Source organism: Schistocerca serialis, chromosome 3 (assembly GCF_023864345.2).
Source record: "Schistocerca serialis cubense isolate TAMUIC-IGC-003099 chromosome 3, iqSchSeri2.2, whole genome shotgun sequence".
Classification (NCBI taxonomy): Eukaryota; Metazoa; Arthropoda; class Insecta; order Orthoptera; family Acrididae; genus Schistocerca; species Schistocerca serialis.
The window spans coordinates 355,068,376-355,212,554 of NC_064640.1; the positions used below are offsets into that span (position 1 = coordinate 355,068,376).

The window sequence follows — 144,179 nt, forward strand, 5'->3', positions numbered from 1 at the left end:
TAATACTGCCTGCGACCATGGCCCATTGCTTGCTTCGTGCATACTAGCTGCCACAAGATAGTATGAGTCATCCGACCGGTCGACACGTTTCCAACGATCCACGGTCTAATTTCGATGATAACTTGCCCACAGTAATCATAACTGACGATGTTGTTGGATCAACATGGGAAGACGTAGGAGTCGTCTGCTGCAGAACCCTATGTTCAGCAATGTGCGCTCAACAGTGTGTTCTGAAGAACTTGAGCCTGCATCATCACTGTACTCTGTACTCAGATCTGCCACATGTTGTTGTTGTTGTGGTCTTCAGTCCTGAGACTGGTTTGATGCAGCTCTCCATGCTACTCTATCCTGTGCAAGCTTCTTCATCTCCCAGTACCTACTGCAACCTACATCCTTCTGAATCTGCTTAGTGTATTCATCTCTTGGTCTCCCTCTACGATTTTTACCCTCCACGCTGCCCTCCAATGCTAAATTTGTGATCCCTTGATGCCTCAAAACATGTCCTACCAACCGATCCCTTCTTCTAGTCAAGTTGTGCCACAAACTTCTCTTCTCCCCAATCCTATTCAATACCTCCTCATTAGTTACGTGATCTACCCACCTTATCTTCAGCATTCTTCTGTAGCACCACATTTCGAAAGTTTCTATTCTCTTCTTGTCCATACTAGTTATCGTCCATGTTTCACTTCCATACATGGCTACACTCCATACAAATACTTTCAGAAACGACTTCCTGACACTTAAATCTATACTCGATGTTAACAAATTTCTCTTCTTCAGAAACGATTTCCTTGCCATAGCCAGTCTACATTTTATATCCTCTCTACTTCGACCATCATCAGTTATTTTACTCCCTAAATAGCAGAACTCCTTTACTACTTTAAGTGTCTCATTTCCTAATCTAATTCCCTCAGCATCACCCGATTTAATTTGACTAAATTCCATTATCATCGTTTTGCTTTTGTTGATGTTCGTCTTATATCCTCCTTTCAAGACACTGTCCATTCCGTTCAACTGCTCTTCCAAGTCCTTTGCTGTCTCTGACAGAATTACAATGTCATCGGCGAACCTCAAAGTTTTTACTTCTTCTCCATGAATGTTAATACCTACTCCGAATTATTCTTTTGTTTCCTTTACTGCTTGCTCAATATACAGATTGAATAACATCAGGGAGAGGCTACAACCCTGTCTCACTCCTTTCCCAACCACTGCTTCCCTTTCATGCCCCTCGACTCTTAAAACTGCCATCTGGTTTCTGTACAAATTGTAAATAGCCTTTCGCTCCCTGTATTTTACCCCTGCCACCTTTAGAATTTGAAAGAGAGTATTCCAGTCAACATTGTCAAAAGCTTTCTCTAAGTCTACAAATGCTAGAAACGTAGGTTTGCCTTTTCTTAATCTTTCTTCTAAGATAAGTCGTAAGGTTAGTATTGCCTCACGTGTTCCAACATATCGTCTGCCACATATCGTCGGATATCGTGACATACAGAGCGAGCACGCCTCCGGCCATCATGTTCTATGATGTGGCGTAGACTACCGACACCTCATCATCTACTCGTGGCTTCACCATTCTTCAACCACTTTTCATACGCATATGCTAATAACATACCATAGAACCTGGCGACTAGCTCCGTTGTTTCCAAGATGCTCGTTTCCAGGCGACTTTCCATAACAATTTGCCCTTTGTCAAAATCACTTACGTCACTGCATTTCTCCTTGCGGCTCATATCGTCGCTAGAATGGTTCCTCATTCGTATTCGCTATAATTATACAGCGTTATTCTAAAGTACATCCGGGTTTTCAGAAGACATACAGAAAGTAGACACATATGAGTGGAGAGAGCATTTTCCCAAGTTTTAAATTCACTTTACAGATGCTAAATATGGGCACAGTTTGTGGCAAGGCAAATGTCAATACGTGCGTGCAGTGCACTTAGGTTGCTGCTGCCGTTGCTACTTGGGAAGGTGCAACGGTAGCAGTCCTCTTTGGAGATCTGTTCAGTGGGTTGCGTATCTGCAGGCGTAAACAAATTCGATGCAACAATCCGGAGTGAATGGTTTACGAGTATCTACACTGATGGAGAAAAACCGCAACACGAAGGAGTTGTGCTACTTAAAAGCAAGTTGGCAGGCCTGCAGCCAATCTGTCTGCGTGCTAGACACGCTGGACCTATACCTGGAGTTGTGGTCTCGGGTGCGATTTCGTATGACAACAGGAGCACTCTCACGGTTATATTACGCACCCAGACTGCAAAACTGTACGTCAATCTACGTTCATTATGTTTTGATGTTGCGATTTTTTCCATCATTTTATGTTCTGATTTGCCTACCCCCTGATACTGCACTCTGCACTCTGCAACTACTTCACGGCATGTTTTACTGATCGAAATTTGGAGGGATATTCTGATGCGTCATTTTATTGTGATGTCTTGTAGAGGTACGGAGCTGCTTGTGAATAACTCTATATACTTTCATTACTGCGTCACATGAATGCGTCATTCTACATCTGTATCTACACTTCGCAAAACACTGTGAAGCGCATTGCAGAGGGCACGTCCCATTGTACTAGCTATTACCGCTTTTTCCCTTTCCATTCATGCGTGGAGCGTAAGAAGAACGATTGCTTAAATGCCTGTGTACATGATGTAAAAAGTCTAACACTGTCTTCGCAATATGTACGGGAGATATACGTAGGGGGTTGTAACATACTCCTCGATTCATCACTTTAAGTTGGTTCTAGAAACTTTCCAGACGGGTTTTCACAGGATAGTTTGCGTCCATCGCAAACGTGTGCCAGTTCAGTCTCCTTTGTGGATTGAATGCATTTCCCTAGAATCCTACTAGTGAACAGCGCAGTATTACGCCTGCTATACCTAGCCTGTGTGATCGGTTCATTTCATACCCCTATATACTGTTACATCCAGCTATTTGCATGAGATGACCAATTCAAACTGTGACTCTTTTATATTATAGTCATAGAAAACTAACTTTTTTCGTTTTTTGAAGTGCACAGTGTTTAATTTCGCACACTTTGAAATCTTATCAGTATTTGACTGAATGTTTGTGCGGATTCTTTCAGGTAGTACTTTATTATATAACTGTCATCTGCGAGGTTACTGTTAATATTGTCCGCAGTGTTATTAATAAACAATATAAATAACAAGGGTCAAAACCCACTTTCCCAGAGCACAGCCGAAGTTACTTCTACATCTGTTGATGACTCTGCTTCCAAGATAACTGCTCCGTGCTCCCTCCAAAACATCCTCAATCCAGTCACTAATTTTGCTTGATACACAATACCCTCGAACTTTTGCTAATAAGCGTACATCTACGTCTACATCTACGTGATTACTCTGTTATAAAGTGCCTGGCAGAGGGTACAATGAAACACTTTCAAGCTGTCTCTCTACCGTTCCACTCTCGAACGGCTCGCGGGAAAATCGAGCACTTAAATTTTTCTGTGCAGGCCCTGATTTCTCTTATTTTATCGTGACGATCATTTCTCCATATGCAGGTGGGTGCCAACAGAATGTTTTCGTAATCGGAGAAGAAAACTGGTGATTCAAATTTCATGAGAAGATCCCGTCGCAACGAAAAACGCCTTTGTTTTAATGACTGCCTCTCAAATTCGCGTAACATGTCTGTGGCAATATCTCCCCTATTTCGCGATAGTACAAAACGAGCCGCCCTTCTTTGAACTTTTTCGATGACATCCGTCAGTCTCACCTGATGCGGATCCCACACCGCACAGCAATACACCAAAATAGGGCGCACAAGCGTGGTGTAAGCCGTCTCTTTAGTAGACCTGTTGCGCCTTCTAAGTGTTCTGTCAGTGAATCGCAGTCTTTGGTTTGCTCTACCCACAACATGATCTATGTGATCGTTCCAGTTAAGGCTATTTGCAATTGTAATCCCTAAGCATTTAGTTGAATTTACAGTCTTAAGATTTGTGTCTTATCGCGTAATCGAAATTTAGCGGATTTCTTTTAGTACTCACGTGAATAAATTCACACTTCTCTTTATTCAGGGTCAGTTGCAACTTTTCGCACCGTGCAGATATTTCATCTATATTTTGCAATTCGTTTTGGTCATCTGATGGCTTTGCAATACGGTAAATGACAGCATCATCCGCAAACAATCAAAGAGGGCTACTCAGATTGTCTCCTATGTCGTTAATATAGATCAGGAACAATAGACAGCCTATAACACTATCTTGGGAAACGCCCGATATACTTCTGTGATACTCTATGGCTTTCCATCTATTACTACGAACTGTGACCTTTCTGACAAGAAATCACGAATCCAGTCGCACGACTGAGGTGATGTTCCATAGGCACGCAGTTTGGTTAGACGACGCTTGTGAGGAACGGCGTCGAAAGCCTTCTGGAAATCTAACTACGTGGAATCAATTTGACGTCCCCTGTCGATGTGGACTGTGGTGTGTCCAAAGCGATTCCGGCATCAATATGGGGAGTCTGGGGAGGACTGAGTATCTTAAAGTGGCGTCGATATTTTCATCAGGACGGTTTCGCCGCCACCTCAACGGCCATCGCGGTCGACCCGATGCAATGCGTGGTTATGGATGGTCACTCTGTCAGTGTCGTTCATGCGCGGCTCAGAAAGGCACGCTACATCATTTCCGTTGCGACGAAGCAAGTGCTCCAATTCGTACTTCTTGTCAGAAACGCTAGTGGATATCCAGTTTAGGGAATGGAATGCCCTCAGTCTAATCTGAGCCATCACTGAAGACAGTTATGACAGCGTCAGCCACAATGACGACCTAGGAAAACTTGTCAGTGAGGGCCCGTAGTTTCGTGATGGTTTGCGTCGTAACTCGTGGATACTAAATTCTTTAAACAAATCTTTGATTTATTTCAGGGTTCCTGCGAATTCTGAGGGTATTTGCAGCTGGTAATGGGCCCCGGAGTTGTGTCGTTTTGATAACGGTGGGGTGGGGAAGCAATTTCGGCGTTAAATCCGCTGCGGACTCGTTCTGGCCGCTGCTGCTGACTGGTGACAGTTCATTAAAGCGGGAAACTGTTCGGGGGTTGAGGTGTACATGGTTAGGCGTGTTGCAGTGGTGAGTGTGTCTTGCACGGAGCTGCAGTACCGGTATGTCGTCAACTTTCCAATATTTTAACGTAATTTGGCACTGGCTATAATGTGCTCGATGTGCTTCACCACATGGCACTCACGTTTGCTGAGTTATTCCTCAGTGTGACACATTTTCGAGACAGGTGATTCCCAGCGTACGTTACGCACGCTGGTTTCACGTGACACTGCTGTGCGTCATGATAAAATACCTCAGAGCGTTAGTACTGCGTGGGACCTTCTAATTCCTCGTAGTTCGTAACTGTCACCTTAAGGTGCAATAAGTTGGTAGGTCGACAAGTTCTTGTGTTTGTTCAATTAGGTCGCCAGGAACCGGAGCTGCCTAATCCTGCCTTCATTTGGACGTTCAGTGGTGGACACTTGGTCATGACTTTCACGCTGTCTACGGTGAAGTTCTCGGGAAGCGCTGCCACTATGGCTCTGTTTTCAGATCTGTCAGGCCGGATGTCACGGACGACCACCTGAATCTTGTATTTCTGTCCAGTAGGATATATGTAGAATTAGAAACTTTGTTTCCCAAAACCTTGGAGAAGGAATATATTGTCTTTCAAGGTGTCTGCCGGAAACCTAAACGTTTTAGGTTTGAACGCTGTCTTCAGCTGACCAGTGAGACCAGTGGGTAGCTCACTGAGTTCCTCGTAGTTGCTGGTCGTGCATCGACAGGTGGGGGTAGCCTCCCAATGGCCGTCTTTTATCATATCTCTTCGTTAATTCACTCCTCAGCAAGCAGTGATAACTAGTTGCTGGTCGGAACGTTGTCAGTCATCTGAGGAATGTCCTATGCGCCCATGTTGTCGTCAGAGTCTTTTGAGTTAGACTCTTCTATTCCCTGGCTGCCAGCATATCGATTTCACTCCACCCTCTGTTACTGAATAATTTCGCGCGCTTTGTGCTTAATGTGCTCACTAGTCCTGTAACGAACGCGGTAAACAAAGTTTCGGTAGTGTTCAGCGAGTGATTCAGCATGGGCGCTAAGCAGTTACGAGACCAATAATTTATCACCAGTTACCCTTAAAGCTACTTCAAGGTAGGTTTCATGTGTTTAATACACGCATAGTTCATTCTTTCTCACATGTTATTCGAGAGAGGAATGATCGTATTCGGAGAAAACGGCATGGAGTGCATGGAACAAACACCGCATCTAAAAAAGAAAATAGCGACAGCTCAAGGAATAAAAGTTATTTTGTCATCCTGCCACTGGATTGTCTGCAAAGAAAGAGGGCGGTAATGACGTAGTTAAAAAAAAACATGCATCTATCATTGCTTTGTAGTCCATATTTAAAAAAAGAAAATCATGACTGACAGTAGAAAAAAGTTTTTTGTAAAAAAATATTACATTTCTTTCCAAACACTGGAGTCTGTGTCTATCATTAACCCCCGTCACTGTTCCATGTGTTGACCTGTGATCTTGCAATGTTAATCACTTAAATATGTTAGCCGGTCGGTGTGAAAAAATGGTTCAAATGGCTCTGAGCACTATGGGACTTAACATCTATGGTCATCAGTCCCCTAGAACTTAGAACTACTTAAACTTAACTAACCTAAGGACATCACACAACACCCAGCCATCACGAGGCAGAGAAAATCCCTGACCCCGCCGGGAATCGAACCCGGGAACCCGGGCGTGGGAAGCGAGAACGCTACCGCACGACCACGAGATGCGGGCGGTCGGTGTGACCGAGCAGTTCTAGGCGCTACAGTTTGGAACCGCACGACCGCTACGGAAACACAGTGGAGTTTGAGCCTGACGGAATAACTACATTTAATGGTAGTTCACTTGAAAACGTTGTAAACTTACAGTTGTACATCAAAAAATACGTGGAGTGCATTAACAATATTTCCTTGCACATCTATATGAGCAGACATTAATAAAGAGTGGAAGCCATCTTAAATTAATTCGAAATAAATTCACTGTTTGCAAATATCTTGGCATTGGCTGTGTTAGGTATAGACTTACTATCTGTTAGTGAGATATAAGAACTTGTGCCGGACAAGGACTCGAACCTGCTTATCGCGAAAAGTCGCCTTAGCCACTATGGCCATCCACCCACGCCTCCCGAACGGACCCATACTTCCATATGTCCGCTATCTATATCCCTATGACATTGTCCAGTATATTCATCACTTAATGCCTACAGCTTTACTCAGTATTCCCGCACCGGTGAGGACGAGACTGTGAGGAATCGAGACCCTTGCGATCACAGTGGCATGTAATATTTACTTTCGTGTCTGGATGAATAGACGTTAATGACGACTTACAGCCGTCCGAAATTAATTAGAAAGCCTACCATCAGCTGTGCCTCATAGACCGACTCAAACTTTCACTGTATAGGGATGCAGACAGTGTGACATATGGAAGTTTATGTCGGTCCGGGAAGTGTGCATTGATAGCTCAAGCTGTTAAGGCGACCGCTCGTCATCATTGAGAAATTCGAGTACGAGTGCCGGTCCAGCATAAATTCTCTTACAGGAAAAAAATTAGATACGTATTACAATTCGGGATCTGATTACTGGTTGGAAAAAGAATGAGAAGATTCTGATGCAGATTAAATTGTAATTTAAAATTAGCTAGAAATTATCAAAATTACGCCAAAAAAATGAAGGAAGAAATGTATCTTGCATGTAAATATGTATGCAACAATTAATAAAGATTTTGTACAAGAATATTTGTTTTCATATTGAATACACTATCAAGAATGGGTTGGTTTCTTTGACACCGAGTTGAGATTCGGATTTCCCCACCAAAGTTGTGTACCTACAAAATATTTGCAAGAACACTCCTTCTTCTTCACCATTATCATTTTCTTCCAAATAACTGCTCAGGAAAACTTTAGTCAACACAATGCTAGCTGTCAAAGCTACCCCTTGCACACAATAAAAGTGCACATTACATCCACACGAACTTCCTGTCGCATTATACATTCCATCATGTCACTGAATGCTGACCAGTTATCTGACATATTCTGTCTATGGCAAAATACAAAGCTTCATATACCCTTCCCAGGTCACATTAAATTTTATTTAATCATATACAACGTTGGGCGACATGCATGCGATCGTTTAGTTGGCGTCACGGATTTTCTAAACAAACTCCAATGGTAGACATTACAAGAGTGGCGTTGTGTTTCACAGAAAGGTTTACTGTAGAAAATCCGACAGAGTATGTTCGGAGAAAGATGTATTATTTCCTGCCACATACATCTCGTAGGATGTTCACAAAGAGGAAACCAGAGGATTCAAATTCAAATTGCTCTGAGCACTATGGGACTTAACTTCTGAGGTCATCAGTCCCCTAGAACTTAGAACTACTTAAACCTAACTAACCTAAGGACATCACACACGTCCATGCCCGATGCAGGATTCTAACCTGCGACCGTAGTGTTGGCGCGGTTCCAGACTGTAGCGCCTAGAACCGCTCGGCCACTTCGGCCGGCGGAATCAGAGGAATTAGAGATAATACTAAGGCTTACCTACAATCATTCTTTTCATGCACCATTCACAAATGGAACGGGGATGGGGTTAAATGATAGAGGTAGCAGAAGTTCCGTTTCTGGAACGAAATGTAAGTAATGGATTTGTTTCTAGAATAACTGTATTCTAAAGTCAGTCACGATTTTATTTTTTAAACACCGCCCGTGTTTCGACCTGTCAGTGGTGATTGTGATGCATTCCATGCTGTCTTCTTCAAATATAACCATTCCACTCTTGAACAGTACACGAGAACAAATTAACAATGCATGATGGAATTGCTCTGCATCTCATGATTGCTTACTGTTATGGTCCTCTGTAATATATAATTGTTTAACATGTGTTGCACATTATGTGTGTTCAGTAATGATAAATTGTAATCGAATTACACATGACAGTGACCAAAGTTGGAGTCACTATGGTTGAACGCAGTGCTTGGCAACGATGTCTTCAGCAGAACCACTTTTTCAGCATCACTCGCTCATCGTTTCACTGTAATAATTATTAATTATTAGGAGAGCAGGTTACCAGGTTTGGCTGTAGGAGTTGGCTGTGTATTTAGCTTCTGTGATCCAGGGACCGAGGGACATGATTGGGGCGGATATAATGCACAACTGGTTCAGGGAGTGGGGTGGGGGGTGGAGGCGCTTCATGTGTTAATTCAGGCTACAACCAGCAGCAGCTACCCCCGCGATGTGTTTCCGCCAGTGCGCTCTTAGCTGCATAATATACATCTGCTGTAGGTCCTTCACACAATCAGTGATAGTTAAATACCACTGCTTGCATGTCCAAGGAGGTAGTGGTAACTGTTAAATCTAGAACCAGGGGACTATCAGTGTAATACTGCTACATATATGTTGAAGGGACTCGGAGAAACATTACGAATGTTTTAAATAAATAGATTATTCAATATGAAAAGTATGTTTCTCCGATTTTTTAAAAATTTCCTGCCTTTTTTACAGCACTGGCGTGTTTTGAACGTATCACTGCTACACACATATCTGGAGGGACCTAGAAACAATAAACAGTCCGTTTCATATTGAAGCTATCCCACTCGTATTTGTTTAATCTTCCGCTGTTTTTACATTCGGTGACGTCCATTTTGATGTCAAAATGTCAGACTTTTCTTGGGCAGCTGTGTTTGAATCCTACAGCCATATTGGGTAAGAAATTGTCGTGATAAGGACGATAAATTATAGGAGCAAGAAATGCAGTAGTTCTAATAAGGTAATAAATTATAGCAACAGCCATAGTAGTCTGTGCAATAAATTAAATCCTAAGTATACACCAACATATGCAGTCCAACTCATAGGATAACACACCATATTCGTAAGTTAGATCCTCAATAAACGCAGGATAACAGCACAAGCAACCTACAGGGAAAAGGGGAAGAAGGTGGAGGGGGGGCAGGGGGAATAAGAGGGAGGCAGATAGTAATGATACGAGGGGCGTTTGAAAAGTCCTTGCAAAATCCGAGAGATGGCACCACCGGTGTATATCGAGGTCATGTTTAGCTAGTAGCATCTTTGGAAAGAACGCACACCAAGTTTCAGCCATATTGGTCTATTTCTGTGTGTATGGCATTCGTGTGAATCAAGGAATTCGAGCGATTGTCAATAAATGGACGAAAAAGAATTTCGTGTGGTGATTAAACATTACAAAACGACACAGGAGACTAAGGAGAAGCTTGATAAACATTACGGTGTCTCTGCACCTTCAATTAGAACAGTTTATAAGTGGTTTCAAAATTTTCGGAGTGGCCATATGGGCACAAGTGACGTTGAACGCTCTGAACGCCTCATGGAGGTTACGACTCCAGAAATCATTGATAAAATCCATGATATAGTGATGGATGACAAAGGAGTTAAGGTGCCTGAGATTGCTAGTGCTGTGGGCATCTCGAATGAACGGGTACATAATATTTTTCATAAGCATTTGGACATGAGAAAGCTATCCGCAAGATGAGTTCTGCGACTGCTCACGCTTGACCAAAAACGGAATCGTGTGAAGTGTTGCAAGGATGGTTTGCAGCTGTTCAGGAAGAATCCGCGGGACTTTAAGTATGGTTTCGACAGTGTGGATGAAACCTCGTACTCCAGAGACCAAACAACAATCTAAACATTGGGTTTACCAAGGGAGAATCTGCACCAAAAAAGGCGAAGACAATTCCTTCGGCCAGAAAGATTATGGCTACTGTCTTTTGGGATTCACAAGGGATAATCCTCATCGACTATCTGGAAAAGGGTAAAACTATTACAGGTGCATATTATTCGTCATAATTGGACCGTTTGAAAACCGAGCTGAAAGCAAAACGCAGGCGATTGGACCGCAAAAAAGTCCTTTTCCATCATGACAATGCATCAGCACACACCTCAGCAGTTGTGGTCGCAAAATTAATGGAAATAGGATTCTAACTCGTTTCACATCCCCCCTATTCTCCAGACTTGGCTCCATTGGACTACTATTTGTTCCCCAATTTGAAGAAATAGCTGGCGGGACAAAGATTTTATTCAAATGAGGAGGTGATTGCAGCAACTAATAGCTATTTTGCAGACTTGGACAATTTCTATTATTCGGAAGGGATCAACAAATTAGAACAGCGTTGGACGAAGTGTATAAGTCTAAAAGGAGACTATGTCGAAAAATAGAAAAGGTTTACCCCAAACACGTAAGTAGTTTTTATTTTTGCATGGACTTTTCAAACGCCCCTTGTAGGTCATAATCATTGCCCAGGACCCTCTCAGTCAAGTTTGATTGTGATGTCATAGTGTTGGCCGTACTGCATCCGCCATATTGAGTCACAAATTATCCCAATTGGGTAATAAATATCAGCGATAAGGTAATAAACTGTAGTGATAAGGATAATTAATTGGATAATATATTACATTCTAAATAAACACCAACATTTGTCCTTCAACCCATAAGATCCACTCCAGGGTAATAAATTAGGTCCGAAATAAACAATGGATAACAGCCCAAGTGGCATAGAGGGGTGGTGGCGGGGATTTGGAGTAGGGAAGGAGTGAACTAAGGACAATAGTTCATAAATCTTTGCCTCAATTACGGTGGCTAAGAGGGTATGTGGCCAGAGTCACCAGCTTCAAAAGTGGAGGGGTTTGCTGCCAGTGAACCTGGTTGCCCTTTCGTTAGTACCTGCAAGGAGGTTTCCAGAGCAGAGCCAGTCCCTCAGAACTAACGACACAAGCGGGTAACGAGGTAGTGCCACGGGCTGTGGTATGCTGGTTTCCTACACTCAAACCCCATTTTACACCAGCGACTTTCTCGCCACAAACGACTACTCATTGTTGGTGCGCATTCTGTGCTTGCGTGTAAATCAGCAGCCAGCTAAGTAGGGAGCGGAACAGTGACGTCAGTGACCGACTGCCTGTGCCTAGTGTGGAGCTATGAAATCTTGAGCATGTTTCAGACTTTGCATGCGCAGAACAGATTATGTCGTCGTCTGCTATCATCAGAAGTTAAGGGAGGTAGACCAGGGTGACGCTCGATTTGGAACCGATGTACACGTTCCTTTTTTTTCCAACTAAAAACAAACAAATTACCAAACTGACTTTAGACATTTATTGTACACCCTTAAGATTGTTTTCTGTCTTTTTAAGTAAAAGATTTGCGCCCAGAAGACACTACACGACATCGACGAAAAATCTTCACAGAGTGCGAAGGCAGCTGGTGGGAGCTCTGAACGCCACAATTTTCGACCTAGAATAAAATTTCAAAAACTGCTTTGAAACTGATGATATTGTCTATCGTAATACGTACGGATATTTTAAATGGTTTTTAACAAAATGGCTTCACTCTGAAGTACAAGTCAATGTTTTGGGAAAAGAATCGTTATAAAAATGCTGGCGCCTGATAGCGTCCCAGTTGGGTTTAATCTGATTCAGATAAGCCGAATTTTATGACCAAGACATCAACGTGAGCTCACAATCATGCTCCTCAAACCATTGCAGCACGATTCTGGCCTTCTGACACGGACTGTTATCCTGCTGGAAGATGCCATCGCTGTTGAGGAAGACATCTAGCATAAGGAGTTACAGGTGGTTCCCAATAATGTTCATGGAGTCCAGATGTGTCATGGTGCCTTCGATTACTTCCGCAGGTCCCATGGAAGCCCAGGCGAATCTCCCCCATGCCATAATACTACTCAGACTGGCCTGCGTCCGTGGTGCGCTGCATGTTTCGAGCAGCAGAGCGCCTGGATGACAGCGTATCTGGACACGACCATCGACTTGGTTTATCAATAAATGGGATTCATCCGACCAGGCGACACAGTTCCACTGATCCGCTGCCCAGTCACGGTGATCCCGTGCCCACTGTAATTATAACCGACGATGTTGTTGGGTCAACGTGGGAGCACGTAGGGGTCCTCTGCTGCGGAACGTCACTGTGCGCCGAATGGTGTGCTCCAAAACACTTGTGCCTGCACCAGCACTGTACTCTGTAGTTAGATATGCCACAGATCGCCACCTATCCTGCTTTAGAGAGCGGGCAAGCCTCCGTTCCCTATGTTCCGTGATGAGGTATGGACGTTTATTCATTTACGTTATTATTTACGCATTGTCTAGGCTTTTACTTTGTACACATATTGTAAAACGTATTGTCATCTGCTCCTGGTTTCATCATTCTTCAACCACTTTCCATAGACGGTCACGACAGTAGCAAGCGAAAAGCCGACTAGCTTCGCCGTATACTAGATGCTCGCTTACAGCCACTGGGCCAAAACAATCTGGTTTTTGTCAAAGTCGCTTAAGTCAGCGGATTTCCGCATTTGCGCTACTTATCGTCGCTAGAATGATTCCCCATTCGTTACTGCTCTGCTCATATACACTATGTGATCAAAAGTATCCGGACACCCCCAAAAACATACGTTTTTCATATTAGGTGCATTGTGCTGCCACCTACTGGCAGGTACTCCATATCAGAGACCTCAGTAGCCATTAGACATCGCGAGAGCGGAGAATGGGGCGCTCCGCGGACCTCGCGGACTTCGAGCGTGGTCAGGTGATTGGATGTCAGTTGTGCCATACGTCTGTACGCGAGATTTCCACACTCCTAAACATCCCTAGGTCTACTTTTTCAGATGTGATAGTGAAGAGGAAACGTGAAGCGACACGTACAGCACAAAGCCGTGAAAATGATGGTCCCTCACAAAGTCACTGTCACCTTGCAGGTGCCAAACTGCACAGCAGACAGCTCTGACAACGCACGAATTTTGGTGCTGCCGTGTAAACGAAAATGGTCACTCGTGACGGACGAGACAGAGTACAGGATAAAACGTCCGAGTTGTTGCAGTAGACTCACTTGCCACGAGTTCTCAACTGAGACAAGAAGTTGTTCGTGTAAAATGGGCTCAAGGTGAAACAAGAAGGTTGCCTCACAGGGGCAGTGGACGAAAGCAGGTCGGTAAGATCGGAGCCAGTTGGCACCCTTGGCCCTGCAAATTGCGCAAATGGAACTACACTCATCAGGAAACCGCCAGAGACCAAAATTACACAACTGACAATGTAGAAAAACGCAACAGGCAAATAAAACAACCACGAAAGCATGACAGTCGTGCTCGAAAAATGTTACACAGCGTGGCAAACAAGCCCTACGGCAGCAACAACGACATCAAGCTCGTGAGGCCTCTCAACACACACGCTTTGTACCACAGATGATGGGTATCTGGCGGCGGAATGCGTGTCCGGCACTCCTTGTGAAGCCAAGCCAAGTCCGCTGAAGCGGGCAGTGGCGCTGCGGTGGTCGTGAGCAGTGCACTCTGCACTCGTGCCGACGAACGCTTATCCGGGCCGCCGGGCTCTAGATGAACCGGCGCGGCGTTTCAATCTATCGCGCGGTAGAACACAGCAATGAGCATGTTTCAAACCGGTCGACACTAAAATGGGCTAGGGGGAGATTAGCAGTCGGATGTGCACAGTCGTGAGATTACGATGGAATCTCAAATACCACATTCATCTTCAGTCATGCAATGTAGTATAAGGGGCAGTTGTATGAAAATGAGGCAGATGGATAAAAGTAAGTAAAGTGTTCATTATTTCAGATGTTTTCGCCATAACTGTTGACACTTTGCCGTCCGCCCGTCTCTTATAAATTTATTCGCTTGGTGCCGGCAGCGCTAATTCGGATTGGCTTGTCGCCGGCCGCTTGTCACCTTTGGGTTAGTGACAAGCTTCAAACACATTGATTTTTGCGAGCTTTAATTTTTCCGGAAATCCTCCATTTTGCTGTATCGTTCCACAAACTCGAATTTTCTTTTCAAGTAACTTCTCTGCAAGTTCTACACTGTTATAATAATTATCTATGCAGAGGTGATGCCACTTTCCATAAGAAGGTGTCAATAGTTCCATCATTGTTTTTGCTAAAGGTTGTCCAGCGCCGGAACATATCTCGAATGAGGAAATGTATCCCTTACTCGAATCACACAGCTCCGAAAGCCATATTTGGTAATTTTCGACGGATTGTAAACTTTAAAATTTAACTGTCCACGCCATGGTTTCATTCCTTCATCAACTGAGATGTTTTGACTTAGATTAAACGTTTCTTTAAACTTTATGGAAAAATAATCAGTTACGAATTGCACTTTGAAAAGCCGGTCGGCATTATTCGGTTTATTGTTGATGTCGGAAAAATGTAAAAATGATAATATTTGTCTGAATCGTTTTGCGAAATATCGGTGTGTCTATCAACGAAGTTCGGGCCCCATAACGTCGACAAATTTGGCATTTTTTAAAATCCAGTTCCCTTCTATTGAAATTTTGACTGTAATACTTATTGGTTTCGTTGCTAATATATTCAAACAGATCGTTCCCAATACATAATTCTACGATATCCACCACGCTCTGTGTATCTTTGGGAAACATGTGTGGACCCGGAGATCCTTCAAATTTGTTATTGGTCCTCAGTAAATTCTTCCGAATCAGATGGCAACCGTAGCGTTCGCCGAGTTCTTCTTGGACGTATTTCACTATCTATCCTCTGACGGTTTTGCATCAGTCCCCTATAACTTAGAACTACTTAAACATAACTAACCTATGAACATCACACACATCCAAGCCCGAGGATGGATTCGAACCTGCGACCGTAGCGGTCGCGTGGTTCCAGACTGAAGCGCCTAGAACCGCTCGGCCATTTCGGCCGGCGGTTCCAAAAATCTGGAAATCGCATGGGGAGGGATCGGGACTGTATGGGGTACGTGTAAGGGATTCCCAGCGAAACGACTGCAATGTAGCCAACACAACCTGTCAACAAAATGCCCGCCCTCACGTTTCGACTACGCTGCAGAAGTTTCACTCGGATGCCCTTACACATACTCCATGGAGTCCCATTCTCTCCCCATGCGATATCCATAATTTTGGTGCCCTGAAGTAAGATACTAGTGGCAGTCGATTTGCTTCGGACGAAGAGGTACAAGCCCGGGTAAAATCAAGGTTCCGTAAGCAACCGCAAACTTTTTCCGTGAAGCCACTGACCGTCTTGTCTCACAGTGGGATAAATGTATTAACAATTATGGCGATTACTTTTGAAATAATGAAGAATTTTCTTCCTTTTTTCCCATCTGTCTAGTTTTCATTTGTCTGCGCCTTATACAAATGCAGGAATGTGGTCAAACCCAAAGTTCTGTCAAGAATCCAGGAAAACTGACAAATAGTAATATCTGAGTCGTTCAATGTATGTTGAAATCCGACCGGAGACTTGTAAGATTCGTGGCAAACGCAGGCCACAGATTTGTCATTTGGAAGCGGAGCCAGCACTCCCACCACCCAGCCTGGTGTAAGTCCTTTCAGCCTGACTCAATTTCGGCGGCTCATGTGTCAATGTTGACACTTACTGATTCACGCAGCATGTCACGCGCCTTGGACCCAATTGCAGACCTCTCAATTCAAGAATAGTTACCGGAAATGAAGCTCCTACCTAACTTTCTAGTAACAATCAGCAACACTAACTATTAGAGATAGACGGTGACAGCACATAAAATAAGGCTCGTCAAACTAAAGAACTGCCGTGCATCAAAACTATCTAAACCGTAGCCTACGGAGTAGGCTGCGACTGGATTCGTGATTTCCTGTCAGAAAGGTCACATTCGTAGTAATAGACGGAAAGTCATCGAGTAAAACAGAAGTATATCCGGCGTTCCCCAAGGAAGTGTTATAGGCCCTCTATTGTTCCTGGTCTATATTAACGACATAGGGGACAATCTGAGTAGCCGTCTTAGATTGTTTCCAGATGATGCTGTCATTTACCGTCTTGTAAAGTCATCAGATGATCAAAAATACAAGCAAAATAATTTACATAAGATATCTGTATGGTGCGAAAAGTGGCAATTGACCCTGAATAAAGAAAAGTGTGAAGTTATTCACATGAGTGCTAAAAGAAATCCGCTAAATTTCGATTACCCGGTAAGTCACACAAATCTTAAGGCTGTAAATTCAGACAAATACTTAGGGATTACAATTATTAATAACCTAAATTGGAACGATCACATAGATAATATTGTGGGTAGAGCAAACCAAAGACTGCGATTCATAGGCAGAACACTTTGAAGGTGCAACAGGTGTACTAAAGAGACTGCTTACAACACGCTTGTCCACCCTATTCTGCAGTATTGCTGTGCTGCGTGGGATCCGCATCAGGTGGGACTGACGGATGAAATCGAAAAAGTTCAAAGAAGGGCAGCTCGTTTTGTATAACCGCGAAATAAGGGAGATAGTGTCACAGACATGATACGTGAATTGAAGTGGTAATCATGAAAACAAGGGCGTTTTTCATTGCGACGGGATTTTCTCATGAAATGTGAATCACCAGTTTTCTCCTCCGATTGCGAAAACATTCTGTTGCCACCCACCTACATAGGGAGAAATGATCATCACGATAAAATAAGAAAAATCAGGGCTCACACAGAAAAATTTAAGTGCTCGTTTTTCCCACGTGCCGTTCGCGAGTGGAACGGTAGAGAGACAGCTTGAAGGTGGTTCATTGAACCCTCTGCCAGGTACTTTATTGTGAATAGCAGAGTAATCACGTAGATGTAGATGTAAATGACGTCACTGAAGGAGTATGGATTTTTCAGCTAGTACCAGTCCAACGATGGTTTTTAGTCAAGTTAGTTCTAGCTACTGGAGTATCTTGTTCGCTGAGAGAAATATCGTAGTTGAGACACTATGGTATGTCAATGCGTTCTGGTTTTTTTTCAGCTGATGATAACCCCTCGGATCCTGAATTATGAAGATTTTGAAGTAATACGGAACAGCTGTCTGCTTCTCACACTGTGTAAACCAAGTGGAAGTGGCTGATGCCCTCTTCACTGGACTGGTGGGTCGGAGGATCGAGTTAAAAGTCTCAGCTCAGATTTAGATTTTCCGTGGTTTCGTCCTAGCAAGTGGGATAGATGCTTCACTACGGCCGGAACAGCATCCCCCTCATGATACTGCCACAATTTTTGTGGTATCGATAGCTACGATGCGACGGGTTAGGTACAAGTTCTTAGGTTGGCACTACGAGAGCGGACGAACAACTCCGACCACAGCGCCCTCTAGCCGACGATGTGGAGCTCGACGAGCGCCGCTCCACGTTCAGCCCATTTGATTACGAGCAGACGACCTAGCAAGATTGTTTCTATTGCATAGTGGACGAGCCACTACAGATTTTGCCTTTGAAACTTCTAGTCGATGTTAGCTTTGATTGATGTACGGCATCGCATGAACGCCAAAGTTAAGTAACAATTTAAGTATTCATATTCTTCCTATTGTAAAGGTGCTTTAAATTTACACGCAGTACCGAAGTACTTCACCCTTTCCTGCTCCTACTCGCGTCCTTTACTCTCGGCCTTTTTTGCAGAAGCGGTTCACAGGAGCAGATCCACGCGCTGGAGCAGATACAAAATTTTTAATGAACTCGAAGACGGGGGATCACAAGCGCTCACCCTCTTCTCTTTTATTCCAGCATACTATCATTCATAGAGCGAAGGCTGTGACTGGAGATTTCATGAAAAATGTTCCAGGGAAAGCAAATGGCCAACTCATAGCTGTAGTATCAACATTCACTATTTGAGCAGAAGTATACGGTTACCCTTATACAATACGGAACTGACCACTGGATGTCACGTGAGGCGGATCCGCCAGTAGAAACGGAGGTGTGGAGTGTGTTGTCAGTAGAGGAGTAGTAACGGCAGAATGGGTCGGTCAGGAGAGCTTAGTGACTTCGAACATGGACTGTATAGTCACTGCATGTCACCTAAGTAATGAATCCATCACGGATATTTCGGCCGTTCTAAAGCTTCACAAGTCGACTGGTGATGCGATTGTGAAGTGTAAATGCAAAGGAACAACAACAGCTAAACCAAGACCATGCAGACTCAATGTATCGACCAACAGGGACCGTCGAGCACTGGGGTAGGCTGATTGTAAAAAGTCGTATGAAATCAGCGGTAAAAATTACTCATGAATCTCAGTCCATCTAGCATAATGACTGCATAAGGAGTCGAAAAGAATGGCGTACTCTTATGGAATAATTCCTGTTATGTCACAAATTTCTGTAGTCAGCGCAAAGAGACACTTGTAGTGATGTAAAGTGCGACGCCACTGAAGAGTGAGTTGTTGGAAACGAGTGATTTTGAGTGATGAATCACGCTACACCCATCGAGAATCCGATAGAGAGGTTTTAGTTTGTTGAGTGCCTACAGAACGTTGCTTGCCATGATATATAGTGCCTACGGTGAAATACGGTTACAGATGGCCGTATGGGTGCATTTTTCGTGGCTAGGATGTGGTTTCCTTACTGCACTTAAGAAAGCGCTGTACTGCGTACAGCAGGGGAACACTTCGGAGACAATCCTGGTTTATACCAGCGGGACAATGTTCCCTGTCGTAAAGCAGCATCTGTGAGATAATGTTTTGTGGCCAATAATATGCCTAAAATGGAGTGGCCTGCTTAGAGTGCCGGCATGAACGCAAAGAAAAACCTTTAGCGTGAGTCAGAACGTCAACTTTACTCCAGACCCCAGCATCCAACATCACTACCATCTCTGGTTTCGACTCTCGAGGAAGAATGCCATTCCTCCACAGTCATTGAGACACGTCATTGAACGTGTCCCCAGCAGAACTGAAGTCGTTATAAAGGCGAAGGAAGCACGCACCCCTTATTAACGTCCACTAATAGGTGTCTGGATACTTTTGATCATATAGTGTATGTAAATATTGTACGGTACCCGTTGACAAACCGCCACAGCCACAAAGTGAGGGTAGGCGGTTTGCGAGCGACTGACCTGTGGCGGGTGACTTGTTCCTGTGCAGGCGGGCGCGTGGGCGGTGAGCGGGCTGCGGGTGCTGCTTGGCGGCTGTCCGGCGCTGTGGCTGCGGGGGCGGCGCGTGCGACTGCCAGCGCGTCGTCGTCATCTTGGTGAAGGCGAACGGCTCCAGCAGCGTCATCGCGTCCATCATCCGCGTCACCTGGTGCAGCACAGAGTGCGACGACCTCGGGCTGCAACACAGCACGCAGTCGGCTAAATGCGTTCTGCCGATCTCTGCCTATCATGTGTTAGCATTGCCAGGGGGAACATTTGCTGTATGCTCGGACAACGAATGCACAATAAAAATCTCTACCAGTTCCATTATTTATATGACTGAACATCTCCTGGAACAGAAGTAATATCGTATGGGAAAGACGTGGAATCTATTGTTTCTTGACGAGACCACAAGTTGCGGTAATAAGTTACACGTATAAAAGACAGAGCTATTTATCTCGAGATAATATAGACAAATGGTGATGCCAATTCGCACGGGTACAAAATGGAACTGTTGCTTTGAAATAAAAATACCCCACTTGGCGACAGTAAGTGATACGTACGCAAGACAATGTCTGTTGTTTGTATGGGGTGATCCAAACGTCAGTTAAAATTAGAAAATTCAATACTTCGCGGGGAAATGTAGACAGAGAGGTAAAAATATACACACATGCTTGGAATTGGATGGGGTTTTCTTGAAACCAAAAAAGTTCAGCAAATCACCAGCGCATGGCGTTTCACATAATAAACACATCAAAAAAATTTTGCTTCACCTCGGTTCCGAGAGTTCCGGAACCTGTTCAGAAAATTGGTATACAGATAAACATAAACATCATTTCCGCCAGTTTTATTGCTCATGAAACCCACACATTGCATATTGCACCACCATACAGCGAGGCCTTCAGAAGTGGTGGTCCAGATTACTGTACACGTCGGTACCCCTAATACCCAGTAGCACGTCCTCTTGCACTGATGCATGCCTGTATTCGTCGTGGCATACTATCCACAAGTTAATCAAGGCACTGTTCGTCCAGATTGTCCCACTCTTCAACGGCGATTCAGAGTAGATGCCTCAGAGTGCTTGTTGGGTCACGTCGTCCATAAACAGCCCTTTTCAATCTATCCCAGGTATGTTCGATAGGGTTCATGTCTGGAGAACATGCTGGTCACTCTAGTCGAGAGATGTTGTTATCCTGAAGGAAGTCATTCACAAGATGTGCACGACGGGGGCGCTAATCGTCGTCCATGAAGACGAATACCTCACCCATATACTACTGATATAGTTGTACTATAGGTCGTAGGATGGCATTGACGTATCGTACTTCCGTTACGGTGCCTTCCATGACCACCAGCGGCGTACGTCGGTCCCACATAATGCCATCCCAAAACAGAAGGGAACCTCCACCTTGCTACACTCGCTGGACAGTGTGTCTAAGGCGTTTGGCGTGACCGAGTTGCCTCCAAACACGTCTCCGATGATTGTCTGGTTGAAGGCACATGCGACACTCATCGTTGAAGAGAACGCGATGCCGATCCTGAGCGGCTCTTTCGGAATGTTGTTGGGCAAATCTATACCGTACTGCATGGTGTCGTGGTTGCACAGATGGATCTCGCCTTGGACGTCGGGAGTGAAGTTACGCATGATGTAGCCTATTGCGCTCAGTTTGAGTCGTAACACGACGTCCTGTGGCTGCATTATTCAACATTCTGACGTTGCTGTCAGGATTCCTCCGAGCCATAATCCGTAGGTACCGATCATCCACTGCAGTAGTAGCCCTTGGGGGGCCTGAGCGAGGCATGTCATCGATAGTTCCTGTCTCTTTGTATCTCCTCCATGTTCAAACAACATCACTTTGGTTCACTCCGAGACGCTTGGACAGTTCCCTTGCTGAGAGCCCTTCCTGGCACAAAGTAACAATGCAGAAGCGATCGAACCGCGGTATTGACCGTCTAGGTACGGTTGAACTACAGACAACACGTGCTGTGTACCTCCTTCCTGGAGTAATGAGTGGAACTGATCGGCTGTCGGACCCCCTCCGTCTAATAGGCGCTGCTCATGCATGGTTGTTTACATCTTCGGGTGGGTTTAGTGACAGTCAAAGGGACTGTGTGTGTGATACAATAACCACAGTCAACGTCTATCTTCAGGAGTTCCTGGAATCGGGGTGATGCAAACCTTTTTTTGACGTGTATACAAAAGTAATAATTAGCATAAAAATTGATTTTTGGGAAAGACGGTGTTTTTTGTAACACATGCTCAACATATCGGCTGTCATTCATCAACAATACCTGTAGTGGAGCGACAATGTTGTGAACAGCACTGAACAGTAGGTATGGTGAGAAACTGCCGTCGGATGTTTTCTTTTAGCATTCCTAATTAAATCGGATGATCGTGGTAGGCTTGCGACTGCAGATGACCCCACAATCAATAATGACACGGATTAAGGGCTGGGGACTTGGGAGGTCAAGGATGACGGACGTGACAACGCAGCATTCGATCCTCACCAAGCGATGTACACAACACGTCTTTCACAAGCATAGCAATATGGAGAGGAGCGCCATACTGAATAAAGGTCGTACCTTCCAGCACGTGTTTATAAACCTTCTCTCATTACAGCTCATTTTATACACGATTCTCATGCGGCGTCACCGACATTTTACTGTCCAGCATTGTCTGTTAGCCAGTTTTTGCACTCGTTTTTGGTTTCAGTGAAACACCATGTCATTTCAGGCATGTATATCAATTTTTACCTCCCTATCTACATTATTCCCTGAATTAGCGGGTTTTAAAATGTTAACAAACTTTTAGGTCACCCTGTATATTAAACGGAGTTACACAAATGCACCGTATAGCACTGACCTAGTTTGTTAGACCTCACTACATTACGTGAAAAGCGGCAGGATTGATAACAAGCGTCAAGTGCATTTGGGATCATGGCAAGCGAGTGCGCGTTCTTTAAATATCTGTGGCTGCATCGTTGTTACAACTGTAATGCTACATGGGACTCCAGGTAGCAGTAACTGAACATTTCAGTAGTAACTAACTTCTAGTACTAATTTGTTCGGATACTATAACGACGATGGAGAGAGGATATGAGAGCAGGTGAAAAATTAATTATTTAATATTCTACCTATGTGTCGAAGCTGGAACTGCTATAATTCCGACTAAGAAGTAAGCATATATTTGAACTAACCGTGATTATCCTTAAATTAGAAGCCTATTCTCGCTCACTGTCTGTCATCATTCGCTCATACTTTTAAATATTTGCTGGCATTTTGGTTAGATTTGATGGGAGGCTAAAATTAACTACGCTACCACCAACAAAATTTGATAAATGGAGCACAAAATAACGTAAACGTAGATTCAATTCTGTTCAAAATAACTGCAACTTTCCTTCGCTCCGCTCTTTGAGATTCCGTGGCGTAGCGCGTAGTGTCAGGGGACTTGAAAGAGTTACACGCGTCGTCCCAGGCTAAGATCATTACGCAGCACTAGTGGCGCACTCTGAGAAGAGAGCACATGTTCATGGTCTGCTGCAGTGGCAGTGCTGCGGTGTGCATCACACTGTGGGAGCGGCAGTTGGAAACGAACTCCAGGGCGTAAGTGAGCGCCAGAATTTCACGTTGAAAACGTGTACAATTTAGATATACAATTCTTATAGGTGAAACATCTAAATGATTCACAGGGTCACCGTGAAATTCTGGCGGTATTTAAACTAAATGCGATGTCACGTCCAGCCATAGTGAAACAGAGCTGGTAATCTGACAACGGCGCACAGACATGAGTCATGCTGAACGGGAAGGAAGACCATCGATATGGGCCACAGACGGAAATTTTCAGTCAATCGAGAAAGTGATTCACAGCAGTTACAAATTTTCCGACGATGAGGACGTTCACACAGTGGTTCTCGAATGACTGCCTCAGCAATGGATGGATCGTCGAGGCGCTGAACGATTGGTTGAACATCCGTTCGTTGTTTTACAAAGAGCTGGTGACTATGTCGAAAACAAGTGTCACGTATGTCTGCCATTTTAAAGAGTAGTACAGCATTCAATAAAAGTTTCTTTGCCTGCCATAATAACGTATAACTTACATTCTGAAGTCCTCTCGTATCATCTGGACCGAGCAAGATGGCGCAGTGATTAGCACAATGGACTCGCATTCTAGAGGACGACAGTTAAAATCCCCGTCCGCTCACCCAGATTTAGGTTTTTACTGATATCCCTAAACTTCTCCGGCAAAATGCCTAGCTAGTTCCTTTGAAATGGCCACGGCCGATTTCCTTCATCATCCTTTCGTATTCCGAGCTTGTGCTCTGTCTCATACCGCCACCACTAGTTTTCGGTGCTACTAAGCGGAATTGCCGCAGCTGTTGTAAGGAGGCCGCGACCGCCACTCGGCACGGAGCGAACCAAAACACCATTGCATGAGATGCGGCAGTAACACCCTCTGGTTTCCACATTGCGTGTCAGAGGCCAGTACTCGCAGTACTGTCGGCGAAGCAGAATGGCAGGGCGACCACGGAAGTCGCAGGCCAGTTGCCCACATTCTGGCCGCAACACTGTCTTGGGGTACGTGTTTAGAAGCAATGCCCCGGCACTATTGGACACCAAACCTGTATAGATACCCATTATTTCCAGTAGAGATAATCGGAGTCTCGCAGCACCTACTACGGCTGTAGGTTGATATCAGGCAACAGGGTGACATGGTCGACGAGCCGACTACTGGCTCTAAGTCTACTCCCGTGAAGTTGGCACCTTCCACTGGTGGACCACCTCGGGTTCACTTCGGCAGTAGCTGGATTTCTGCCTCGGAGGTCAGCCGTTCGTGACCGGAGTTGTACAGCCGACATCAGCCTGTACTTGCGCTGTACGCCTCCGCTAGGAATGGCGAACACTACCGATGTGAGCTGTCATCCGCTACAAGAACCATGGCGGACTACCCTGTCTACAGGCGCGCCCTGTGGTCAATGAAGGAAAATTACGAGAATAAAAACATAGACACAAAATTTTGTATAGTTGTATGAGGAAGTGTCATGAACGACATACTATAAATCCCCACCAGTTGGGTGTGAGCGTGGTGGTTGGGGTGGGGGGGAGGGGGTTAAATGTAACTTTTTTTAGGTTTTGTTTGAATGACTCAAAAACCATAGCTTCTAGCAAGACTGTTTCCCAGTAAAAAATTAAAAAACGAACTATTCGTATTTCCTCTACGACCAATAGTTTCGGCGTTGCTGAGGGATGGAAAACCCGCAGTTTATTAAAAGTAGTGTTCTGATGGTATCAAATTAATGCCTGTTGTTAGATGAAGTAGATTAAGATGAAATGTTAAATGTCTGTACCACGTATAAGTATCTTAGAGCCTACTGAGGCATAAATTATACTCGAGTGTGTAACAGGGAGGAGAGGGTGAAGATAGAAGTGCGAGGACAGATAGTTCGCCAGACTGTGGTCATGCCATTCCCTCCTGAAGACAGAACAGGTGATTTCCACTCGCTACATCACAAGAAGCAACTACTGGGTGTTTCACAAACTTATTTAGACCCTCTGCAGCCCGCCATACTAATCACTGGCAAAGCGTAAGCGTTTCTGCGTTAGTATTAGTGGCACAGTAACTCATAACTGTATCCCATGTAGTGCAACACACTTTTGTGGAAAATAAACACACCATCCTGTGGAGGGCAATTGTAGTATAACGTTGTGAAACACCCTATAGTTGCTTCTTGGGAGGTGGCGAGTTACATAGAGTGGTGGGAAGTCACCACTCGCTCTTCGTTTTGCAGACCTATGAAGGAGAGAAGTGCATGACTACAATTCGGCAGCCTACTTCCCTTGCACTTCTGTCCTCTACCTATGCTTCCCCACTCTCTTACACCCATAGAACACAATTTATCCCTTATTGCATCGCTACTGCACTTAAACGTTGGACACAAATTTAATATTTTTGTTCTTACCCCACCTTATTTAACAGTAAACAGTAATTTTTTACCATGAAAACAGTATTTTTAATAATCTTCAGCTTTTCCATCCCCTGCAACGCCGAAAATGTTAGCTCTAAAGAAAAAACATATAATACCGTTTTTGTACGAAATTTAATGTAGTTTCAATTTGTACTGGGAATAATTTTCGCTAGAAGCTGCGGTTTATGAATTATTCGATAAAAACTTAATAAAGTGACCTTTAAATGCCCCCCCACCCCCACCCTTACACGCCATTAATGTGGAGTTTTAGTACGTTGTCGTGAAACTCCTACCACCGTAAAAAATTGCGTCTACTTCACCTTGTTTGGTCTTCATTGTCTGGGCTACTGCCCTGACCTGCAGAGACGGTGTACGAGCTGCCGCAGGTTACCAGAGTCAGTCCTGCTCTGCTGTTGACGTTAAGCCGGCTGCTGATCGGCCACAGTATCAGTAACCGCCGGCAACTGTCGTCACACGACAAGCGGGTGTAACTGTTACGGAGCAACGCTAGGAGTGTTGTAACTTTTCTAATAAAATGAGTGAGTGTTAATGCTGTTTTCTTGGTCGACCACCGGTCAACAGCCTGGCTCAACCCACCACCTCGTCTCAACCCTGCTACTGTAGATGTCATCAACCTCGGGCCTCTACATTTGCGTGTCTGAAGCAACTCCGATACGGCTATCGGCAGCCCGACCCAGCATCTCATACCGGCTGCAGCAGTTAGCAGGAATAATTACAGTGGACTAACTGTTTTGTTTAGTTCTTCTACTTTAGCGTGCAGAGGATTTCTAAGCGGGAGTGTTATCGGAACTTTAGAGTAGTGTTTATGAGGTCGGAAGAACGGCTGATTTGTCAAAATTTCGTGGCAATTTCAGGGAGCACTCTTTATGACCAATAAGGTGCTTGTAGTGCAAACTATTAGGGCACAGTGTGTGTACCATGTACTGAGTCACTACTGTATCAATAGAGCATTTTAGGTGCCGACGTTATGACGATGGTGCTAGGCAGTGTAGGGAATTGAAGTCTCATGATTATGCGTAAGATGTAAGATAGTATTGTAGATTTGCGAGAGTCCACCTCCGTAGTTGAGTGGTCAACGCGGCTGACTGCCAGCTGGAGGACCCGTGTTCGACTCCTGGCACTGCCAGGATTTTTTCCTTGCAGGGAGGTTACGGGGTGCACTCAGCCTCACGTGGGTCAATTGAGGATCTACGCGACCGATTAGCAGCTATTCCAAGATCAGGAAATCCGACAACGACCGGGAGAGCGGTGGGATTAGCACATGCCCCTCCATCTCGCATCCAGTGACACCATTGGCAGAGGATGACACGGCGATGGGTCGGGCACGATTGGGCCAGAAGGCGGAACTTTATCTTACCTTAATCGATGATTGTGAGAGGATATTGTCCTGATGTTGTTGCTGTTTTGGCTGATTTGGGGAAGGGGACAAAACAGCGAGGTCATCGTCCCATCGGGTTAGGAAAGGATGGAAAGGAAGTTGGCCGTACCCTTCCAAAGGAGCTATCCCGGCATTTGCTTGAAGCGATTTATAGAAATCACGGAAAACCTAAATCAGGATGGTCGGAAACAGATTTGAACCGTTGTCCTCCCGAATGCGAGTCCAGTGTGTTAAGCACTGCACCATGTCACTCGGTGTGTTGCTGTTTTATTATACTTAATTGTGTATTGGGGTCAGTGACAGAGTCCAGGACGCATGGTATTTCCGGGCGGGAGGTGATTCGTACGTTAATAAATCAGGTAAAGCAGTTAACAATGGACTTGGCAGAGACGTATAGGCAAATGGTTGATGTGAAAGAAGATGGGCTATCGTCCAGTTTATCTACTACATCGGTGGATTCAGCCGCCGCTAATTTGATTTCTCCCTTTTCTGGCAAACCAACTGACGATGTGTTGTCCTTCTTGGGCCGACCGGAGTGGCCGAGCGGTTCTAGTCGCTACAGTCTGGAACCGCGCGACTGCTACGGTCGCAGGTTCGAATCCTGCCTCGCGCATGGATGTGTGTGATGTCCTTAGGTTAGTTAGGTTTAAGTAGTTCTAAGTTCTAGGGGACTGATGACCTGAGATGTTAAGTCCCATAGTGCTCAGAGCCATTTGAACCATCTTTTGTCCTTCTTGGGTGGTTTGGAGGCAGTAGCAAAGATTGGCGTTTACACAGATGATTAGCTATTACAAATGGCTTAGTTGCGGCTGGCAGAGGACGCAAAAGCGTTTGATAGGTATAACTGGGAGTTGAAGAAGTACTGTCTTCTGAGCGGTTTGAACAGTGGATCAATAAACGCTGTAGAAAACAGAATAGCGCGAGGTTTTTACGGAAACAGTTGAGTGGAACGTCGGGGAAGCACAATGATTCAGTCGAAAGTTTCAGCGATGGGATAATAAAAGTCAATTGGCATACTTACGAATTAATGGGAAGAGATGAAGCAAATAAGATTATCTTCCAGGACGAGGAGCATAAAGGTCCAGACGCTTTCCTCAGAGGTCTGCCGTCCGATGTGTATAAAAGCGTTCTGTGATGTAGCCCGAAAGACATTAACGCTGCCGTTAGGTTAGCTACGGATCAGGAGATAGATATAGCGACAGGGGTATGCAATAGGCGAGTCATTTTGTCTGCTGACGTGTGATCCTACAGGTGTGGGCGCTCAGGGCACGTCCAGGGGCAGTGCCGTCAGTCACAACGTGAGAACTGTCGTGTGGTTGGGCACCACGGGAAGAACTGTACAAGCAAGGGGCGGAATGGACGGGGGCGAAATGTTCAAGCGTTAAAAGCAAACGGGAACCCCATTCAATATCAATGCTGCAGAACGTATGTGGAGGCGGAAAGTGGCGTTGTGGGAGTGGTAAGCGACTAGGGGCGTACATTTTATTGGGGACAGGGGCGCATGTGTCAGTGGCAAATCTTCACCTCGTTGGTAGGAAACAATTAAACGCCCTTCACTATAGTTTGCAGGGGGTAGGAGACGGTGACGAAGTAACTGGTTTCAGCAATATTATGTTTTAGGTGGGGGCAGAATGAGTTCATGAGTGCGTCGAATAGCTGTATAATGTAACTAAAGGTTGCTACGCAATTCTGAGTCTAGATTTTTTGCTCCACTGAACTTCTGTGACATATGGTGGACGTCAAGGTGACCATGTTCCAATTGGGATAAACTGCCACCAGCGAAATGCTATCGCAAGGTTCATCTACAAACCATTTTAACGACGGACAAAATCACTAAGGCTTAATACGTATGATATCTTCATCTATATCTAGATACATACCCCACAAGCCACCGTATGGTGCATGTCGAAAGGTAAAACATACAACATACCACTGATAGTCACCTCCTTTCCCGTTCCAGTAGCAAGCAGATCGAGGGAGAAACGACTGTCTGTAAGCCTCCTTACTAGTCCTACTTTCTGGTCCTTAGGCGAAATGTACGTTGGCGACTATGAAATCGTTCAGCAGTCAGCCTCAGAAGCTGATTCTTTAAATTTCCTCAGTATGGCATACGTCGCGAAATGAACGTCATCTTCCCTCAAAGAATTCCCATTTGAGTTCACGAAGCATCTCTGTGCTACTTGCTTGCTGATCGAACCTACTGGTAACGAATCTAGCAGCAAGGCTCTGAATTGCTTCAGTGTCTTCCATTAATACGACCTGGTGTGGATCCCAAACACTCTAGCAGTACTTAAAAATGGGTTGAACTAGTGCTCCACACACAGTCTCCTCTACAGGTGAAAAATTCTGCGATGAAACGAAGTCGACCTCTCGTCCTCCCTACTCCCAATCTGACGTTCTCGTTCCATTTCATGTCGCTTTGCAACGTTACACCTCGATATTTAATTCATATGGAGTGGCGAGCAGCACTACTAATTCTGTATTCGGAAGTCACAGGATTATTTTTCCTGCTCATCCACATTAACTTACATTTTTCTTCATTTAAAGCTAGTTGCCATTCATCACACCAACTAAAAATTCTGTGTAAATCATCCTGTTTCCTCCTATAGTCACTCAACGAGACACCATTCCGTACATCACAGCTTCATCAGCAAACAGCCTTAAATGGCTACTCACCCTGCCCGTCAGATCATTTATAGAATAAGAGCGGTCCTATCACACTTCCCTTAGGCACCCCTGACGATACTCTTGTTTCTGATGAACATTCACAGCCGAAGACAACTCACTGGGTTCTATTTCTTAAGAAGTCTTCTAGCCAGTCACACAACTGGAAACCTATTCCATGTGATTGTACCTTCATTAGCAGTCTGCAGTGGGGCACCGGCTCAAACGCTTACCGGAAATCGAGGAATATGGAATCTGCCTGTTGCCCTTCATCTATGCTCAGCACGTGAAAAAAGGGCAATCCGTGCAACGAACTGAGGATATGTTAAAGAATTCTGCAGCAAATCGATGTTGAGGATAGTGGTCTGTAATTATGTGGGTCCGTACTTTTGCTTTTCTTGTATATAGGAGTCAACTGCGCTTTTTTCCAGTCGCTCGGAACTTTGCGCTGTGCGAGAGATTCGCGGAAAATGCAAGCTAAGTAAGGGACCAGTGCCGCAGAGCACTCTCCCCGAAACCGAATTGGGATTCTATCTGGACCTGGCAACTTACTCGTTTGCAACTCTTTCAGTTATTCCCTACGCCAAGGATGTCTATTTCTATGCGCTCCATGCGGGAGTCTGTGCGACAGTCGAACGACGGTATATTTGTACCATCGTCCAGCGTGAATGATTTCTTAAACGCGAAATAAAAAACTTCACCTTTCCGTTTACTGTCTTTTATTGCCAACCCAGACTGGTCGACGAGTGACAGCATAGAAGCCTTCCATCCGCTTAGTGATTTTACATATGATCAGCAGTTTCCGGGGTTCTTGGCAAGATCTTTCGCTATGGTACGACGGTGGAAATTTTTGTATGCTTCGCGTATCCATCTTCTAACGGACGCACGAAGTTCTACTAATTTTTACCTGTCGATCGCTGGGCGTTCTTTTTTTAATCGAGAGTGCTGCAACACTCTCTGCTTTCTCAACATTTTTCAAATTTTATTATTATCTGCGGTAGAACTTTTCGATTATTAATGCACTTACTTAGCACATACGTCTCCAGAGCGCGATTTACATTTACTTTGAATGCGAACATTAGATTAGGCTTTGCAATGACTTATTGATACCGAATAAAAAGAACATACATCAAAAGAGAAACAAATATCACTTTGTACTTCGAAATAGTGTTTCTGTTTTTCCTGTGTGTTTTTTGCACCTATCAGTTCTAGACACCATCTTCGTTTACAAAGTGGGAGAATTTATATGTCATGTGTTACGACAGACAAAGTAGCTTGTAACCACATAACTGAAATTGTCGAGTTTTAATCACAGTCAGTTTGATGTAACATTGTAAGATAGATATGTCAAAGCAGTTTTTAGTATTCCCATAGGGAAGTGGGGTAGATGCAGTATGAACTACACTTGAACTTGACAGTCAACAAATTGTAACTAAGGTTATTGGTGTTAGAATACTGTAAATATTTTGATGTACTTGTAAATTTTGAGTTTTAATGTGTATTGGTTGAACCCACTAATAAGTATGTTATGTGACACAGAAACCAGACAGCCTGTGCAAACTGTATGAGATGGATGAGAACCACGAGCGACGCATGTGGCTTGACAAACTGCTGCAGTTCATGGAGGAGCGTGGAACACCTATCTCAGCATGTCCCACCATCTCCAAGAATCCTCTCGATCTCTATCGGTTGTATGCTTACGTCAAGGAAAGAGGGGGCTTCATGGAGGTATGCAAGGTGCAGTGTTTAGTTCCATGGTAGTTCCATAGACGTCCTAACTAGATGTACTGTAAATAGATTTTCCTACTAACATATTTTTTAAGAATATTTTGTGATTGGAATTTAAGGTGTTTCAATAAATAATAGAGCCATTGTGCAAGTGTTAAGTTTTTTTCTGTGCGTTTGATAAGGAAAGAGAAATAACTGTTGCTTAAAAGAGGGTCAGTCAAAAAGAAATGCTTCTTGTGTGTGTGTGTGTGTGTGTGTGTGTGTGTGTTTGTTTGTGTGTGTGTGTGTGTGTCAAAGATTTCAAATGCAACTACATAGATTGGAAAGCACACATTGACAAGTAATCTACGACTTTTGAATATAATCTGTCCATTTCCATGGGTTTGGTCCATCTTTTTAACAAGGGCACGTAATCTGGATTGGTAAAATGCACAGTCCTGCTTCTGAAACCGTTGACACACTGATGTTTTCATGGCCTCCTCATCTTCAAAGTGAATCCCATGAAGAGCTGCTGTTAGTGGCCCGAACAGGTGGAAGCTTAATGATGCCAGGCCAGGGCTATATGAGGGATGAGGCAAAACTTCCTACCCAGTTTTCACAATCTCTTTAGTGAAGTAATGACTGATGTGTGGTCTTGCATTGTCGTTCAGAACAACAGCATCCACCATAGCTTATGTTGTGCAAACTCACTGTAGATGTGCTTTAAGCTATTTGAGGGGTCTGACATGGTTGACAGAATTAATTGTGCACCTCTGCTCCAAAAAATCAACAATAATCTTGCCCCTTGCATTCCAGAATACTGTAGCTATAATGTTAGCTGCCAGGCACGAAGTTTTGAACTTTTTCTTCTTCAGTGAGTTCCTTTGATGCCATTCCATTGACTACCTCTTTGAGTATGCTTCAGAAAAATAACCCATGTGTGGTCTCCAATCACAAATTTTCCCAAAACTCCTCTCCCTCCAAACAGAAGGGCTGCAAGAGTTGGCAGGAAATTGTTTTTCTTGGCCTTTTATTCTGCTTGGTTAACCAATCGTCAGGTGCAGTTCTGAGACTCCTGTGTTCAGGCACAATGAGCGTAACAGGCAGAGATTTTGAAATCAGCTATTATTTCATATTTTCAACTTTAGTAACCTAAATGTGGTAGGTGGCTTTCATGCGAAAGTGTAGTAACACAACATATGAAAATGGATGCTGAAAAAACATTTTATTAAACACAGAAGAAACAGAATATAAATGACCGAACTTTTGAATCCACCACTGAACAGTAATAGTTTTCAGCACATAAATTTTATCAAACAATAAATTTATGAAAAAAACTACCATTTTAAGTCACTGTTTTGATGCTGGTGCCTTTCAACTTCTCTCACAATTACCAGAGGAAATACATCGGTGCACAGATAAGCAAAGTTGGCAGACTATATTTGTGACAGTTTTTACATTCATAGTTTGACATCCTTCTGCGACTCATTTCTGTAGTGCAGGTGATGCGTCTACGTATATTGGGATGTGGGAGAGGAGGTGATTTCTGTGTCTTTTTTGTGAATAAATCTTTTGAGTGAGCTTCGCAAGCTGGAGGGGATTCTAATCTTTTTCATACTTCCTTTGTGTAGCTCTCCAAGCACAAGTTGATGTGCCAGAGATTTTAGGTACACTCTTCTCTGCAATTTCTCCAATTGACTTTCAAGGTACATAACCTGGGAGTTGAGACCACCTACATTCAACATTGTGAATAAAAAACGATCACTGGCCAGCGCTTTGTGTTTCTGCTCATTTAATAAGTAACACACATTTGATATGCACTATCAATGCCACCGTCTGTTGAATTCTAGAAAGTGACTATCTCTGTTTTTTTTTTCCATTTCTCCAGATTCAGGACCAGTGACATCATCATTGTGAAGCAAATGTACAAGAATCTAATTTTTTGTTATGGCGCAGTGTGTAGGAAACGAAAACCTTCCCATCATTAAAGCCAAACATACTGCTGTATTGTGTGTTCCCTTTTATGTTAAGAAAATCTGGTGGCAGTTGTCTTTCATTTTTTCAGACAGTTCCAACATACGACAGCTTTTTTGTCTTCAAATAGTCAAAAGATGAGAATCTGAATACCAGTTATCAGCAGTGATATTTTGGCTAGATCCAAATATGGGCTTAACCATTCTCTTGACAACTCCAGTAGGTTTGTTGCTGACACAGAAACCACTTCCAGACTGTAGTCCAATTTAGATCTCCATGTTCACTGTGTATATCATTTTAGCATCAAGAAGACCAAAATGTTTTATTCCATATTTGTTAGGTTTTGAGGGTATATACTGCCAAAAAACGACATAAACCATGTAAACCAGGAAGCATTTCATCTGTTGTGATGCTATCCTCAGGACAATAGCTCTTCTGACAATTTTTCATGAACTCTTCGAAAACTTCATGAATAGGAGCTAGCTGCTCAAGTTCCTTCTGTTGGGCTCTGGTAATTCAGGTGTCAAAATGAAGCCAACATATCACACTGTTAAACTGTTTGATATTCATCACAAGACTTAATTTTTCAGTCTGTCACCTTCAGTCTCCCAAAGTTCCTCCAGACTTTGACCATTCCCTCTGTATGCACCTGCTGGGTACAACGAACCAATAAATGCTATTAGGTCAATTATATCTGTGGATCTGATGTCTCTCTCACTAGTGAAATGATCCTTGATAGTGTCAGTGTATTGATTTGCATATGTGATAATGGTGGGAAGGATATCATCGGCTAATAAATTATTCCAACACTCAACTGCACTTGTAGCATTCTAAGCATTTCCTATGACTCCAGGGAGGTGAGTGGTGATGATGTAAGATCCCGTTACGATGTCTTTCCTCAGGTGCCTTTTTGGCCCACATGGTCTTCTTATCTCTTCCCAAATAAAAGTTCCTTGTTTTGTTGTCTCTTCTTTCTTCATCTTGAGCAGTATCCTCACCATCTCGCTGCTTTAAAGAATCACCTTCACATTCTTCCATCTCATCTTGTGAATCAATGTCACTTTCATCACCAAGATCCTCAGACAGTATGGAGTCTTCCTCATCATTGTACATCAGCAAATCCTGTATTTCTTCGAGATGACAGGGGTTAGACAATTTGTAATAATTCTGAGCTGTATCTTTGAAGAATCTAGAGTCTAAAAGAGAGAACTTGAGGATAATTATGTACTCAGTCGGAATGTGCCTGAAAGGCCAAGCTTACTGAACTGTATATTTTTACAAGATATTCACAAAATTCACATTACTCATCCATAAAGTGAGCAAAATAACAAGTCTTAAAAAGAACCAAAAATACACACCTCCAAAAGCAAAGATGTATTAAAGTGCAATGAGCATGAGAGGCCACTAACGTCACATCTGCTCTCTACAAAGGTCACGCAAAAATTTGTGGAGGGTGTTGTAAACACTGCCTGAAGATAGGAAGGTACTAATGGCAGGCAAATCCCACGCTGACTTATTTGGGAGAGAGGGAACAAAAACATTTCAGTTGTGCCTGTCGGGCCAATTACGCCCGACAGAGTGTTAATATTCTTGATACTCGAGTCGCACAAAGCTTTGAGTATCACATTTGCAGAAAAAATCATCATCATCACAATGCCATTACTGTGGGAGGTAATGTAACACAAATCATCCACAGTCACCTGGTGATCACCATGAATAATGCCATCGACTCACTTCATGTTGGGTGGAGTCACCTGCTGCTCTGCTTTTCATGAGCCAATGATCTGTCTTCAGCGTTGTTACGCCGACAAACAGTGCTGGTATCCACTGTTCCATCACTTTACACATTTTTCTGTCTTTCATGAATGCCAATGGGCATTTTTACTTCTACATTTCAGGCTTCTATCACAGAACGCTGTTTAATACGAACATAGACTTTGACCACGTTGCAAGCAACTGCAGTACTGGCATCTGTTGATGCAGGAAGTTACCACTGCAGTAGATTAGAGAAGAAGCTTTGTAGAATAGTGCCAAATTCAAATTTTTAAATTAATAAGCATTACTGAAGAAAAAAAAAGAGGCACTGCTTGTTGACTGATCCTCAAAAGATTTTTCCGTATACCATGAGAGGTGGCTTGCAGGGTGTAAATCTAAGTTTGGATGTGTTAGGTTATGCGTGTGCTTGATCAGTTACACCCTTCTTCAGTACGAGTGTGGGAATGAGGTAAGATATCACAAGGAGCCATGTAGCTTTACTATGTAATGAATTGTTCTCTTTCCTCTTAATCTGAAACATCCATTTCCTGTACTTTTATTGTAACCAGTTTTATGATAATTTGCAGTCTAATGTCTGCAATAAAGAAATCCTGTTTTGTTTGTAGTGGTTAGCAATAAGATAAAAAATGAGTTTTGACGTATCTGACTTGTTCTGCACCAAAATATTCCCCATCTTGTTCATCGCAGATATTGAAATTTATGAACTCGTAACAAAACAAAACAAAACAAAACAATGCTTTACATTTTCTCTGTGTTTTTGTAGTTCATTAAACAGAGTAAGTAATTTGAAGACTGGTTACATTTCGTTAATCTTCAGCTTCACATACTGTGCTGGATAACCATTAGTAAAGAATTAATACAGTTCAGAATGAAGATAAAGAGGAGTGGCTGTTTGTCGTTTTAAGCCCTTCTTCAGTTGCTTCTTAATTGCTGAGCAGTATTTGCTCCTTTTTTTTTGTCTCGGATATTGAGATAGTAGGATTTTGTGGTCATTTGTGTGTGTGTGTGGGGGGGGGGGGGGGGTGAGTGGGGGGGGGGGGGTTGTCTGTGTGCAAGCTGTTTTCCATAAACAGTAGCAGTTAGTTTTTTACTGTGTGAAATTCGACCAGTGCACAACATATTTCTATTTCATGTGTGTTCCAATAATAAGTGAAAGTTAATGTTGACCACCTCCTGAATTTTATGAATTACTTTGGAAATTACTTCCATTACTTTGGAAATACAGATTACAAAGGAATAAGGCTCTCACCTAAACCACTGAAGGTGGTGAATTACCTTCAGTTTGAGATTATTGTGTATGTAGTAAATGTTAAAGCTGAACTTTGAAATTTATTAAAAATGAATGCACATTAAACAGTAATGTAGTTAAGATTAGCTATAAAATTTGATGTCATAAATAGATAGTTGCTAGTGTTTTCTATTATTTGTTAATATCTTTGAGTTCAGATCTGTCAGTAGCATAAAAAATACTTAAATAACAGTTACCTTAAAGGGAAATTTTTAATTGTTAACCTGTAGCATAAGAAAGCTCATTACTTACAATGATTCTTCACTAGCAACCTACCCCTGGTTTGCATGGGTAACACTAAGTATCTATGGTCAGACAACTTGTCTGGCACACGGGTAATGAATTATCTACACAAACCTTCCTCATCAATCGACCTATCTATTAGTGAAAGCTGTATCAGTATCTGTACACTATTTCCTGAGATTATCCTTCACATTCAGACAGAAAAACATGACAGGTAAATTTAATTCATAGTATGTATATTTTATAACAGCTATTTGTGTTTCAGCAAACACAGTTTTCTCATTTGTGTTTGATTACAAACTTAAATTCACAGGTCACAAAAAACAAAACCTGGAAAGACATTGCAGGGCTTTTAGGCATCGGAGCATCCTCAAGTGCTGCATATACACTTCGGAAGCATTACACGAAAAACCTTTTGGCCTTCGAATGTCACTTTGACCGTGGAGGTATAGACCCACAACCAATTATAAATCAAGTGGAATCTACTTCGAAGAAGAAGATGACCAAGACATCATCAGTTCCATCTCCAGGTAGTCCATAACACTGTACTGTTGAAATCCTTACAGAAAATTTTAATTTTATGTACTTAATTGATTTGATTTGTGCCTCTACAAAGCTGCTCTGAAGTGATTACTGACATGGGATCTACATTGCTTTTGGCCCTTAAATTATGTAGAATATTGTGATCACATGCCATCTGATGCAAAAGAGTGGACAGAGGAATTGCAAGTTCTACTCTTCTCTCTTTCAGAAAAGCTTGCAGAATCTTATAACTTATGTACTCATATCCTGTTCATAACATATTTTGTGTTAAAGTGAGTTGTTGAAAAAGGGCCAAAATGGCATATTTTGAAGTGAATCTGTAATAGAATATATTATCACAGTGAAGTGGGCAATGGACATTTTTCCATTGTAAGATAACGGCAACAAGTGACAGTAGCATCATTCACGCTTTTGGTGCTGGTGGTGTGAAGTAAAAAAGATTTTTATTAGTTGTTGATAGTAGTATTGGTATGTGTTGATGCATGAAATAAGTATTATACAAGGGAATAAATTTTAACTCTTGTGCATTGCTAAAAAGCACAGTTAAAAATACACATTTATATGTTGTTGAGGCTGTGTACTGTCAGTACTTACTGATGGTACACATTGTACAATATACGCATCAAATCATATAACAAAATTGAAGATACTAGTCAGTGAGAAGCCATTAGCGTGTTTAATATTACTGGAGTTAAATTCCGTGAGGTAATGTATGATCCATTCACTTCAATGCAACCACCTGTGAGAAGCATGAACAACCACCTTTTGCAGTGTGGGTGGGCAGAGAGAGAGTCAGTGAGGTTCTGAAAGGAACCAACAGGGATGAAGAGCCATGCCAACTCCAGTGCCATGGCCAGCTGCACTGGGTTCCTAGGCTGTGGACGCATTACGCAGACAGGCCGATTGAGATAGTCCCACGGATTCTTGATTGGATTTAACTGGTGAATTTGGTGGCCAGGATAGTGTGGTAAATGCATCCTGGCACTCTTCAAAGCATGCAGCTACACTCAGAGTTGTATGACATGTTGCACTGTCATGCTGGTAGATGACTGTGCTGAGGAAAAAAAACAAACTGTGTATTGGGGTGGACATGGTTCCCAAGGGTATTTGCATAGTTGTGGTGATCCATTGTACCATCCAGAATGACAAGATCATCAAGGGAATGCCACAAAAATGTACCGCAGACAATAACGCTCCCTCCTCTGGCCTGGGCCCTTCACTTTTAGACGTTTCACGCCATCCGTGCCAACTACCATCTGCATGATGAAGCGTAAAACATGATTCATCAGAAAAGGCCACCTGACACCATTCAGTAGACTTCCAGTAGTAGCATTGGTGTGCAAAATACAGCCTACTGTGAAGCCGCATGCACAGCAATGTATACTAAAAGGTTGTTGAGACACTGTTGGTAATCCCTTGGTTCATCAGAGCAGTCAGTTGCTCAGCAGTTGCAGATCTATTCAATCCTACACTTTCTACAACCATTTTCACCTCTGTCATCTATGGCCTGTGTTGAACCACAGTTGCTTGGTGCCGGTTTTGAATAGCGCCATTTTGATATGCATGGTATACTTTAACCACGGCGACGTGTGAACAATTTACAAACTTAGCCATTTCAGAATGCTTCCGCCATTGGCCTGAAAACCAATAAACATGCTCTTTTGGGAGTCAGATAAATTGCTCCATTTTCAAATTAGGACAATGACTGCACTGTTTCCCATGTGCCCCCTGACACACCTTATATACCCTCTGCTGCCATCTGCTGTCTGTGAGTGGTTACTGTATGTTGACATCGAACATAGGTGGTGGTCACATCACTGTAACTGGACTTGTGCATATTCAGTGTAAGGATTTTTAAATTGATCCTTCACGGAATAATTTAATTTCCTCTGAGTGAACATCAAATGTAGCACACATGTTCATCTAAATTGCTCAAAAAGAAAAAAAAAAGTTTCACATCACCAACATATCTGTGATCGTGTTCACTCGTAGATTCGAGGGGAACAGGGAGTAAAAGAATTAACATTATGAAAATAAAAATGGTAAATATTGTGAAATAAAATAACAACAAAATAAAGGCAATCTGTTTATAAACATACATTTTAGCTTTGTAAATGCACATTTTAGCGAGTGTGAATTAAAATCTGTTTCTGGATAACATTCAGTATGCAGTTGCTCCACTACGTGTATTATAACATACTTTGATCCTCCTTGACAAGCTGTCCGTAAGGTGGTAGCCACATTACAGCTCAGATTAGCCTCTCTCTGATGAGGTAGGAGATTCCTTCCTCAGTACTGCGCAATGTTCAAATTACCCTCAGTAGCAGTGAGAGGTGCCTGACATTTATACATGGTACCAGTCCACAGCGTGACTGAGCCACCTCCGCGCTGAACCTATCGGTTGGCATGCCCGAGATGTGTGTTGGTACCTGGTAGTCTCTACAATCTTCTGTGATGACAATTGTCAGGTGTCAGACAAATTCTGCATCTACTGGCAAAGAGATCCGAATGCTTTTGGTAGAAGTTTCATTCTAGATGATCCCTTACCAAACCTGTCAATGTACAGAGTTGATTTAAGGTCTACTGTTGTCAATAACATATGTCTAGAGATGAAACTGACTATACAGAGACAGTCATGTGGCATCTGGTTTGACACAGTTCTCTCAGTTGCCTTTGGAAAGTCATTAAGCAGCTCTCTTGCTTTCTCCTTGGATATACAGAGTGAGTCACTAACTATTGCCACCTGGAATAACTCTGGAAGAATGAGAGTAGCTGAAAAGTTTGTGGGACAAATGTTGCATGGGACAACGGGGGCCATGATATGGCATTAGTTTTTTGTTTCTAGGTGGGGTGCTTCAGAGATATGAAGGTCAACTTTGTTTCTTTAAATGGGACGCTATAGATTGGTACTTATTTTCTGATAGTGGCTATCGAGATGAATCCAATGATGTGTAACACTATGGCCTTTGAAGTTCAACAAAGGTCAAAAAGGTGGCATGAACATCGATTTACAGAATGTGTTTGAAGTGATGACCATTTGAATCAGTGCAGTGCTGCAATCTTATCATCATGGATTTGGTGGTATTCCTTATCACTTTGGCACTGATTGAAACACAAGCTCTGACAATTCTCTCTTGTATATCGTGCAAATAATAAATATTCACCGAATATGCTTATCCATCTAATGTACCATTGACATGTAAACACCATTCGACGGTTTCACAATAAAACACTAACAGAAACTGTAAGACTAGTAATGTCAAATCAAGCGAATGTTAATGATGTATTCCTTCGAAGAACAAATCGATATGCTTCTCATTTACAGAGAATGCCAACGAAATTCAGTGAGAGCTAGATACTTATACACCGAAAGATATCCTCCATGTACCCACCCTACATGTCATACACTTAAATGTGTGTATAATAAATTGAGAACAACTGGGTCTTTAACGCATGGGAAACATATCCGGCAAAGCAAAGTTACTAACAAGGAAATGGAAATTGGTACTCTTGCCACTGTGGCTCGAGATCCTTGTGTTAGTTCACATCAAATCACAAGGGAATCTGGCATGAGCCAGAGTAGTGTTGTTCGTGTTCTGCATTAATATCATCCTTACCATATCAGTCTCCACCAACAATTAACTGGTACGGATTGTATGGGTGACATTGAATTCTGCCAATGGGCTCAATTTCAGATTCAGAGTGATGACACATTTTTGAATTTGATTTTATTTAATGACAAGGCCTCATTCACGAACCGTGGAAATGTTAATTTGTATAACATGCATTATTGGGCAACTGAAAACCCATGTTGGCTGCAGCAAGTTGCACACCAAAAACTGTGGTCGCTGAATGTGTGGTGTGGGATTCTAGAGGCCAGAATTACAGGCACCTATTTCATCAAAGGAAATCTTAATGGTAGGAAGTACACCAAATTCGTGCAAGGAACATTAAGTCTGTTGTTGGAAGAAATACCTTCAGGAACAAAGAACAGAATGTGGTATCGACACTATGGGTGTCCGACACATTTTTCGCTGATGGCTAGAAATGAGTTGCAGAGAGAATTCCCAAATCATTGGATTGGACACGGAGGAAATGTGTCGTGGTAGCCTCGTTCGCCAAACTTGACGCCTCTGGATTTTTTCTTGTGGGGATTCGTAAAAGACATAGTTTATAAAGACATTCCAACTACACTGAAGATATGCGAGAGAGAATTGTCAGAGCATGTGCTTCGATAAGTGCCAAAGTGTTAAGGAATACCACTAAATCAATGATAAGAATATTGCAGCACTGCATTGATACCAATGGTCATCACTTACAACATCTTCTGTAAATGGACGTTCATGCCACCTTTGTGACCTTCATTGACCTTCAAAGACCTTACTATTACACATCATTGGATTCATCTTGATAGCCACTGTCAGAAAATAAGTACCAAACTATGGCATTCCATTTGAAAAAACAAAGTTGACCTTCATATCTCTGAAGTGACCCCACATAGCAACAAAAAACCAACGTCATATTATGGTCCCTGTTTTTCCCATGCAACTTTTGTCCCACAAACTTTTCGGCTTCTATCATACTTTTGGAGTTATTTTAGGTGGCAATAGTTAGTGACTCACCCTGTATATTAGCCATAATGTATATGTTAGACACATTAGCTAGAACTGTTAACTGTCAATGACAACTACAAGGCATATCTCTCTCTCTCCTGTGTCGTGACAGATGTACAAATGACATTACTGTGATGTATGTTAGCAGGTGGGCATCTTCCCACTTAGACATCCTGCCTTGCCCTAAGATGATAAAGTGCACACAGTTTACTTTTGAAGTGACTCTTTGAGACATATCGACAAGCTAAATAGTGTACACAGACTAAATTATCATTCCATGTGCTCTACTAAATGACACAGAGAATGTAGTTTTATGTTTAACACATCTACACAGTCATTGTCGTATGAGAGCTGAGAAAGAGGTTGTGTGTGTGTGTGTGGTGGTGGTGGGGGGGGGGGGGGGGATTATAATAAACAGAAATTTTGTCCCACAAACATAATTTCGTTATTCTTGTGTTTAAAGTGAAATGGATATTTTATTTTTTGCCCCAATCTCAAAATACACACATCAAAAAAAGTTTTGCATCACCTCGGTTCTGGAACCTGTATAGAAAATTGGAATAGATATCAACATAAACATCATTTCCACCTTTTTTTATTGCTCATGAAAACCACACATTGCGTGTTGTACCAACATACAGTGCGACCTTCAGAGGTGGTGGTCCAGATTGCTGTATACACCGGTACCTCTAATATGCAGTAGCACATCCTCTTGCAATGATGCATACCTGTATTCATCATAGCATATTGTCCACAAGTTCAGCAAGGCACTGTTGGTCCAGATTGTCCCAGTCCTCAATGGCGATTCAGCGTAGATCCCTCAGAGCGGTTGGTGGGTCACGTTGTCCAGAAACAGCCCTTTTCAATCTGTCCCAGGTATGTTCGATAGGGTTCATGTCTGGAGAAAATTCTGGCAACTGTTGTCGAGTGATGTTGTTATTCTGAAGGAAGTCATTCACAAGATGACAAGGGGGCGTGAATTGTCGTCCATGAAGACCAATGCCTCGCCAATATGCTGCCGATATGGTTGCAATATTGGTGGGAGGATGGCATTCACGTATTGTACAGTCGTTACGGCCCCTTCCATGACCACCAGCGACGTACGTTGACCCCACATAATGCCATCCCAAAACGTCTCGGAACCTCCACATTGCAGCACTCGCTGGACAGTGTGTCTAAGGCATTCAGCCTGACCGGTTGCCTCCAAATATGTCGCCGATGATTGTCTGATTGAAGGCATATGTGACACTCATGGGTGAAGAGAACGTGATACCAATCCTGAGAGGTCCATTCGGCATGTTGTTGGGCCCATCTGTACCGCACTGCATGGTGTTGTGGTTGCAAAGATGGGCCTCGCCATGGACGTCAGGAGTGAAGTTGCACACTGTTTGAGTCATAACATGACGTCTTGTGGCTGCACGAAAAGCTTTGTGCATCATGGTGGACTTACTGTCATGGTTCCTCTGAGCCATATTCCATAGGCAGCGGTCATCCACTGCAGTAGTAGCCCTTGTGCGGCCTGTGCGTGGCGTGTCATCAACAGTTCCTGTCTCTCTGTATCTCCTCCATGTTCGAACAACATCGCTTTGGTTCACTCTTTGACTCCTGGACACTTCTCTTGTTGAGAGCCCTTCCTGGCATAAAGTAACAATGCAGATGTGATCGAATCACGGTATTGGCTGTCTAGGCATGGTTGAACTACAGAAAACTTGAGCTGTGTACCTCCGTCCTGGTTGGATGACTGGAATTGATCAGCTGCCGGACACCCTCCATCTAATAGGTGGTGTCCATGCATGGTTGTTTACATCTTTGGGCGTGTTTAGTGGCATCTCTGAACAGTCAAAGGGACTGTGTCTATGATACAATATCCCCATTCACCATCTGTCTTCAGGAGTTCTGGGAACCGGGGTGATGCAAAACTTTTTTTGATGTGTGTACCAGTAAACGATTGATGATACATTTTGGAAGTTAGTATCAGTTGATGCATTTGACTTATGTAGGCATTGGTTGTCTCATTCTTTCTCTACAAATAACACATTCTGCAAACTCTTGTGAAATGACAAGATAAACCATATGCTTCCCTTCATTATTCTGTTATTTTAGTTACTTCTGATGTGATAGTAAATCTATAAAGATTTTAAAGAAAATTGAGAGATTGATTGTGTAGTAATTTAGCAGAGTTGAGAGTAGGTCAGTATTCATAACGTTCAATGATAGCATACGGAAAGTTGGTTTTAATCATTGGCAGAGTGGTTCATTGACAGGTTTATCACTCACAGTGATGTAACACAGTGTAAGAACAGTGGTCATAAAAAGCTCTTAACATACAGGGTCCAGAGGTGAGTGTTGTGCCTTTTCAATGATGATAGGTTTCAAATTTAACATGGCTTGGTGCCGTGGGTGAGTGGTGGTCCATCTCAATCAGTTTCAAAGAAAACTATATGAAGGGAAGTGTGTGCAAAGAACGTTTGGAATTGTGTAACTCATGAGAGGCCATTGCTCAGAGCGGTACATAAAGCTGCACTTCTTCAGTCGACCAAACACACACAAAAAATGGAAATGATCGTATGGTGTCAGTGGCCAGGAGTTCCCAGTTGGGAAGTTCTGCCGCCAAGTGCAGGTCTTATTGAGTGTGACGCAACATTGGGCGACCTTCGTGTTGAGAATGGGGATGAAATGATGATGACAGCACAACACCCAGTCGCTGAGGGGAGAAAATCTTCTGCCCCAGTCGGGAATCGAACCCGGGCCCCTGTGTGTGGCAATCCAATGCACTGACCATTCAGCTAATGGGGCAGACAACACACACAAACTGGACATCAGTGGGATGGAGGTGAGTAGTGTGGTCTGTCGAGTTGCGATTTGACCTCTTTTATACAGTGCAAGGCATTGGGAGCAGTGACACCCTGATGAGGCAGTGTGTGGAGGCAAGAGGTAGTTCTGTGATGTTTTGGTGGTATTTTTTCGTACCATTACTTGGAATCCCCCATTCGGGTTACTGTGAACATGAGCTGGGATGTTGATTTCAACACTGTGAGTGACTAAATGTCACCCTTTCCTCATAGCCATGATGAGAATGCTGTGGACACTCCCCTCTTTCAACACAATAACAGTTGTGTTCACTGGGTTTCACGCATATGTGCTTGGTTTGATGAAGACTTGGGGCCTTACTGCATTTCAGTTGGTGTACTAAATCATCTGATGGTAATCCCATAGAAACTGTGTGGGAAGGTTTGGAATAATGGGTGAAATGACAGTCAGCCTCCCCACATTTTGGTAGCTATACAGGATTTAACCATAACTGAGTGGCTTCAGTTAGGTATGTCACACCTGAAGAAACTTACAGGTTCTCTTCCTTGCAAAACTGGAGTGATTGTGAAAGCTAGAAATGTTGTGCAGTATTAGCATTGTACTGTTTTGGGGGGTGACTAATTTTTTCCCCAGTATGCTAATGTAACATAAAGATGTGCCACATTCTCTTCATGACATCATTTTCATCATCTGCCAGTGCCATTATCAATTATGTAATTAAATCATTTTTAAGTATGCAGCACTTGACAAGAAAAAAGTGAGAGATCATCCATATAAGTGTTAAAAGGAATCCATGAAACTTCGGTTACACTATAAGTCAGTTAGCTCTAAAGGCCATAATTGAACTAAATACCTAAGAATTACAATAACGAACAACTTAAATTGGAAGAAAATACATAGGAAATGTTGTGGGGAAGACAAACCAAAGGCTGTGTTTTATTGGCAGAAAACTTAGAAGATGCAGCAGACCTAGTAAAGAGACTGCCTGCACTGCATTTGTCCATCCTCTTCTGAAGTACTGCTGCACGGCGTCGGATCGTTACATGGTTCGATTAATGGAGCACATTGAGAAAGTTCAAAGAAGGGCAGCAAATTTTGTAGTATCGAGAAATATGGGAGAGAGTCATGGACATGATACAGGATTGGGGTGGACATCATTAAAACAAAGGTGTTTTTCACAGTCACAGTAACTTCTCACGAAATTTCAATCACCAACTTTCTCCTCTGAATGTGAAAATGTTTTGTTGACACTGACCTACATAGGGAGAAATGATCATCATAATAAAGTAAGGGAAATCAGAGCTTGCACGGAAAGGTATAGTTGTTGGTTTTTTCCACGCATTGTTTTAGAATGGAATAACAGTTAATAATAGAGATATTATTCCTCTACTAGCAATGATTCATCAGCATGAAATTGAAGGCCTTGGTGGTGTTCTTCTAGTTTTGGAAAAAGATTAAAGTTAGATGGGACCAAGTCAGAACAGTGTGGAGGACGATCGACCGACAGTGATTTCCCTAAGCATCGGATTACAGCAGATTTCACTGTGCTCGTGTGTGATTTGGCATTGTCATGCTAAAGAAGAGGTTGGACGAACTCTTCAAATTCAAAAATCGATTACAGCATTCAGTTTCTCACACACCGACATAGTTACATTACATACTGCCATGCTGTACACTACAATCCGGAGCCCTCTAGTGGCACACAGTTACATTACATACTGCCATGCTGTACACTACAATTCGGAGCCCTCTAGTGGCAGAGGGTTGCAAATATGTAGACACAAAGAATAAAAGTGTAGAATGGTAACAACATTAATTTTATTTAAAAAATCATTGCAGGCGTACTTTTCAGTAAGCCCTTGTACAGCATTGCTCCAAATATGTTATAAAGTTCCCTCCAGAATTATAATTCCAAACAGAATGGAAAAGAACAGCTTTTGTATAGTGGAGCAATTCCTGCCACATAACAAACTGATTTTTATTCAATAGCTCAGCACGTGCAGACAGTCCCAGTATTTGATGAACATCTTAATATGCAGGTCCTGGTCTGAATGTCTTGTAGAATTTTGTGTCCACTGTGACTGCTAAATATGCAGCAGTACCCGCGATGTAGCCCCTTTCCCCTCTCTTTGTATATATACTAATGCTGATCATCGTGAATCTTTGTTAGCACTGAGTGATAAGATTCATACATTGGACCCACTTTATGTTGGGGCTGCTGATATTCAAGTCTACAATCCAAACTTCTTGATTTAGCGCTGTTTGAGTTACCATTGTCTTCTTTCCCTAAGCTCCTTAAACAAGGCCACAGCTGAATCCTTTCCCCATCTGCTCCTCAACACCTCCCCTTTTTTCAGCAAGTTCATGTTGATGGTTAATTTAATTGTCCTCTTTGACTTGTTGACAGGTCTCTATGTGCATGTGCATGAATCAGTGATGATTCCAAGACAAAACATTGTTAGTTATTTTGCTGTGCTAATGATTTGGTGTGAAATTTCTGAAAAATGTACTTCCCTGTATAACACCTTCGACATTTTCACATACTGACTGAATGTATGTTCCTATAATTTACACACAGTTTTTTTTTCTGTTCCTTGCTGAGAAAAGGTAATACTTTACTGTAATATGAAATCTTTTTGAGAGACTATTAAGCAGATTGTTATAAAAAGCAATTTGACACTTCTGTAGTTTGTGAATACTTGGAGCAATTACTGATTCAGATTTCGACTATTGTACTTCACTTGTTGAAGCATTTGTGTGTGATAAAGGATTCTTTCAATTACAGGCTCATCAAATTCACAGGATTCATTTCCAGCAGCTGGTTCAAGTGGAGAAAATATTTTGATATTACAGTTAAGAGACTATTTCCCATATCTTCTGAGGAGTCCAGTTTGCACTGCTTTTGTACAATTTCCAGAGGCAAAAATCTGAAATTCTGATAAATTTGTAATGCACAATCTTCATTTTTTATAAACTCAGTATCAAAATACTATGTCACATGTAGATATCTGCTTCAGATTGCTGGATAAATATTTCTCCCCTGCTGAGGTAGACCAGCAAGTTCTGGCAGGAATTGTTGCTTTTATATTTGTTATTTTAGGTGTGTGACCACTCTTTGGTGCCATTGAAGGGGGAGAAAGATAGGGTTATCATAATCTGAAAGTAAAGTGCTCCTCATGGGTAGGCATTTATTGATACTTTATTTTGTATTACATAGTCCGCCCCAGTAGCTGAGTGGTCAGCGTGACGGAATGCCGTCCTTTGGGCCCGGGTTCGATTCCCGGCTGGGTCGGAGATTTTCTCCGCTCAGGGACTGGGTGTTGTGTTGTGTTCATCATCATTTCATCCCCATCCGGCGTGCAGGTCGCCCAATGTGGCGCCGAATGTAATAAGACCTGCGATATGGCGGCCGGACCTGCCCCGCGAGGGGCCTCCCGGCCACTGACGCCAAACGCTCATTTCCATTTGTATTACATCTGTGCCTCATTTTGAGCTTAATTTGTAAAATATAGTATAATGTAAGAGATTGCTTTGCATTTTTGTGTTTATAATTTGATTTGTTAGTAGCTATGGAGGCCATGAGAAAACATACTTTTAAGTTTGATCTTCCTTCTCTGCTTTTATCTGTAAAACTCATAACTTGATTTTGACTGCAACCTATTGGGGGAATCTGTGACAGCAGTTGCTTATTGTGCTAGGTGTGGGGGTGCCGATGCAAGGTGTGGGGGATAACATTAGCGTTTCCAACCCTTTTGACAACGTGGCGACTGGGCAGAGGCCCAATCCTTACTGCCCTTCTGGAGGCCCCTCTCGTCTCCAAGGTAACCCTCCCTAGATGTTCTTGGTCGCATGCTTCAGTGTGAGTTTTCCTTTTGCTTTCTGTTTATTACTTTTTGTTCCATTTCACATGTCAGCATGAACTGACACTTTAGTCTTCTAAGAAAACTAATTTCCTTGTTAATTTGCCTATATATGTTAGCTTGAGTGGCAAAAATTCATAAAGGGAATTGTGTTGTTTCCTAAAACATGGGAGGGAATGGGTGGCTAACTGTAGAATGGTTTCTGTGTGATTCTGTCCAGTGTTGTTGCTTGCTTGCTGGTTTACCTCTTTTTGTACTGTTTCTTCCCATAGATTTATTTCTTTGCACTTTTTTGAAAATTTTTTAATATGCTGAGCTGTTGTTGTTGTATTGAGTAATGATGTTTTAAATCCATGCATTTTGTATTTGTTTTTCTTCACTAATTTGTCTTTAAGTCTGTATACCCAGTCTGTGTGAAGTAAAGTAATTGTTGCATTGTTTGTTATTGATATTCAGTAAGTTGCTCATCTCAGTAATTCTTTTAATTTGCAATATATAGAATATCCAAATTACACTGATTACAATTTACTACAAATATAGTACAGTTTTGGAATGGTACTCTGGTTAATATGAATTTTTGCAGGAATTCAGCAAGGCTATCAAGGCCAGTCCGGGTACTCTCAGTATCCGGATCAGTATCCCCATAGTCGTGGACAACCAACGAATATGGGGCAGGAATTCAATCAGCAGTACTCTCCCAGCAGCTCATATCCACCTGCTCGGCCTATGTATCCTCCCTACGCTTCTGAGACTGAAAGGTTGGCTTCGAGTTCCTCAGTATATAAACCCATGTGCATGTATTTTAACATGGAGTGATCTGATATTGACTTCTTGTAATGTGTTGTCAGGACATGTATTGTTCTGTATTGTTCACTGACATGCATTTGTGACTAATTTTTGCTTCAGAATAATAGAAAAGAGAAGTACCACAGATCTCTGAAAGGTAAACATCCCTTAGTTGGAAACAACGAAGTATATGAGAGGACAGTGTAGTGAGGCAGCAGTCGTGAAACAATAGTGAGGGATGGGGGGGGGGATAGTATGGTAATAAAATTGCCCCTTATTTGGAGGAGAGAAAAGTCAGATATTTTTGTTTGTGTTTATTTATTACTCTGGAGAACAGCCAGAGTGGTTCTTCCTGGAAAATGTTTATGTTTGGAGAAAGAAACTGCAGGTAATGTGTAATATTAATGAATGAATCTTGTGCAAGCTCCTGTGCAGTGGTGTAGTCATTCTCACCGGAGGATTACAAGTGTACTATTTGTGCTCTGTTCCTCTGCCATTTTCGCAGGGGAATGAAAAATGTGAACTCCACCACAACACATTTAAGCTGTGGTAAGTGGCTTACATAGAATTACCAACAAATGGAATATTGTCTGCACTGTTTGGTCTATGCTGAGGAAAAGTTGATGTTAAAATATTTCACATAATCAAAATTTGAATTGTTGCTGTAAGATGCTGCTTATATTTTACCATCTACTGTTTCTTCCCATAGATTTATTTCTTTGCACTTTTTTGAAATTTTTTTAGTATGTTGAGCTGTTGTTGTTGTATTGAGTAATGATGTTTTAACTCCATGCATTTTGTATTTGTTTTTCTTCACTAATTTGTATTTAAGTCTGTATACCCAGTCTGTGTGAAGTAAAGTAATTGTTGCATTGTTTTTTCTCCACTACAAATTTTTGCTTACAACATTCAAACTGTAATGTAACAACTGTAATATGAAGAGCAATCAAAGGAGCTGTCTCTGTTTACTGCTCTACAGTATTGTTTGATGTTCTTTTATTTCTGTATGGTGGAAGGGGGGGGGGGAGAGGGAGAGAACTAGTGTGCAGATGGCATAAATGAATTTTGCATGAGAGTTCAGACTGACTGACATGAACCATGTAACAAAGGTTAAAAAAAGTATTTTATTTATGGTGCCGCAACATGAATTTTCTATTGACTCCCACTAGAAATAAAAATGTGACAAGCATTACATTTCAAACGTGGATTGAAAATACCACCACCACCACCACCACCAGGACCAGGACCATTCCTCTCCACAAGATAAGTTATGACTACATATTCTGGGATACAACAGTTGTGGCAGTCGCCAGGAGAATGTCAGTTCCCCCAACCCTTGTACTTTCTTCTTCTGTAATTGCCAATGCCAATTAGAATTCAGTCCATGGCAGTAAATGCATACAGTTAACACAGTGTCAATTATGACATGGCTGTCATTCAGGCAGCACCATAAAAAACAACAGTTACTCAGGTGATACCTATCACTGACATGTATTATTTAGTAATACTATGCTTGATTCATTCAGTTGCTGTTAGTATGGCTTTCAAACTGTGTTGTGACTTTGAGTCACTTATGTAGTCACTGGATTAAATAATTGGCAAGGAGAATGTAGATTCCTCTTGAGTACTTCCTTGCTCATGTTTGTTAGCTAATGCTACTAAATTCCAGTACGCACAGAGGAAAATGAAAGGATCACATACGAGGTATTTAAGAATTTCATGCAATTTTAAAGAGAGTCCCAGAGGAGAAGAAATCGTGACCAGACAGCAGATTGCCACAGCAAAAGCATGTGCCTTTTCACCTTAGATACTATATAGAATATGTGCAAAAGTATACTGAATGGAAACGTATGATTGATATGGAACTTTGTCTCAGAATAAGGATATTATCAGGTACTGCCAGAAGTGAAGCTTTGAGGGCCGATCGTGATTCATGTTCAAGTAGTTCAGTTGCTAGAACACTTGGCCACAAAAGGTGACGGTTCAAGTCCTGGTTTAGTGTATGGCTCTAAACTGCCAAGAAGTTTCAAGTATATTAAGGAAAGAAGACTTGTGTTCATAATTTGCACAATTTCTAGAAAAAAACGTTTTTGATCTCGCTTTTTTAGAATTGTGTGATTGTTGTCCATATCCTATAAGCCACAAGTGGCATATGTCTTAATGTCTTAAATGCATGAAATGATTTCACAGGGGGCCTTCATTTGATAGACAGAATTGTAAAATTTTTGGGATTAAAATACATAAAGTGTGTTGATAAGGCTTACAATCCAAAGACGAATCCAATGTTGGATCAAAAATTTTGTGTGTGTTGAAGACCTGACGTAACGACAGTCACATTTGGTAAGATTTGAAAGACAGTAGTAGTTTACAAGTGTTTGCCATGAAAGGAAACAGACATTTTTGCAGTCTTTGTTATTTCAGTTGCACTTAGACAATAAATGTATATTGTTATTTGTATTTATTATTGAAGTGTGATTGAAATAGATGAGACTTTGAACAAATTGTCAATAAGTGCTTTGCAAGATACAACTAACTGAAGAAATGTGCAAAATTAATACTCCTTTCCAACAAATTCAATCTTTATCATGAGGAGGTGAGTGCAAGAAGAGGTTACATCCAGAAATTACACATGCGGAATGAATTTAAAATGTGCAGAGTTTGCTCCAGGAAGTGATTGATCTTGTAACTGTGGGAGATGTGTTCAAGTGAAAGGCTTACACCACACTGAAAATTTGCACAGTCAGAAGAAAGTTCTGTAGACAGTGTTACCACTGATCTGAATGATTTCTCTGAAACTGAATTTTAAGATATGTTCTAAAGTTAATCAAAACATGGTAATTGCTGTTATATTATTTATTCCCTTTCTTGCTACAAAGCTGTAAAATCTTATCTCTTGCATCTTTGCTGTCCAGAAATTTTCAGAGAAATACATTTTATCTGTTGACATGTAATGTATACAGAAATTAGAGGACTTCTATCCTTTGTTGGTATGTCATCTCATTGCAAATGGATAATTGTGTACTGTAATCCCACATAGTTAATGTTAAACTCTTGCCTTTGTTTTTGCCTCTGAGCAGTAATCTTGATAGGTGTATCTCAGAACAGGGAGCCACTGTAAAGTACAGGGTAATTACCATTTGAATTCCATTTTCGAAATGATGTAAATTTAAAAAAAAAAAAAAAAAAAATGAACCATTGCTCAGAATGACATCTTATACCAATAAAACATTATTGAAGAAGGGGGAAACGTTATTTTTTTTTTTGGGGGGGGGGGGGGGGTTGAAAATTTCCCACTAGGCAGCACCTTAAGCGTCATAATGTAAGTGATTTTGGCTACTACCAAAGATGAATCGCAATATGACAGCCATGATGTTAGTTGCATATGAAACCAACCATACTATGTAATGATGGCAGAAGTTTGGCATTCAATAGTTGTGGTACTTTAAGTTAGCAAAGCCCATCCACTGTGACATGGTTGTACTACGTCGGATGGGAAAAATTGGTTTTTAACTGCCCAGAGACCAGAAACTGCATAAAAAGCAACAACGACATCTGGTTTTAGTTTTCACAAGGCCAAGAAATGGCATAAAAAGCATGTCTTAAGACTGGCGCAAGATGTGTTCAGTTTGCTGTCCACCGTTTCCTGCCACAAGTTGAAATCTAAAAATGGCATGTTGCACAACAGATTGGAGTGTCTCATGGTTCACGTTCAGAATGTGGTGCTCAATGTGTGCATTCATATCAGCTGTGTTTGTTATCAGAGCACTAAACACTATCTTTCAGGTTACCCCACAGACAGAAGTCACATAGATAAAGATCAAATTACCTGAACATCCAGGCTGTAGGGAAATGACAGCTGATAATTTTAGCATTTCCAAAGTGCCTCTGCAGCATCTTCATCACTGACTGTGCAATATGCAGAGGAGCACCACCTTGCATTCAGTGTTTAACTGTGATGGCACAGGTAACAGGCCCTGCAGGACCCATCTCCTTAGAAAATATGGTCTTATAATATCATCAACCTGCACCATGCAGTTACTGTTGCAGATTGAAGCAGTAACGGTTGATGTGTGAGCAGATTTCCCGTCGACCATATTCTGCAATTCTGTGTATTTTCATGTCCTTGTAGTTGGAAATGGGTTTTGTCTGTGTGCAGAATGTTCTATGGCCATTCATTGTCCACTTTCGTGCAAGTAAGAACACTAGAGAAAACGTTTTTGTTATTGGTAAGTCAGCATGAAGCAACTCCTGAAGATTGGTAAAATTGTGGATAGCAATGCAGGATGTTTTGTAAAAATTTATTCACCATGCTCACATTCATGTCCAAAGTTTGGGCAATTCCCCATGTACTGCATGTTTACACACCACCTTGTGACCTCTCCTGCAATGCTGTGGTCACTTCTACTGATGTTTGATCAGTTGTTTTTCTCCCTGTGCCACACTTTACTACAGAAGAACCTGTCTTTTTGAATTTTATAATAATTTTCTCCAGAACCTTGGCAAAAATTGGACCAATGCCTACTTTTGTACCCTTCAGCACCTGGAACTTTCTGCAAAGCAGCTGACACACCAAGCGAGATGGCACAATGGCTAGCACACTGGACTCTCATTTGGGAGGACAATGGTTAAATCCTGCATCTGGCCATCCAGATTTAGGTTTTCTGTGATTTCTCCAAATCGCTCCAGGCAAATGCCGGGATGTTTCCTTTGAAAGGACATGGCCGACTTCCTTCCCCATCCTTCCCTAATCCAATGAGACCGAAGACCTCGCTGTCTGGTCTCCTCCCCCAAACAACCCAACTCAGCCCAACTGGCACACATCACTGTTCTTGTAGAAGAGCTTTACCAGTATCATGCAATACTGCTTTGAGACATGCATGCCGAGCATCTCAGGTTCAAAATTAGGAACAGCTGTTACCCTGTGTCTTTTATTTTGCTTATTCTGCCACTTTCAGTCCCATCTAGTCATAATTTTTTATTCATAACATTTTCCCCTTGTTCAATAATAATCTGTACAAATTTGGTTAGGTTTTTACTGAGTTTTGAAACTGGTACTTCAATCATTATCACCCTGCATATACTCTTTGAGGCTTCTGAATTAATACATACATTTATAGCAAACTAGGAAAACAGTCAGTGCCATTTTGATGATGATTTGTGAAAATGATGAAATTGTCTGTATGTATGGGAAAATCCAAACCTAATGACAACTCTACAATCAGTTGCATGAAACCAAGTTGCATTGTGAAGGGTACTTTCATTTATATGCTTCAGTTGTTAAAGATGGCAATGTGAATCCCGGTGAATTGAGCGAAATGGTCACACTACTGGCCACATTTATAGGTAGTCCACAGCACATGCATGGGTACGCACAAGATGCAATAACGCATGTTTGTGCATAGGCCCACACAGATCTTTTTAAATCACATGCACATGAAATCCTACACAAGATAAAATAAAAGAACTTTTGTTAACTAGTCAATTGTCATTGGATCATCATTATATTTCTCCAAGGCTGTAAACAAAAATTGAAATCTTCAGTGGATTTCATTTCCAAGCATCACGGTTTTGAAGAGAAATGCTGTTGGTTGTTTTCCATTTAATGGCAAAATATAATTGTCACATGTAAACATTTTGCCTTAGTTGACAGAAAAGATCTCTCAATGTCAGGTTGATAGTGTCATCTCTGCAGAAACAGCAGGTATCACCAGTGATCAGGACTTCTTTGAAGTTGTCACCAAAATGTTATTTATGGTCCATGTGGCTTATTCAACAACCATTCTCCATGCAAATCTAATGGGAAATGAATGAGATGATACCTAGGAGCATTACTTGCTGAGACTGACTACCAGTGGCAGTGAAGGATATCTACTGTAACACGACACTCCACTGAAGATGGCTGCAAATCCATCACTTAAAAAGTATGAAACAATGATGCTGAACTCTGTAATTGTTGGGCGTTTCTGTACTCGCCATTACTCTCAAAAACATACAAAGCACTCATCAGTGTCGAGTATTGCAATTCAGGGAAACTGATAAAGTACATTTGCAAATATCTCAATGGAGGAAATGATATGGCAATTTTTGGAGCAGTAAATGCAACAGCACCTATAAATGGAATCGACCACTATCAACTGGAATGGTACATTAGTAGGAATGAAATAGTATGGTGCATTTTATCATTTCCAATCCATGAACAATGTCAAATAGTTACTCATTTGACAGTGCACCTTGAAAATTGACAGTGTGTGTACTTCACAATGGAAAATGCATGTGCAAGAGCATTGTCATGTTTGCCAACAATGTTAACTGTGTTTTTTTCAATGTGTGAGGATGTTACATGCATAAGACAGTAATCTGAAGTGCCGACATGTTATTCACAGAATGCATCAGAAAACAAGTTTAAACAATACAAACAGTGCAAAGCAGTTTCAAGACATCCCAATTTAGGTTTGATTGACATCTTAGGCCATCAGTACACCATTCACCAGACAATGCAGCATGCTGTTACTTGCAATTACTGTCAATTAGTCTACATGGCCCGACAACCTTCCAAAAACTGGGAATAGTAATTGGTCACGTATGTGTGTGTTTCAAGTGTGCAATGCTTGCCAGGAACTAAATTTTGGAAAATCCACCAGTTATCCCATGTAAAACAGCCATTGATGACATTAACTCATGTCTCAAATCATCAGTTTTATTACAACATTTACAGACATTGATTTCTGAAGACCAATTAACATGTGCAATTACGACATGAAGCATCTGCTGGACATTTGCAAAACAGTTGTTGGATACTAGAATGTTTAAATAGCAATTGATGAATTTGCACAACTTTATGCATTGTCAACAAACTTCTATAAAATCACAGCAGCTACAGATGAACTGATTCACTAAGTTCTACCAAATATCACACAGAATCACAAAAATCACTAGTTGCTCATGCAAGTGCTACATTAACAGACAATACCAATGATGTCAGTGCCATCAATTCCTGCATCTCAAATGAAACACCAGGTAGAGTGACAACATATGAGTCCATTGATACCGTAATGAATCAAGAAAAAGCTCTTAATTATTCAACTCGATTTGCCAGGCATTCCACGACACATTTCAACATTGAAAAGTGGCATGCCTATCATTCTTCTGTGGAACATAAATCCACCACTACTTTGCAACAGCACCAGGGTTGCAGTGAAAAAGATGTTGAACAATATCATCAAAGCTTCAGTTTGAAGTGGAAAATTTACAGGAGAAGATGCACTGTTGCCACACATCCCAATGATTCTCTAATGGACATGCCATTCAAACTGAAATGTTTGTAGTTTGTGTTGTGACTTGCATTTTCTGTGACCATCAACAAAATACAGGGAAAATTGCTATGAGTGTATGGACTAAATTTGGGAAATTCGTGCTTCTTATGCATACAGCTGTATGTGACATGCTCACACTTTTGGAAACCTTGTGATTTATTTGTTCATACATCAGACGCAAAAGGCAGAGATCCAGCACACAGTTCTAAGGATCAGTGCATAGTCTGTTGCAGAGTGAAAATTCATTCTGAAAGTAACTGGCTTGTTTTATATAATATTCCATTTGTTTTGTGGTGAAAAATTGTCATGGATTTGGTACTCACTTTTTTTGCCTGTATTCATTTGATTGACCTGAGGGCTTTAAATAAGAAAATTCATTATTAGTTGCTTTGCTTTAGGGTATTTTGAGTCTGTAACATACCAAGTTCAGATAGCAGACATAATTTCAGTGGGACAGTTATTCTGTGTATAGTTATTTAGTTTTGTTCTGCACTTAAGTACTTGTTTATGTGATATGTTTATGTGTATGCTACAGTTGCTGATCAACCCTGTGTTCACTATGTTGTTTGTGACACCTTTTAGTTACAGATTATCATGCCTGCAACCTTCGACCTTGCTCAAAGAACTTCTTGCAATTTCTGCCATCTCTCTCATGTGTCTGTTAACAAACATTTTAAATCATTTTGTGGATGTTATATTTATGATGTAATAATTAATGGCTCTGGACCTTAAAATTCTTTTTATTGGAACTTAAAGCCTTACAGTGGAACATTTGCTGTGGGCACTTTAACATTCAAATTCTGAGCTGTTCACTTGGACACTTGCTTGCAACTTAAGGAGATAGTTAAGGACAATACATTGTGACAAATAGATCATTATTAACACTTTCAAGATTGGTCTCTCAGGTCTATCTCAGACTATCCACACTATCATTTTTAGAGGATTTCTGAAAACTTGCTTCTTTGGAACAATAAAATAAATACGTTGAATTATTCCATAAAAATCTAGACATTTGTTTATTGAAATATATGTAAAGATTTATTGTATTCTATCTTATCAAATGAAAACATGGATTATCTGTATTAAAATACCATGTTTATGTCATCTGAAAAAAGAAACGCATCATACACATTACATGTATTTTGTCTGTGTGTGATACATTTTGAAACAGTTTAGCATCTAGAGAGCTCCACAACTCAGACAACATACCACAAGAAAGTGTCTCTCCATGGGGATTTACACCTCTGTTGTCTGATTACTTTGTTACACTCTATAAAATCAAGGTTTGGATTCACCTTCTTTTGGGATAAAACTGACTGCTAGTTCCAGAAGAAAATTTGCTAATTTGTATTTTTTCCTTTCAACATTGATTCCTGGTTTCCTAATACCAGATAAAAAGTACTAGCAGCACTGATCATAAAAAGGTGAAAGAATAATTTTTCCCAACATTTCAGCTGTTTTCTTTTGAATGGCTAATGTGCTGTTATCTGGTCTGATCTGTCAACACCTTTCTTGTAAATATTATAGTGTAGCAAACTGTTGAATCTGCTGGAAGTAGCACAACTACTCAAGTGAACGCTGTGTGACAGGTTAGCAGCTTCAATGTGTCTCCTTTATTAGTCCCGTTTTACATACAACAGGCGTTTCCTTCCGCTTGGAATTATTTCAGCTCTTTTTCGGTTTTTGTTTGATAGTGCTTTGCAGAAACTTGCTGTTTACCGTACAAGTAACAACTGGTGTTACATCTTTATTTGTACAGAAACATTGAAGCTGCTGGCACAATATAAAAGGAAGAACATACAGAGTGAATGTGAATGTGTAAAGTTTCACCTGCAAGTAATATTTCAACATAGTAGCATACTGATTATGTGCTTGCTTTCTGACTGACTCATAGCAGCAGACCCAGTTATTATCTGTATATATTAGTTACTGAATATGTAAATGAGCCATTTATTGGTAAATGAATGTAAGTGTATGGTATGTACTTATGTGGGGGATGGCTGGATGTAATTTATACGTTACTGCTGGCATACCAATTTTCACTTTGTTTATGCAGCTTTATTTTTATCACATGGATGGCTGATAAATTTCTGTACAGATGCAATTTGGAGTTTATATTCATTTTTGTAACTTGACTTGTACACTCTTACAGCTGATGATATCTGTATCTTATCACATGATAATTAAAACACAAAACAGTGTCAAGGTTTTTCTCCTTTTTATGTCAGTCTCTTGGCTTCCTTAATAATGGCCATCTAGAGGCTGACATCAGCCTTTTGTGAAAGGCCCTCAGGGGCTCAGGATTCGTTTCCTGGGTACAGGCTTGGTGACCCTAAGGTTCCTGAGCTGGGGACTGGTAAGTGTCACCAGTTGCCTGTCACCATAAGCTCTGGGCATGCTGCAGCAACCACTGTGCAGCATGATGGTGGAATGTTGTGTGTCATGGGCTTTACCACCCGGATCACATGGATGGTACAAGCTGCTGTTAGAAACCCCTCAGTCTCAAGGTGTGCTGTGCGCTGATGAGGTGGAACAGTCATTTGCGGGCAACTTCTGAAGAACCTGGTGTGCCTCTGTTGTATAAGGCTTACTTTGTTATGTGGGGCTCTGTCTAGGTGAACTTTTATTCCCCTAGCTGTTCATGGGACCAAAATGGATCCTTCGAAATTTTCCCTTCCTCCTCTCAGTGGAAAAGGTAGACTGCTGGAAGGTACCCAATCTAACAAACGGGCTCATGTAGCCAGTCCTTCTGATTCATTCTAAAAGTATTGTCTTGAGTAATAGAACACGTGCTGATTATCAGAAAGTGGTTTTAATAGTGAGAAGAAAAGAGTGTAGTTTTGAGAAGGTTTTCCCATCCTATATCCCAAAGGGTTTTGAGGGAACCTGTGGCTCTTTAAAAACAGTAAAGTGCTTGTGCAATGCGACATTGTTAGTGTAAACTTCTAGTTCCCAACCATCAGCTAACCTCCAAGAAGGTAGCTGCTTCGGGGAGTGTGCAATAGACACTGAACTGTGCAACACGTTGAACTACAGCAAAGTTGTTGTGACTTGCAGGGATCTCGTTCACATTCCCAAGGAGGTATTGTGATGTGAGTGGGCTCCAGAAGGTGTAGTCGATGTGAAAGACATTGTGAAGAGGGTAGATGGGATCTTGTAAATTCAGATTCCTTTATCTTGATATTCAATAGTATGGAAGTCACTGAGTACATTAAGGCAGATTTCTTTCATCTAAACATGCGGCCTTATGTCACCAACCCAATGCCTTCTTTCAAATGCCAGCACTTTGGACATACTAATTGTGGGAGTCGTGGAGAAGCCACTTCGGGAAAATGTGGTAAGGCTGCCCATGAAGAGTCGCTTTTACATCTCCTTTGAAGTGTATGAACTGCTCTGGGGCTCACTGTGTCTGGAGTCAGGATTGTAGTGTATACCTTGAAGAACAAAAGGTGCGAAAGCATAAGACTCTGTAATGCATTCCATATTATGAGGCCAAAAAAATAATAAAGCTATGCTGCCCACCAATGTTCACTACTTGTACCCCCTTTGTTTCAGTTCCTAAACAGCTGATGTTGCTATGCAAACAGAGGTTGCTACTATCAGCACTAGTACCTGCGTTGGTCAATGTACTTGTGCTGCTGCAGTCATTTTGAAGCCTGTCCCTCCCTCCAAAACTTCAGAAAAAGTGTGGTTGCTGACAATGCAGAAGTCCTGCCCCTCCAAAGACTCAGTCTGGTCCACTGTCCAGTACTGACACGACCACTTCTGCAGTTGCCTCCTCGGACCAAAAAATCAAAGTTGAAGGCAAAGAATTGTCCACTGGTGGGGATGGGAAGTACACAGTCTGACAGTATTGATGTCATCCTTTCAGACACCTGTTTTGACTCTTCTTTGGAGGCTATGGACCTTGATGTGAGACAGGGACAACCATCTCAACCAAAGACTGAGCTCCACCCATTGTGGGCTCCCCTCCCAGGCCAAAAGTTAGGGTGAAAGTGTTACCTCATGATAGACGGCTCCCATCTAAAAGTGGAACATTAATGGGTTCATATAATGTTATAAAATGTGACACCTGCAGTCGTCCTTTTGATGTTATTTATTATACAGTTACCAGTTTTGGTGACTCAATATACGATCTTCAGGCCTTAACTGATGCCAAGGGGGTTAACTCCAATCGTATACACAATCCCATCAGTGGCAGACATCTCTGAACTGGTTTCCATAGACTATAACATTGATGTGTCTCCAACCCAAAAATGCCAACATAGCTTCTGAGGTGTTCCATTTTATTACATAAGTGGATGACCAAAGTCCCTCCAACCTTCAGTCAGAAGGATGGACATACGAAAACTTAATGTGTTCAGGACACACATGGAGGAACCGAAATTCCTTACAAAGGCACACTCCCTGTGCTTGTGTTTAAGGAAACACATTTCAAGGCCACTGGTGCCCCTGTGCTACTTGGCTGTACCCTCACCTGACATGGGAAAGAGCCAAGATTGGGGTTACTGTCTTTGTCAGTAACGCACATCAATCCTATCAATCCTCTGCTCTCTCCTTGGTTACCAGTCTAGAAGCAGTAGCTGTTGCTCTTCACATGGGTGATAAGATCACTGTCTTGCTCCCTGTATCTACCTCTACAGGATGTGATAGACTCTGAGGCTTATATGTCTTATTGCACAGCTCCCCTGCCTGTTTCTGCTACTGATTAATTTCAATGCCCATAATGTATTATAGGGCTTGAACTATACTTGTCCCAGGGGTCGAAACTTGGAGAACCTCATGATATCTCAGGAGCTGTGCATCCTCAACACAGGCAGTCTTACTCTTCTATCAGCTGCTACTGGCTTGTCCTCAGACAATGACCTCTTTTTCTGCTCTCCAGCCATTGCAGTCTCAACACAGTGGGAAGCAACTGATGACCTTTGTTCCGGTGACCACTTCTCAGCGTGGATTCACCCACTGGAAATGGATTGCTTGAACAGAAATCACCGAAATGGATGGGCAGCAGGGCTAACTGCACACTGTTCAGTCAGCTGGTTGTGTTTGAACACCATGACAGTGTCCAGAAATGAGTGGATCACACATCAGACGAGTGATCCTGCTGACTTTCCGTTCCAAAGTCTTCAGGTCATCTTAGGAGGCAGCCTGTGTGCTGGTAGACTGATGAGTGTTGTTCAGCAGTCTGGGTGTGGCATGCTGTTCTTCGATGGTTTAAATGCCTCACAACAGCAAGCAACCTCACAGCCTTTCAAGTTGCAGGAGCCAAGGCTCAACACGTAATTAAGGAGAGCAAGGAAAGGTCATGGCAAATGTTCCCGGGCTCCATCTACGGTTCCACATATTCTACAGAGGTATGGACAGCCATCGGGAGGATTTTCTGGGGCACAGTTGTTTACCAATAGCAGCAGTGCTGAAATGAGGGTGTTTTCCAAACAATGCCTGGTGTCATCACTCAGACAATGGCAGAGCATTTTACAGCAACTACTACCAATTCCAGCTGGGATCCAGTGATCTACCGTTACTGTGTGACTGCAGAGAGGGACAATATGGACTTCAGATTCCACAATTTTGAGGCTTTCAACTGGCCTCTTGCCATGTGGGACCTGGAATTAGCACTGCCTGAAACTCAAGATACTGCACCCGGTCACAACCAAATCTAGTGCTGCATACTTCGACATTTGCCAGCAGCATCAAAGGAAATCCTTCTCGAATGTTTCAATCTTGTATGGCAGACAGGAAACTTTCCCAACTCCTAGAGAGAAGCAATTCTGCTACCTCTCCTCAAACTAGTAAAAGACCACACATGTACCAGTAGTTATCAGAGTGTCGCCTTAATGAGCTGTGTAGGAAAGACCCTGGAGCAAATGGTTAACTGTCGTCAGGTCTGATTGTTAGAGACCAGGTAATTCCTTAATCACGCTTGGTGTGAATTCCAGATTTCAGTCCACTGTTGACAACCTTGCCGTACTGGAGACGGCTATTCAGCAGGCTTACTTACAGTACATCACTGACTTGATATCTTCTTTGATATAAGTAAGATGTATGATACTACTTGGAGAAAGTATTGTCATGCAGCTCCATCAATGAGGCGTTTGTAGCCATCTCCAGATCTCCATGCAGTCTTTACTGTCTTAAGTGCTTTTTTTAGATCCCAAGTTGGTGACATGCTGTTGGATCATTTTGTGCAGGATAATGGTGTTCCTAAGGACAGTGTTTCAAGTGTTACTCTCTTTGCTGTACTTTAAACAGAATCATGTCTATGGTAAGGAGTCCTGTATGTGCTCCTTATTTGTGGATGATTTTGCTATTTATTTGTTACTCCTCCAGTGTTGCAGTCGTGCCCTGTCAGATGTAACTAGCTGGCCCTTGTGGCCAAATGGTTCTAGGTGCTTCAGTCTGGAACCACGCGACCGCTACGGTTGCAGGTTCAAATCGTGCGTTGGGCATGGATGTGTGAGATGTCCTTAGGTTAGTTAGGTTTAAGTAGTTCTAAGTTGTAGGAGTGGTCTGCACAGAGAGGTTTTCAGGTTTCTGCAGAAAAGTGTGTATGTGTTTTCATTTTAGTCATTATCATAGTATTTTTAATTTACCTGACTTGCATATGGCAGACACCATTTTACATTTGAAAGACTCAGTCAGGTTTCTGGGCCTCATTTTTGACTCCAAACTGTTATGGTTACCACACCTGAGAGAGCTGAAACCCAGAACCCAGAAAGCACTCAATATCATAAAGTGCATTAGCTACAGGTGTTGGGGAGCAGACAGGGCACATCTGTTTAGTTTTATAGGGCTTTTGTGTGTTCACGCTTTGACTGTGGATGCACATTGTACAGCTCAGTGAGGCCTTCTTATCTGAATATCATTGATGCTAAACCATCTTGAGGGGATTAGACTGGCCACAGGTGCTTGCAGGACCAGCCTCATACTCCAAATTCACTTGCATACAATACTGTTGCTCGTCCACCTTTGGAACACCTTTTCTCTAATCGTCTATGAGCAACAGTGCCATTTGCAATCTGCGTGCAGTGTGTGCTGGAGTCACTTAATATGGGAAACGTAAGTCCTCAAATCCAGGATTTTAACTACCTGCCACTGTCATCATTGCATAGTCCCAGGGTAATTTTAGAATTAGTGCAGTACAGGAGAGATTGCACTCCTGCATATGTTTAAATACTATATTTTTTGCCATTTTAACTGAGCGCCACAGCTCTACAGCTGTCTTTCTGGATGGGTTGAAACAGGGGCCCCATTGTTTGCTCTGTTGTTTTCCCTGATAGTGTCCTCAAGGTTTAACTGCCTTGAGACTCTACTGTCTTTGATGCGGAACTGTACATGATCTTGTGGGCACTGGAGCAGATGAGGTGTGCTTAGTTTGCTAAGTTCCTTGTTTGTTCAGATTCTCTGAATGCTCTGGACTCTCTACAATGCTCGTATCCAGCAGATAAAGTAGGCCAAAATATCCAGGACATCCTCCATCAATTACAATGGCTGGGTGGGGAAGGAGGTGTCCTGCTGGGTACCAGGACACATGGGTATTGAGGGGACCAAAAGGGCGGATGTAGCAGTCAAGGAGGCATGGAGCGATCTTCAGTTATTTCAGTGTGCTATCCCCCTGCATGCCATCACCTCGCTGTTTAAGTAGAGTTGTGTGTGTGGTGTCACCGCCAGACACCACACTTGCTAGGTGGTAGCCTTTAAATCGGCCGCGGTCCGTTAGTATACGTCGGACCCGCGTGTCGCCACTATCAGTGATTGCAGACCGAGCGCTGCCACACGGCAGGTCTAGAGAGACTCCCTAGCACTCGCCCAGTTGTACAGCCGACTTTGCTAGTGATGGTTCACTGAAAAATTACGCTCTCATTTGCCGAGACGATAGTTAGCCTAGCCTTCAGCTACGTCATTTGCTACAACCTAGCAAAGCGCCATTACCAGTTACTATTGATGCTGTAAGACATGTACCGTCAAGAGTGATGTTCACCATTTATGGATTAAAGTTAAGTATTCCAGCAGCTACATTCATTTTTTGTTAGTCTCATTTCCTTGACCTGTTCCAGACCTCATGCCAGCCTGCGTGAGCTAAAACGTGTGCCTTTCAGCTTCCTCTCATAGTGGGTTGGCTGTCTTGCCAATCCACAACAGTGTGTCAATGGGAAGATGATTGGGTGAGTGGAAGTGATTGGTAATAAGCTTTGGCCACAAAGACGGGATGAAGTCCTGCTTACTTGTCTTCACATAGGCCAATCCTCTGATGCATGGCTTCTTGCTCTGCCAAGAGGATCCTCCAGTGTGTGCTGCCTGTAGCATACAGATGACTGTGCACCACATTTTACTAGATTATGTTTTATTTTTAGACCAGAGGGCGGCAGCAGCAGATGTCCCCTTTGTTTCAAGTGACATTGAAAGGAATGTGTTTGAGAGTTTTAAGATTTTGTGATATCTCCAACGTGTTTCCAAAAATTTTAGGATGATGTTCCTAATCTGTTAACAGGATGACTGGGTCACTCATGTTTTTGTAAGTGGTCGACCAGTCACTTTTCCCTGTGCCTTTCCTTTAGCTCTTCTGTGGTTTTACTTCTATTTTAATCCCAGGAATGGTGCCTTTCACCCTTCTCCATTGTATTAATTCCTGTGAGACATGGTGATTGTGTGGTTCCATGTGAGTGGCATGGGAGTGAGTGAATGAGTGTCATTTTATAGGTTTCCTTCACACTGTTAGACAACAATTTTGGACATTTTAATCATATTTGTTTCTTTCAAAATATGTAAGGGCACTGATAGCCTCAACACTGAGCACCCGTAAGCTCCAAAAAGAAAAAAAAAAGAAAAAAAAACACACACACCTACCTTTGTGTGAAAGTAAAAACAAGAGAATATTAAATTTTCATTTGGGTCTATTGCATATTGTCTTTGGCTTAGCAAGAACATTTGTTCTATCAGAGAATAGGCTGGCAGTAGTCTAAAATTGAGCAAATGTGAGAATCTATATTGAGGTAACAGTTGGTGGCATTGTAATTAGGAAAATAATGTGTTGCAATTAGTCTTTTATTATTTTCAGGAGTTATGGACAAGGTAGAGGGACGCAGCAGTCGGCTGGTGGTCAAGATTCCTTTGGACACAACCGGTACGGGGGGCCCAGCCAGCCACCTGGCTATCCTTCACGTACTGGCTATCCTGCTCCACCTATGGGACCACCAGCACAGCAACCCACAGGGTATCCACCACAGCAAGACTATTACTGTCAAGATCCGGTAATTATAGTCATTTGTATAAAAGTAAATCATACTTCTTCATTAAAATGTGAAAGAAATAACAATGCTGATATTAATTTACATTTTCTGGATCAATGCGATGTATTTTTGAATACCTACAACTGTAAAGAAGATGACAGAAGATAAATATGGAAATGGAGTGGGATGTTTCTTTTCAAGTAAATCATCCCTCCATTTACTGTAAGCTTTTTACGGCAACCATGTGTAAACAATATTTGGGTGGATGAATGTACCTGTGGTACACTAATCACTGTGTCATGTTAGTCAGTGATTATAACTGTAGGAAGCAATGCAATATTAAATATTTTGTTACATCACATAAGGTTTTACAGCTCCAAATGCTATGCCACAGAAATTGTAAATGCATGAGTGTGTCATACCATTTCTTAAGTATATGTGTAATTATGTTCTATGTTGAGTGAGATATCTAAATTATATGGTTTCCCTTTTCATCCATACATAATTGTACCATTTGTGTTACTGTGCCTTGTAACTTTCTCATTGAGGACATAGACAATTAAGGGATTGTATATTCTTTCTTGAGTAGTTCTATTTAAGCCTTGTAAATGTTGTTACAGCCTGTATTGCAGTTACTGAAAATTTTTAACTTCCAAACAGTCTTACCGCAAGTTCAACAGCCCACAATTTTTCAGATCTCTAAAAGGTTTACTGCAATGTTTGTCTAGATGTACGTGGTGCTCAAAACTTTTAATTTTGAGACATCCGAGATTTCCATCCACATTTTCTTAATAAGTGTTTCATGATTGGTTAATTTAGACACGAGTATAACCCATTATAAAATATATGTAGCTACAGTTTTATAACAGCCTCGGCTGGTTTCATAGGACAGCATTGTAACACTAACAGTTTCAGTTTTTATTAGCTGCCTTTCTTTTAAATTCTTTAATTCTGTGATATGATTTGCTCCCTCGTTTGTCACATTCTTTAGACTGATATCCTGTGTGTCAAACTACTGACTTTGTATTTGAGTGCCTCATTGCCAAATCAGTATTGTATATTAAAATTGCATCTAATTGTGCTTCATTAAGTTTTCACTGACTAAGCACAGATCATGAAGTGAATTCACATTTCAACCAAGAGGAAGGTGGATCTTCATGACTGTAATCACTTGGTGCACGTGTGAAACTGTGCGTCTTCTGTAATTTGTTTTTCTTGTCATTATAAATATTGTATGTTTTGGGCCTGATTGTACCAATACCACATCATGCAATACTGTTCACACCTGTTTGTATGGTATGCTACAGATACTGCACAGTGCATAACAATATAGTACAGCTGGTATGTACATAGACACATTATTATATATTTATGTTATAGAAGTACTGTGCATGGCCTTTTATCAATAGAGTTCATGTAGTGTTACATTACTCAGTGCATATTCAATCATTTCTTATCAAAACATCAGTGATACATGGCATACACTTTTCTCGAAGTTTTAGCTTCCCTTTGAAGTTCACTCATTTGAGATTTTCCAGCCCCTTTCAGATGTAATGGTAATACTGGCAGGTTTCTTTAACATTTTACGGAACAAAGTTGAATGGTACAAAGAGAGCAAATCAAAAGAAGGTTGTAGAGGAGCAGTGATGATGTCTACCAAAATGCTGACTTTGCCTGTGGCATTCCAAAACTCTGAGCACACCCATTACTTATTCAAGACTCTTACAAATAAATGTCAATGATACATTGAAGCTACTTAAGCTAAATTAGTGCTCAGCCTGAGAGGTCTACATTTTTAAAAACTCAGAGGGGAGATAAAAAAAAATCTACATTTCTTGAAGTTGCTTCTAATGCAGTGTCGGATGGACTGTTGGCAGAAGATTTTAAAATTGGAGAGAAAATAAGACAGTAGTTGGGAATGTATTATCATCCCCCCCCCCCCCCCCTCTCTGCCCTCCATGTGCAGATGGAACTAAATACAACATGTCAACAGAAAATTTCTGTTGTCCATTGAAAGGTAATTTTCTAATTATGTTGAATAGAATAATTTCTCTGTAGTAAGCTCTTTGAAAGTCACACATTTACATTATCATTACAGGTAAACTTACTGTAAGAATGAAGAAGAATAGTATGTGTACTTGTCATTGAACAGATAACTTTCCACACAGTGTGTCTCAACATAGTTGAAATTTTATTATAAAAAATGTGTATTTGCAGTTGATAATTTACTGTTTAATGTACTCGTCATTGGTACATAATAATAATTAAGGGTAGTTAGTATATACAGTAAAAATCATGAAAACACGTCAACCTTCTACAGATCATAGGTTTTTTAAAAAATCGAATTTCACAACTTGTTTTAGTTTTGCTCCTTCTACACAGTTATTTCTGGGTAATCAAAAGTTGCCGTAGTTCTGTTGATATTCTGATGGAACTCTACTGTGGCATAAGTTCATTAGTTTTGTTCTTTTTATAGATGAGAGAAGCAAAAATGTTTACATTTACAGTTATTAGGACTTCATGGTAAAGAATGTTCTTCTTAGGATGTAATCTGACTTGCATGTTACCTCATGAGTAAACTACACAGAATATGTCACTTGATATGATAGAAGTATACGATACAAAAACAATCACTTTGGACACAAATTTCTATTTGCACTTGATGTAGGAAACACCATGTGAAATCTTTTACATACATACCTGATGTTACCATCAGTCTGCATTTTTAAAACTGTCAATAAACAGTGTAATAATAATATGTAATGGGATAGGTCAGTATTCACTACATAGAGGAGGCTTTGAAGTGCAGAGACATACACTGAAAGAGGCCTACTATATACGAGGGTACTTGAAATAGTAAGTTACACTGGTTGTCCCATGTTAAGACTATTGTGCAACAAGAATGGCACATTGTCAAAAGAGAGTACATGTTCTAGATGTCCTGCAGACACTGTTCTACTGGGGTATGGATAACAACTGCATCACAGTGTGGAAGTGAAATGGCACGGAAACTGTAAACATACTCCAAAGCTGCAAAGTCTTAGTACTTGAGTCTGTAAAAATCTTATGGATAAAAGTCTAATTTTCTCACAAATGCAATTTGAAATTCTGGTAGTATATGGACAAAATGCAGTGTTGCATCCAGCCATAGCAAAATGGTGCTTACAATGTGACCAAGGCCGCATGGGTGTGAATGGTGCTGATAGGGCAGGATGACCAGTGGCATCTACTACAGATGACAATGTCCAAGCAATTGACAAACTGATTTGAAACGGTCACAGATTTTCCGATGATGAGGATGTTCACACAATAATGCTCAAATGGCTTCATAACAGAGGAGCAGATATCTGTTGTCGAGGGACTGACTGACTGACAGACAGAACATTCTGATCATTATTTACAGATAATTGATGATGTTGAAAAAGATCGTGTATCTGTGTCACTTTGAAGTGTAGTGGAACATTCAAGAAAATATACTTAGACTGCAATTATATTATGAAACATACTTTTTGAGTCTCTTTGTAATATCAGCTATCAAACTATTCCCTTTGTCAGATGCAGGCAACAAATTCTCCTCCTCCCCATCCCCCACAGACACACACACACACACTGCCACTGCCCCCTCTGGGCATTCACTGATAGTATGTAGCAGTCTTCTTTCAATGTGCTTGTCTTCCACTCACCACCACCATTGTGTAGTGAGTAGCTATCTATCATAACTCTTTATTTGTTATCATCTCATCCTAGGTTTTCCGTTATTTGAATAAACAGTGTAATGTACTCTGCCTTAAGGAGGACAATATGCCTGCAACACTTCCACCCTCGAGATTAATAATACAGTATTCTCAGTTGAAACCAACAATATTATTATCTAGTTAGGCTTCATTATGTGCAAAAACCTCAGTTGAAATGTAAAAATTAACAGTCTTAATATTCTAAAACAAAGTTCTTGAGATTTGATCACTTGAATTCATGTGATTCCTACTTTGAAATTGTTGCAGATAACAACACTTCATATAAATTTTATGATTTCTTGAACACCAATTTGAATTTCTTCCCAATATGAATTTCTTCCCAATATGAATTTATAACACATTCTGGGACACACAAAGCATACTTGTTACTTTTCTGCCAACAAGTTTTAAGCTAAAAGCCCACCCCTACCTAATTCTGAACAGAGTTTGAAAATTTCAAGTCGTCATAAACAAATGTGTATTTTAAATTTTTTTATTTTATACATACACTGTCTGTACATTATGTATAATTGGGAATCATTTATATCTTTTTAGCTTCCTCATAGTTATTATTCAGGTAGATATGAGATCACATTCTCACTGATACAAAAATGTTATGATTCTGATGTACTGTTTCTAATAAGGGGAAAGTGTGAAAATGTACAGCACAATTGCAGGTCATTACCAGGAATAATTAGTGCAGTTAACAGCAAGGAGCTTGTGAACAGTAATGTATAAACACTTTTTTTTTTTTTTTAATGTTATTCATGAAGAAACAGAAGTTATAGTTTTGTTACAGTTTGTGTTGTTATTTGATATTTGTTTGTGAAAAATAGTTACAACTGAAAGTAAATACTGCCAACAGGTATATTCTGGTCAACAAGCAGCTACTGCAACTGGCCCAGGTGGTCAGATGTATCCTGGAAGCCCTCATAGTAAATCAATGCCACCTCCAGCTCCACAGACCCCTAGAAGGCATCCAGATTTTGCAAAAGACCCACAGCAGTCTCCCTATCCACCATATAGTCAACAAAGGCCTTCTATATACGGTAAGTGGTAAGCACTGTAATTTGGAGGGTTCTTAAAAGTTTAAAGATTGGGGACAGGAAAAACAAGCTAAGTCCCATAGTTCTTGGTGCTGTTAGGGGTCTCTTCCCAGCTTATGAGGACAATATGAACTTTCTCCCTCTGTTTAGCTATTTTATGTGATATTCCTCATGTTTTAAAGTGACAGTAAAGTTTCATAATTTGATATTGTGGACATATCATCATCATCTTTGTTTTTCCCTTTACTTTGTGGTGTAACAGCCAGGAATTATTTTTTTCTGGGATTTTTTTGTGCCATGTATATTAGACTTAATTTTTGATAACCACAGTTTGTCAGTTGTATTGATTCAACCCAAACATCTTCTATTTGTTGTATGTAATGAATATAATTCATTAGTTACAAATGAGAAACTATAGAGAGGCAATACTTGATTTCAAAAATTTAACACTTTAACATAAAGCCAGAGTTAGTTTTTATTATTCTGACAAAAACTTAAAATCCCAAGTGTATTCCAGCAACTTAAGAACAGACCTCTGAAAAAGTAAAGCCTTGCTTACATCCGTTTCAGCATGGGTAGTTAAGTGTTCGGCCACTAGGGGGCATCCAGTCCCGTATTTGTAGCCTAGATATTGTGTTCTGGTTCAGTTGTTTGCCAATGGATATCACCTTTACTGTTTGTAGCTTTGGGTACTTCAAAATGGATGGCTGTACAGTGATCCTAAGTTTGACATTGAATTTAGCACCCCAGAAAGTGAAGTAGTATGTGATGTTATTTCGTTGGAGACTGAAAGTGATAAAAGTTGAACAGATGACTGACAAGTACTCACCAGTGGTACAAGATAAATATTTATACTGTACTGTGACTAGCTCCACCAATATTTCCATTCAAAGGGACACACTGTGAAACACATGATTTGATTCCATATCTACACACAAACTACAAAATGACTTTATGATTCAGGATACTTCAGTGAAAGTCCAGTGCACAAGTATATTCTGGATTTTATTAACAGTGATCTTCAAAAATTTGTAAGTCACACTTACTTCAAAAGCTATTTTCATTAATAATAAAATACATTTTTGGAACAGTTTGTGAAGAAAAGTCAATATATCAAGGGATTAATTTTCTAATTTTGGAAATATGAAATACTATACGTTACAGTTACACCAGTTTATTGCCGCATTATATGGAACTGCATAGAAAGTAAATAGAATTGAGTAACACGGGTAATTACAGTACTCAGTGATAATTTTTTCTGGTTCTGTATAGAAGGGCAAAATGGATGGGCGCGAGATACCTTGCAGAAAGCTGAGCATCCATCATCTCTGACTTATGCTTAGAACCATACAGATATATGTTTTGTGTTCGTGTGTCCCTGTGCCACCATTAACTATTTGTTGAAGGGCTCGTGTATTGTTAAGCATGGAATTTAAGAGGAAACCTTTCCAAAATGTCTTGACATCCAGCTTCTCAGAGCTCTAAAAAACATTCCAAGTAAATAACTATTGACCATTTCTTGCTTGCTTGATGAATTCCGACGTAGCATTGGTCCATTGCTGCTTTTGCTTCATGTTAATGATGTGCCATTTTATTTGCTTTGGGAAGCAGAATTAATTCTATTTGCAGATAATACAAGCATTTTTGTGAAGTTGAGCAATGAACCATCAACAAAGAAAGCAATGAACCATCAACAAAGAAAATGGTAAATGATGTTTCTGTGAAAGTTACTGAATGGTTTTGCACAAATGGGCTTACTGTAAACTTTCAAAAAATGCATTTAACCCGCTCTTGTACTGTTGAGAATATCCTCCCTTCTATTAACTGAGTACACCAACAGTAAATAATAAACTGGGATGGAAATTGCAAAGTGTTTGGTGTGAATGTGATGAAAACATAAACTGGAAAAACCATACTGTAGACCTGCTAAGATGTTTAAGATTTGCTACTTTTGTCATAATAGTAATTGCCAACTTTGTGAATGTAGAAGTCAGCAAGCTAAAATATTTTGCTTGTTCATTGATGTCATATGGGATAATACTCTGGGCTAACTTCTCGCCTAGGCAAAAAGTGGTTGTGGCCCATTATAAATTAAACAGAGTTATGTATGGAGTGTGCACATGTAAATCTTGCAGATATCTCTTTAAGCAGCTGGAAATATTAACCACAGCCTCACAGCACATTTATTCACTTACGAAACTTATAATCAGTAATCAGTCCAAATTTTACAGTTACGTTGATCTTCACAAATACAACACTAGAAGTAAAAATTACCCTTTAATGAATCTAACTTCGGCATAGAAAGAGATTAAATATGCAACTGTACAGCTCTTTAAAAGTCTACGTACGGGAATAAAATGTTTAACAAATAGCAGAAGTGTTTCCAAAAGTAGATTAAAGAGCTTTCCGCTTAATAACTCCCTATACACCATAGAGCAATTCTTGAGTAGAGATAATTAGTCATTAAAAGAAGCAGAAGAAGATCAAGAAGAACTGTAAATGGCAAACATGCAGCCATTATTTTCAATTTTTTATTTAGTTGTAGATAAAAATTATGTGTTTGTTGTCAAATTCCACATCATAATAATTATCATGAATTTTATGTGTGGAGCAATTAACAAACTTTATGGAACAAGCAACAAACCAACTGATAGCTTTAGTGTGCATGAGGGGGATCAGGTAACATATACAAAAATAAGTGTTTCTCACTTAATAGTTTTTGAAAAAAGATTTCATAGAACACTGTGTCTCGGCACAGGCACCAACATCTGGAGAGCAGTAAAGCCTTAACAAAAGCCACCTCAACACAGAATGCAAAGAGCACCTCTGTAGCAATGAAAGGGTTAAGTAACCTTCCACAATAGTTCACCGAGACTAGTTATGCTAACAAATGTGTCTTCAGGTTGAGTTTAATGTAGGTTCATTTGGGAAACAAATACATTACAACATTTATATCTCTTCCAGAGTATGGTACATTAGTTTGCCTTTGATATAAGGATTGTGTACCAGTTGTCTTCAAAACTAATGCCTAGAAATTACATTTTACTGTTGCACTCATGTAGATAGAGTTCTCTCTTAGGAGAGAAATGATGCTTAACAAGTTTGACTTCATAATGAATATAATTTCTGGCATCATTTGTATTTCTACCTATGACATGTTCTTCATGAACTATTTTTCAGTACAACTACCAGTTTGTCTCAATATTTTTCAAACCATTACCTACAAATCAGGATATGGATTCCAGCAACAACAAAATAATGAAATAGACCCTAAGAAATGAGATTTGATCAAGGTATAATTGATGTTTGGTACATTTCACCACTACCTCATCTGTAGGAGCAAGAAATACCATCTCCTACAGCAGAAAAGACTGTATTTATCATATTGTTTAAAACACACACATAATCAGTGCTATTATTTCAGCATCACATAAAATTAATTTTACTTTACTTCCCTGTGCAGGAAGTTTAGTTAGCAATACTGAATTCAATGTATCGAAGTAGTGTAGAATCGAGTGTCATCAATATTTGTATTTCATTGCCATAACTTTAATTGAATTTACTCCATTAACTTCAAATGATTTGATTCCACACAATTTCATCATTTATTTTGTGATTTTTCTTAAAGATAAACAGTTACTCATTTTGAACAAAATTTGTAAAATTTTGTGATTTTGCACTTTGCAGAAAATAGGTACCTTTAATAATGAGTCATTACTTGGGACTGGAATAATTCACATTTTCCGATAAATCCAAAATAAATGTGAATTCTGCCTCAAAATGCGAAATTACTTAATAGATGCCATTTCATAGCGAACTGTATCCAGATGAGCTATTTGTTAGCGAAAGTTTGAAATGGCTGTATTTTCTGCATAGAATATCGAAAATGTAAGCAGTCACTGGCATTATACACCATATGACGAAACCCAATTTGGATAGATAATGTGCACAAGGACCTATGTGCAAAACAAAGTGTACAAATGCAAGGATGTATCAATACACTCAATGATCTGGTGTGATGCCAATTGTGGATGATTGAGTGGTCTGTTTAACACACACTCGCGTAATGCAATGTACCGCTAGAGTTCCAGCCTGTATCATTAACAATACTCTGCAACTTCAACAAGCAATTGTGTGGTAGCTACCCCGAATGTTTTGTGTTGTGTGTTACTCATTGTTTTCTTTTCTTATTTTGAAATAAGTGAAGCGACTAATCCTTCTCCATCACAGATTTCAATTATGACTCTTACAACACCAGAAGAGATCGGCAATCCCTGTGACAGTGTGTCAGTTCTGCTGTAGGCTGCTGCCCAATGAAATGGATGCGGGGTTTGTTTCCCCACACTGCTCCTTCCCCTGTTGTGGTCAAAATTCTAGTCTGTTTACACTTGCTGCCGTCTGTGACTATAGCCTATAATGCCCTCTGTGCTATAGTGATTGGAAAACAGTCTTTAATGTTTTTTGATGGTGCAGAAATAATTCTTCTAATGTTAAAACCAAGCTAACGTATGATTGATTTACTTTACGCTAAGTGTCTTGTCAGTTCTATCTGTAGTGTTGTCAAGCATGGGTTGTAGGGCTATGAATGCCCACGGAAGGTCGAAATTAATAGTCTGCAGATTTTTTAATCTTCAGATTGGGCAAGAAAAGACAAATAATGTCCAGAAACACCTTAATCTGAGAGGAATTCAGTTAACTGGTGAGAAAATGCTGGTGCTTTGCAACAGAACAATCTTTTTTGAAAGTATAAATACAGCCAAATGAAGAAAACAAAAGCCATTTCGGTAGAAAAAGTTGTTGAAGTGTTTTCAAAAACAAACATGCCAGTCAAAAGCCCCCAATCAGCACTCTTTTTAACAGTTGATTTCAAAGAACTAATAATTTGTCTATTTGCACTCATGTAGTGTGTCAACCTTTTAAATTTGTGTGTCTAGTCATTTACAAACTAAGAAACTGGACACGAATTTTGCCAAAAATAGGTGCTACATTTTCCAGTCCCTAGTCATTACACATGCTTGTCCAACACCCTTTGCTGTGTCTAATGTCCTATTCCGCTTCCTGCTACTTGCTGTTTTCTGTGTATGTTCCTCTGTACCAACAACTCTGATTGATACCTTAACCAAGGAGGGAAATTGGTGTCTGTGCATGTGACTAGGTGACTGACTGGGTAAATGTTCATACATGCCTGAAGGAAAAGACACTGTGGTGACTACAGCTGTTATGAAATACATTAAATGTAATTGCTGCTGCAAATATGGACAGCCATTGCTGTTTAACGGAGTGACAACAGTGAAAATTTGTGCCAGACCAGGACTCGAACCTGGATTTCCCGATTACCACAAGTGGTCACCTTATCATTGTATGCATGTCCAAAGGAACAGTGCATTGTAATTCTGAATAACACAGGTACTGAAATATAATATTTATCTACTGACACCGGGCAAAGTGACTTTTGCCTAAAATGTCTCCCCTGTACGAGAATATACATATGAATGTACGAGTGCAGGTTGTAGACACGTGGTTGGAAACATGTGGAAGTTTGGGTCTGGCCATGAGTCGTGCTTATATAGCTTAATGGTAAGGCAACTGCTCACGATAAGCTGGAAATCTGGTTTGAGTCCTGGTTCGACACAAATTTTCTCTGTTGTCATTCCGTTATACTGCTGATGGTTGTCCATATTCACAACTGTGAATACATTTAATGTATCCGGTTAAATTATAGCTGCCCAATAACTGATTGGTTGAGTTAGTTCACAGATTGTAGGAAGTCGGTGACATTACCACCATTAAAAGTTCTGTATTTATTAAAGCACTGTAATGTTCAAACCCATCTTAAGCTTGAGCACAGATTTTTCATGTGCTGTTTTGTCTGTGGTGCCTCCTTATATCCCAAAATCTACAGCCTGAGTAATTTCGGGGGAAAAGCCCCTTTTCAAACTTACTAGAGCATATCGTAATCATGATCTAGAAGAAAAGGCGATATCCACTTTTGGCATGCAAACTTGGCATTAGTTTGGAAGGAGATGCACTTCAGTGGCTGTTAGGTTTTTAGTGCCCTTTCTTCACAAATTAGGTTTGGCAGATAGCAAGACGAGCTCTTGTTTAAAGAAATTTAAGTCAGTTCCTGTTGTGTGTGTCATTTTAGACCATAGAGTGTTTATGATCCTGTCTATTTATTGTTGTAAATGTATTTATTTTTATATTATATATGTACTGTAATATTTACATTTTCTGTAATATTTATTTAACTGCAAAATTTGTTTTTTAGTGTTAGAACCTGAGCTTTAGATATTAAAAATGAATAGTAGTACTACTTTTATAATACCATAACACATCAGTAAAACTGACATGTTCAGTACCCTGTGATATATCTACAACACAGCTCTCCGGAACACAAAATATATAAATAAATCGTACAGCTCATGGTTCATTGTGGTTTAGCAAGTGTTTTCAGATGTATTGTATCAATGAAATGTACTTACAATTTTCCATTTCAGTACTTATAAATGAGAATTAGTGTTTTATGGAATGTTACAAAAATGTTTTCTTGTGTTTGGGATGACTGAATGAATTGGCAACTGAAAAAATGTTGATCTGTGTAGGTTCGTCAAACTTGATTTGTTGGACAGTAATATGTTAACTGGAAGTGCAAGAATGTATAAAAAAAATTAGTGCCTTGGAGACTTTTATTTACTTAGTTTTTAACTTTGCGTTGGTTTTCAAAAGATTTAAACCTGTAATCAGTTTCAGATTAATAAAGTTAACAGTGAACATTTAAGAGAGCTAAGTTATGCAATTCTGTTTTTATAATTTCCTCAGATCCAGACACTTTGTTGTTCCATTCGAAATACATTGCAGCAGGATTAATAACGAGCCTCTTAGGTTAAACTCTCATATTCTTGGTTGTATGTAGTTATTGGAGGGATTCACATTAGAGTGAGATGTTCTAGTATTTGATGAGACATAAATGCATCTCATGAGATTGATTTAAATGTGGTGTGATTAAAATAGAGAATTTGTTGTATTGTAGGCTGGAGTAGTGGTAACACTCAGTATCGGGCACAGTACCCTCCACAAGGACCTGTTCCACAAGGGCCTCCACAGTGGAACCAAAATGCTCAACGAGCTGGTGGTCCTGAGCCTGGTCAGCCAGCTAACAGCCAGTGGGACCAGCACCGCTACCAAGCTAGTGGACAGTCACCGTATCAGCCTCCACAACAGGTATTGTGTTACAGTTTGAATTACAATGTTCTCTGTCACTTTTGCCCATATAGGGTTGGTTGTTTATGGTTGAAGACATCCGTAACCATAATTTTTGTGTGAACTGTGTATTTCTTACTCTTTTTGAGATTGAAGCTGTTAGTGAAACTGTCAGAGATGTTACTATAAATAATTTTAGTAACACAAGTATTTTATTCAGAGTCTTATTTACTTCTTTCTTTCTTTTTTCCTTAAGGCACAGAAGCAGTGGGTTCCAAGTATGCAGACTCCTGGTATTAATCAAAACTCACTCCTAAGGCCACCGATGGTTAGCCCACGTGCTCCATTCCGACCGGAAGGAAAGCCATATTCGATGCAGCAACTACCGGGTTCAAAGGTTCGCTGCTTCTAATTTTTTCTCACTCATTCTGAATTTTCTACACACATCATGAGTCTACTTATGGTGTTGCTTTTTGTACCATGTCGAGATACTGAAAGACATTTAGAGAAGCCTTTGTTTCGTGTGCTAACAACTTGAGGACAACCTGTGTTATAAAAAAAAATTAAGAGGCTTGTACATTACAGTATGTCAAAGTCTTTGCTTCGTATTGAAAAATAAACACATTCAGTGTTTTGTAGACACTGTTCCAAACCATTGTGTTAAACTCGGGTCATGTCGTGAAATGATTTTGCAGCACATTGTGAAGTCGATGTACTTTTATTTCATTAAATGAAGTGCCCATAATAAAGAGTATGTGCATTTGGTCTTACATCACATATGGCTCGTTTTGTCTGTTCTATTAATAAATAGTCATAAATTGATTCCGAAGCACGCATTTGAAGTCAGCATTTAACAAATATTAACACTGTCGAGGGCGTGTGTCTCTATGGTAGGCATATCTGGCAAACACATAAAGCTTTCATGTTTGTACTGTGTTATGACCAATAAATAAACCTGTTACAGATATTTAGTAGGGTTCCCTCAGCCTCGTGAACACTAATGGGGAGCTTTGTTATGGCATAGTGGTAGCTCTAATTCAGAAACTTGACACTAGCAGCTGACAAGGTCATGTGCTGCCTGTGAGTCTTCGTAATACTACTGCACAGTGCTGATTGAGTGGATTTTCAGAAGATGGTGTCCCACAGCTCTAATGTATTTGAAAAATGTCATATTACCACCTTGAAGTGCTGGTAAAATTCTGTATTTACCCAGCTAGTTTGTCATCCCACATCATCAGGTTCATAAAAGTACTCACAACCTAAGATTAGGTGAAATATAAAATAATCATCATCAGATGATAAAACGGTGGAATATTCACTGTTATTACACCATAATATAAATTACATCCTCAGTCTATAAAAACTGTGCTATGTAGTGTGCTCATTCATGTTATAACCGTAACCAACATTAAAACTTTGAACAGATTAGTACTGCATATCTGGTATGCGGTACGAATCTGTTCACAGCATTAATGAGGATTACAGTTATAACATGAACAAATACACTACTTAGCATAGTTTTTATAAGCTTAGAATGTAGCTTATATTACCTTGTGATAGCAGTCAATAATTTGTGGTTTTATCGTCTAACGATAATGATTTTTAATTTCACTTAACATGATGCCATAAATATTTTGATGAACCTGCTGATGACCAGACAACTGAAACTGGTTGATAAGGAATTTTACCAGCAGCTCAAGGAGGTAATATGCAATTTTTCAGATGAAGTAGCGGTCAGACAGCAGGTCAGTGTTATATAGTGTGATAGTGCCATAGAATTTTAGTTCTTATGATGTGTAAGTGTGAGAATAATTCTGCATAGTGCTTCAGCTGCAGTCCAAGATTTCTTAAGTTCAACCATGAGTAAGCTGCATGGTTAATAAGTGAGCCATTTAGTAGGTTGTAAATGAGGCATTTAAAATTTGAGAAAGGAACAAATAGTGCAGTGTCAGGATGCTCAAATGTAGTTGCTTCATTTTTGCCCCATTAAAGCAGCTTGTACAGTTGGTATTCTGTATTGGCTTTTGACTGAAGCACAGAGTGACTGAATGGGATTGCCATCAGATGTACATGGCTATAGGTAAGAGAGCAACTCGGCTGCTGCTAGGACCATGAGGTAAACTGCAGATACAGAGATTTCAAAGATCATATAAGGTTTGTGAATCTGTATCACTATTGAGATTTCATTTAAAACAATAGGCCCTGATCTCCCACTCCACACACACATACTTTCTGGTTCCATCAGGAAACAGGTTAAGATGAGTAAAATTAAAGAAAAATAATAACAAATCATATTTTCTTAAAGCGTTTATTAATGATTCTGTCAACAGTTGCGGTATTTATGTTAGGCGGCTAGTTTCAAACCTTACAGGTTCATTTTAAAGTCTGGCCTACTGAGGCTGCACTGACAGTGCCTGATATTAATAATAAACATCAAAGAGGCAACATAAGCTGTATAAATGTTTCCAGAAAAAGTGCTACAATCCACACATGCCTTTTACTAAGTCAAAATCAGACTCATGCATTGCCTCTTTGATGTTTATTATTATTGTTCAGGCACTGTCAGTGCAGCCTCAGTAGGCCAGGCATGAAAAAGAACCTATAACATTTGAAACTAATTGCCTAATATAAATACAGCAACTGCTGACAGAATCATTAATAAATGCTTTAAGAAACTTAATAAAGTTACTGTTTCCTTGGCAACAAAATGTTGAAACTGGAAAAAAAAGGTCATCTTGATTAAGGCACTACTTAGTTTGCTGTGTTAGAAATCAGTATGCATGTTGACAGTAGGTTTTGAGTATTTTTTTATGGGACTATATACACTGCTGAAATAAAGCAACAGCCTCAAGGACAGTCGTTTTACTGACCATTGAGGTGACAGGTTGTTCATCATTCAGATCAAACGAAACTCCCATCACAGTAAATAGTGCCCAGTCGCATCAATACACAGTGTATTCCCCTCTGGTGGTGATGCAGGTGTGTTTTCTCACATGCAAACTATCATAAAGGTGTCAAATGGCATCCTGTGATAGATTGTCCCAAGCATCTTGTGCCTTTTATAGTAATTTGGTCGTGGTTCTTGCAGGCCCCCAGAGAACAAGTAAGTTCCCACTTCATCATGTCCCGTACATGTTCAGTAGCCGAGAGATCAGTTGATCTTGGTGGCCAGGGCAGTTTCTGTACACCACAAAGAGCTTGTGTTGCAGCAGCTGTATGAGGATGTGCATTATCCCATTGAAAAAGCACATCCCTTTCTATGAAGAAATGGCAGTAGTGTGGGGATAATAGCCTGTGTAAGGCAACGGGCACTGTTTGCTTTGGTTACTTTAACCTGCAGAAACACCAAATATGACCATGACTGCTCCCCCCCCCCCCCCCTCCCCCAATGAGACCTGGGATGTGACCAGCGTGTTCAGGGCAAATACACTCTGGAGTAGGCAGCTCACCAGGTCTACACCATACAGGTGTGTACATCCATCACTAGTGATGCTTGACAGTGTTGTGGTATCAGTAATAGTCTGGACAGAGCCACATGTGATCTTATCCCTGCTGCAAGCAGATGATTCCCAGTGCTCCATGATGACACAACAGGTGCAACATATGCACAGATTTTGGCCCTGGATGATAATCGATCAGACACCAATGCTCGCACAGTGCACCTATGTCATCGTGCATCTTTACTGTGAGGATGTCCAGAGCCTGGTATACAGGTATGGGAATGTTCCACAAACCTTTGCTGAAAGCAGCAACACGCCACTGATATATTGTGTCCAACATGTGCAGCAATCCGTTAATACGTCCGCTGCTTCCCCCAGGACCCCAATGTGACACCATTCAAATGGCTGAATCTGTTCAACAGGAGTGCTGACTCATCAGTAGGGCGTGGTTGTACCCTAAAATGATTATGGCAAACTTGGTATAGTTACTGCCTGCAGAGTCAAAACAGAGGGTGCACAGACAGGCCTTCAGACTGCCATCTGATCACTAATGACTGTGACAAATAAAGCAATAACACAACCACCCCTCTGTATATGCACATACTATACAGTGGTGCCACCAAACCCAGTCCTTCGAGGATATTTTTTGATATTCATTGAGTTTGTTCATGTTCAGTTTTTATTCAGGTATACACAGTTAATTCTTTTCCATTCTCTCTCTTAAATATGAGCACATTAATTTACAAAAATGTGGCTCTGATCCTATTATAGCCATCCTTAATGTGGAACAGAAGTGACAGTGGTTTGGTTCAGTTAATAGTAGTGCAAAGTCCAATTTATTTATTATTTCTCATTGTAGAAAAGAATGAATTAAAAGAATAAAGGACATAAATTATCATCTTCAGCTAAGAATTGTCGTTTTAAAAAATCTTGCACACTTGTGCTCCACTTTGAATGCTTATGTTCTGCAGCTTCTCAATCTTTGTTAAAAGCCATCTACAATGTTCATATTAAAGATGAAAATAGATTTGTACCCATCATGTATGCTACCTACAAAAATAACAGAATTTTCCTATTGGATAATATATTGCATTACACAACTTACTTCTTCCTACTTCATATCACTTTACCCCAACCTTACTATGTACCACACTAAACTAATAAATTTTGTGGTCTGATAGGTGGAGAATGATAATGAGAAATAGTGAACTCGGCTTGTGGAAGAATAACTCTTTCGAGTCGCGAATATTAAAAAAATCATTGGTGGAGTTATTGAATCCCTACTGGCATTGTGGTGTTGAAGCTTCACTACAGACTCTGAATGAAAAGAGTTCATCTATAGATTGCTGAATGAGAATACCATCAACAGGTACCAAAAGTAGTTACGTGGAATGATCGTGCTGGTAACATTAAAGAAAATGGAAATTCAGTGAACTACATGACTTTATGAAACAATTGCAGTCACCAACTGTTTCGGTACACATTATACAAGTAGAATTGGAGAGGCTTTATTGTTTATCAGGCAGAACCATTGGAGACTGTCAGAATTTTCAGATACCTGCCTAGACTGTACATCCCCACAAAATATGATACATGCCATAAAAATAAGAACCTGGCTAACCACTAGTAAGATCAGTAGTCAGAAGTTCATAACTTACCCTCCACTATGCAAATAGTCTGTGAAATAACTTAATGCTGTAGTTATATAGATTTCAAAAGTTGTGTGCCTCTTCATTTTCTGTTATCCTTGTAGCAGCTCCACATGACCACACCACTTACCGAGACAGTTATAAGGAACAAGCCCCCCTCCCCTGCCCCTTCCCCAGCATTACAGTCAGAATATTTCTTCTCCTTTGTCTGTTTCCCTTTCTTGTGCAGACTTTGAATCATGAATGCTTTTTATGCACTTTTTAAAAGTTATATTGCGTATATTCATTTTGATCACTTCATCCGAAGTCAGCTCTCATATTTTTTTGGTGGAGTATACAGGATGTTGTACTGTTATGACTCATTATGGCATATCGTTCTAACCCATTACACTGTATTAAAGTACCGTAGGTTGCCACTTGTACATAATGGCTGACGTTACATATACTTGCCATATCCTTTTTAATGTTCAAACTGGACTGCTATATGCAAGTTACTTGTACTTTGTGCAGAGATGCCACAGTGCCACCATACCAGCAGAACAGCTTGCCTCTAGCTGTTATTTAGTAATGACTGGGTAAAACGAAGGAACAAATTGCCAATCATTCCCAAAACATGAATCACTTCATTCCACAGAGAAGCATGACTAATAAATTTTGCAAGGTAACTTGGAGGCTATTATAATACAGTATTTGTTACAGTGTTTAATTTTTTTTGCCTCATCCCTTTTCAACTTGCTTAATGATTGTGCAGTAAGTTATGTAGACTTTAGATGACAACAAGATAGGGGTTTTATTAGTTTCTGTAGAGGCATTTTCTCTCCTCCTGAGTATTTCATACAGGTAGATGATCTTGCATTACTCTTAATGTACCAATTTCTTTAATTCTCAATGCATGGGCCACTTATTCAAAGGCTTGCAATTTTTTAAGTATTAAGTCTGTTCTTCAACAAAGCATGATAATCCTGGTGAGTATAAATTTTGCACATGTTTAAACTTTTTGAATTTGATTTTCTCCCATAGCCCATTTCATAGTATAAAGTAAAACTTATTAAAAAAAAATCCGAATTGAAGTAGAAAAAATTACATGTGTTAAGTTTTGTCAGTTTTGCTGACCATGTTTCGTACCAATATTTATTTCCTACTGGTGTCTTATTTCAGGCGCAGCCACCTGGGATGAATAATGCGCAGGTCTACCAACAACAGAGTGCCCCAAAGCGAGAGATCGTTTTCCCTCCAGAAAGTGTGGAAGCAATATTGCCTGTTTTGTATAAACGCAAGCGAATGACACGAGGGGATGTAGCACCTGTAGAAGCATGGAGGCTTATGATGAGTCTGCGCTCTGGCCTACTGGCAGAGAGTGCTTGGGCTCTGGATATTCTCAACATCCTTTTGTTTGATGATAGCACAGTTGCATATTTTGGACTAGCCCACATGCCAGGACTACTTGATGTGCTGTTGGAGCATTTCAGACGCAGTTTAGCTGACATGTTTGACTCGCCTCTTCCAGATTCTGGGAAGAAATGGTTCCAGGCACCAAAGGTGGAAACACCGGAAGTGGACCTAGGGCAAGTTAGAGTGCCAGTTGATCCTGCAGATCACATCACATTAATGAAATCGACACCAAATTATACTCTTGTGACTAGAAACGGTGAGGTAGTTCGAATTGTGAACAGAGATAATGAGATTTTTGTTGTGGATAATCGGAAGAGCTGGGACATTGAAGGTGACTTGGCAGAAAACTATGATGTGGTTCAAGACCCGTGGCAGTTGACCTCTTCAGACATCAGTTCGACGAAGTACATTGTGTCATGTTTCCAAGGAGAGTTCGGTAATGTTCCATTTGCGAGACTGCTCGATGACAGTAAAACTGTAGGTGCCGAAGAGGAAGAAGATTGTCGGACAAAAGTAAGTGAAGAAGAATCGTATCCCATTGAAAACTTGAGTGTAACTCCTCCTATAGTGCTAAAAGTGGAATGTAGTGATGACAACGGTGTTATTGATAGTTCGAGCAGTGCATCTAATGTGATACTTAATGAGGAACATTTGATTAAAGACAGCTCCTTCGTTGATGTGCAGGATAGTGATGAAGTGAAACGGACTAAAACTATTTTGAGTGATGTGTTTTCGCGGATAAAAACGGAAAATACGGAAGAAAATTCATTGCTGCCTGAACACTGTGTAGACCCCTTAGAGCCTCCTAAAGAAACTGTAGAAGTGAAAAAGGAAGCAAACTGTGTCGAAAGTGAGAGCAGTAGTAATTATGAAAGGGAGTTGCCGCATTCTCCAAATGTACCAAAGGATATTGAAACAAAGAGTGATAATGCTGTATCAGAAACTAGTGACACAAATAATTTTAGCAGCAGTAACATAAAAACAGAACATACAAACAATGACAATAGTTCTAATAGCAATGAGAGTAGTATATTCAACATAAGCAAAGGTGATAACTGTAACAGCACAACACCGAATGAATCCAGTTGCAATTATAAGATCAAAGAAGGTGTTGAAAGTGAAATTATTGCCAGTGAAGAAAACAGTGAAGGTAATGAAAGTGCTGGAAATGCTGTTGGAGGAACTAGCCTTAACAATTGCGAATGTTTAGAAAGCAATGAAAGTAGTAATGGCAACAACAGTTGTGACGAAACTGTAAAAGAACACGAAGAAATGGAAACAGAAATGGAACAAGATGTGTTCCTCGAAGGTTCTGAACATGAAGGAAAAGACATAAACATGGAAGATGACTATGGTGACGAAGCTGAAGAAAAGTCAAAAGTAACAGATGTGAGACCAGAGATAAAGGGAGAAAACAGGGGCGGCATACAAATAAGGGATCCTGCGGGAACGTTGAAAAGAAGACGTATGTCAGATTATGAAGACGAATGTTACGCGAGAGATGAAGCGAGCCTTTACCTTGTTACTGATACACAGGATGCAAAGGCAAGGCGTTGTGTTTGTCTTTCAACTATTTTGAGGAATCTGACATTTGTCCCGGGCAATGAAGCAGAGTTTGCCAAAAATGTTACATTCCTTGATTTGTTGGGGAAGCTTTTACTCTTACACCACGAACATCCTCCTCGTGCACAGAAACAGCGCAATTATGACCGTGAAGAAGATGCTGACTTTGCAGATTCTTGTAGCAGTTTACAAGGTGAGGCGGAATGGTGGTGGGACTTCTTGCACCATGTGCGCGAAAATGTGTTGGTGACAGCGGCTAATATTGCCGGTCATATGGACCTCGGTCAACATCCTGAGGAAGTGTCGCGGCCCGTAATTGATGGACTTCTTCACTGGGCAGTTTGTCCAGCTGCTCATGGTCAGGACCCATTTCCCGGATCTTCAGGCTCGTTGTCACCCCAGCGCCTCGCACTGGAAGCTCTGTGCAAATTGTGCGTAACAGACTCTAATGTAGATCTGGTTGTAGCTACGCCACCCTACTCCCGTTTGGAACGTCTGTGTGCTGTGCTGACACGACTTCTGTGCTGGTCAAAAGAGCAAGTGCTACGAGAGTTTGCAGTGAATATGCTGCACTACCTGGCCGCTGCGGACAGTGGTGTGGCACGTACTGTTGCACTGCAGAGCCCGTGTGTGTCCTTGCTAGTAGCATTCATCGAGCAGGCGGAAGCTACTGCATTAGGGGTAGCCTATCAGCACGGTATCGGTGCACTTATAGACAATCCAGATGCTATGGGAACCAGTCTGGATATGCTGAGGCGTGCGGCTGGTACATTACTTCATCTGGCACGACATCCTGAAAACCGGCCGCTCTTCCTGCAGCAAGAACAACGTCTGTTATCCCTCGTCATGAGCCAGATCCTCGATCAGCAAGTGGCAGCTGTAATCTCCAGTGTTCTTTTCCAGTGCTCATGGCCCTCTTCGTAGCATGCACAGCAGTTGTAGACAACTAAGTGGTGATACTGGCACGGATGTTTCCTTCTCTTGTGATTTTTGCTGGAACATATTGTGAGAGATGACTTTTAAGTCTGAATGTAATGAGGACTGAGTTTCCGGTTCGTCAGTCCTTTATTCCTTTCTTTTATGCCTTAAACAGTCAGACTGTCTTTGATTTTTATATATATATATATATATATATATATATATATATATATATATATATATATATATATATATATATATATACACATGAAATATAGATACAGTAAATACCAAACAGTTACGTAGTCTTGCAGCGAAACGGTTGCTACAGCAGTAACACGAGTGGGGCAGTAACTCAGAATTACCAGATGAGACTGATGGTGCCACTTCCAGCATTCACCAATATCTGTTACGAGTCGGAAATTTATTTTGTATTTATCATCAGATGTGGTTGGATGTGAATGAATGTGGAAGTTCTGTTATCTAGAGCTATGTGTCGACTGTCTTATTAGTGTAGGGCCATTGCTACAAATGCTGTTGAGGGACAGTGGAATAATATTAAATACCAGAATACACATTAAGTAATCATGCATATAGTTAAGTAAACTGAATTAGATTCTTTAGAATACAACACAAAATTGAGTCTAAGAAACATGACTTGGAGTGCAGGAAGTTAAGGTGCCACCACTGCCGTGTTACTTGTGGAACAGGTGAAAGTAAGTGTGTCTAATTATTTACTTTGATGTGTGGAAGTGACGTGGGGTGTAACATAATTGAGAAAAGATTGTTATAAACATTTTCTTTCTAAACACGCCCTTGAAATCTGTTCATTGATACCCATTGGATAAAAAATGTATAGCCCATTTTATCCTACTGATGGCTGATTTTCATCCCTCATACTAAGACCTCTTGTGGTCATGCTAAGTACCTTTCCCTTTCCTTACTTTCATATTGTTATTACTGTGCAAATGCTTTATATATGTCGAACAAGTCAGAAATAAATGTACATAAGGAGTACTAAGGCAATTGTTATCATTCCTCCTTGGTGTGCCTGTTAGGTGGATGGCTGGTAAATGTAGTAGACTGAGGGACCTATCACATTATTTATAATTTATTTCTTTTACACTGTTATCTACATGTTAAAGTGTGCTTCAAAATTTCTTTTGCTTACTTGTAAGCTCCCTTTTTTACAAATAATTGAGATACATAGTATCCATTTGTGGTGGTCTCATTGTATTATCTATTCATTCTGTTTGTTTCTCACTGGCTACAAAATTAGATTGTCTTGAGTGTACTTACTCTCCACAATTTCTTCTCTCTGATTAGTTGTACTTGGTTTCTAATACTTCAGTTTGCTCAGTATTAAAAGCAGAAGCAGAATGTGCTGTATTGATTCAAAAAATAAAAACTGAAGTATTAAAATGACCCTTAGTAAGTATTTTCTACGTTTTTGAGAGTATTGTTTCCTTCTGTGCATCTTGTCTTAACTGTTTCCTTTGTCTGATGCTTCTCCCATGTCCCCTTTATGCATGTGTTGCATCTGTTGAATATTTCAGAATGAGTGGTGGTTTGACACACTTTTAAGATGAAAATTGTTAGCACAAAATTTGTACATTATTTATTTAATGTTTTCATTAGTTAATGTATCTGTGGTCTCGTGTTCATTTTATTAGTTGTATGTATGTGTATATATTGGACGTTTTTCTGGAAGGCTTCCTCTATACAATTGCAGAACTTCATAGAGACATCTTCCGTGTGATGTGTTGAGAGTAAACAGTGGAAAAGTTATATGCTTGTCATTTTAAGTTGCTGTGATTTTTTTTTTGTCATCCTACTACCCTTATAATCTCCTCCACATGATTAAGTATTTTGTCATTTGTATACTTTTTTAAAAAATGAAGAAAAGGAAGAAACATGTTTGATATGAGATACTCAAGTTCTTGACAAGGTTGTTGTCAAAAATATTTGCTACAAATTTTATATTTATGGCTTCTGATATACTCATAATTGTTGTCTTGGTAGTAATTCCCTGGCACCTTGTATTAAAAGGCTATGCTATTATTTTGTTAAAATGGTTTCTGCATCGCTGCTCCTGTATCAAATTGTTGGCTGACAACTGTTGCATCTCATGTGAGAGCAAGACATTTATAGTTTTATTTTAATTGAATTTACATAAACACAACAGTGTTCTGTGCATGGCATTCTTCTCGATTTGTTGCAGATAAATAAAAGTTCTGTTTTGCTATGTTTATGCTTTGGCTGTGGAAAGTTTGCTGTTGCAAAAATTTAGTGTGTTACAGAGGGTTAAGTTCTATGTTTTTTGCATATACACCATCTGATCAAAAGTATCTGGATACCTGTTAGTGAACATTAATATGGGATGTGTCCACCCTTCACCTTTATGTCTTGAACTCCACTGGGAACACCTACAGTGAGGTGTCAGACTGTCTGTGGAGAGGACTGGCAGCATGTTCTACCTCAAGAGTAAAAACCAGAGGATGTAGTGGTGTTGGATGCTGAGGTCTTGTGTGAATTTGACATTCTAACTCACCCTAAAGGTTCACTGGTGGGTCCAGGTCAGGACTCTTGGGTAAGCCAGTCCATTTCAGATGAGTTATTATCCTCAGACCATTGCCTCACGGGTGCTGCTTTATCACTGTAGACTGTCATGCTGGTGCAAGTGATAATTGTCTCTGAACTGTTCCTCTGTTGTGGGTAATACACAATGCTGTAAATTATCCTTCCACACCTAGCATTTCCTTAACTACAATAAGGGACCACACTCTAAACGCATAAGTCTCCCTTACCTTAGCACCACCTCCTGTGTAAATCACTGTTGGCACTACACATGACCATAGGTAATGTTCTCCAGCCATTAGCCAAACCTAAACTCTTCCCTCAGTTTGCCACAGGGTATAGTGTGATTCATCACTCCAAATCACTCATTTACAGTCATCCACTGTCCTGTGGCATGGCTCTCTGCACCACCTCCAGTGTCACTTTGTACTGACTACAAAAACATGGGGCTTCTAGGGAGCTGCTCATCATTGTACCACATTCTTTTTAACTCCTTATGCACAGTCATTGTGCTAGCTGGGCTACTGGTGGCACTTCGGAACTATCACTAATAGTCAACATGGACAGTTATAGAAGGTTTGAAATGCCCTCAATGGATTTGTTACTCATATGACATCCAGTGACTAGTCCATGTTCCAAGTCAATGAGTTTCCATTCTGTTGTTACTGCTTCTTTACTGACAGTATTCTTCATCTCCTCTTATATTAGCGGGTCTGTCTCTAGAGATATCTAGTTGCCAGTTCCACATTATACAGGGATGTTCAGATATTTTGATCAGATAGTGTATGTAGTAGTAGTCATGGTGCATTGAGAAGTGAAGCTTGTCTACAAAAACCTGGAATACCTTCTACAATGTGCTAAAAGAACACAGTTGGGCAAAGTTATTGTTGGAGGAGAGCAGATATTTGTTTCTCCAAATACGTCCTTCAGTGTTCTGCATTTAGAGTTTTCAGCTCCTTTACACTATAAACAATATCCAGTTCAACAATATAGTGATGGATATGGCCTATTTCTACAAAACATTCTCCTTTCACAAATAAAAGATTGCAATAAACGAAAGACAACTTTAAGACCACTTCATGTAAAGCAGTTGTAATATTGTGCCATGAAGGAAATAATCAAACTGCTGTAACTGAAATGCGCACTCCTGTGAGTGTGCCCTCCCCCCCCCCCCCCCCCCCCTCGTATTTTAAAGCATGCACTGTGACCTGTGCTTGATCTCTTACAGCATCAAATGTGGCTTTTTATGAAGTTTCTTGCATCTGGTGTTGACGACAACAACAATGCTATATGGAGTGGATACAAAAAATATTGTATTATTGGTAGGAATAGATATATTTCTTACCATTGTAATAGTCTAAAATAGCTCCAGAAAGACAATCTTCTGTTAACACTGGAGACAAGAAGCCACATAAAAGGGCATGTGAAGATGCTGTAAGAGCCAAAGCAGTTGAAGGTAATATCATAGTGTATAATTTAAAATGAAGTACATGAAGGCTGAATTTAAATCTAAATACAACAAAACAGTTTTATTGTTGTAACAATTGACTGAAGGCAATTGATTATGTATAGGATAATGCTTCCTGCCACCCTCCACCCCATTCTGCATAATTTCTATTTTCTTTGAGCCTGTTATTGCCAGCTGGTAAATTCGTGATATTTGATGCATTTTTCCAGTTGGCCAATGTTATTGCACAGTTTTATAAGATTTCAACCAGCATTTTGTCAGTGAAGATAATTGTCTTCTCTCCTAGCAGAGTTACGTTAATTTCATGCTGGCACAATTTCTATCAAAGTCAACACACTATCCCCTTCTATGCATTATTTTTTGTTTTCTGATTAATCTTACATATCATTATAAGGAACTCAACTAATTGTTATTTTGGTCCAGTCCTTGAATAACATGGTCAGTGATATTTTAATTAGATGCCACACCACTTTGACAGTTTTTTGATTGATGATAAAAGTTACGACTTGCCGACTGCATAATCCCGATAGAACTCGAGCTACACTGTCACATTTAAAGGTAGCCTTTGCATTTGAAATTATTTTTTAAATATACGGCATTAGTGGTTTTTAAATCAAAATTTCCTGCAATTTATTGAGTAATTGAGCTTGTAAAAATGGAGAGAGAGTGAGAAGAAGGGGCGGGGCAGGAGGGGGGGGGGGGGGGGGGGGGGACAGAGGGGCAATTAGGAAGCATTACTGTCTGTTGCGGTAAGTAACTGAATGTATGTGCTACGCTCTTTTTTGTACATGAAAAGCTATGTAAAAAGTTTTCTTTGCAATTCTTTTACTTGATATTCGCAATGCTAGTAATTTTCTTTAATACTACTAGACAGTGGATGTTTAGAAGAGTACGCTACTGGCTGCCAATGGCTGGGCTTTAACTATTTTCACCCTGTTGTGTGGAGGGAAGAAAGATACATGGGCTGGTGTAGTGGCAATAACTTCTTTTTTTCTGAAACAATAATTCAGTTCTGTTTGGCAATACAGATTCTTCATAGAACAGTGATCTTATCTATTACTGCTTAGGACAGATGTATTTCTGACCAGTGTGGTAATGTAAAATAGCTCCAGAAACACAGTCTGTATTTTTGTTGATACCAGGCATAATTCAGACACAGTGTGTTCAGAAAGTAGCTTTGCAGTTACATATATATTCAGGAAATGATGATCAGAGATATCTATACAAGTCTTTGCGATCACACTCTTAATTCTATTGGAAAACCCTTTCTACAGACAAGTGGGGGGGCTGGTTTATTGAGGTGATGCATTTCTCAAAACACTCTTCCAGAAGATGCACAGAATTGTTAACTGTGTATACAGTGCCATCTTGTTGAAACAATGAGTACTTGATTTTGTCTTCATTTAGCTGGCCAATGGAATTGTGGATCATTAAACAATAACATTTACTGTTCATGGTTTCTTTAAAAAAAATAAAGGTCCAAAAATGAGCTGCCTGGGTATTGCTACCCACACTCCAAATTTTTTGATCGAGCAATTGTGTTTCAAGCACAGCACGAGGATTCTCCATTGATCATAATCATGTGATTTTGTATGTTAATGTGACGAGAGGTGAAATGAGGCCTCTTCAGCACAGAAGGTGACAGCAAGAATTTGGTGTTATTCCTCTCAATAAAAGATGAAAACTATCTTCAGTAGCAGATTTGCTTTTCATGATATGCATCCTTCAGTTTTTGTATTGCTGCCATTTTATACATGAACAATTTCACTGTTTGCCTAATTGCTTTATATGAGGTTGCAAGCCTCTCTCTGGAAATTTCTCAATAAGTCAACAAACTGTATTATGGTGAAGTGCAGCTCTTTCCAGAAACTGTTCTGCGAATGCCTCCTGCACTAAATCTGTGTATTTATTGCCTTGTCGAAATGTGTTCAGTGGAAAAAATAAGTTCCTCAGTTGAAAGCACTGTAATTTTCAAACTTACAGAACATCGAAGCACTTAACATTGCATTCAATAGCTTTTGTAAACTGACCCAAACTGTTAAACGTTCCACATCAGTAGAACAAATTAATAAATAGTCATGTATCTATTGAAAAAACATCTGCCAACTTGCGTTCTTCCAACTTGTGTTCTGCCAACTTGCATTCTGCCAACTTTGTTTCAAACTTATAGTTTAATCTCGGCCCATAGTCCAATATGTAGCGAATTTCTAAATAAACTATGTTTTGGTTATTCTCCTGTAGCAAGACAAATCTGGGCTTAGAAGACATTATTTGACAACTGCAGGAGGTATGAAGACAGCTAAGGCCCCTCTTTGTTAAAGATTTTATTAGATAATGAAACTCATGTGATTGCCAGTTGTGAAACACCTATTACAGCTGACAAATAAATTCAATTAAAGTGTTCATTATGATGCACAATCTACGATCATTTGCACAAGCAACCTGAAATGACTTAAAAAAGCTGCTAAAATATCTCAACTGCTAGTATGCACGAGTAGTCACTATTGCATGGTTTTCATGAACATGGTTGATATTACCACCACCAATAAACCTACAAGCTATCTACAATTTCTCTGTGGGTGTATGATAGCTACTACTTGTATTTTCCTGTTGAAATCTACTGTTTTGGCTGAGTACCTGTAATAAATGCAGAGGTACAGTATCCTCATATCAGATGAGCAGATGTTAAAAATCAGGTGGTTGGTGCATACTGGGAATACTGAATGGAAACAGTAGAACAAGTAATGTCTTTGCTTTTTATTCAGTAGTAAATCGCCACCCCAATTTTTCCATTACTCAGAATGGACATATTTCCCAGGCAACACAAGTTTTTAGTAAATTATGTAATATCAGTGGTCACTGGAAATTTACATATGTGAACTGAAAAAAGTTTGATATCAAAGTGTGTGAAATAATTTGTGGGCACTTAAAAGCTACAGCACAAGTATGTATGTATCTGAATAACTTTACATGTGGTGACTTTGTGTGCTACAAAAGAAAGTAAAAATGAATACCTTATGTGTGCAGAAGTGTGTTTGCTCAACATTGTGATGAGGAGATAACTCAAAGAATGTATTGTTGTTGTTGTTGTTGTCGTCATCGGTGGTGGTGGTGGTGGTGGTGGTGGTGGTACCATTGTCCGTTTATGTTGGAGAACTGTGGCAGATTAAGGTTCGTTGTTTTGAATAAACTGAAGTAATATTAATGTAAATGTGGAACTGCCAAGGTAAGATACGATCAGTTTATTGTTAGACTGACCTTATCTCATGGCATTATTTTAGAATTGCTCATGTAAAGTGAAAAGGAATTTTCCATCCACACTAAAAACTCTGGTGTGTCAGTGATTTAAGGGTCAGACAATATAACCAAAGGTCTGGGATTTAATTGTCAGTTGGTCCTAGGAATTTTTTCCTATCACTTCTCGCTTCTTTCACCTCTGGCAATAATATCAAAAATTGCCAAGCTGCACCACTGTTTGGAGTGCACACCAAACTGTACATCACCCCCTCCCCTCTGTCTGTAAATCTACAAGTCACTTCAAAAGTTGGAGGAAAGCAAGGACATGATATCTGCAATAGGACTGCGCCTAGTAACGCACTGTAGCTTTCAAACCAGCTTTTGGTTGATGACGAGTCTACCTTTTTAGCACAAACTCCAGCTTAGAAAATGGTTTTTAGAAATCTGTGAACAGTTGCAATGTGTACTACTACTACTACTACTACTGCTACTACTCTATTACTAATACTTGAAAGGAAAATCATTTGTATAATCTGAATGTTGTAACTGGAGTGGGGAGGGGGTCCATATCGGAATCCAGCCACCATTGTGCTTACTGACCACAGTGTCAGCAGGGCATTAAATCATAACAGAAAGGAAGGACAAGAGAGAGTGCCATTGTGTTCATTGATTCTTTTTTTCTTTTGACTGCACATTGGAATTTATTGTGGCTGCATTTAAGTCCAGAATGTTGCAAGTCCAGAATGATGCAACCCATGCAAGGTACTACTGTTTATCTGCTCAACACTATGATGATATTATCAATATCTTGAAGCAACATGCTGTCAGGATTAAGAAAAAATTATATTTCACTACTGTATAAACTGCTTCACAAATGTAGAGTGCATAGCCACATATTAAGATCATTTATACATAGTCTAGTCACATTAATGTGACCACGACCCACGTTCAAAATCATTGTGTGGTAACCATTCACAAACAATATGTGGTAGCACTAGCAGTGGAGGGTATATAAAGCATTTTGGAGGGACGCGAAAAACAGTGCAGTCGTTGTCGTAATGCAGGAACAGAGCGATTTATCTGCCATCCGAAAGAGGATCATCATGGTGTTCAGGGCAAGGGTGGAAGAAATGGCTATGTTTATAAACTGTTCAAGTGTAACCATTGTTAAAGTATACTGTGCATGGCAAAATGGCACTATTCGAATCTGGCACCGAGGCATGCACCACAGGCCCTAGATGACAGGGGTGAATGGTGGCTGCAGAGATGTGTAGAGGGGTTTAGATGTGCAACTGTTGAGCAACTGGCCACTCACATGAACCAAGGGGCCACCAACAGTCTGCGCAATGACTACTGAGCAAGCGTTGCTGTGTACGGATTTCCACAGTAGGCGCCTGCTTCGTGCACTCGTGCCGACTGCTGTTAATTGGCAACAAAGGCTGAAATTTGCATGGCAATACTGCAACCGGATATCCACTGAGTGGTCACAGGTGGCCTGTTCAGGTGAATTACATTTCATGCTCCATCGGATAGATGGCTGTTGGTAGGGACAGTGTGAAATGCCTGAAAGCAAAGGGTCCAGGCCAGAGGACAGAGCGTTGTGGTCTGGGGAATGTTTTTGTGGCATTCCTTGGTGATCTTGTCATTCTGGAAGGCAAAGTGGATCAACGCAAGTGTGCATCTATCCATGGAGACCATGTCCACCCCTGCTCATTGTTTGCTTCCTCAGCACGATGTCATCTACCAGCAGGATAATGCTACATGTCAGACAGCTCACAGTGTATGTGTGTGGTTCAGAGAACACCAGGATGGGTTTACTGTAATCCCCTGCCCACCAAACTCATGAGAGCTAAACCCAATCTAGAATCTGTGGGACCATGCCAATCGGGCTGTATGTGTCATGGAGCCTCAGCCTAGAAACCTAGTGCAGCTGGCCATGGCACTGGAGTCAGCATGGCTCAACATCCCTGTCATTACCTTCCAGGACCTCTTTGACTGTCTTCCTGAACATCTCACAGTGGTCTGTGCTGCAAAAATTGTTAACAGCCCGTAAACAGGCTGTCTCCGCATAGTTAGCAAACACCTAACAAGCAAATTGTTTAGAGCTAAGATTTCAGAGGGAGTTCACATAATCTGTTGTGTAAGCTGAGAAGTCCATGAACAATACAACACATTGAGCAAGTGGTAACTATATATTATTGTGTTGTGTGCAAGATTACTGAATCTTGTAAAAGACAGGCAAAATGAGAAATTATAATGAATGAGTGTGGACATGTGAGTGGCAGATTTGTTATAAAAGTCATATAATTGAAAAGTGGACAGATAGTGCTAAAATTGCCAGTGAAAGCCAAAGCCCCAAGCTGCTATAATTAAAATGAGATTTCTGATGTTTAGCTGAGTAACAGTGAGATAGTAAATGGGATGTGCTACAGTAGGAGTTCTGTTTACAGCAAATATGCTAAGTACTTAGGTATAATAACTGATAAATCACTGCCATTCAAGGAGAGTCCTAAAGATACAGCTATCTCTTAAATAATCATTGAATGGCGTCTCACAAAAAATTACACATTACAGAAGTGCTGTTGCTCAGCCAGTACTTACCATAATCCACAGATTTGAAGGAGTGGTCCATATGAATTGAGTAGATGTGCAACTGATTGACAACATACTGATGACTACACAGTCTGATTGTGCAGGGGAAGGTACATTGAAATTCCTGCTCAGTCTTTCAGTTTCCTTCAACAAGTCCAATAACCTTATTCAACTTGGTACCGCTCCTCCTGTTAAGATGTTGCAAAAATGTTAAAACTGATGTTGTGTGTGCTCCCTTTCCGAACACATCATCACTTTTATCTCCATGTCTCACGATGCAAAGTTAGAACCTGTTTTCACCATGCATATGAGATGTTTTGAAGAAATTTCTGGAACTTTCAGTTAATACAGTTATGAGCACAACCACTGTGTAAGGTCTTCATAAGTGAATGCATCTGCTGTGGCTAATCAATTGACAGATGCTTTACCTGTCCCACTTGTAATATATCTATGCTTTAAACTGACAAGAAACTACAAGGAGGAAGATAAGAGGATGTTAATATTTGGTAATGATGGGTTTGGCATATAGAAGACGGTGAAATCTATAAAATTTCATTTGTATTATGTTGCTACACTATTATTATTATTTATTTTAAAATTCAGGTTATATATAATTTGTCCATATATGGGTAAATTGAAAAATGATGTCTTCATAAAGATTTTTGTTTGAGAACATATTCCTAATTGAAATTCATCAAAATTTGGTGTATGATCCTTCATTTTTGATGGGTAAGAATTGTGTGACTGAATTCAAATATGGATGTACATTCCTTGAAGGTAACTCACGTGAAGGTTGCGTCAAAAGTTGAAAACAATATAGTATTGGAAAATTATTAAAGAATTGAAAGGATATGGACTCAGTTAAAACTTCTAGTTTAAGGGACCATGGTCAAAGAATTTATCAGGTGGATATATACGTTTTATTTAGACATTGTTTTACAACAATTATGTGCAGTACAACATTGAACTTTATAATAAAATTAATGGGTTTGCCATTGGCACCCATCTTCGTCCATTTGTTGCCAACTTCTTTTTGGAGATATTTTACCATGTACATCATACAGAACAGATCAACTAAGTGGTACTGCTATATGAATGATAACTTCATAGGGTGCACCCAAAGCAAGAGGAGTTGGATGTCTTCTGGTACATCTCATTAGCATCAACCCAAAAATGCAATTTACAGTAGAGAAAGTGAGCAATGGGAACTTAATTGTCTAGATGCATTAAGAATCAAATAGGTAGATGGTAACTTAGGGCCATAAATTGTACAGGAAAGTAAAAACACAGATTGATACTTCCATGAGCAATGTAACCCTCATCCAAGACAAAAATTGATGGATGGAGCTGGTAAAATATGTGAGCAGGTTTATTTACAAGAATAACTGTCCAGTTACTTTTTTTGAAAAAAAAGAAAGGTTATTCCAGTAAGGACGTGGAACAAGCACTACACCAAAAAAGTATAAAAATTAATTCCAGTATGTATCAGGAACAATGGCTGCCCACTGGAAAAGTTTTCCTGTCTGTTATTAATGAAGTTTTCAATCGAATAAGTAAATATTTGGCCAAGAACTGGCTTCAAATGATTTGCAAGTCCAACAGGAAAAATAAAAGAATGCTTAATAGTAGTCCAAGATGTCTGTCACTAATGAATGCTGGTGTGTATAAAATTCTGTGTAGTTGTGGCCAAGTACACAAAGAAGTACTACTACTCAGCTGAACTATCGTTTTGGACAAAGTGTTAAATCAATTGGAGTGGGAATGCTTTTTAGATTGCAGGCCATGAAGTAAAATTTAATGATAGCAACATTTTAGCTAAGATAACACATTATGATGTATATTTTAATAGAGAGGTGATTTAAATTCATGAACACCATGATAACATTACGAGAAAAGAGGAGGGAGCTACACAAAATATGGATGCAAACGTTGTGACGAGAGTAATCAACATTATTTTTAAACAAGAATGATGCCACCAGCCAAGGATAATACCATAGTCAGTTCTTCAGACATCCATGGATTTTGGAATATTAAATTCCCTAATGATTTCCAAAATGGGATATCCCATGTGTCTAGCTCCAATTACCATTCTGTGTTCAGAGGCTGTTAATTCCCATCCTGCGACCATAATCATACCGTAACTGTTTCACATAAATCATCTGGGTACAAATGACAACCCAACCAATGCACATAACTAATGAGGAGGTATTGAATAGAATTGGAGAGAAGAGAAATTTGTGCCACAACTTGATTAGAAGAAGGGATCGGTTGGTAGGGCATATTCTGAGGCATCAAGGGATCTCCAATTTAGCATTGGAGGGCAGTGTGGAGTGTAAAAATCGTAGAGGGAGACCAAGAGATGAATACACTGAACAGATTCAGAAGGATGTAGGTTGCAGTAGGTATTGGGAGATGAAGAAGCCTGCACAGGATAGAGTTGCATGAAGAGCTGCATCAAACCAGTCTCTGGACTGAAGACCACAACAACAACCACCACCACCAATGCACTCCCTTTTATACTGCGTGCGCATGATAGTATTGCCATCTGTATATGTGCATACCGCTAATCCATGACTCTTTTTGTCACTGCAGCATAAAAAGCTGTGCAGTGTTTGCAACAGAGTTGGTATATGACATTACTGATTTCACAGGTGACTTGACCTCTGTTATCTTGCTTAAGCCTGTGACAGGACTGGAGTAGGAGGTGCTGGGCGGGTGAATGGGCAGGTCTTGCACATTGGTCGGGGTTGAGAGTGGCAGAAGGACAGATGAGATGTTGGGTGGGGGATGGAACACCACTTTAGTGGGGATGGGAAGAATCTTGGGTAGGATGCACTTCATTTAAAGGCAGGATGAGAGGTAGTCAGAGCATTAGCGAAGGATATGGTTCAGCTGTTTCAGTCCAGGGTGATATTGCATGAAGAGGAAGGGCCCTCCTTTATAGCTGTTTCTTGGGGTGGTGGGAGATTTGGGGGTGTGTGTAAGGATGTCATGGGAAATCTGTGTGTGGACTAGGTTTGGAGTGTATTGACTGTGAAAACCTTCATCATGCCTTCAGTATACTGGGCTTTGGGGTTCTTTCACTGAAGATACATTGCCCCTAGATGGCTAGGCTGTGTGGAAGGGATTTTTTTGGTGTGGAAAGGATAACAGCTGTCTTTTGTTTGTGCATATTGGCAACTCAGTGCTACATTTTACAAGAAATTTCGTACAACAGATACATACTTTAACTTATTTAAATACTAAAGGAGTAAGGTAGACCACTCACTGAAAAGCAGAAGCATGGAGTCATCAACAGGCACACACAGAAGGGAAACAGGCCTTGCTAGCTTATGGTATAAATTCTTTTTATGCATGAGCTAGGCATGTTTCCTCCTGTAAACATACCAGCCTCAGTCTCCATTAGCCCACTGTCCCCATACCCTCTACCTGACAGCTCTCCCTTCCCAATCCATGTCTCAGCATAACCATCACCATGTGCCGCAATCCATGGATTCTGGTACACATGTATCACATGCCTAGCCCATGCACATGCCACCACTTTCCTCCATCCCAAATTCCTAGTCAACAATCCTGTTACCTCCCTTGATACTGCTAGATTCCCACCCAAAACCCTCTTCCTGCCTCTCCCTTATCCACCACACACAGCACAACCCTCACTAACTCTAGCCCACCTTCTGAAACGCAATCCTGCAACTGTGTTTCTAGTAACTGGCACAGATGTGTGTGCATGCATCTATGTACTGTATGTTGGCAAAGGATTTATACCGAATGCTAGGAAGTTTACTTTCTCTTTTGTATGTTTCTGTCAATGACTCAACAATTCTGCTATTTTGTGGGTGGTCTCCCTTACTCCTAAAGTATGTAAGTTGTGCCAGAACTTTCCATATTTGAGGACTATTTTGATGAAATTCAACAAGTGCCATTTACAAAATTTTACAGGAGAGGTATTTTTTTGTTTTACTTAACGTCACTGATTCAAAAAATTTCAAAACTCTACCATAGCTATACATTCTAGGCATTTAAAATCAGTGAGCTCTTATGTACATTGTACTTTGTAGACAATATCAGAATAATAAGTTAACAATAGATTTGTAAATTGAACAGAAGTTTCCACAGTAATGAAATCTGTTTCTCACATCCTAAACTTATAGTCATACGTTCAAATGACTTCTAAAGAAAGAGTACATATTTTAATATAATAGCTAGATTTACTTTGTTTCCAAATTAAAAAAAGAATGCTGCAACACGGTCGTCTTTAATGTAAAGATTCTTCATTATACAGAATTTTTTCTTCAGTATCATTAGCATTCCCTTATACAACTTTTGAAGAGAACTCTTTACTCTCCTATTGGTAATTATCAAAATAAGACATCAATTTCTTCACATCAAAAGCTTTATTACTGCTCCCATGTGATCACTGATGGAAGTTGAGGTGCTTCAAATATTATTGAAACGCTTCTCTCCCCAGGTTTCCGCACCTCAACATCTATTTCTGAAGTAAGTAAGTATTCTGAAAAGGCATTGTGTCCTGGTTTTAGGTCTTATTACATAATGCACTACTCTTGTCTTAGGCACCATAAAAGACAATTTGGCTTTCATTACATGTTTGGAGATTGATTTCATGTTGTGACTATAGCAGTCTTATCCCAAACTCTAACCTCCCTGCACTTTCCCCAATATATCATGATATTCTGGGACAAAGTGATTGTTTCATGTTTTATTAGGCCTTTTTCAATAAGACCAAAAACCCCACCATGAGACAAATAGCTATGCCCACTTATTGGGAAGTAAACTGAATTCCTCCAAATGTCTTTGAGCTTTTAGTGTAACTCATAAGCATTGCCACGATTGTATAATTTCTGTTTAGAATTGGAAAACATCCCAAGACTTAAGATTTTGTGCACCTCCTTTAATTAGCTATTTTGTTTAAGGGAGTTAAGCGATCTCTCCTGCAGATGCAATTTTATTTGCCCCCCCCCCCCCAATCCCATCCTGAGTCACTCTCAACCCATGTGCAGTTAACTACATTGTGTGCTTTCTTTTGTGAATACTTTAAGATTGTGCAGTTATAAAGCCAAGCTAGTCTGGAGTAAAATACTTCTCCAACAGACAGTTCAGGTACGGGTTGATTCTGCTGGCAGTTGAAACAGGCTGTCAGTGTTGTTTTGATTTTCATTTAAAATATCAGAAAATATTTTTGCCCCTATTTTGTGCAACATATAATCTGTTCTTATGTTATTTTTTAATTCCAAATCTTGAGCTGATGTACAACAAGAACTGCGCAAAGTTTGAGAAACTATCACTATGAGGATTTCCGAAGCCTAAGTTGAAACATTTGCAGAATACCTTTTCATACTTTGAAAGAGAGCAGCCCAACAAACCTTGTATAATGTGAGAACTACGGTACCCATCATGCATTTTTTTAAAGATTTAACTCTGTTGGAAGATACAACTGCCTAATTTTATTTCTAGAGTAATGAGATGATCTGCATTTATGCTTTAAATATATCATTCTTAATTAACTCTGTGCATTCTTTGTCTCTTTCCTGCAGCTTGTGAGCTTGTCCATCTCGGTTATCCTGAGTTTGTACACTGTCCAGTTTATATATTTTGCTAATAGGCCTGAGTGTCTCCTACAGACGTTTTGCTTAGGCTATAAATAAAATCACTCTTACCTGTCAGTTTATTGACTGTTGAGGCACATACATGAATGCTTTGGCCTTCTTCTTCTCTTATATAATATGAGACTGAGGCAGATCTTTGTTTATTTGTATTGTCTTCCTTCCCCGTGTGTTGTTTAGATGAGTCCATTCATGTACTGTAGAAACAAATAATCCAGTTAAACTTTTGTCTTATATGTGTACAGGCACTCTCTAAAATGAATATGATCATTGAAATGTGAACATCTTTCTTTGCATGTTGTTTCCTTTGTTGTTTCAATGTGGTTACAGTCTATATTCAGATCTTCATTTGAAGGTGCAGTCATGCTCTTCTTACTCTTTGGCATTGTCGACTCCTAGTGTGTGTTCCACTTTTCATCTCCTGAATTGTTTCAGAATATTCTGAATCTTCTAACACCTTACTAATGATGATCCAACAAATGTGTTGTACAACAGCTGCTAATATTATAGTAAAAGACTGGCTGAATATGAAAGAGAAATATGCGGAACAATATGCATTTTGTCCAACAACTGCTCAGCAAACATTTGCTTTATGTTGTGGAATTGCCTGACAACAAAAGCATGGAAGTGTAAAGGCTATTAAATATAACTTTTGAATTTTATGTTCTAAGTTTCAACTGTATAGTAAAATATAATGATTCATTGGGTTTTTTTTGGAATATTGAAAAATGGAGATGTCGAGATTCTTGGAAATTGCTGTATTCAGGCACTTTTTACAATGGATAACACTCAGTTTTGTCATATTTTCTATTATACATTGTGTGAGGCTCATATTAAAGTACTGGAATGTTGAAAACAATGTTAAAATGGTTCTCATTGGTACTTTAACTTGTTTGAGAGGGCTTCACATTGTCACAAAGTTGGATGACTTTTGCACTTTACAAGAATTCATTGTCATATTGGCATTACTGTGGTGCAATTTCTTCTTGTGTACACATTCACATTTGTGCACTACAGAGCCCAAAGGTTAGTTCCACCTGATATGGATGGTGTGTGTATCATGTGTGTATATTCACTTGTAGTCAGACTTCCATTATTATATCTAGATACTCCCTGATTAGTGATATTTCAACCAAAATGCAAATCCTAGGGGCTGTTGAGTGTTTAATGATTCACAGATTGAGGTTTTTAGATTTTGAATGCTATTCTGCCCAAATCAGCAGCAGTTTGTTCCAGCTGCACCACCTTTCTTGGATTCAGATCTCAGTGTGAAGTGATTTGGTGGTATTAAAACAGGTAATTGGAAACAATCTAACTGTATTTCAGCAAGGTCCTCTCCCATACTTTATCCTGTTTTGTTATAACGTAAGAAGGTTTAATCTGCTGCAAAGTAACAATTATTCCAGTAGAATTGAATCTACTAACAGTCTGTATCTCCCATTCAGGCATAGCAGGTTTCAAGTCGTCATCTAGATATCCTGACTTAAGTTTTCTGTTTTTACTGTAATTCATTCAAGTGAAGTTTCAGGATCATTGCATCAATAAAGCCATTGTGTATATCCTTCCTCTGTCTGGCAATTTTAATATTTCTCTGCAACTGGTCAGTGAGGTGATTAAGTAATGTGTAAATTGGATTTTATAATAAAATTTCTCCCTCTGGTTTTCTTCTTTTTGGTATAACTTGGAGTGGGAGCAAAGGGTGGTAGGTGGGTGGGGGGGGAGGGGGGGGAGAGGGTGGGGGGAGGAAATTGGAGGCTACCCAAATGAAATATAGTAATCAGTTGATCAGAAGCAGCACACACAGTTTTTTACTGAATGATTCCAATACAAGTCTAACACAGAGAAGCACACATGTAAATATTTGGCAGCTCAATTGTTCTTCATGTCACTTCATTTGAGAATATTAGTATATTTTTTAGTGGAAAGCTGAACTATTTTTAGACATCTCAAAATCAAAATTGATACTAAGTGATTTTTAAAGCAGAATTATCATACTGATTACTCATGAACATTCTAGTTATATTGAAATAATAATAAATGTTTAGTGAGTTTTCTCTCATGCTAATTTTGTTCTAGTCTTACATAGACCAGTCAGGTGGCTGTTTACTGAAAATTATTTTTCTGCACTAGACAGAACCTACTCACCTGTGGCAGGGCAAGAAAACTTATTTTCTTTGTGCATCTGACAATTCTTTGAAGTTGGTCCTCTTTTTGAATGACTGTATAAAAAAGCACACCATTATTATTATTATTATTATTATTATTATTATTATTTAGGAAGACACTAAAACTAAAGAAAAATACTTATTACTTGGAATAAAATGTATTTTGTAATGCTTTTAATTCCTGCATTTTAGCTATTTAAAAAAGTTCACACTGTCTTTACCTAAACAAACTGCATGACTGTTGATTACTTTTAAAGGTGACAAGCATTGGTAAAAGGGACCAGCTTTTCCACTTTTTGATCTACATTTGAGCTTATGGTATCAAATAAAATTGACTTGTTATGTGAAGTAGGAGGGGAGAGCCTCAGCCTGCTGTCGGTCACAGTAGGTTACAGCAGACTTACAAAAAAGGAACTAAGTGTAGATTTGTGTAAGCCAGATGGGGAGACAAACTAGGAACAGGATGACAGGTCACAGATATTGTGAAGCCAAGTGCTAGGCTTAGCCAGGTGACAGAGGATATACAGTATTTATACAAAGATTTTAGCATAGAGGGTCATATTACTGTAGTATGTATACTGAGGAACAGCTTGGCTAAGGATAGAAATTAGAGCATTAGGGGTGACCTGGATGAAATTAGGAGCAGCAATTACACACACAAATGTGAGTCTTCTGGAGCTTCTACAGTGACATTACCAGACTTGAATTAACTCTGTTGTGCGTGTTGTGAACAGTTGAGAGGGCTGCTGCTGACTAAAATGGTATCTCATATGAATGCAGTGCCTGTTGCTACAATTGGGAGATGAGGATGTAAAAGACATGGCCTACATATGAGTAGCGGAAGTGATGTGGCTGAGTTTTTTGTAGAAAATGTATGGGGAGGCCACCATCGGACAATGCAAGGGAGAGTATACGGAAAAACTGTTCAAGGTAAAATTTGCAGCAATATTTGAAACAGCAACCAGCATAGAATTCAATCAAATGAATGTATCACCAACTTCTCCTTTTGAAATTAAGAAAATTATACATTCACTCAAAAATAAAAACTTATTTGGATTTCATGGTATTTCCAATAGGGTACTAAGGATTTGTTCCCATATCATACATCCAGTCTTACCTGAAATATGCAATGCATGACTATTGCAAGACATTTTTGCAGAGAAACTGCAATATCCACTGCTGCCATTTTCCAAAATTTCTGAGAAGGTGGTGTATTCGAGACTAGTATCCCACCTGAGCAACAATAATATCTTCAGCAAATCACAGTTTGGATTATATAAGAGTTGCTCTTCTGAGAATCCCATTACGTGTTCACTTACCAAATTTTACAAGCATTAAATAATAAAACAGTACCAGTTGGTATTTTCCATGATTTATCTAATGCATTTGATTGCAGAATCAATATTCTTCTACATAAAAATGGATAGCAACATATCTAACCAAAAGCATGCAAAAGTTGTACTTGGTAACCCAACTGATGTAGTTGAGGGACCTTATTCTGACTGGGGAGAAATCACATATGATGGTCGCCAAGGCTCAATCTTAGGCCTGATATTGTTACTCGTGTATCTAAATGATGTTTCATGTAATATACATCAAGCAGAATCAGTTCTTTTGGCAGATGACAGTGGTACTGTTATTAATCCAAGCATACATTCAGCAAGATAAGAAGTAGTAAACAATGTTGTTGAAAGGGTCATTGACTGGTTTTCTGTGAATGGTCTCGCCCTCAATTTTTGACGACACAACATATTCAGTTCTGCACATCTAGGGACATTATACAATGATAAGTATAACACATGCTGAGGAAACATAAATAGGGTGGAAATTCAAAATTCTTAGATGTCCATATTGATGAGAATTTAAAGTAGAAAAAGCACATTTCAGAACTCCTAAAACAAGTTACTTCAGGCACATTTAGTTAGTTAGTTAGTCTTATGTTCCATGGATCAATTGCACAGTAAATTGTGATGACATGGAATGAATAATATTGCATGCACAGCACAACTTAATTTTTAAATATGGCTATTTGCTGAACAGTTGTAAACTGCTTTTTTAATTCTTTATAAACATCTACAAATGTGAGCTACTAATTCCTCCCACCACCTTTTACACATTACGGTAATAGAAATTATTCTACAGAACAAGAGAAGTTGCCAAGGATAAACTTTTTTAGTTTGTTTTCAAATTTTGTCTGTCAGACATTTTGTATCACTAGGTAAGTTACCAAAAATTTTTGTTGCAGCATTGTGCACACCTTAATTTGCTGAAAACAACCTTAATGTGTAGTGATGAATGCCAATTTTCATTCTGGTATTGTAATTATGTACATATTGTTCCTGTTGAACTACAGTGGATTATTTACAACAAATTTCATGAGATAGTAAATGTGCTGTGAACAGTTCCCAACCCTTTCGATAGATGTCTACAAGATGATCATGGGTGTGTGACACATATTACTCTTATAGCTTGTTTTAGAACAATAAAGACTTTTTACTTAAAAATGACTTTCCCCAGAACATTATTCCATATGATATTACTGAATGAAGATATGCAGAATGTCAACTTACAGATTCGTCTCTCTGTAAGATCTGCAGAGATTCTAAATACAAACTAAGTTGTTTTGGTGTTCCAAAATGTGCGTTTTCTTGTTTAAATTCTCATCAATATGAACATCTAAGAATTTTGAAGTTTCTCCCTTTTTTATTATTACCTCACCACACGTTACACTTGTCAGTGGTGCAGTACCCCTAGACCTGCAGAACTGAATATGTTATGTCTTTTTAAAATTGGGGCTGAGACCATTTGCAGAAAACCAGTCAATGATACTTTTATGAACATTGTTTACTATTTTTTCTGTTTCTGTGTGTATGCTTGGACTGCATCTGCAAAAGAACTAATTCTGCTTCTTGTCTATCAGACGGAAGATCATTTACCTATATGAGGAACACTAGTGGGCTTAAGGCTGAGCCTTGGGGAACCCCGTGCATGATTTCTCCTCGGTTAGAGTAATGTACCTGGACTACATGGGTTGACTTACTAAGTAAAACTTACTGCATGTGTTTTGTCAGATATGACATTATCCATTTGTTGCTTATACCATCATCCCCATAAAACATCAGTTTATCTAAGAGAATATTGTTATTAACATAGACAAATGCCTTAGATAGGTTGCAGAAAATACCAACTGACACTGTTTTATTATTTAATGCCTGTAAAATTTGGTGAGTGACCATGTAAATGGCATTTTCAGTGAAGCAGATCTTCTAAAATCCAAATTCATGTTTGCTGTGGATATTATTGTTGATTAGGTAAGATACTATTCTGGAATACACCACCTTCACCAAAATTTTGGAAAATGGCAGCAGTGGACCAAGTCATTAATTACTGACATCTGTTCTATCACCTTTCTTACAGAGAGGTTTGTCAGTGGAATATTTCAGTTTCTTTGGAAAAGTGCCTTTCAATAGTCATGCATTACATATTTCAGATAAGATGGGGCTTATGATATGGGAACAAATCTATAGCACTCTATTGTAACGATCATCAAATCCAAATGAATTTTTAATTTTGAGTGAATGTATAATTTTGTTAATTTCAGAAGGAGAAGTTGGTGATACATCCATTTGATAGAATTCTATGTGGGTTGCTTTTTCAAATACTGCTGTGAATTTTCCCTTGAGCTGTTTGTCCCTGTACTTTCCACTGTATTTAATAAGTTAGTATTAAACATATTTTCTACCTGTGACTCATCATTTATAGTCTTTCCATTTACTTCAGTAGTGATGATGTACAATTCTGTGACTGGTTGTCCTGTCTCGTTTCACTACATTCCATATAGCCTTAACTCTGTTGTCAAAATTACCAATTTCCAACATAATGTGCATGTTCTTTGAATTTTTAATAACTTTTCTTAGTAATTTTGAGTAGTTTTTGTATTGTGCAAATATTGAATGAAATCTCTTTGTTCTTGCCAATGTGTACATTTCCCTTTTCCTTTCACAAGATACTTTAATTCATCTTGTCATCCACAGTTTTTTACATGGCTGTTTAATGTTCTTTCTGGCTATGTGGAAAGCTATTTTGAAATAATTATATGACTTTATTGTGGAATGGATTAAATTTTATGTCAGCATTTGGTTCATTATAAATTACATACCAAGTCATCTCTTGTAAATCATTCTTAAAAACATTTGGTCTGGAGTCATGAATTATTCCAACTGATTGTCACTGAATATCGATGCTGTAAGGCACTATCTTATTCATCCTAACTAACTGAGCGTCATTATCTAAAAGAGCATTTGTTAAGACGTACACAGTTATTTTCTTGCTTTAAAGAAAATATTATCAATTAAGGTCCAACTGTCTTCTGTTTCTTGTGCTGGAATGTTAGTTACTGAGATAAAATTTTAGGCTCCAAGTAAGGTTTCCAGATCATTTTTCCTTTCAGAATCCTTTAGAAAATCTACACTGAATTCGCTGGAGACTATTAACTGTTTGCTGCTGTCTTATAGCATAGTAAGGAATCCAGATTCCTCATAAACAGTTAGAAATTTCCCAATATGGATTTATATACAGTTGCAGTTAAAAGCAAACTATTTTTCAGTATTAATTCACAAGCACACACTTCTATGTGCTGATCACCACAAAATCTTATCTCATTGTTTCTGAATTTGTGTTATGTTTTATAATACGTAACAACTCAATCTTTTCCTAAATTAATTCTGCATGATGAAGCTGATAGTGTAATGTTTTATATGTAACTTACTTACATAACCCTGTGGTCATTGTAAATTTTTGGGAGAGACGAATCAGTAACTCGACATATTTTTTTATATTTTCATTCAATAATGTCATATGGAATAACCTTCTGGGGTAACTCATCATTAAGAAAGGAAGTCTGCATTGCTAAAAAATGTGCTTTAGGAATAGTGTGTGGTGCTCACTCATGATCATCTTGTGGACATCTGTTTAAGGAGTGGCACATACTGGCTCTCACTTCACCGTGTATTTATTCTCTCATGCAGTTCATTATAAATAGTCCATTGCAGTTTAAAGGGAATGATATTGTACATAATTATAATACCAGAAGGAAAAATTTCCTTCATTACTACACTTTAAGGTTGTCTTCAGCACAAAAAGGTGTGTACAATGCTGCAACTAAAATATTTGATCACTTACCCAGTGATTTAAAATATCTGACTGACAGCAAAAGAAAATTTGAAAACAAAATAAGGAAGTTTCTCCTTGACAACACCTGTTCTGCAAAAAAATTTCTTTTAATGTAATGTGTAAAAGGTGGAGGGTAGGTATTACTAACTCACATCTGTAGATGTTTAAAAATGTAATAAAAAGTTTAAAAAGAGTTCAGCATGTAGTCATATTTACAAATTAATTTGTGATGGGAATGTGAAATACCACATTCCATATCACTACAAGTTTATCATGCAAATTATCCTTGGAACATGAAACTAATGAACTTTACTTGTACTTAATTGTAATAAACCTTTCCATCAATGTGTGACAATTCGGTCGTGTAAAAAACAAAAATATCAGATTACAATATTATGGAAAGGATAGTTGCTACTCACTATATAGTGGGGATGCTGCTTCACTCTATGGTGAGTAGCAACTATCCTTTCATAATATCATTACGTTCCATCCTGGATTTTCCATTGCTAAAACATCAAGTTAGTTTTATACATTGTTCTTTATTCTGGAACTGGAATTCCTAGCCTTGTGGAATTAAAGATACAGTATTATATTTCCAACATACTTTTGTGCAAATATGTTAAACTTATGTCAAACAATAAATAGTAGTTCCACACAAATTTATTGGTGTTCCCCCTCGTCATCCTCAGGTGGAAAAATTGTGTGGCACCTCTGATTGGAGGTACAAGTCCATTACTAGTACTATGTTTTAATGTCTGAAATGTCAGTGCTTCATACAAGAATTTTTCTTCTTTGTGTATAAGTCTTCTTATAGTGCATATCTGGTATTCACTACTTCCAGATTCCCCCACAAATTTTCCAGGTAACAGTTATCCTTATATTAACCTTCAACATCTTTGGTTCTTCAGGTGTCTGTAATATTTATAACAAATTACCTACTACAAACAAGCCCTTCATGTTGCATAATTTTATTTTGTCCTTACAGATTGTGGCTTCTACTCATCTGCAGGTATTTTTATTACTAGATTACAACTCTCTCTCTCTCTCTCTCTCTCTCTCTCTCTCTCTCTCTCTCTCCCCCCCCCCCTCTCCCTCTCCCTCTCTCCCCCTCTCCCACCCTCCCCCCCACTCTCTCTCTCTCTCTCTCTCTCTCTCTCTCTCTCTCTCTCTCTCTCTCTCTCTCTCTCTCCCCCACCTCTCCCCCCTCTCCCTCCCCTCTCCCCCCCTCCCTCCCCCACTCTCTCTCCCCCCTTCCCTCTCTCTCTCTCTCTCTCTCTCTCTCAGCACTTCATGCAACAAATTGTCAACAAAATTTCTCTCATAGTCGATGATCAAATGAAACATACGTGTTGAAGATGATACAGAAATGTGAACTGCCCATGTAGTATCCTCTATTCAGTACTGAGAGAGGTATTTACATATTGCAGAAACATCTCATGTGGTGATATTTGGACCTTCTTCAGTGTTATGTAGAATGTGTCCATCATGATTAGACAGTATGAGTGAATATTGGTCTACCTCAAACCATCATTTGTGGGTGCTACTTATCCTGTCTCAGTTACATCATGATAAACAGCAGAAAAGGTTAGATGACTCTGCTGTATTCTGGTTGGAAATGCAACCAAATTGCCTCATGTCCATTACCAGTTACAACTGAAAAAATTTGCTACTAATGGGTCAAGGAAATTTTTCAGTTTTCTGTAATAGTACCGTACCTCTTGAGTAAAGTAAGCTGTATCCTTAGAGACACTGTGTTGTTACAGTCAGTCCCATGGATTGTACCATTCCTGTAGATTTCGTAGCTCTGCTGTACTTCATTTTGATATAGACATGGTATGCAAAACTTACAGACAAAAATAACTATCATATGATATGTCACTGCCACATAGTATAGCTTGATGAAATTTGGACCCTGCACACACCTTGTATCAGAGTTGTGTTACAGCTGTGGCTGTGAAAAATAAAAGTAATGGATTATGTTCACAAATTCACTGTATTTATTCAAAATTTTCTCATCCTTTATCAATACATGCTGACATTGTTTTAAAAGTGTTTTGAAATGGTCATTGTAGTCCTTTTGTGGAACTGCATGTAGTACAGCAGTACAATTATCTGGAGCTTCCATAAATGTGTTGTAGAATTGTCCTCTCAACTTCAATTTGGGGAATATCAAGAAGTTGGCTGGGGTCAAATCCAGCAAATATGGTGGGTGATCCAGGACTGTGATCCATTTGCTGGCCAAAAAATCATAGGCAGTCTTAGCTTTGTGGGTTGGGGTGTTGTCATGGAAGAGTGAGCAGGAACCTGGCTCTCTCTATTCGGGTCAAATACAGCGTGTTCAAAAGAAAGTGTTGAATATAAACTTGGGTCTGGAAATCCATACTTTCCAAGGTAAACACATGTTTAAAGGAAGGGCTTGCATGATGCGTGGTTACGGATGTTAGCACAGTCATTGCATTGGCGCTCTGTCAAATGTGTCTGCATGGTATTATGATATCTTACTCACAGTGCTCTACCTACAATTAGGTGGTCAAAAGTCAGTTGTGTGGTTTGAGTTATATTGTAGCCTACATTAGTTTTCATTGTGTTTTTGAGCCGTGTTGTACAGTACTGTCAACTCTGGGAACGTATCATGGTCTTTTTACCTTCTTCCAGATGTGGATTCAGTCATATGTTTACTGTTATTACTCTGTCTGTATGTACAAATGGTTTAGTAGATTTACATTTCCTCTCTTCCATTACTTGTTAGCAATGGAAGCCTACTACTGGGCAAGTGAAATGGTGCATATGCTATTCTGCTATGGTCTAGCAAATGGACATAGTCTGTGAGCCCACACTGAAAAATATTCACAGTGCAGAGTGCCCTCTGATAAGCTGTTTGGTAGACTTTTCAGCATCTGAGGGACACACATACCCCTGCACCTTGGAAGACTGGCAGCGGAAGGCCCGCACAGTCTGCACATCTGACATGGAGGAGTGTGTGTTACCTTTGGTGGAAGAAACATCTGGGAGCTATGTGCGATGATCAGCAGCAGCAGAAAGTGTGTGTCATTCTCTTATCTGGCAGGTGGTTCATGATCAATTGCTGTACGTGTATCATCTAAAGTGTGTTCAGCCCTAAGGCCACAGGATCATCATGGCAGATGGCGGTTCTGTCAATGGCTGTTGCAGAAGTGTGGTGCAGACCGCTGTTAACATCCAAGATTTTATTTACTGACGAGGCATGGTTGTCAGGAGATGGTGTTGTGAATTTCCACAACCAGCATGTATGGGTAGATATAAGTCCCCAAGCATTTAAGGAAAGAGGGCATCAACACTGATTCTCTATCAACATATGACCATATGTACTTGGCAAAAGATTAATAGGACCATACATGCTACCACAAAGGTTAACTGGGTGCATTGTCTGGACTTTCTCATTGATGTATTGCCTATGTTGCTAGAGGCTGCATGATTTTAGCGACGAATACAGATGTGGGTCATGCATGATTGTGCACCAGGACTGCTGGATTGATCAGGGGGCCCCATACCTTGTTATGCTCATTCCTCAGACCTCAGTCCCCTTGACTTTTGGTTATGGGGACACCTGAAGGAATTGATCTACACTACACCAAACAATGATGTGCAGACACTACAGGGTTGTCTCTTCTATACGTGCATGCATGTACAACAGCAACCAGATATACTTGAAAGGGTGCATCATTCCTTACTTGGAGGGCAGAGGGGTGCATTGTCATGAATGGATGCCACAATGAACACCACCTGTAAACATGTGTTTATTGCAAAAAGTATACATTTCAGGACCCATGTTCACTGGAGTTATTTTTCTTGTTTTGAAGCCGACTGGAGTGGCCGAGCGGTTCTAGGCGCTACAGTCTGGAACCGTGTGACTGCTACGGTTGCAGGTTCGAATCCTGCCTCAGGCATGGATGTGTGTGATGTCCTTAGGTTAGTTAGGTTTAAGTAGCTCTAAGTTCTAGGGAACTGATGACCTCAGACATTAAGTGCCATAGTGCTCAGAGCCATTTGTACCATTTTTTCTTGTTTTGATGCATACTACCACTTCTCGCAGTATTTAACACTGTTTTTGAACACCCTGTATAATAAAATTTTTCGCCCACAAATACTAAAATTAATATAAAACTTGATGCTGCATCACAGCTCCACCTCCACCTCTATGCACTGTTACTTTTGCAGCCAGAAAGTCTGCCACAGCAACACTAGCAATTTGTCCTTTGACACGGCTGTTGCTGAAACTTCAAGAATCATACCTTACCAAGAGATAACATTGCGGTGTGGAATTTCACACAAGCAGTCCTAATGAAACAGGGACTTGCTGTGTAGAAAGAACTGCTGCAGTATAGTATGGAAGGTAACTGAATGGTTATATTATTCTGAAATATCAGGTAGGCCACAATTGCTTATAAATCTTTTTATTACTTACCGGACTGGACAGATCTAGGCTGTTGTCATGGGACCTTGTAACACATTAACAGAAGTTCATGATCTTTACAAACTTGCAAGTCACATAGTGACATTGTGTCTCTTAGAATAAAAGATAGCAAGGAACGTCAGCACATCAAACATAAACCAGCACAAATATAAAACATACATCATGTTGTGCTGATGTATTTTAGCAGACATTCATTTAACATTACAATGTTGACCAGGCTAGTAATGTTAATGTTTTACAAGATGCAATGATAACAGCACAGATCTGTCAAAACTGGTAATCAATAAAAAGATTTAAAAGTGATCTTGGCATAACTGATATTTCAGACTAATATAATGATTCAGACTGTCACCTGCAGTTGGTACAACGTCAAACATATTTAACTGCAAGAAATATGCAGTAAAATAAACAGAAATAACACTTTTACTCAAAGACAATAATTACACTGAAGTCACTGCTATTCGTGATGCTCCCCTGGATGTTACAAGAAAAGATGAAACATGATTCTTAATAGGATGTGTGATCACCATAGACAGCGGTGCACGCTCTGCAGTGTGTTCCCATGCTGACCACAAGGTTGTTAAAGGGTTCTCACTGTAGGACATTCCATTCATCCACCAGCACAGTTGACAAATGCTGGATGGTCGTTGGTGCATGTGGACGTGCTGCAATGTGTGTCTCCGATGCATCCTATATGCACTTGATGGGAATGGGCAGGTCATTTGATTCACCGAATATCCTCTCATTCAGAGAGCAGCTCCACATGCAGAGTTTGATGTGGTTGTTAACTGTCATCCATAAAAATGAAGTTGGGGCAGAACAGTTGCATGTGGGGAAAGAGTCCAAAAACTAAATTGTGCTTATTGCATCTGTGATTGGGAGTCCTCATTTGAGGAGTCTGGCCACCTGGTGCAAGTCTTTTTTTTTTTTTTTTTTTTTTTTAAATCGGATGCCACTTTGGTGACCCATGCATCAATGACAATGATGAAATACTGATGATGACAACATACACATCCTGTCCTGAGCAAACAAGACCTTGAGCTGCTGACGTAAGCGTACAAAGCCACAATAATGTTGACGGGTGAATGTACTTTGTCCAACGTTTTGGAGTTCTGCATTGTTATGCCTTCATACACCATAACACATGGACTGCCAAAATGATCATGTTTGACTATGTTTTTGGGTGCATTACATCTTCCCACCTCTCTCCACATTAGGATACATTCAGCATTGTCGAACATGATCATTTAGGTGGTCGATTTGGTGATTTATTTCAAAAATCATAATTTTTACTGCAAAGAAGAGATCCAAGTGAAGTTTCAACCACTAAAACATGCTCCTACTGACTAACTTGTAACAAAGTTTACAAAATGTAAAACTCATTGGAATAGTTATTTGAAAGCATAAAGTGGTTACAGTAGAGGAGATGATGGAAATTATAATGTGAAATGTGCTTTCTGAGTTTTATTGAGATATTCTCAGATATATTTTAAAACACCACTGTTAAAAATGTCCAGAATAAGGATGGAACAGGACACTCTTCAGCATCAACATGTAGCAAAATTTTGTGAAATTTGGTTGTCTCAATTATTTATTCCTGCAATTGTGAAAAATTTTGATGCAATAAACAATAAAAATTGACAGATAGATAATTTTTAGACACATTTCTTGGACATAATTAATTCTTGTAATTTTCCAGATCCCATTCCCTGTCTTCTCCGTAATATGGCTGAAGCCACGTGTATCAGGAGTGTTTTGAGGAAGTGATTGTTTTGCAGTGATTCTTCATTTGGACTGACAAAATTCATTGCACAAATGAATTAGATTAGAATTGTGTGTTGAATCCACAAATTTTGTAGGCCTTTGTTTGTTTGAGCAATTAGTAATAATGACAGGAGTATCACAGTACATTTATTCCATAGTAAATCTGCTATTAACAATCTTTTCAAATCTGAATATAATACTGAAACAAATAAGGTATTGTAAAGAAGCTGATTCTTCTCATTTCCCTTTTCCTGTTTTTCTATGGTGTCATCATTGCTATAAAGGCTGAAACAAAGTTAGTGACAGTTGTTCCCTGGATGGAGTCTGGGTACCCCATCTCTCTGTATCTAGTGCAAATCTCATGTTCAAGTGTGGGAACATTTTCTAAATGTTTACGTAGCATGTATCTGATGTGGGATGTGGGTACCAGCCCAGTATTTACCTAGGTGGATACTGGGAACTGCCAAAAAACTGTATCCAGGTTGGCTGGCTTGCCACAAGGTGGATTCAATCTTCGGCAGACTCATCTTCCCGAACCCTGCAAATGATATGCTAATGCCCTCAGCTACCCGAGTGGGTCAAGTGCTCTAAAGGAACATGGTCTTGACTGTTATCTAACTTTTGTGACAGTAAGTAGTGACTTGTACAGCTATTAAAGTCTTCTCAAAAATGTATGGTAAATAACAAAGATATTTTCAAAAGCAAGTGAAAATTGTTTCTACCTGACAGCTGCTACTGTATGCTGAGTGAGTTCTTGAGTAGAAGTAGGTAAAATAGTAGTTATATCTTTGTAAATATACAGCTTTATGCCACAAACATACGTATGGCAAAAATGTATTACCATGTATTACCATCCAGCTCATAATTCTTGCGATTATCAACCACAAAGCCAACCACCCCTTCCACTCTTTCACACAGCTTTGTTTTATAATCTCTGCATATGCAGCATTAATGTTGCAGTCTGCCTGTTTGACACTTTCATTCTCTGGGTATTAACAATTAATGCTTCCCATATTATGTTGCTTAGAGGTTTTGCTGTGTCAAGTAATGTCCATATTGATACTGGTACTTTATATAGCATATATTTTATTACAAAAAGGATTATGTCTTACCAGTTTAACAATTTTCTTGTGCAGCAGTCTATTGGAATTATGAAGTTCAGCTTCTTTTACATGAGCACTGATGTGTGTTCAGGTTATGGCAGGCTGTAGTCAGGCAGCAATAATTATTAATATTTTGTATGTAACATAACTATCATTTTAAATGGTGGTTATACCACACAGTCTTTGATACTCTTTTATGTCGTCCATATAATCAAGAAAATTCATTTTTGGCTTGAGCATTTTGAAGACAATTTTACAAATTCACAAACTATGTCACAATTCTACACTGCACATTGGAAGAAGTCGGCTATGCAATATTCTCCTTAAATTCATGCACCAACAGACAGCTGTTGACAGCGAAGACAGATTAGTTTTGCTAAGAGCTTTGAAAGTTGTCTAAACATGTTCATGACTGCCTTTCTGATGCTTCGATTCTTACTGAGGTACAAAATCCATAAACAGTAAATATATGGAAAAAACCTTAGTTTAGATTAATGACAGATGAATGATGTAACTGACTCTTCTTTACAGCTTAGCTTAAGGTGATTGAATGGAAGGAGGAAGGTGTACATTTACAGAAATAAATACAAAATCAACAATGAGTGGAGATTTATTATATTGTGGCTTCTGCACACTTTCATGTTAAATGGCAAGGAGAAAGATTATGAATTCATAAATTTCAGTTATGGTACACTCTTCTTACCTGGTTTCTGATGCTGCTTAATTTGTGTCCCTTTACTCACTTAAAGTTTTCATGTGTCAGAAATAACAAGTTAACTATCCTGCAAAGGGAATGTTGTGACATACAATAAATTTATATGTTGAAAACCATAATGGAATATTTTCCTATACCAGTACTTGTAAACTTTATTCCTGTTATGCTGATGGTGAATGCAGAAGGGATTGGTGAACCCATTATGGAAAAACAGTCAGTATCAGATTAGTCAAACCTGATCCATTGTGCAGAACTGAGATTTTCTTTGGTAATCAGAGTGATCCTCATGTTGCGGGTACTTAAGCTATTAAAATTCTTTTTTGGGGTTACTTTGAGGTCACTTAAACATACTCTCAGCTTGGTTGTCAGGGTCATCAGTCTGAAGATGGGTGTGATACAGTTTCACCACCCTACTCTATTCTGTCTGAGCCTCTTTACCTCTGCATAACTACTGTAACCTATGTCCATTTAATTTATTTAACTGCTGAAAGTGAAAGGAAACAGGAGGAACCTGTATTGTGGTCTGCAATCAAAATGTCAACTTAGTTGGTGTTAATCCACCTCACTTTAGTGAGCTATACTAGAATAAACCACATCACTTGTGTGAACTTCGCATCCATAAAACACTTCCTGTATCCTGCACTGTGATTCTTGTGTTTTTGAATAGAGTAATTAAAATACAACAAGGGTACCTTTATTATACTCATTTGTATAAACTAGGAAAAATTTGCAGCACCATCACTAAGGGTGCTGATATTTATCATTTCTTGAACTGTGAGTGCCGAACAGGGAACATTAGGGTTTAATTTCTTGTGCAGGATAAAGTCTTCATGCAAACTTAACTATGTCCTTTTCATAGGAAGCATCCCAGTATTCATCTTAAGTGATTTAGGAACACTTAAATCTATAAGACCAGAAGGGAGTTTCAGACCCACTGATTTGAAATGCAAGTCCAGTGTCTGTGGGATTGAATCAATGTGATGATGAGGAAAGTAGGGGTGGGATGTAAATGCTTATCACATTAATATTATTCCTTAACTTAAACATGCTGTGTGGATGGTTGTTGTCATCATCAGTCTGAAGGTTGGTTTGATGCAGTTTCACCACCCATCTCTATTCTGTGCAAGCCTCTTTCTGTCTGTGAAACTTCTGCAAATTATGTTCGTTTGAACCTTCATACTTCACTCACACCTTGGTCTCTTTCTGCAATTTATTCCCCTCTCCTCCTTCCTCCCAGCTCCAAAATTCCTTCTTTTAGTCTAGTTGTGCCACAAATTTCTTTTTCTTGCAATTCAGTTCAATACCTCCTAATTAGTTATTTGAAGGAAGGAAGGAAGGAAGGAAGAAAGAAAGAAAGAGTATGGTTTAATGTCCTATTTACAGCTCGATTATTAGACACTGTACAAAGCTTAGACTGAGGAAGGATAGGGAAGGAAATAAGCTGTGCCCTTTCAAAATAACCATCCTGGCATTTGCTTCAAACAATCAAGGGAAATCAAGGAAAACTTCAATGTGTACAGTCTGATGGGGTTCGATCTGTCATCCTCCCAAATGCAAGTTCATTGTGCCAACAGATGCATCACTATGCATCAGCATACCCATATAATTTGAGCATTCTTCTGTAGCACCACATTTCAGAAGCTTCTCTTCTCTTCTCTTGTCTGAATGTTTATTCTCCACATTTCACTTCCATACATGGTTATACTTCATACAAATACCTTCAGAAAAAAGGTTCAGATATTTCAGTTTATATTCAGCGTTAACAAATTCATCTTTTTTAGAAATGCTTTTCTTACTATTGCCAATGTCTGCATTAAATTCAGCCATCATCAGTTACTATGCTAACAAATTAGCAAAAATCATCTGGTGCTGTTAGTGTCTCATTTCTTAATCTAATTCCCTGAATATCATGTGATTTAATAAGAGTACATTCCATTACTCATGTTTGACTTTTGTGGTTGTTCATTTTATAATCTCTTTTCAAGACTATTTTGTTTAACTAATCTTTAAAGTACTTTCCTGTCTTTGTCAGAATTACAGTTTCATTGTTAAATCTCAAAGTTTTATTTCTTCTCCCTGAACTTTAATTCTTTTTCACAAAAAATCCATTGTAGATGGTAAGTATGTAGCCATATTTACATGCCAGTGTGTGATATGGGTATAAAGTGACTGACTCCACATCATTATTATTAATCACACAAATGATCCATTGAACATCAAACTAACTTCACATCTCACTCAATATACAGTTTGAATAACATAAGGGATAAATTACAAAGCTGTCTTACTTCCATCTGAACTACTGCGTCCATTCCTCACTTTGTAATCGGTTTACTTGCTTCAGCAAAACTGCTGTGTATAGTAGACCTAAACTCTGTTTTACAGGGGTACTTAACATGGCTCGTAGTAAGAAAGGGCAATTAATCATTACTTTGTTGCCCATATTATAAAGAAAGTAAAACAATATTTAAAATGATCAGTGTGTTGCAAAAGTGAATAGGTATGTTGATGAAACATGCATTACCACATAACTTCTGTAACATCTGCTACACTTTAGTCTATTAGGAAGATGCAGTACTCTGTCTGGATGTTGTGGACAGTTTACTTGCTGCCTGGAAACAAAATTATCTAATAATAATAATAATAATAATAACAATATAGTACTTTCTGTGCTTTACTACATTATGTGATCTGCAAGGTGGAATAGCACACATCATCCATGAACCAAGGACCTTGCCGTCGGTGGGGAGGCTTGCATGCCTCAGCGATACAGATAGCCGTACCGTAGGTGCAACCACATCAGAGGGGTATCTGTTGAGAGGCCAGACAAATGTGTGATTCCTGAAGAGGGGCAGCAGCCTTTTCAGTAGTTGCAGGGGCAACAGTCTGGATGATTGACTGGTCTGGCCTTGTAACACTAACCAAAACAGCCTTGCTGTGCTGGTACTGCGAACGGCTGAAAGCAAGGTGAAACTACAGCCGTAATTTTTCCCAAGGGCATGCAGCTTTACTGTTTGGTTAAATGATGATGGCGTCCTCTTGGGTAAAATATTCCGGAGGTAAAATAGTCCCCCATTCGGTTCTCCGGGTGGGGACTACGCAGGAGGACGTCATTATCAGGAGAAAGAAAACTGGCGTTCTACAGATCGGAGTGTGGAATGTCAGATCCCTTAATCGGGCAGGTAGGTTAGAAAATTTGAAAAGGGAAATGGATAGGTTAAAGTTAGATATAGTGGGAATTAGTGAAGTTTGGTGGCAGGAGGAACAAGACTTTTGGCCAGGTGAATACAGGACTATAAATACGAAATCAAATAGGGGTAAAGCAGGAGTAGGTTTAATAATGAATAAAAAAAAAAATAGGGGTGCGGGTAAGCTACTACAAACAGCATAGTGTATGCATTATTGTGGCCAAGATAGACATGAAGCCCACGCCTGCCACAGTAGTACAAGTTTATATGCCAACTAGCTCTGCAGATGACGAAGAAATTGAAGAAATGTATGATGAAATAAAAGAAATTATTCAGATAGTGAAGGGAGACGAAAACTTAATAGTCATGGGTGACTGGAATTCGGTAATAGGAAAAGGGAGAGAAGGAAACGTAGTAGTTGAATATGGATTGGGGGGAAGAAATGAAAGAGGAACCTGCATGGTAGAATTTTGCACAGAGCACAACTTAATCATAGCTAACACTCGGTTCAAGAATCATAAAAGAAGGTTGTATACACGGAAGAACCCTGGAGACACTAAAAGGTATCAGATAGATTATATAATGGTAAGACAGAGATTTAGGAACCAGGTTTTAAATTGTAAGACATTTCCAGGGGCAGATGTGGACTCTGACCACAATCTATTGGTTATGACCTGTAGATTAAAACTGAAGAAACTGAAAAAAGGTGGGAATTTAAGGAGATGAGACCTGGATAAACTGAAAGAACCAGAGGTTGTACAGAGTTTCAAGGAGAGCATAAGGGAACAATTGACAGGAATGGGGGAAAGAAATACAGTAGAAGAAGAATGGGTAGCTTTGAGGGATCAAGTAGTGAAGGCAGCAGACGATAAAGTAGGTAAAAAGACGAGGGTTGCCAGAAATCCTTGGGTAACAGAAGAGATAATGAATTTAATTGATGAAAGGAGAAAATACAAAAATGCAGTAAATGAAGCAGGCAAAAAAGAATACAAACGTCTGAAAAATGAGATCGACAGGAAGTGCAAAACGGCTAAGCAGGGATGGCTAGAGGACAAATGTAAGGATGTAGAGGCTTATCTCATGAGGGGTAAGATAGATACTGCCTACAGGAAAATTAAAGAGACCTTTGGAGAAAAGAGAACCACTTGTATGAATATCAAGAGCTCAGATGGAAACCCAGTTCTAAGCAAAGAAGGGAAAGCAGAAAGGTGGAAGGAGTATATAGAGAGTCTATACAAGGGCGATGTACTTGAGGACAATATTATGGAGAGGGAAGAGGATGTAGATGAAGATGAAATGGGAGATATGATACTGCGTGAAGAGTTTGACAGAGCACTGAAAGACCTAAGTTGAAACAAGGCCCCGGGAGTAGACAACATTCCATTAGAACTACTGACAGCCTTGGGAGAGCCAGTCCTGACAAAACTCTACCATCTGGTGAGCAAGATATATGAGACATGTGAAATACCCTCTGACTTAAAGAAGAATATAATATTTCCAATGCCAAAGAAAGCAGGTGTTGACAGATGTGAAAATTACCGAACTATCAGTTTAATAAGTCACGGCTGCAAAATACTAACGCGAATTCTTTACAGATGAATGAAAAAACTAGTAGAAGCTGACCTCGGGGAAGATCAGTTTCGATTCCGTAGAAATATTGGAACACGTGAGGCAATACTGACCCTTCGACTTATCTTAGAAGCTAGATTAAGAAAAGGCAAACCTATGTTTCTAGCATTTGCAGACTTAGAGAAAGCTTTTGACAATGTTGACTGGAATATTCTCTTTCAAATTCTGAAGGTAGCAGGGGTAAAATACAAGGAGCGAAAGGCTATTTACAATTTGTACAGAAACCAGATGGCAGTTATAAGAGTTGAGGGACAGGAAAGGGAAGCAGTGGTTGGGAAGGGAGTGAGACAGGGTTGTAGTCTCTCCCCAATGTTATTCAATCTGTATATTGAGCAAGCAGTAAAGGAAACAAAAGAGAAATTCGGAGTAGGTATTAAAATCCATGGAGAAGAAATAAAAACTTTGAGGTTTGCCGATGACATTGTAATTCTGTCAGAGACAGCAAAGGACTTGGAAGAGCAGTTGAACGGAATGGACAGTGTCTTGAAAGGAGGATATAAGATGAACATCAATAAAAGCAAAACGAGGATCATAGAATGCAGTCAAATTAAGTTGGGTGATGCTGAGGGAATTAGATTAGGGAATGAGACACTTAAAGTAGTAAAAGAGTTTTGCTATTTGGGGAGCAAAATAACTGATGATGGTCGGAGTAGACAGGACATAAAATGTAGACTGGCAATGGCAAGGAAAGCATTTCTGAAGTAGAGAAATTTGTTAACATCGAGTATAGATTTAAGTGTCAGGAAGTCGTTTATGAAAGTATTTGTATGGAGTGTAGCCATGTATGGAAGTGAAACATGGATGATAAATAGTTTGGACAAGAAGAGAATAGAAGCTTTTGAAATGTGGTGCTGCAGAAGAACGCTGAAGATTAGATGGGTGGATCACATAACTAATGAGGAGGTATTGAATAGGATTGGGGAGAAGAGAAATTTGTGGCACAACTTGACTAGAAGAAGGGATCAGTTGGTAGGACGTGGTCTGAGGCATCAAGGGATCACCAATTTAGTATTGGAGGGCAGCGTGGAGGGTAAAAATCGTAGAGGGAGGCCAAGAGATGAATATACTAAGCAGATTCAGAAGGATGTAGGTTGCAGTAGTTACTGGGAGATGAAGAAGCTTGCACAGGTTCGAGTAGCATGGAGAGCTGCATCAAACCAGTCTCAGGACTGAAGACCACAACAACAACAACATATCAAGAAAGACAGTTGGGCCATGCACCCTGTAGATAGATGAATTCTATGAACAGTAATGAGGCAAAAGTGTGTTCTTTTAGTAGAAGAAAGATAAACAAGGATCCTTCTGAAACTGTATTCTATGTATAACTGCATGTGTATTAAGATGGTTGTATAAATGTTATTAAGATAACTATAATAAACTTACTGTGTAGACACATCCATTAAGAATCTTCCTAATGAAAGCCTTCATCACAGTTGTACTAAGACAGTCTTCAAACGCTGCACACAGTGCTGAAAAATGTAATATTCATTCCTAAAGACCATGTTTTGCTTAGTTTGAAATGTAACCTCCTCCTCCTCCTCCTCCTCCTCCTCCTCCTCCTTTTAAAAATACACGCTGTATTGATGTGAAAATGGTGAAAACTGGATTTTGTTCTAATTATTTAGTTAAAGTGAAATATTTTTAAAATATACAGTTTTGTGCATGTCATAGTAGTTTATCAACATTTGTATTTCAAAAGCGGCTATAATAATGTTTCCAAGATGAACACAACAACTCAGTTACGTTCCTTAGAGGATTCCTTTGAATGAAATTAACTAATATCTGGAAGACATTTCTGTGTGTTAACTGATCCACTGCCATGAGGGAACTGGTGGAATGAAGATCTTAATTATATTTTACCTGACACTTTATTATGAGTTGAAGTAATATAATTGTACCGATTATCATTATATACAGCTTCCCCTAATGTGAGATGTCAGTGGTAAATGCACAGAGTTTAAAATGTAAATTGAAATGCTTGCTTCTAACACACTTCTCTAACTCTGTACAGGAGTGCTCCAGAATAGTTTTAGAGTGTTAGTGTGACAGATTATATATATCTACATCTACATGGTTACTCTGCAATTCACACTTAAGTGCCTGGCAGAGAGTTCATTGAACCATTTTCTCTACCATTCCACTCTCGGAAGGTGCATGGGAAAAAGGAACACCTAAATCTTCCCGTTCGAGGTCTGATTTCTCTTATTTTATTATGATGATCATTTCTCCCTATGTAGGTGGGCGTCAACAAAATATTTTTGGACTCAGAAGAGAAAGATGGTGATTGAAATTTTGTAAATAGATCTCGCCACAAAGTAAACCACCTTCATTTCAGTGACTGCCACCCCAATTTGCGTATCATATCAGTGACACTCTCACCCCTATTGTGCAATAACACAAAATGAACTGACCTTCCTTGCACTCTTTCAATGTCCTCCATCAATCCTACCTGGTAAGGATCCCATACCGCACAGCAATATTCCACCAGAGGATGGACAAGTGTAATGTAGGCTGTCTCTTCAGTGGGTCTGTCGCATCTTCTAAGTGTTCTGCCAACAAAGCACAGTCTTGGTTTCGCCTTCCCCACAGTATTATTTATGTGATCTTTCCAATTGAAGTTGCTTGTAATTGTAATTCCTAGGTATTTAGTGGCATTGACAGCCCTTAGATTTGTGCGATTTATCGTATACCCAAAATTTATTGGATTTCTTTTAGTACCCATGTGGATGACCTCACACTTTTCTTTGTTTAGTGCCAATTGCCACTTTTTGCACCATACAGAAATTCTTTCTAGATCATTTTGTAATTGGAATTGATCGTCTGATGATTTTACTAGACAGTAAATTACAGCGTGATCTGCAAACAGTCTAATGGTGGTGCTCAGATTATCACCTAGATCATTTATGTAAATCAGGACCAGCAGAGGGCCTATGACACTACCTTGCAAAACACCAGATATCACTTCTATTCTACTTAATGATTTACCGTCTATCACTATGAACTGCAACCTCTCTGAGAGGAAATCACAAATCCAGTCACACAACTGAGACGATAATCCATATGCATGCAATTTGCTTAATAGTCGCTTGTGAGGAACGGTATCAAAAGCCCTCTGGAAATGTAGGAATATGGAATCGCTCTGGGATCCCTTGTCGACAGGACTCATTACTTTTTGGGAGTAAAGAGCTAGCTGTGTTGCATGAGAATGATATTTTCTGAATCCGTGTTGGTTGTGTATCAATAAGTCATTTTCTTCAAGGTGATTCATAATGGTCGACTAAAGTATATGCTCCAAAATCCTACTGCAAATTGAGGTCAGTGATATGGGTCTCTAATTCAATGGATTACTCCTATTCCTTTCTTGAATATTTGTGTGACCTGTGCTACTTTCCGGTCTTTAGGAACAGACCTTTCGTCAAGTGAGCAGTTTTATATGATTACTAAGAAAGGCGCTATTGTGTCTGCATACTCTGAAAGGAACCTGATTAGTATACCATCTGGACCAGAAGATGAGCCTTGGACAACACCTAAGATATCTACTTTTCTGTCACTCATGCTAACAGCTGTTCTGGTTTTGAATTCTGGAATATTTATTACCCCCTCTTTTGTGAAGAAATTATGGAAAACTGTATTTAGTAGCTCCACATCAGTGGGACCATCATCGGTAACATTTCCATCGCTATCGTGCAGTGACGGTATTGACTGTTTTTTGCCACTGGTGTACTTTATATATGACCAGAATCTCTTTGGGTTTTCTACCATATTTTGAGACAATGTTTCATTGTGAAAACTATTAAAAGCATCTCACATTGACGTCCACACTAAATTTCAAGATTCTGTAAATCTTAGCCAGTCTTGGGGATTTTGCATTCTTCTGGATTTGGCATGCTTTTTTTTTGCTTCCGCAACAGTGTTTTGAGGTGTTTTGTGTACCATGGTGAATCAGTCCCATCTCTTATTAACTTATGTGATATCAATCTATCTATTACTGTCGATAGTGTATCTTTGAATTTGAGCCATATGTGGTCTACACTTACATAATTAGCTTGGAAGCAATAGAGACACTTTCTTAGGAAGGTATGAAGTGAATTTTTAACTGCTGTTTTAAAAAGATATATTTTTCATTTATTGTTAGTGGTTTCAGTTGATATGGTTTTGAGCCTTGCTACAATGACCTTGTGTTCACTAATCCCTGTATCCATCATGACGCTCTCAATTAGACGAGGATTATTTGTGGCTAAGAGATCAAGTGTGTTTTTGCAACTATTTACAATTTGTGTGGGCTCATGATGTAATTGTTCAAATTAATTCTCAGAGGAAGCAGTTAGTACAATTTCGGAAGATGTTTTCCGTCTTTCTCCAACTTTGAACATGTATTTTCACCAACAAATTGAGGGTGGATTGAAGTCTCCACCAATTATAACTGTATGAGTGGGCTACTTATTTGTAATGAGATTCAAGTTTTCTTCGAACCGTTCAGCTATTATATCATCTGAGCCAGAGGGTTGGTAGAAGGGGCCAATTATTATTTTGGTGTGGCTGTTGAGTATAACCTCTATCTATAGTAATTCACAGGAACTATCTGTTTCAACTTCACTACAAGATAAACTACTACCAACAAACACAAACACACCACCACCTACTTTATTTAATCTATCCTTTCTGAACATGGTTTGTGTCTCTGTAAAAATTTCGGTAGAATTTATCTCCAGCTTTAGCCAGCTTTCTGTTTCTATAATGATATCAGTTTCAGTGCTTTCTATCAGTGCTTGAAGCTCTAGTACTTTTCCAACACAGCTACAACAATTTACAACTACAATACCGACTGTTGCTTGGTCGATTCTCGTCGTTTCTTTGCCCTGTATCCTTTGAGACTGGAGCCCTTCTTGATCTTTCCCGAAACTGCCTAACGTAAAAAACTGATCAATCCACACAACACAGCCCCTGCTACCCATTTAGCTGCCTCCTGACCTATTTAGTGGAACGTGAAACCCCCCTACCCTATGGCTCAAGTCAAGGAATCTGCAGCCTACACGGTCGCAGAAGTCTGAGCCTCTGATTCAGACCCTTCACTCAGCTGTGTACCAAAGGTCCACAATTGGTCCTTTCGACGAAGCTGCAGATGGTGAGTTCTGCCTTCATCTCACTAGCAAGACTGGCAGTCTTCACCAACTCAGATAGCTGCCAGAAACCAGAGAGAATCTCTTCCGATCCATAGGACAACCGTCATTAGTGCTGACATGAGCCACCACCTGCAGTTGGCTGCACCCTGTACCCTTCAGTGCATCTGGAAGGATGCTTTCCACATCTTGGATCTCCCCCGGTATGCACATGGAGTGCACGTTGGCTTTCTTCCCGTCCTTAGCTGCCATATACTTAAGGGGCTCCATCACCCGCCTAACATTGGAGCTCCCAATGTCAAGCAGTCCCACCCTCTGCACTTGTCCAGACCTCTCAGGATGACCAGCCATTGCCGCAACAGGTGAGTATGCCCTTGCCGGCTCAGAAGTACTTTCGGCAGTGGGCAGTACCTCAAACCTGTTACGGAGGCATAAGGGTACAGCCTTGGAGCCAGCACCAACTTTCACCTTCTACCCAGGGATTCGCGATCCTGCCACAGTTCGCCAAGCACTGTCAGGCAAATGTCGACCAACAGGGATGTCCGAATCCGAGGGCGCAGTGGCATCAGAGATGTCAGGCGATGCTACAGGTTCCAGAGGCGCCAAAGCACATGCCTTGGGTGTCCCAATGTCACCACCGCCCAGGGCAACAACCTGGAGCCTGTCGACCACGGCCAACATAGCTTCCAGCTGTTTACCAGTGGTGGCAAATTCCCCCTGAATCTGTACACAACAGGTGCAGTCCCTGTCAATCCCTAACAAATTTTTTTCCTCTCTTTTATCTCACAGGCCATTCAAAAGGAACAGATGACTGACGACTATGTGAATTTACGCTATACGGGTACTAAAACGTGATGCTTCAACTCTCAAATACTATAATACACCTGAAATTTGTAAATTAAACTATGCAAGTACCCAAAAACATGCAAAGAAATTAAGAATTAAACTATAAAACAAATAAGTGTGCTAAGAGTGCGACTTGCTACTGGCTGCTGCTTATCTAATGGCGGCAGGGAGTATTTTATCACAAACTTCTTGTTTTCATACATTATTTTTAATTTTTAAAAAATTTCCATCAGACTTACGTGTTTACAAAGCTCACAAGGATGCATAGGGTCTGATGGGGAAAACTGAAGTTCAATGCAAATATTCCAGAGTCTGAAACTGTGAAAATATTTCATGTTTCTCATTCCTTCAACATATTTGAATTGCTTTCCATGCAGCTTCTCTTTTAGCAGTCAAAATATGTGAAGAATAAGTAGAGTCAAGGTCAAGCAAATAGAGTACGTATGAATTACACTCAATTTTCACTTTCTTTACAGCATTTCCATATGTAATATTGGCTGCTGTTGCTCCGCTGCATTTGTGCCATTTCATGATAACCCTAGCTCCACACCAAGTGAAGTTTAGCTTTTAGGCTTGATGATAACTGAATGTAAAATGTTTTGGTTTTTGGTTAGGAGGTATTGCATTATTTCTTTCTTGTTCTCTTGGTTTCAGATTGACTAGTATACACATAAATGCAATTGCCTGTGGCAATTATTTTGTCAAGGACTTGATGCTTGTGGTTTAGAATTGGGATTCTTCCCCACAGGCTTAATCAATTTCGCAGCCAGTCAGGACTAATTTGGTTCTCATCTCATGGGCTCTTAATAGCATCTGACAAAGAAAAATAGCATTGGTAGCTCTTTCCTCCACATTTATGATATATGAATCACTGAATTCACGCATTAGGCCTAAAATGCTCATTATTTTGGACTCTTTCAGCACAAAATTAAATGTGATGTTGCATAAAAATTTAGCCCAATGCTTTAATTTGTGAAATTGTTTGTTTGGAAAATTGTGGCATTGTTAGTGATTCAACAGGTTTACTTAACTGAAACATGCTTGATGGTGACTGATTAACAATGTACATTGTTGGTCCTCAAAGATGCTATTATGCTTGATGTGATGGCACAAGATTTTTAGAAAAAGTTTGCACTGCTGGAAATTAAAATTGCAACACCAACAAGAATAACACACAATGAAATTTTACTTATTGTGTGTATACAGTACAGTAGGAAGAATATATGATTAAATCTGTAGCTCACTTTGGGATACAGAGACTGCAAAATTTATTACACAGAGCTGTCACTCCTGGCTTCAACTACAGCTCTAATTCAGCTGGCCATTGAGTCAAACAGAGCTTGGAGTAAGTGCTGCTTCATTTTTATGCCAGAGTTCGTTGATAAGAGATCTGGGAGCATGCTGTTTAATGCAACGGTCAAACATCCTCTGTTTAGAGATAGATCAGGCAGGACAGGCTACACACATTCTTGCAGTATCGTATTGAAAGATGTCACCATACCAGCTGTCCAGATGACCAGCTATTCAGACTAGAAATAGGTGGTAGTGTTGTGTACACAGTGGCATCTCATCATACCAGGTGCTGGGCCTGTATAATAATGACAAATGCAATCAAGTACTGTTCATTCTCCTTGGAGTCACACCCACATAGATACATCTGTCGCGATGCTGTATGCTGAACTGGAACTTGTTTGAAAAGATAATGTGCTGCCACTCCTGTGTCCATTGTTGTAGGTTGGCATATTACTAGTGGTGTGCTTCTCTCTGCTGCTATGTGAAGGGAAGCTGCAACAATTGTCAATGTGTTGACCGTCTGTGGTGCTGTAGATGCATGTCATTCTGCAAAGAAGTTTGTTTGTTGACTTCAGGTATTTGATGTTGCTGTATGATCCTACATGGCTGACTGAATAATATGTCTGTTTTTCTTGGTTGCTAGTCACATGGTACCATTGAGATCCTGCATGGAATTGAGAATGACCCCCATGAACCCACCAATTCTATATTCATATCAGACGTGGGATTCCAATCAACATGAGCAGCACTACTACAGAAGAATAAACTGAAGCCCTACAGACTGTGATTCTGCCACTACTGAATTCTGATGTATGCTGTCAGACAACTCTCCTCCTTGTACGAGGCATAACACAATTGTCTCACAGGCAAACAAAATTAAAATGCAATGTCTGAAAAAGAAATGAAATCTTTCCTTATATATGTAGATTGCATTACTCCTACCTACTGAGTGAGTGAGGAGTAACAGTGGTTAAAACATTGGACTTAGTCATGAGGACGGTGATTCAAATCCTTATCCATCTACCTAGAATGAAGTTTTCTGTGATTTCCCTAAACCACTTGAGCCACATGCCGTGATGGTCCCTTTGAAAGGGCACGGGTGATTTCCTTCCCCATCCTAATGAAAACAATCTGAGCTTGTGCTTTGTCTCTAATGATCTTGTTGTTGAAGGAACATTAAACCCTAATCCTCCTTCCTTCCTTCCTTTCTTTTCATACCTGCTGTATGTAGCTGCACTGAAATGTTAATCATTTGCATACCGAAGCATGTAGTATATCTGAAGTTAATATGACATTTGTTGGATGTTATCTTCATGGTAGTCTAGTTATTAAGTTTAAATATGGAACTGAGAAGAATTTGAAGTAGGAAGATTAAGTGTTTGCAGCGATCCAGAGGATATGACTGGGAAACTTAATGACAGAAATACTCATGTAATTCTGAGTAATGGAAATTGTCAAATTAGGAAACAGTTAAAGGCATGCTAGACATTGACAGAGAAAGAACTAAAAGTATTAAAATTGAAGGTGGATTTGAAATCTATTGAATTCACATAACATAAGCAACAATAGGACAAAGAGAAACAGTAACAACGCAGGCTAAATTGTTTCTGAACTGGGCACCCCACACAGATGTATGGGAAATTTCAATATAAATATGAGATAATAATTGTTGCAAACAGAAAATTACATAAGATTTTTAACCAATTTGAGAATGCTATACTTACTTCAGTAATAGCTGATGTCAAAATTAATTTTGCATGACATGAATTTCATGTAAGTTACAAAAGAAAGGCAGTACTGCCTAGATAGTCACAATATTTCATTAACAGTCCAATAGTGGAAATAAATGGAACAACTCTGACTGCCATTAAAATATTGATAGCCCAAAAAGAAGCAAAATCAGTGGGAGAATCAATAACATTGTAACTTTCACCATCAGTAGAGAAGGGAGAACTGAATGGGGATGGGGTTGGGCGAGTTAATGGTTTCAGTCAAAACATTTTTCACCAATAAGCTTAGAAGAGAGAGATATACTATTAAATACTCTAAACATAACTTACACTTTTCTGCGAGCAGAGGAAGCAGTGGAAGTTGGATGATTTTGGGCCAGTATAGATTGTTTCGGCACATTGGCAAACTTAGCTAGGAACAGTAGACTGTGCTGTAGAAATATAGCACTGCATATGTAGTATTGAATTCAGTGTTGTTCTTGCCTTGCAAGAATGAGTTGGGGCATGTTTCCTACACACTTCTTCTATGGCGCAGTGGTTAGCACACTGGACTCGCATTCGGGAGGACGGCGGTTCAATCCCGTCTCTGGCCATCCTGATTTAGGTTTTCCGTGATTTCCCTAAATCGCTTCAGGCAAATGCCGGGATGGTTCCTTTGAAAGGGCATGGCCGATTTCCTTCCCCATCCTTCCCTCACCCGAACTTGTGCTCCGTCTCTAATGACCTCGTTGTCAACGGGACGTTAAACACTAATATCCTCCTCCTCCTACACCTCTTCTATTCTAGATTGTTTCTCTCCTAGATTAGATTAAATTAGATTTACTTTCATTCCAAGTGATTCGTAGTGAGGAGGTCCTCCAGGATGTAGAACATGTCAGAAAAACAATAACACATGACAGATATTTACAACTAAAACAAATAAGCTAATGTGCCTTCCACAGGTCCCAAGTGGAATGATCATCATTTTTTTTAATTAACACTATATGAAAGGATCATTTTACAACACTCATTAACTAAGATGGCATTAATGTACTGAATTTTAAATTAAAAAAAAGGTTTTTTTATTTATAAGGCAATAAACATATAATAGAACTACTACAATACTTATTTACAATTAACACATTACTGCACTGAAATGGTGGAGAAGTTAGTCAGTTGGTTCTACTGAAAAATTCATCAATGGAGTAGAAGGAGTTGGCCACCAATAAATCCTTAATGCTTCTATTAAACTGTATTTCATTGGTTGTTAAGCTTTTTATGGCTGCTGGCAAGTTATTGAAAATGTGTGTTTCTGAATAATGCACACCTATTTGTACAAGACTAAGTACTTTAAATCCTTTTGAAGATTATTCTTATTTCTAGTATCGATTCCATGAATTGAGCTGTTGGTTTGAAAAAACGATATATTTTTAATGACAAATTTCATTAATGAATGAATATATTGGGAAGCAGTAGTTGTGTCCCTAGTTCCCTATAGAGGCCTGTGCAGGATGTTCTTGAGTTCACACCACATATAACTCATATTGCACATTTTTGTGCCCACAAAACTTTTGCTTGGCTTGATGAATTACCCCCAAAAATAATCCCATATGACATTATGGGCTGAAAGTAAGCATAGTATGCCAGCTCTTTCATTTTTATATCCCCTATGTCTGACAGAATTCGCACTGCTAATAGAGATTTGTTAAGACGCTTGAGCAGTTCTGTGGTGTGCTCCTCCCAGTTGAATTTATTATCAAGGTGTAATCCCAAGAATTTAATACTGTCCACTTTTTCTATCTGCTTGTCATCGTATGTCAGGCACATACTTGTGGGACAGCCCTTACAAGTTCTGAACTGCATGTAGTGTGTTTTTTCAAAGTTTAGTGACAAAGAATTGGCTAGGAACCAGTGATTAATGTCCACAAATATTTTTCTAGCCGATCTTTCTAAGACTACACTTGATTTGCTATTTATTGGAAACAAAACAAACTTGGCATCTGGTAGATGATGATCACTTGCTTAAAGTCCCAGCATCCTGTGGAAGTGCCTAGTTATACTGCGTGTTTAGTAGTTATGACTAAATATGCAGTAAAAGAAAACAAAATGACTTGTTACAAATTACTGAATTATAAAAGATCATAACAATCTACATAAATGAACTTAAGCGAGGGGAATTTGTATCATAGTGACAGAACACAAGGTCCGAAAGTGACAAATGTAGAATAATGTAATACTGAACAATGATCATCTAGTGACTAGATTCTAATTAGTCTGTTTACAAATATACATATGTTTTATTTCACCTTTGAGCATATTCACATGCAATCAGTGTCAACAAAGTTAACATAATAATAATAATAATATAATAATAATAATAATAATATAAACTTGGAGAAATATCATCAGTTATAAGAAAATGATCCAAGATAGATACAATACATATTTAAGTAAATACCAGTAACCACAGGGAGTGTTCTTACAGAGTAATTACAAGATAAATGATCTACATAGTTAAGTGAATGACAAATATCCTAAGTAATCAAACAGATTTATGAAACAGTAATAAAACAGTTACACAGTGTACCATATGTAAAGTTTGTAGTTCATTCTTATAAGAAATGTAGGTCATTTGATACACACTCAAGGAAATCTTGAGCACAGTAAGTTATGTTACCTTTCGTCCATCACAAAAGAATAGTTTTAAATTTATTTACTGGCACTGGGAAGGCATTTTCAGATAATTTGTTGAAGTAAAGAGAACCACAATATTTGTAACTGTTATGAGTCTTTGCAAGCCTTACATATGGCACATTAATTGTACGTTCACTTCTTGTGTTATGGTCATGAACTGTCCTCAGGAATAATTAAAAATTATTCACATTGGCTGATGATTTCAATCATGGAAGAAGAAGTGTTTTGAAAACACCTAAAAATGTGAGTGAACATAAAAGTGTTTTGGTCATAGCCATACACTCTTCTCTTGATGGTAAAAAAAAATTCACGATAATTAGGAGTAATTGTTCTGGGTACTGATGGATGCTCATATCATAAAACTGTAACCAATTACTATTTTATCTGTACTTAAAGTAATGAAGGTTTTTGCAAAAGCCATTAATCTGAATTCTGCAGAAGGAAAAAAAAAACAATTTTTTAATGTAAAAGAATATTAAGTAGCTATTAATTATAGAAGGTTATTTACCAAACTAGGAAAACTATCAGTTAAAGCATTTGTGTGCATAATGTATGTAATGTGTTTTTATATAAGAATGTTTCTGCATATATACTCTTGAAGTGAGGATTGAAAATTAATAATAAAGAAATGGAGTAAGTGGAAGCAGTATAAAAATATGTGTGCGAGTTGTAAGCAAACTTAATCACACCACCTTGATAGGAAAGGAAGCAAATTGATTGCATTACTAAGAAATAATTTGTTCAAGCATTTTCGAGCACGAAAATTTTTATTTATTTATGTTTTGGGTCATTCCATGTCAAAGTGACAATATTAAAACATGTCTCCATTCGATCCTCTCCAAATCTAATGAAATTTGGTTTGAAGGTTCTATATGGCCTTTGACGGTTATTTACCAAATTTCAGTCCAGTATCTTCAGTGGTTTAATTTTTATGGACCTTTAAAGGGAGGCTACTCATCTTCACACCACGTATGAAGGTGCAAATGCGCCAAGTCTGCTTGACATCTTTTTAAAAGTTCTAGAAAACATTTGGTTATTTGCTCTAATATACATGGAGAACTTCTTATGCTGAATCACACCATGGCAAAAATTATGGAATTAGCCACATCTAAATATTGATAAAAGCTTCTAAAGTGTCTAAAAAATTCGTCCACTATTCTGAGAGCCAAGGTTTGACTGACCAATGCTACCTTTCATTTGAACCAATCAAACCAAAACTTCAGAGGGTCATTTCTACTTATGATGTCTATATGTGGATCAAATTTAATTAGCACTGGATGCCTAGTTGAAAAGATATGCATCACCACAGGTGACCAAAATTTTCTACATGCAAATTTTAGGGTATTTTTGGGGGACAATATCTCAACTGTGTCGTGTTCAATCCTTTTTTTTGCCACAGCTGGAAAGAGCATGCTTTAAGCTTTCAAATCTATATTGTTTAATTTCTGGATCTTGCATATTGATGAATCAGAATACCTATCAAAAGTAGGGAAAATGGATTATCGATAAATGCAAAAAATTAATACAATTTGAAGTTGTAAGTCAAAAAAATGTGTAATTATAGTGTCTTTTAATGGTATAAGATTTGCCTTTGGTTTAGGGATTGTAACTATGCTAATAAGAAGTGTTTTTACATTATTTTACAGTAGAGAATATAAGTATAATAAAACTTGAGAAAATGCTCTTAAGATTATAAAATCTAGATGATCACAATGGAATGATACACTGCTTTAGAATGTTTTAACCCTTCAATGCATGGTGATGCATATATGCTTTGTCACTCAGTTTCACTTGGCATTATAAAGCAGCAATAGTTTTTTAAGGCTCTATCCTCACAGTGGTGGTACATTGCTGAATCATCACTTTCAATTGCAGTTTTCAGTATTGCCACTTTTCATAATGTCAGTCTTCTGTGTAGTGTAATCTCTGGTGTTGACATTTTACAATCTTAGTGTTGAGTACTGAGTGTTTGAATAATCAGTAATCATTGTTGTAGCTAAAGGTAAGCACTCAACCAATATGTTTTGATACACTAATTTGTATGTTTTATATAGCTGTACAAACAAGTCAGAATCTGCTGTGCTTCAAACCAGGATGTTCATCGGCTTTCAAAATTGTTTGTTGTAGGTTAATAAACTATTGTATAAAAATGAACCAAGAGACCCTTGCACCTTGCTGCTTTGGTGGATCAGATGGAGTTGATTGTCATAAGTCATCACCATTCTGTTATGACAAAAGTCAACTACAATCAGTTACGGAAATGTCACCAATAGACAACGAGCTTCTATGACATAGACCGGGGCTTGATTTCACTGAAGGTGCCCAAATTAGTTCATACCATAATGCCTTGTTGATGACAAAATTTCAGTTCCTACAGAAGACTTGCTGCAACCCATTTGGTAAAGAAAAACATCTAATGAAGAAGGCTTTAACACCAACAACCATTGCAATGTCTGACAGGTAGAAGTTACTGACTAATGAAGTTTTTAAACCTGGTCAGAAAATTTGTACCAAATGTAGACATGAAGTGGCCCAAAAACAATCATCCCACCAGGATAAGCAAGAACCACTATCCACTGAAGACATGGATGTTGTTGATGCTTGCTTTACTGCTAATACTTCATTAGCATCAATTGGAGAGTCACCATTAAAGCTTAAACGGATCAGCAAAAAGGATTCAATGGGATACATAAAGTGCAAAGTTCTGAAAGCCCAAGGCAGCATTACTAAGGTAATTGCCCCAGCTGCTGGTGTGAGCCAAGTAGATGTTGCTCAGATGCAAATGGAAGAGTGCCAAAAATGTACAGACATGGACATCTTAATTCAAGAACTGAAGATTAAGCTTCAGACTTCAGGCAATTGCAGTAAAGTTCAAATTTTGACCTGACCCCAAACAGATGGACTATTGAAAAAAGGCTAAAGAATTTACTGTTCAACTAAAATGGTGAAGAAGGCTAGGAAACTAAAGATGGAAAATGGGCTTTTCCCCTTTTCAGTTTTGCCAAAATCCCAGTGTTGAAGTAAAACAATATGTTCTCACCTTTCTAAAAATGAGTTGTATGTTTATGTCCATGGAAAAAGAATTGTGTTGTAGTAGGAATAAATAGGCAAAAGAGTCACAAGTAGAAACGCCTGCTCCTTCGTAAGCTGAAAGAAATGTACATTGCTTATTGTAAGCAATATGGAAATCAATTGAGATCCTCTAAATTTTTTGAGCTCAGGCCGATATGGTGTACTGCAGATGGTGATCTGAATCACACTCAGTATGTGTATCTGCAATTCATCAAAATTTCAAATTAATGTTGGCTTCAGCAACATCCATCCAAGATAACTACAAGAATTTTATGAAAAATAAAAAACTGTATGCAGTTTGGAATCAAAAGAGTGTATGCTGCAACGTTCTGAGGAATGTTTAGGAAACTAGAGGCTTTTCTTGAAGATGCTTTTAAAGATGATGACTCTGAAGAAACAATGGAATGCAAGCAATGGTCCATACTGACAGACACACATTAGATACATATCAGAGAACTGTTGAAGATTTCACGGAGGCACCGATTTTGAAAATTACCGGTTTAAGACACCATCACTTTGTGTCAAAACACCGAAGTTAATAATTTAAGCAGTTAAAAAGAACTCTTGCAGAAAATGAATTAATTATATTGATGGAGTTTGGTGAGAATTATTTATTTATTGTTCAAGATGCTGTACAAAGATTCCATTGGGACAATAGTCAGGCCACATTACATCCATTTGCTGTCTAATTTGGTGGCAAAGAATATCAGAGTATTAGCATTTGTGGATCAGAAACAGTCTCTGTGATGATACTATTGCTGTTCATGCCTTTCAGATAAAGTTAATAGCATATTTAAAGACAAAGTTTGAAAATATTAAGAACATTTATTATTTTAGTGATGGTTCAGCTGCTCAGCATAAGAATTTCAAAAATTTCATCAGTTTATGTTTGCACGAAAAGAATTTTGGTATCACAGCCAAACAGAATTTTTTTGGGACAAGCCACAGTAAATCGCCTTGTGATGGCACTGAAGGAACAGTAAAAAGACTAGCAGCCCATGCTAGTCTGCAGAGCCTCTTGTTGTTGTTGTCTTCAGTCGTGAGACTGGTTTGATGCAGCTCTCCATGCTACTCGATCCTGTGCAAGCTTCTTCATCTCCCAGTGCTTACTGCAACCTACATCTTTCTGAATCTGCTTAGTGTATTCATCTCTTGGTCTCCCTCTACGATTTTTACCCTCCACACTGCCCTCCAATGCTAAATTTGTGATCCCTTGGTGCCTCAGAACATGTCCTACCAACCGGTCCCTTCTTCTTGTCAAGTTGTGCCACAAACTCCTCTTCTCCCCAGTTCTATTCAACACCTCCTTATTAGTTATGTGATCTACCCATCTAATCTTCAGCATTCTTCTGTAGCACCACATTTCAAAAGCTTCTATTCTCTTCTTATCCAAACTATTTATCGTCCATGTTTCACTTCCATACATTGCTACACTCCATACAAATACTTTCAGAAACGACTTCTCTGACATTTAAATCTATACTCGATGTTATCAAATTTCTCTTCTTCAGAAATGCTTTCCTTGCCATTGCCAGTCTACATTTTATATCCTCTCCACTTTGACCATCATCAGTTATTTTGCTCCCCAAATAGCAAAACTCCTTTACTACTTTAAGTGTCTCATTACCTAATCTAATTCCCTCAGCATCACCCAACTTAATTCGACTACATTCCATTATCCTCGTTTTGCTTTTGTTTATGTTCATATTATATCTTCCTTTCAAGACACTGTCCATTCCGTTCAACAGCTCTTCCAAGTCCTTTGCTGTCTCTGACAGAACTACAATGTCATCGGTGAATCTCAACGTTTTTATTTCTTCACCATGGATTTTAATACCTACTCCGAATTTTTCTTTTGTTTCCTTTACTTCTTGCTCAATATACAGATTGAATAACATCGGCGACAGGCTACAACCCTGTCTCACTCCCTTCCCAACCGCTGCTTCCCTTTCATGCTCTTATAACTGCCATCTTAGGTAACAAAATATTGGCTCCATACGATTTGTTGAATCCATGGATAAAGTTTTTTTTATGTACCAAAAGAAGAGATTGAAAAAGAAAAAAAAAAAAAAAATCTGCCCGATCAAGAAACAAGTTTGCCATGGGACATACAATATCTGGAGCAAGAGAAAATCATCAATTTAACCAAATTAATTGCAATCAGTTTGGAGCAAGCAGAGTTTCAGGTGACACCACAGCAGTTGAGTTCAAGCCGTTGAAGCAGATGAAGAAATTCCAGCAATCTCAATTTCAAGTTTACAACCAACAATATATTGCATGTATGTATGACATGTTTTGGTGGATTGGAAGCTTGTGTGAAGTTTCACATGAACAACAAGATGTCCTCATCAGCTTTATGCACTCACGTGGTTCTGCTCGTTCCCTCCACTGGCCGGCTGCTAAAGACATCTGCTGGTTTCCTGAGCTACATATTTTCATGACTTTAGAAGCACCATCATCATCATCATCATGAAGACAATACAGTTATTCACAATCTGTCCTTGACAAAACTGTAGAACTGTTTAACCATAAATAGAACTGACTCTTTAGTATTTTTTATTATTTTAGTATTTTATATTAGTATTTTTTGTGAATCTGCTGTGTTGTGTATTATATTTGTTTTTATGGTATGTGTTAAATTAATTTTTGAAACTGATTTATAATCTGGAATAAAAAATTAATTATGGTGCTTAATGAGCAAAATATTTCACATTTCTATCTTCTCAAAGTGCTAAAATAATAAATTTTGAAACGTATTCTTACTCACCAATATGCAAGATCCAGGAATTAAGCAATATAACTTTGAAAGCCTAAAGCATGCTCTTTCCACCAAAGACAAGAAAAAGGGATTGAACAAGACAGAGTTGAGTTAATGCCCCCCAAAAATTACCCTAAAATTTGCACATAGAAAGTTTTGGCCAACTTTGCAGATGCATATCTTTTCATTTAGGCACCAAATGTTAGTTAAAACTAATACATACATAGACATCACAGGTAAGAATAACTCTCTGAAGTTTTGGTATGATTGGTTCATATGACAAGCAGCAGTGGTTGGTCAATCCTTGGCCTGCAGAAAAGTGTGGCATATCTTTTAGCCACTTTAGAAGCTTGTATCCCTATTTAGGTATGGCTAAATCGCTAAATTTTGCCATCGTGTGATTCACATTAAAAGGTGTCTATGTATATTAAAGCAAATGACCAAATGTTTTCTATAACTTCTAAAAAAAAGCCTAGCAAACTTGGCACATTTGCACCTTTGTATGTGGTGTGAAGATGAGTAACCTCTCTTTAAAAGCCCATAAAAATTCAACCACTGAAGATACTGGACTGAAATTTGGTATGCAACCATCCAAGACCATATGCAATATTCGCACGAAATTTCATTAGATTTGGAGATGGTCGAGTGGGAATCCCTGGTTCCCTTGATGTAGAATGTTTATTTCTTTTAAGTTCTTCACAGGAGGACATCTCTCAGTTTACACTCATCTGTATTTGTTCCTTCCAAAACTCATAATATTTATGAATGCAGTGTCTCTTTAGCCTCTGCAGGATTTTTTTTCCGTCTGTAGGAATACACCTGCAGTAAACTGCTCATCATTTTCAACTGAGTTGATCGATTTCGATAAACTTTTCACAGCCAAAGGACTCAGTTGTAAGTTGATGAAAAAAGTCATGCACTACTAGGCAATGACATGAAGCTCCTTTATCAGGGTATATACGTGGACAAGGGGAAAAATCCGGATTTTTCCCGCATTTCGCGGTTAAAAATTAAGCTTTTTTCCAGGTGAAAATACACTTTTCCATGTTAAGTGACAGTATACTTTCCCATGGAACTTATTAGTCCTTTAAATGGTTAACGTTTTGTACGTCATCGGCGTAGAACTTCCCGCCGCCACTTTTGTAAACGAAATCCATCAGAAAAGATATCTTGGATGATGTGCACAACGTGTACGCTACATATTTTCGTAATTACGAAAGTGTAAAGTGGAATTTTTCAGCAGCTCGTGGTCTTGCGGTAGCGTTCTCGCTTGCCGCGCACGGGGTCCCGGGTTCGATTCCCGGCTGGGTCAGTGATTTTCCTTACCTCGAGTTCACTGGGTATTGTTCATCATTCATCCCCAGTACGGTCGGAGGAAGGCAATGGCAAACCACCTCCACTACGACCTCTGGGCGTCCCGCATCGTTCCCTACGCTCCTCGGAATATGGAACCTCCTCCTCCTCATCATCATCATGAAATCCGAATTCCACCAAAGAAAGCACTGAAATCGAGATTGCGAAGTCCTATTGTAAGCCAGTCATAGCTCATGTCGCGTGATCTCGCCAGCCGATATTTACAGCATAGGACACTTGATGTAGTCAGCCAATACAAACATCACTGTTACGTGGCGCGAACACACAAATAGGAAAAGTTGATGGTCTAGATTAATATACATAGTGTAGCTACAAGAAAAGCGAAGCTTTTGCATATTATATTGATCTCGAAGATTAGTAAGCTACAAGAGAATCTAAGATTTCACATGTAATATTGGTCTTTCTTTTGCGTGTGTTATACTATGTAAACAAGTCAAACGCTCTATGATGTAAAAAATTCATCGCACATTCTCACACGTAACGTAATTTATCTTTCGTAAAAGGAAATTTACTTTGAAAGTAACGCTTTTGAAACCACCAACTGCAGTATTTTCCCGAGACCTGTTAGAAATACAGTAGGTTCTTTTATGCAGTTGCCATGGTGTGCCAGAAAACAGGCGTTACTACGCTTGCGCAGCTACGATAGCGTAGGAAGCCCGTATGTTCGTACGTATAATGCATTAAGATATCTTACATTACATCATAAAAGAAACAGGGCATCAAAAGTTCGTAAACCATATTAAAATGTATAATTCGGCTTGAAGTACACATTTGTATGTCCATATTCACAAAGAAGTAGGACCCAACCTCATATTACCCTTTCTAGTGTGGTTTTCGGGATGTCTATTTTCTCAGAGTACCAGTACTGTACTATCTCATGTTTGGTTCTTTATTATGGCAAAATGCCATACTTGCCAGAAGACGAAAACGTGCACTTGAAATTCAGCACACTGGACTATACTGTGGAATGAAAAGTTTTGTTTCAAAGGAATTGACTGCGTCAGCGGAAAACTTTAATAAAAGCCAAATTTCTCTAGCAAACCGACAAAAATAACTTCAGTGTTCTGCAAAGCAAGTATTGCTTGACTGTCAAAGATGAGGAAATGAAATAAAATCCGAAAATGGAAACTAGTAATATATTTCAGCCTTCCGTAACTATGTGAATGTATTTTAATTCACTTGATAGCTCCCGGCCACAGAAATCAGTTTTGTTTTCATTTGACAGGCACAGCAAAACGGCCCACGTGGAGACTAACCACCTCCCCACTACAACTCGGACTGCTCCGCGCGAATCCGGCAGCTTGGGAGCACCAGAAAAAGATTATCGGTTAGCATCTGTCTTCAAGTAGCCGGAGAACCGGGAAAGACAGCTCTTGTGAGACAGAACTGTGCATGCGCCCCCTGGCAACCTCTCAAACGAACCTATGTAACTAGTTGTGACGTTACGCTCATCGGAAGCAGTTTGTTGTTACGAAGTATTGCAGTCTTCGTTCTAAGGCCTTCGACACATTTTGCTGTTTGCAGATGCTTGTGTGTGCACGGTGTTTTGTAGTTGTAAAAGGCACATTTCCTTTGGTATTTTTCTCTCGTGTATGTTTTATTGCTGCAGTATTATTTTGCAGTAGCGGGATATAGTAATATTCTCTGTTAGAGTATCAATTATTACCAGTCAAAATTACAAAAATTTACCTGAATATAAAACCATGAAAAATCACCGGTATTCCAAATAATTTCCGGATGACAAAAATTCTCGGGTTTTCCCGGATTTCCCGGTTGTCCCGGGGCATATACATTCTGTTTATGTTGTGAGAAAATAGTTATTTATTCATCGCATCATATAATTTATTAATATTCTAATTAGAGTACATGAGACATGCCAAAATTCAGTCAAATAATCCACTTAATTAAACTACAGCTAATGAGAACCGGCAGTATTGTGAAATTAATATATCTTTTTCTGAGAACAAAAAAATGGTTCAAATGGCTCTGAGCACTATGGGACTTAACTTCTGAGGTCATCAGTCCCCTAGAACTACTTTAACCTATCTAACCTAAGGACATCACATACATCCATGCCCGAGGCAGGATGCGAACCTGCGACCGTAGCGGTCGCGCGGTTCCAGACTGTAGCACCTAGAACCGCTTGGCCACCCCGGCCGGCTGATCTGAGAACAAACAGTTATATACACGTAAATGGGTAACTAGTATCGCCTATGATCGAAATCCGACCATTCGTATCGATGCCATAAAACTGTAAGTGCACTTAACATGGTGAATTACCGTATGTAGAAGTGACTGATCTATGATAAAAAAAAAAGGTCATACATCTTAAAGTCACACGCTCCACATAAAAGTGTCTGAAATTTTAGTTTCAGAACTGACGATAGCAAATTCTGCATTGTAGCTATGAATATTACTGAAATAATTCTTTGATTCCTCTTTAATTGTTCGAACATTTGAAGTGAGTCCTTGATACAGCGCATTGAAAAATAAATTTTGTGTTGACAGTGGCAAATTAACTTTCCTCTTACGACAACACAAAGCCGGCCGGAGTGGCCGAGCGGTTAAAGGCGCTACAGTCTGGAACCGCACGACCGCTACGGTCGCAGGTTCGAATCCTGCCTCGGGCATGGAAGTGTGTG

General features: G+C 39.7%; 1 protein-coding gene across 1 annotated transcript; it reads left to right on the forward strand.

Moving 5' to 3' along the window:
• The first annotated feature begins 27,169 nt into the window (after positions 1 to 27,169).
• LOC126470824 (uncharacterized) lies at positions 27,170 to 86,990 on the forward strand. Its single transcript, XM_050098835.1, has 37 exons — positions 27,170 to 27,227; positions 27,532 to 27,625; positions 28,486 to 28,693; positions 31,438 to 31,626; positions 37,200 to 37,416; positions 47,639 to 47,742; positions 47,833 to 47,953; positions 49,297 to 49,490; positions 49,620 to 49,685; positions 49,837 to 49,887; positions 50,005 to 50,048; positions 51,026 to 51,030; positions 51,149 to 51,203; positions 51,307 to 51,392; positions 51,690 to 51,800; positions 52,537 to 52,625; positions 54,617 to 54,677; positions 57,211 to 57,278; positions 57,348 to 57,517; positions 57,984 to 58,095; positions 58,204 to 58,236; positions 58,433 to 58,648; positions 58,965 to 59,035; positions 65,871 to 66,063; positions 66,663 to 66,760; positions 67,350 to 67,383; positions 67,545 to 67,776; positions 67,899 to 67,950; positions 68,101 to 68,140; positions 68,519 to 68,565; positions 69,557 to 69,683; positions 69,790 to 69,916; positions 70,354 to 70,503; positions 70,613 to 70,825; positions 77,853 to 78,043; positions 78,279 to 78,419; positions 84,270 to 86,990. Exons 1-37 carry the CDS (start codon positions 27,170 to 27,172, stop codon positions 86,988 to 86,990), a joined length of 6,789 nt encoding a protein of 2,262 aa, XP_049954792.1.
• The last annotated feature ends 57,189 nt before the right edge of the window (positions 86,991 to 144,179 follow it).

Excerpts from the sequence above, each read along its gene's own strand:
- LOC126470824 (XM_050098835.1), top strand. The coding sequence starts at position 27,170 with ATGGGTCGGGCACGATTGGGCCAGAAGGCGGAACTTTATCTTACCTTA. Across the intron at positions 51,204-51,306 it reads ATGAAAGGATCACATACGAG|ATACTATATAGAATATGTGC; the intron begins GTATTTAAGAAT and ends TTTTCACCTTAG. Across the intron at positions 51,801-52,536 it reads AATGTTGGATCAAAAATTTT|TTAATGTTAAACTCTTGCCT; the intron begins GTGTGTGTTGAA and ends AATCCCACATAG.